The following is a 144,179-nucleotide window of genomic DNA, read 5'->3' as shown; positions in this document are numbered from 1 at the left end:
AGTTCTTAGAATGTGGCACTGTAGGAAGGAGGGAGGTAGATACGGACAGACGGAAGGAAAAAAAGGAAGGAAGGGAGGAGGGAGGGAGGATGGAGGGAGAGAAGGAAAAAAAGGAAGGAAGGAGGAAGGGAGAGGGGAAGGAAGGAAGGAAGGAAGGAAGGAAGGAAGGGGGAAGGAAGGAAAGAAAGAAGAAAGGAAGATTTCAGACACTTTAAGTCAATCTTAGAAGCTCATACTGTTTTAAAGTGTGATGGTGTTTGTAATGTAGTAGGAGACTTAGCATTTTGGTGGATTCCTGAGAAACAGACCTTGTTAAGAACATTCTTACAGTTGCATGTTGTCTTTCGTACTAAGACATGGTAGAATATAGTTCAACAGATACTGTTAAAGATTTTCTTTGATAAGAAAGAAATATTAAATTACTAACTTTAATGAATGTAAAATTGAGGCATGAGACATTTGCAATCTAAAATAAAAACATAGTCTTTTTTTCAAACAGAATTCAGTAAACATGCATAAACACATATACACATATTTGTCAATAATCAGAAAAACATTGTGCATCACATTAACCTAAGAGATTTCTAATGGCATGTCTTATCACTTAGAACTGAGTTGACAGACTGAAGAGAACTAGCAAAAGTGATTTCAACAGATGAGTAGAAAGAAAATAAAAATTCAGTTTTGATAGAAATAATAAAATAATTTAATTGCACTTATTAAAATAAACATTTTAAGCCTAAAATAAAATATTGAGTAGAAGTACAAATTTCTCTTAAAGGCGTACAAAATAGAACTCATTTACATTTATAGTCAAATTAGTTGCAAGGATAAACATGAATTAATTTACAGCAGAGTCAGAAGCCAATAGTTTTTCAGTAACCACCAAAATAAAAAACAAAATATAAAATATTTAAGATTGGTCAATAGATGGAGGATAGAGAGCAAGTAAAAGATGGCGTTTGGGGCTCATATTTGAAGAATTTTCCAGAACTTTTGGAAAGCACCGTATGGACTCTCTGTAGTCGGCAGAAGTAGTTACTGGCTTAGAGCAACAGAATTTTGTCCTCCAATCCTGCAAGTCAGAAATTCTCCATGGAAGCGTATCATTGGGCTGAAGTCAAGATGTGGGCAAAGTTTGCTGCTTTCTGGAGACTTTAGGGGAGAATTTATTTCCTTTCAGACAGCTTTCGGGAGCTGCCTGTGTTCTTTGGCTCATGACCCCCTTTGTACACCCTCACAATCAGCGTGAGCGAGCGGGATCCTTCCCAACAGAGCACTCTGAAGAGCTCTCCCATAGCTTCTCATCCCGTGTGAACACAGTTGGTTATATCAGGCCTAGCTGGCCGATCAGCACAGTCATTTCACTTGAGGGTTAACCGACGAGTGACCAAAATTAATCTACACTGTTAACATAACATGAATGTTCTCTGGGTATTAAGACGTTAGCACCTTTGGGGAGCTATTTTTCTTCCTGTCAAAGATATAGGCATCAGACAGGTTTAAGAAGCTCTATAAACTGCAAGCAGAATAAAACATGGGGGCGGGGGCGGGGGCAGGGGGAAAGAGCACAGAACATCATGAAATGCAGACTACCAATAGAAAGGGTGATATGTTAACAGCCAGATAAGAAGACAGATCACCTTAAAGGAAACAAACAGACAACCACGTAATGATTAACATCACTAATAACAAACAAACAAACAAACAAAAACAAAAAACAGGCCTTAGAACAGAGTTCCTCAGCCTGTAGGTCACGACCCTTTGGGTTCAAGCGACCCTTTCACAAGGGTCACATTTCAGATATCCTGTATATCAGATATTTACAATTCATAACAGTAGCAAAATTACAGTTAGGAAGTATCAACGAAAGTGATTTTACGGTTTTATGCCTGAGGGTCACCACAACAGGAGGGTCGCAGGGTTAGAAGGTTGAGAACCAGTGCTTTAGAATGATGCCTTTAACATGCAGAGTAAATATTGTTAATCTGTAGTTGAGACCCATCAACAACCGTAAGCCAAGTATTCTGTACTGTGTAAATAGGTGCTTTAATTCTAAGATAGAAGTAAAGATGTTTCCAGAAAAAATACAATTAAAAGATCCTTCCGCAGGTGTGGTAGCACTCACCCTTGATCCCCGCTCTCTGGAGACAGAGACAGGAGATTTTCTGTGAGTTGAAGGCTAACTTTGTTGACCTAGCAAGTTCTGGGCTAGCCAAGGCTACGCATAGTGAGACCCTGTGTCAAAAGGAAATAGTGACTCTAACTCAAAGTTTCAAACTGAGAGCAAGAAGAAGTGAAATTTGAGGAGACACACACTTTAAATATTACTATTTTGTGGAATTGAACTGATCTTAAGGTATGCAAAAAATAACAAAATATGTCACAAAAATTAGATATTTATTCAATGGCAGGAATTAGTTCAATAAATTAATGAACATTAATTCAGAATGAAACCATCAAAATACTACACAAATATGTTTATTGATAGGTCTACTGTATTTTGGAAGTAGACTACTAAATAGCAAATGCAGATATTTCGAGACAATTTCTTGTTTAAATGTAAATATAGATGTGAGCATAAAAGGGTTAAGGGAATATTCACCAAAACCAGTTACTATTACTAATTATTATAATTTTTATTTTGCTTTTATATCTTACTTATATCTTCTTACCTTCTATTCTATTACTTAAAAAAAAACCTAGTTTAAATTCACAAAATATAATTACAACAATACAGAGACTTTTCAAATAGCCTGTATCCAATTACAACTGTAACTGATGTTTTATATCTATGTGGTATATTTAATATTAATAAACACGTATTTATAAGTTGTTAACTAAAAGCTGTACTCTGATTATGTTTGTTCTTTTAAAGACTTATTTTATGTGTATATGTCTGAGTCTGAGTCTATCTATGTGTAGCACGTGTTCAGGAGCCCTCAGAAGATTGTGAACTACTGTGTGGGTCCTGAGAACAAAACCTGGGTCCTCTGCCAAGAGCAGAAAGTGCTCTTAACTTCTGAGCCATCTTTCCAAGGTCCTTAGACTACATCTGCTTTTAAAGAGTCCTTTTCCTTCTGTTCCAGCGTCCTATCCAGGGTACATTACATTTGATTGCCATCTCCCCTTGGGTTCTTCCTGGCAGTGACATTATATTGAAGAATCCTCTTCGGAATTCTGTATAATGTTCTTCTGTTGGAAACTTTGGAGTACTATTCCAGCAGAAGATCGCAGAGTTCCAGGTATGTTTTCATCACATTGTTTGAGAAGATCAGTGTGGTCTTATCCTGAGTCCCCGGCTGGCCGGTGTTGTCAGATCTCTCCATGTAAAGTTATTTTTATTTTTCACTCTCATTTTTTTTTTCTTTTTTAGTTCTGGACTCCTTAGAAGAAAGTGCTACGCTCAACTCCCTCTTTAAAAAGGACCCCCATCTCTCCCTAGCAGTGGAGTAGTGATGTGTGTTAGTAGAGTTTCTTTGGCATGCTTCTTGTCTTCTCTTGCCCATTTCTTTATTTGATCCTTTGCATCGGAACTCACAGACACTTTAGACTTGGGGGGAAACCCGATACTACTTTACTTAGTCCTGCTATAATTGCTTATTACTTTTACTCATTCGGAGTTCTTTCAGGGAGCTAGGGAGATGGCTGCCAGGCATAGCTGTGCTCACCGCAAACAAGATGGGTGTGCAGAAGCAGTGGGAGCCTGGGGGCTTGCTGACCAGCCCAGCCTGGAGGCAGTGGCTGCTCTGCAGATGCAGCAAGTGACCTTTTCTCCAAAAGTAAGTAAGTGAGGAAAAAGTGAGTAATCAAGGAAGACACCAGATGTTGACCTCTGTCGTCTACACACACACAGCAAACATGTGAACTCTCGAACACCCACACATGAATACCCACCCCACTCTCACTCATGAGTTCTTTCCGTTTTACTAGCTCACCCTCTATATTTTTCCTTCCATTCCTAAAATCGGGTATTTCTCAATGCTTTCTGGTTCCTTTTATTCTTGAAAATCCTAAAAGCGTAGTGTGGGCATTCTTATAATTCTGAATTTCCAGTACACATGAAATCTCTGAATTTATTTAGATCTTAAGATTTTGTCTGTCTTTCAGATTTCCTCCTTGAGGCTCTTTACAGATCTGTTAGATTTCTATCTGTGTCACAAGGTGGGGGTGAAGAGTTCTTAATTTCAAGATTAGCCTGTACATTGCTCGAACATAGATCAGCTAGATTTTCCTAAAGTTTTGCCGTAACTGATGATTAGTGAAATGAGGATTTAAGAAACTTTTTTATGTGATAGACAATCATGCCATCTATAATTTCCTTTCCTTTCCATTTCTTACTGTATTTCACTGGGTAGGACTTTGGACATGTCTTACACACACAAGCAATTTTTAATACTTATTCTTTTCTCAACTAATACTTTTAAAAAAAGTGTTCCTTTCTTGAACCATTTTATTTAATTTTTCATTTTGTTTTGTCATATTTTATCATTTAAAACTGTATCCAGGTTTATTTATTCTGAAACATTGGCTTATGGTTTCATCCATTTATCTTCTTCATTGTTTGTTTTGTATTCTGGCACCTATAAATGGAATCCGACCAATCCAGGCTGAAATAAAAGTACACACAAGTGTCACTCTGCCTGCCCTCCCTCCAACCTACCACTCTCAACTTACTAGAGTACTAAGAATTAAAATCATAACTGGATTGACAAAAATGAAATTTTTTTAGTGCTCAATGTGGCCAAACATATGGAGGAACTCATAAAGTGCACTTATTACCATGTTTCGTGTCCTAAAACTCTGTGCTATCTGTAGCCCTCTCCTTACTCTGCAATCTGCAGTCCAGCTTGACAAACTGGTTGCCAATTGTCTGGAATCGGTACACAGATATTATTTATTTAGGGTGTTCAATATTTATTTGTGATTAAATCACATAAACCTTATTTTTTCTGTTAACGTCACTGCATGCATTTAAGGCATACAAGACACTCTGAGCTACATATGAATAGTAAAATAGTTGCTATGGTGAAACAAATTAACATGTCTATCACAGTTAACCAACTATTGTTTCCTTTGTGATGAGAGCCACTAAAACAGACTTCATTGGTATAGAAATAATCTACAGAACAGCTCTATGACCTACAGCCCTCATGTTCCACACGTGTTCTCTAGACTTATACATGCAACTCTGACTCACATCTTCTTCAACCTCTCCTGCACTTCCCCTTCCTGATCACTGCTGATTTATCCCCTATTTCAGTGGATTTGAATATTATTTTCCATGCATAAGTGCAAACACTTACCTGTGTCTAACTTATTTCACAGCACAATGTCTTCTAAGCCCATCCATACTTACGCAAATGCCAAGATCTCATTTTTTTTTCAGGACTAATAGCTCATTATATATGTTTATTTAACAGTTTCTTAATTCATTCAATTGCTGACACTGACAGATACTGGTTTCCCTATCTTGGTGATGAGGAATGCTACAAAGAACATAGGAGTGCCCATATCTAAGAGGCAGTAATATAATTTTCTCAGATTTATGTATATAGTTCCATTTTAAACTTCTCCAGAAACTCTTACGTTATTTTCTATAATGGCTCCTCCATATTTTAAAAAGCGAAACAGTGTCAACACTAACAAACCAGATTTCACACAAATTCAAGTTCTGACTGCTCTTTTAAGACTTAAGGTCTGCTATCATCGGCGCCACATTGCCACTTGGAGCTTGTACTCTGATTAAAAAGGAAACGCCCTTCCAGGCTTCCCTGCAGATAAATTCTCTCCTTTGTTACATTCCTGATCCTACAGACTTTATAGGTTTGTGACCCATGGAAACCTCTTATATTGGCTCAAAGTACAAACATACTATTGGTTGTAACATCCGTTTCAATATATAAATATATATATGTATTTAAATCCAAACTTGCTAGTTTTCTTTTAAACACAATTTCCTTCCAACATTCTCTAAATTATCCAGTTGAAAGAATTATATTTCTACCATTGTTCAAATTAGAAACATCCTTAAAGCTATTCTTCCTTCTTCTACCAATTGCTTTTAGCCAGTGTGTAAAGCCATCACGTTTTTGTCTTTGTTTCCACTGTTCCCAACGTTTTAAGTTATGTTTATAGTCCAAGATGGAGCGAAATTACAAGATCTCTGAAACTATGTGCTCAAACATTCACTTGTTTCTTTATGTCTATAGGCCTCTTAAGTATGGATTCACTTCTGGATCTTTAATTCCTTTAGGCTAGACCTAAGTATTTAGTCATCATTGTATAAAATCTAAGACAAACACAATGAACTTTTTTTAAACGTGTTAATTAAACATGAGGTTTATAAATCAGTGACTGCTTCACATCGCATGGCCTTACCTCAGACTTTTTATATGCTTTTGTCTTTGGCTAAACTGCAGTTTTGTTGTTTTTTTTTTAAGATTTATTTATTTAATGTATATGAGTGATCTGACTGCATGTAAACCTACATGTGGGAGATCCTAGTATAGATGGTTGTGAGCCACCATGTGGTTGCTGGGAATTGAACTCAGGACCTCTGGAAGAACAGACAGTGCTCCTAACCACTAAGCCATCTCTCCAGGCCCTAAACTGCAGTTTTTTTATTGGTACTTTTTCTTTTTTTCATACTTTGGATAGATTTTGCAACTACAGGATCAAATAACCAAGTCCAAATCTGTGACATCATTAAAATGAGGATTTTTCTCATTACTTAAAATTTTTTTTTTAAATATCAAGGATGCTAGGCATCACCTCTAAAAATGTATCATTATTTATAAGACAGATCCCACAGGGGCAACTGAACAGCTGCTGAAAGATTTGGCAGCCACTATGCCAGCCTGAATTTAATGACCTACATGTGAAGGGCTCCATATCCAGTTACTAATCCTCCCTCTGCTACTCTCTGCCCTGATATGGAGGCAGCTGAAAAAAGATGCCCTACTAACAGCTCATAAATGGATCCAGATCTCACTGCCAATGCTCAGCCAACAGAAATCTTTTAGATCTGAGATCCTGGTTCACATACTTTTCCAAATAAAACCAGAGTTTAAGAAAGACCAGTTTTGTTTGTTTGGTTTTTTCACTAAATTCAGAGATGTTTCAGTTTATTTAAGAGTCTTTAACACGTTCAAAGGTCAAGTGACAAGAAAAATCTACATCATGGTCCTTTCAATACTGAAAGGGCAGACTTTTATTGAAAAACTTAAAAACAGGTTTATCTTCAAATTCTACAAGTCATCAATCAGAAAGGGAAAAAAAAGTCAGTCTATACATTGTTTCTCTCCCTTGACTTGGTCTATATTTAGCAAAAAGATGATATAGGGTCAAGAACTACAACAAACGATGAAATATCATTAGTTCTGCAAAATAGCATAGGATGGGAGTGTGAACTGTGTATTTTACTAAGAACATAAAAAAAAGTTAAAATCCCGAACTTCAATGCATTTTTATTAACAATTTTACCTTAATTTTATTTTTTTTCACTTAACGAAAGACCGTGTGATATTGGTACCGTTTCCTACGTAAACTAGCCATAATTTGGGCAATAGTAGACCATCTTCTCAACAGAGAAAAAAAAGGGGCATCTCGCCTGTTTCGCACTTTAACCTCTATAAGCGGGGCCACCTTCGTCTCGGGACCCAAGCTTATCAATGACTGAAAGCCTGTGGGTGCAAATCCACCTCTAGATAGAGAAAAACACCTCGTGGCAACCCCTACGCTCTCCCACAAACCCCAGACCCTGACTCCGCCCCCTACACGCCCCTCCCTTCTCCACCTAAATCTGGAATTAGCGCAGTTCGATGACGTAGGCCGTGAAAGCGCCGTCACCAGGCGTGCAGCCACCGCCTCTGGGAATTGAAGTTTCGGGAGGAGGCTGACGCGTGGAGCCGACAGCACGTCAGGAAGGCTTTCCGACCGCAGCCCGGCATTCCCCGTGGGCCGCGAGGCTTGGTACGTATGGAACTGCGGCTGTCGCGCCCTCGCCCTTTGGTATCCTTCAGGATGCTGAAGGAGCGCGAAATACCCTACCCGCCGCGGCAACCAGGGCTTCCGGAGGAGAGGGCGCGGGCCCGGGAAGTAGTCGCGGGTTCTCGGAGGAAGTGACGTCGGGTGGCGCGGTTCTCCCTCCCGCCTCGCCCCGCCCAGGGCCGCCTTCCCGCTTCCCGATTGGTCAGCTGCGGCCTGCCAGCTGGCGGACGCTCGCGGGCTCCTGGCAAGCTGGGGGCGGGCGCGGCGGGCCTGGGTGTGCGCGTGCGCGCGTCCTGGGCCGCGCAAGGTACTCTGGGTTTTTGTTGTTCGTGGGGTCCGTACCTGGAGGGAAATGTGGCGTCCGAGGGCCGCCCGCGGCGGTGCGGCGTGGCGCCTAGAGAGCGGCCGAGGGGCTCTCCCGCCTCCCTTTCTTCTCTGGGCCTGGTGTGCCGGGATGTAGGGAGCCGAGGGGCGGTTGCTGCAGAGCGGCCGAGCCCTGTGGTGAGCTGAGGATGAGTTTGAAGATGGACGTGTGGCTAGTGGTCACGAATACTAAAATGTGGCAGCGTGGCCGGAGGTTTAAGGAGAATTACGCAGATTATCCCCCCCCCCCCCTTTTTTTTAAACCATCTGAGATTTCCCTCCCAAGCCAGCACTCCGGCCCAAGGGACCTGACCACTGAACAAAGAAAGCGCTGTTGCTACTGCAGAATTGACCGACGCGTTAAATAAAGTAAAAATACCCCTTACCGGAATACCCCTTACCGGCAGGTCATTGATTCTAGCAATTCCCGAAAAGAAAGCTTGAAAACCACGAGGGTGATTATTTTAGCTGGTTTGATAACAGCCAGGTTTTTGTCTCTGGCCTTCCGGTGATGTATGCTCACCCCCCCACCAGACAGCCTTAGTCATCATTAGCTGGGTTTTGTGTTCCCATCTGATACACTCTGTCCATGAATTAATCGTCCAATGAAAAAATATGCTAAAGTAAAATCTCACACTTATGTTCTATACTTTCTGTAAATTGTTCTTAAGTACTTGTTCAACTTGGTTTAGTGAAAGAAAATGTGCTGTGAGCATCACTCCGGGTCAGGGAGGAGCCCAGCACTCGCTGCCAAACAGAGATTTGCTACATGACCCAGACTAAAACCAAGTATGCTCAAAAGTGCCATGTTTTGTATATAAGAGCATCAAGTTTGCATACAATGTGTTTATTGCAGAGTAGACAGCGGGAGCGGAAGCTGGCTAGGTAAAGTTTAGCCAAAATAAGATAGTATTTTATCTGCATTTCATTAAATGAAAAACATTTCGTGTTCAGTGCGTCTAGTTTACTTAACTAAAGCTTGGGAAATTCACCCAGCACAGTGTTTTGAGGATCACTAAAATAAATTAATTTTGGTTAGGGCTGGATCATGATTGGCTGCTCAAAAGTGTTACTATTCTGTGATAGGTCAAATTAAATTTAACTTGACAAATTTCAGATGTGAAAGACGAAGGCTCCCCCTGGTGTGCATGAGTTATAAAACATGGCTTTTGTGATTCTCACAGTAGAGCTAGCCCAACACTTCAGATTGTTGAGTAACGTTGAGAACTACTGGAAAACGGTGGGATAAACAGCAATGTGCTCTCTTGAAAATTTGTGCCATAAAATGTTTCCCTGTTGATTTTACTTTTACGTTTGCATGTTTGATGAGTTGTTTTTTTCCACTATCCATTGCTTTGGGTATGTACATTTTTGAATTTGATTTAATGCCTTTAGAGCCATCTCTCAACGTGTGCAGTCAGCACAGTGGTCTCTTCAGAATCACTCACCACCTCCACCCCACGCTCAAGATTTTAGGTTACTGGGAAGTGCTGGTATTGGAGCTGGGTTTGAGTCATACTGCCATAATTTCATTCATCTCTTATCTAGCCAGCTACTTTGAGTATTTTTTTTTTTCTGCTGGATTTGTTTGAGATGCCTTGTTCATAGGAATTATTAGACACAGGAAGAGTTAGTAACTTCCTCTATTCACTTTCTTTTAAAATCATTTGAAATACTCTATCTACTCACTCATTTATCCTATCAGTATGAAGTAAGAATCAACAAAATCTCAGCTAATATGACACTGCACTTTCAAAGAAAGTGAGAATCGTATAATAAAACTACTGTTTAAACCATGTTCTGGAAAGGTTTTGTCCTCATCAACGTGGAGGCTCGTTGTTTTGTTGTTGTTTGTTTGTTGTTGTTTCAGCTTAGATTGTGAAGTCTCTGTAGAGACTTAATAGCTCTGTAAAAAAAAAAAATCTCAGATTGTTTCTTAAGGCCAGACGCTATTTAGTAGATCATGCTTAGTCTTTGGTGGAGATAAACAGGCGCTTTTAAACTTTGTTGTTAATACGGTATTAGAAGAAAAGACATTCCAGTTAGCCTCCCCTAATCGGCAAGTTCGTTCTACCAAATATAGATAAAGATGTGTGTGGTTGGCTTTAAATGAAGATTTATTTCAGTTCAACCCTAAGAATTTCTCAGACTGATTACAGAATTTTTATATTTTGTTTTTAGCCAAAAAAAAACTGTTTATAGAGATACAGTGACATTTATTAGAGAGAAAAAAAACTTGTCTGTATTATTCAAGTTAGAAAATGTAGATATCCATGAATAAAAATTAAAGATGTATGTGTGCTTTTAAAAATAATAATTTGATATAATAGGAATATTAGTATATGCTTTAATTATCAGACTTAAAATATAACTATTTTCTTTTATCAGTAAGTAATTTTGGAAATCACATTTTTACTGGCTGCTTAGTATGCATAACTGACCTATATTATAGATGAACCGTGATTTATTTACTCTTTTTGCTGATACTCAAGTAAATTCTGACTTTTCACAGTTAAAAATAATGTGAAGGTGAATAAATTGTGATGCAAATTTTAATGTACATCTCTTTCTTACAGGAATTCATTCTAAAAAAATACATTGCTAGGTCAGAAAGTCTCTGCTCTAGTTCAGTTTGCTGTGATAAAGGACGCTGGCCAAGAGCAAGTTAAAGGAATGGTGTCCCTGGCTTATGCTACTAGATTACGGTTCAGTATTGAGGGACATCAGAGCAAGAGCTCAAGCAGAAACCGTGGAGTTTGCTGCATGTCAGCTTCCTCCTCTTGCCAGGCTTAGTTAAACCTTCTATATGGCTGAGGACCACCAGCCTAGCGATGGCGCCACTCACAGTAAATGAACAATCATGACAGTTCCTCATAGGCATGGCCACAGAGCAGTGTCATCTGGGCGGTGTCCATCTGTGTGTCCCATGGTCCCCCACCCCAGCCCCGTGTCCTCCATTGAGCCTTCCTTTCATAACCCTAGGCTATGACAGCTTGACAGCTGTCAACTAGGTAACTAGGACAGTGTCAGTGAATTAGCTGCCTTCTGGAAAACCTGTATGATGACCCTCCATAGTGTATGTAAACACTCTGTTTCTTCAGTCTTTAGCAGTATTGTCAACAAATGGTGCTTCAAGTTACCTGATACTTAAAGATCTTTGCCAATAAGCAGAATTTAACTATCTAAATTTGTATTTTTATCAGTGATGAAGTTTAAAATCTGTTGGAGGCTGTTGGCCATTTGGGCTGTTTTACTTTATGTTTGTAAGTTATCTGTTCATGTAAAAATTTTCCTTTTCAATTTTTTTCAGAAACAGCAACTATGTCATCTGAAATGCTGCCAGCATCTGTTGAGCCTTCTGAAGTGGAAGGAAAGACGGGCATGAGTGAATCTGAAGCGGAGACACAGAAGCCAGGAATCGACGCAGGGACAGAGACAATATCTAAACGACAGATGAAGAAGCTGATGAAACAGAAACAATGGGAAGAACAGCGAGAACAGCGCAAGTGTGTATCTGAAAGCACGTGCCGTCTTAGTGAGAAATGGGATATTGGGTCGTGTTAAAAGTTGTCTTCGCTGAAACTCAGGTTATGAAAAAATAAGATTATATATGTTATTAGCTAACACTGAGCTGCTGTTAAAACCACACGTGTGTGGAATTGTGTCTTTGTTTTTTCAATACTGATGAACTTAGGCTCAGCATCTTTTCTCACCTAAGACTACCTGAATAGGAGCAGACACCCTGGAACTGCTCAGACAGGGGAGCTGGGATCCGTGTCCTAGATCCGGGTAAAACTGCAACACAGGAAGGCCAAACTTTGCCCTGATATGGATGTAGCTAAAACAGGTTTTCATGAAAGCATTTCTGCAACAGCCATTGTCTGATGCCAACATTTACAACAGATTAGAAAAACGTTGCACTTTTATTTATTTATTTATTTTAAGTAAATTTAGTGAAGTTTTCTTTTTAGTATTCTCTGTGAAATTGAACTAGAAAATAGTTTAGGGGATGAGTTGTGAGTAAATTCTTCATAACTCATAAGTTACTCTTAGACCTATATGATGCTAGTAATGAAAACATTGAATAATGTAGTTATTCATTAAAGAAAGCTTTATGTTATCTTTGCAAAGTCATTTTCTTCATGTGTAAAGTTATTGTTATTGTATGGAGTAAATAAAGTTGCTAATATTTGACCCTTTTCTTCCCACAGAAGAGACATATTTCATATAACCCTATTTTAAAATGTCATGTTTTGTTCAATTAGAAGTTTTGTGAATGTCTAAATAAATAACAGAAAATGTTTTATTTGCTTGTTTAGGGAAAAACGAAAAGAAAAACGCAAGAGAAAGAAATTAGAATGGCAATGTCAACTGGAGTCCAACTCAGATGGAAATGACAGAAAACGCATTCGAAGACACGTCGTTCATAGCAACCTCCGCCTTATCATCGACTGTAGCTTTGATGACTTGATGGTGTTAAAGGTATTATAAGGTCCCTGTTTGCGAACTAGGTTCTATCACGTTATTTTCATATGTAGTATGAAAATAGTATTTATACACTAAGCTGCATCTTAAGTTTTTCAAACTCTCTTACTCCTAAATTGAGTGCTTTTCTATGTATAGCATATTTATGTTTATATATGCATAGACAGACATTTACCCCATAATTAGATACTAAAACTAAGTAACCACATATCAGTTATAGAGATTGCAAAGTGACTGAGTGGGATACATTTTGGAAAACTGAGACAGGAGCATCTCAGAGTTTTAAGCTAGCCTAGGATATAGCACATTTGAAGCACATTTTGATCTACTTAGTGAGATCCTATGTCAAATTAAAATAAACAAGTGTGTGTGTGTGTGTGTGTGTGTGTGTGTGTGTGTGTGTTTGTGTTTGTATCTGTAGCACGACTGGAGAGATAGATTAGTAACTCCAGTTTCAGGGCATCTGGCCTCCACAGGCACTGCATGAACATGGTGCGCATACATATATCCAGACACACACACACACACACACACACACACACACACACACACACAATTTGTTTCAAATCTGGCATTTTACCAATGCCAGTGGGGTAAAGTATGGAAATAGGATGATTCTAAAAGAAGCTTTTTTGGTTTTATCTATTAAACCAGCATCAACTAACATATTGAACAGATAGAAACTTTAAAAGGACAGGTGAATTATGGCGCATTAACTTTACATATAGTAATTTGTTAGTGTGTAGGAAAATGAAATGAAAATTATCACAATAGCTTTAACATTTTAAAAGGAAGATTTTTGCCTCTCTGGCCATTCCTTCTGCTTAGTCTCTTCCTTTAACACCATGGAATGGCCTTGGATGATTTTGATAATCCTGTTTTTTAAATTGTGCTATTTTATAGGATATTAAGAAGCTTCATAAACAGATTCAACGATGTTATGCAGAAAATCGGCGGGCATCACATCCCGTGCAGGTGCGTGCGAGGGATTAGAGGAGACTCGTTGTCTTTCCCATCTCTCATGACAAGAGGCATGGGTTATTCTGGCCACCCTTACATGAGAGGCTTAGAGGCTTCTTGGATCATGCTTATTTGATTGTTTTTTTTTTTTTCCTACAAAAATATTTTGAATGTGAGTGTCATTCCCAGACACTTCCATCACTAGCCTTGTCCATTTTCAGTGTCTGTTCACAGCTGTGTAGTGGGGAGTCTCTGTTTTAGGACATGTGCATGTTTTCACAGCAGTTGCTCAGCCTTTGATTCCTTCCAGCCTTGGGAAGTGGAAAGGAGGGGAAGTAGGCTGCCACTGTCTGTTTGTACAGCCTCTTAGATGTGTCTCTCTTACTTTTTTATTTTTGAGCCACGGACAATTCTGAAGAGTATTGCTTAAACTTAGAGAGTTTAAGGCTGGTTAGAGGTATGTTTTATCAAGTGGAAGCAGTATGGTACTATGTTCTTGTATGATTTTTATACCCTACCTTTACATCTTCTTTTTCCCCCTCTACGCGAGGCTCTGAGCATCTTTGATTCAGCTGTGAAGTAGGTGTCAGGAACATCTCAGCAGTTAGCAAAACTAATAACAATAATAGTGACAGCAGCACCTTCTTCCATGAAAGCTTGATGAAAAGAAGGGAGTTTGCAGACTCTTCAGTGACAGCCAGGTTATAACTGCCCAGCCAGGACTCGGGATGCAAATGTTGGAGGCACGCCAGATCCAGTGCATTAAGGGGACGCCACCTTCACGTGTGCCCTTTCTCCCACCTGTTTCAGCTCTGCTCAGAGTTGACCACAAGTTCTTTTCTAGCTCAGTGAAAATGTTTTCTGTTTCATTGGTGATCAGATGAATGATGAGGGGATAAAATATCACACTTAACTGATCATATTCCTTCTCTTTCTCTGCCTACCAATTGCTCATCAGTTTTACTTGACAAGCCATGGAGGTCAACTGAAAAAGAACATGAATGAAAATGACAAAGGATGGGTCAACTGGAAGGTAATAGAACAGTCTTAAGTATTCTAAGCTAAAAGGCTCTTTTGTTTTACCTAAGTTCTCAGTAATGGCATGCTCCAAAACCCTCATTACACCCATGTCTAAAGTTACAAGGATTGAAGGTGAAGAAGAGAATGACGCTGTTCATTTGTATTTACTGCCATGAATCTTGTCTGCTAGCTTAGAGCCACTCTTTAAAAACGAAATATCTGAAAGCCTTAATAAGATCTTTTGTAGCAGACTCACTCTAAAATTTAGAAGTGTCTCTACATTTCATCTCTTCTAAATCATGCTCTCCATTCTGTGACCACCAGCCAAATGTGGTTGTAAACTCCTGAGATGAGGAAATCTGGGTTGTGAGTTGACAAACGCTGTAAATGTGAGATGCGTGCTAACTTAGAAGGGAGGGGGAGTATAGCATGGGCATATTATGTTAAAATACATTGAGTTAATTTATCTATTTTTACTTTTTTAGTGTGGCTTCTAGCAGATTTAAAATGTATTCGTGATGTATAATTTCCCTGTTGTAGGTATTTGTAAAGATGGGGTCAGCTTGCTCGGTACCGCTGTGGCCATCTTGGCTAGGAAGAGTTGGCCAGGTACACATGTATCCATCTTGTCTAGGAACAGATGTGGCCACCTTGGCCAGGTACAGACATGGCCATCTTGGCTAGATACAGATGTGGCCCTCTTAGCCCAGTACAACTGTGGCCAGCTTGGCTTGGTACTCCACTGTTCAGAGGAGTGCTGTGTTGTGCCTGTACATTTGTTTACTGACTGTTTTCAGCTCCCACAGTGTCCCACTTTCCCATAAATACCTACTAATCTAGCAACTGCATTTATGAAGAGCCTATGTATGGACATTTGCAAGAGAAGTATTCTTGGCAATTCTTTCAGATTCATGGCTCTTTTTCTAAGAAATAATGAATACGTTAGACAAGCATGCTTTTTGTGTCTTGCCAAGCTGTTTACAACCTCAGGTTTCTAGAGAAATACAGATTCACTGGCCTCTAGTTACTCAAGCTACTCTTGAGGCCCTGATTAAGTATTTGAGTCAGATTTATAGCATAGTGTTCTCTAGAAAAGACATTACATTAATCAGTAGCATAAAATCTAAGAGTCTGATTCATTTAAATTTTTTTTTTAATTATTGTATAAAAGTCAGTCTGGTGTCATATCACTTAGGCGGTTAATGTGACTTGAAAAATCTTACGGCTCTTACTAAGTCTTCTACCCCAGAATTGACAGTTTTGGTAAAGAACCTTTCAGATGTATCTTGTAGAAACAGACACATCCTATTAATTAAATTGACGTGGTTTCCTTTTGATGAGTCAAATGGGAGATGTAATTAGAAAAGACATTTCTTGTCTGAAAAACAGTGTGATCAAGAAGGCAGGAAACTGCATTTTAATTTTTTTATTTTTGGAGCAGAGATATAGTTAAAAGGTAGACTGGTGCCATATCTAGGAAAGATGTCCTGGGTTGAGGAGTTGGAGTTGGACCCTATAGGAAAGGGCTGGATAATGCAAGTGAGATTTTAGATAACACAAGTGTGTGGAATTCAGTTAGGGACTGAGGCCAGCCAAGGAAAGGTTGGTAGAATGACTGAGGTATGAGGTAAGGAACTGGCTATGGATTTTAAATGCTATTCTAGCAATAGCCTCTCAGGCTTGAATTCAGATGTTCTGTTCAGGTTTGTTTTGGGAAAAGAGGATAACCATTTTAGCCAGCTTTCACAGAACCCTGTTCTTCTTTTGTTTTTGAAGGATATCCACATCAAGTCAGAGCACTATAGTGAAGTCATAAAAAAAGAGGACCTGGTTTACCTGACATCAGACTCACCTAATGTACTGAAGGACTTAGATGAGTCCAAGGCTTATGTGATTGGAGGGTTAGTGGACCACAACCATCACAAGGTACTGGATTTATCCTACGTAAAATCTGTGCTTCAGATGGTGACAGAATCCTAATACAGATGGTCTTTTCTTCGGCACGTACTACAGTGGTGGTGACCTAAGCTAAGCAAAAGGCTTCATGTTAACTTACTTAACCCCCTAGCTCAGGGAGGTCAGTGCAGTTATTTCTACATTTCACAGCTTCAGGGTCTGAGGAACAAAGACATGAAGCCTAAAGTCGGCCGTGCTAGGTGGCAAAGCCGAGGACTGGAGGTGACGAGACTGCCATAGAGCCCACGTGTGTACAGTGCTGTGTCACTGGGCTCTGCTGCTAGCGAATTGCTCCACCACTGAAGTTAATACCAATATTTAAAATAGGTATTTTTATTTTATAAGTGTTTCGCTACACTGTGTGTTTGCCAGATGCCCTTGAGGGTCAGAAAATGTCAGATTCTCTGGAACTGGAGTTAAAGTTGTGAGCCACCGTGTGGGTGCTGGAAACTGAACCTGAGCAGTGCTAACTGCTGAGTCATCACTCCAGCCCTATATTAGTGTTTAAATGTGTGATTTCCCAAATTGTTTTTCTTGTCTTTTTTTTCCCTCAACTTACGTTTTTGTATAGATAAGAAGTTGCAGAACTCCACTTTCAGAAGAGAACATTATTGTTTACTTTGCAACATGCTCATTTCATCCCATTTTTTTCTAAAGGGTAGTTTTTCCTAAGTGAAGAAATGTCAGAGAGTGTATGAAGGAGTTGTGTGATCTTCAGCAGCTGTGTGCACATAGAATTTCTGCCGTGTCACAGATGACCACATCCACCTGTCCAGTGGTGGCGTCATGGCTGGAGCTCCTCAGTGTGATATGGCTGAGAATTGGATTTTGTTTGTTTGTTTGTTTTAATTGTAATCTTGAAGTCAGATATGGCTAGGCATTGGATAAACAACTCTAGAACATTACAAGGGCCTCATCAGGGTGGTCTTCAACCTTTTTGTTGTTCTTAGAAAATTCTAATTTATAATTTATGCCTGAACAGCTTCTCTGCTCAGGTTGTGTTCAACAAATCATTTTTATTCCAAAAGCCCTTGGCTCTTCCCGTCTTTTACCCCCACCTATGCTAAGAACTTATTGAGAAATTAAGCTTACACTTCCTGGATGGTCAAAGGGAGTCTTCATCTGGGATAGACACAGATTTCAAGCGTTTTAAGTTTGGGAAAAATATGAAATCCCTATCTAATCAATTTTTAGTTTATTGAAAGGGAAAAATAAAATGTGAGGACAATTGAAATACTTTCACTCAGGATTTCATTTCATTGCCATTTTTATGTCTCAGTATAAAATAGAAACTGAATTTCTTTTATGTAAATACAAAAATAGCCGAATTTTAGCAGAGCCATTGTATCCTGTTTTATATATATATATATGCCATTCTGGAGTGACGGCACTTAGGCTTTGAAGTAGCCTTTATAACAGTCACTGTTAGCTGAGATTTTATTAAGTTCTTCTTTCAATGGATTCTCAGAGCCTTTGTATAACTTAGTCTGGGGACGGGCCTGGCAAACCAGGAAGTCTTGTATGGCTGAGAATTGCGTGGGTAATAGTTCCTTCACACAACCCCTAGATCAGGTAAGAGGTTTTATGTGGAAACTGACTTGTTAAATGTCCTCTCAGTAACAGTGAAGAGCATCAGGTTGATGCCCTGCTGCTGAGACGCCTGAGCTCATCCTGCAGTGTCTCCTTCTATCAGTCAGCACCCAGTGTAACCCCGAACACCGACAAAGAATGACGGTGCTTCTCTCCTAATTCAGTTGGAGGGTTTAACCCAGAGAAAGGGGGTAGGGATGGGAAAGAGAATAACCAGAAAGCCGATACATTGGGATTTCATTGTTCTGCCACTGAGAAGATTTCTACCTGCTGGGAATGCAGTTTCTTCACCTCTGTGTTGTGAGATGGTTAAACAAAGGCTGCAAATGCTCCTACTGTCAGGACTAAAACACACCACGTGCTCTTAGGTTTTCTGTACTCAGTCCTTTCTGAAAAAGATCTACACTCTGAGACTGTACATCACCTAAGTCCTAGTGTCTTTATTTTTAGGGACTGACTTTTAAACAGGCATCCAGTTACGGAATTGAGCATGCACAGCTCCCTCTTGGAGATTTTGTGAAGATGAACAGTCGAAAAGTCCTGGCAGTTAACCATGGTAAGCTGCTGAGGTGACTGAAGGGTACCTAAGTGAACACTGCGAAAGAGTACATTTCAGATTTGGACAGATAGAAAGGAGAAGTCATTTATTAGAAATAAAAGTGAGTGCCTTAGGAATTTTTGAAAGTTCAAAAGGTAAATTCAGAGTACAAAAACAACTAGCTATAATATCATGACTTGTGGGTACTTGCTATTAACTTTTGGTTGTGTTTCCTCCCAGCTCTTCCTGTGACTGGCTCTCTGACAGCATTGCTACTCTGGGGTACCTAGTCCTCTCTGCATTATAGTTTCCATGTGATTGGTTTTTAGTGACTGTGCTATTCCATCCCCAAAATAGATAATCATTTAATCATTTTCCCATTGTTGAATATTTTTAATTTGTATTTTTTTGTTATGTAATACCCAAAATTAACATGTAAGCGCCACTTACTGGAATGGTGGGAATTGTACTTCTTGGAAAATAACAAAGGCCAAGCGGAAAGTATAGTGGACTGTAGGTTTGTTCTTATACATGCCTTCAACATGTGGTTAGGGGGTTAGGGTTAGAGTTAGGGTTAGGGTTCCCATTCTCAGCTGAGAAATTCCAGGGAATGGTCCTGACCAAAGTCCTCTTGGTCAGTATTTCCTATTTAATAAAGCTTACTGTAAATTTGGCCCAAAATGGTGGAATTGGTGAATCTCAGGATTAACAGCTGCTATGAATAACATTTGTAGGGCACCACTGCTTAAATATAATTTTTTGTTTAAGTATTATTTAAATTTTAATTAAAAAATTTTTTTGAGGCAGGGTTTCACTATGAGACTAGGCTGGCCTTCAACTAATATCAGTACACCTGCCTCTGCCTCCTTCCTTAATGCTAGGATTAAAGGTATACACTACCAAGCCACGCAACTTTAATATTTTAAAGATGTAGTTGTAATTTTTGTGTGTTTTGCTTGCATGTATATATGTGTACCAAGTACGTGTTTGGTGCCTGTGGAGGCCAGAAGAGGGAATTGGATCCCTGGAACTGGAGTTACAGGCAGTTGTAAGCAACCATGTGGCTATTAAGAACTGAACCCAGTCCTCTGTAAGAGTAGTCAGTGGTCTTAAAATTATCCTTAAAGGAGACTGAGGCATCTCTATGTCTCCTTAATTTTTAAAGTAACAACTTATCTAATCCTAAATGCTTCTGTATAGTAGGCTTTATGGAGTTAGAGAAATGAAATTACTTATTCAAGGAACAATTTTTTCTTTTAAACCTTTGCTACCTAGTGGTCATGACTTTTCTGCAACATGGCCTGGAAAGCTGTTCCATAGTGTGGTGGGCCTAGGAATAGACGGTGTTGGTTTCCTTTCTACTAAATGAAAGCAAAAGCAGAAAGCAGACAAAAGGCTGTTTGGAGTGGCTCTTTGTAGGGAAGATAGAAGAAATGTAGCTAAGTGTCACCATCTGTGTTCTAGTTTTAAGTTAGTACATAAGAGATGAAAAATAACTGATGAAAAACAGGATGGAACCTCAAAAGGTCTTCTCTTGATTATAATGGACAACTGATGCTTCTAAGTTTCTGGGGCTTGAGAACTGACTGAGGGAAAGCTGGAGAGGACATAAAGGCTGGAGAGCCATAGGGCACTTTGTCCCTGATAACCAAAAGGAGAAGGAAATAAGAACTTTTTTTAATAGGACAAGTCAGCACTTAGCACAAGGGTCATACTACAAGACAGTCTGCAGCATCTTGGTGTCCTTGACTAAGGAGTCTGGATTTGTCCTCGTTGCAGTGTTTGAAATTATCCTGGAGTTCTTGGAGACAAGAGACTGGCAGGAAGCATTTTTTACAATCTTACCCCCACGGAAAGGAGCCGTTCCTGCACACAAGGCCTGTGAAAGCTCCCCTTGGGACCAGCAATCTCTCCAAGAAGGATGGGACAGTGGCAGTGAGGGAGAGCCTTGCGGGAATGACCCAGACTCGCCACAGAAAGAGCAAGACCAGCAAAGCAGCCTGGCATCTGCAGCGAGCCCTGCCCCACAGTAACCTTCCCCTGCTCTCCTCTCGCCGAAGAGAAGCCAGACAGTGAGGCACTTCACAGAGGCCTCGGACTGCAGGAACGTCCATCTTCTCTCGTCTCTTGTGGAACTTTAAATCTTTTTCAAGAGTTAAATGATAATGAAAAACCCTTTAAGCACTAAGAAAGGATTGTTTGGTTTAAGACTTAAAGGTATGATTTCAAAATTGTTTTAAGCCTCAAATCAGAGTCACGGCAGATGTTGCCACACTGGTATGCCTTCATTCTTCATTCACTGGACTATATACTTCAGGGCGTGCCTTCTGACCTCTGAGCTTTGCTCTTTTATGTTCCTATTTGTGTCTTTTTGGTCTGATGCCTATTTGTTGGAGTAGCTTCCCAAGCTACCCTTCTGTGTTCAGTGCTTTTGTGTTCGGTGAAGTTCTTTCTAAGAAATATACTAATTCTAGGAGGAATAGGAGGTGTTTGCTGGCCTCAGCAATTCTTTCCCTTTGGACAATGGAGCCCATTCCTGTGCCTCCTTTGTGATGCCTTCTCATGTTTCTGAAATAGTCAAAAAAATAATTGTAAATCCCTTAATGACAATAATTTATTCACTTATAAAATTAATTTTTTGCTGGCTAGATTATTTTATAAGGTTATTTTTGAAGGATCAATTTGTCTTTACCTCAGTTTAAAACAACAATATAAGCTACCCTTTCCAGATATTTTCCATACATAGAACATATTTGCATATATGTGATTATTCATCTGCATCCTACTGAATCTGCCTAATGTCAGTTTATTTCTGTAAATAACATGCATGTAGGAAAATGTGCATGTAATGTTTACATCTGTCTGGTTCACGTTTAGCTGTCACGTTTTGATCCTTGATGACAGGACTGATATGTATTGTTTGTGGAATGGTTGTATTGAATGCGCTAATTTGAATTTATTAAATGCCCAAATCCAAAATTAAATATTTTGGAAATTTACGAAGGGAGACAGAGCAGAGGGGAACGTTACACAACTTCCATGTTCTGCATAGTAGTTGCAGAGAAGTGTGTTTAGAGCAAATGCTCCTGGCCACAGTGCAGGTGTCCAGGAGCTCTCAGAGAACTGTGACATAAGCTCTTGTGCTCTTCTCTCTACTATATAATGTATGTGCTGTCTTAACATCACAGACGGAAGCTCATTAGGCTTGGGTCTGATGTTCCCTGTCTGTTTTTGCTTTATTCGTAGTTACCTATTGTAGCTAGTTCTTTGAAAGCTTATTAAAAAAGTATGTAAACAGTTATACTACAGTTCTAAAAAATAAAGTTCATGTTGTTACTGTATTTTTCTAAGGTTCAGATTTTCTGAGCTGTCCCCACATGCCATTTGTTTTATACTGGTCTCCAGCTGCTGGCACTGTTGTAGAGGGTGTTCCCCTCTGGGAGGGGAATCTGTACTGGAGGAGGCATGTCACTCGGGGTGGGCTTTGCAGGTTTACAGCCAGTTCTGTGTTTCTTTTGTGAAATGTGAGCACTGCTTCCTCACTGTCAGGCCTTCCCTGTCATTATGGACTGTCTACCTCCTCCAGAACGCTAAGCCAAAATAGCCCCTTCCTTCCCCATTTGTTTTTTGTCAAGGTATTCTGTCATGCATCAACGTAAGAGTAACTAATACAATGCCCTCTGTATCATTTTATATGGAATAAGACCCTATTTAATTATGAAAGTGAAGGAAATTATTTCAAGTACCACATGGTTTATTTTTCATTCATTGCAAAGGCTCTGTATTGATTTCCTGTGTGTGCTATAAGAAATCATAGACTGAGTGGGCTAAAATAACCACAACTTATTTTCTGCAGTTTCAGAGACTGCAAGTTCAGAATCAAGCCTGATAGGGCCACAGTCAGCATTATAAGCACGCATTATTTAAAAATTGGTTATATAAATAACTCTTAATGCTGCCATGCTTCTTGCCATGACAATAGTGGACTAAACCCCTGAAACTGTAAGCCAGCCCCAATTAAAGGTTTGCCTTTATAAGAGTTACTTAGTCATGGTGTCTCCTCAGAGCAATGGAAACCTTAAGACAGAAGTTGGTACCAGGAACGGGATATTGCTGAAATAGGCCTGACCATGCTTGTGTTTGGAGGACTGTGGATTTGGGGACTTTGGGTTAGGAAAGCAGTGGAATGCTTTAGGCTAGGCTTAGTTGTCCATCCTACTAGGAACACGGGAGCCAGTGGTGCTGAGGCTGATTTGTTTCAGAGGAGAAGAATCTTACTGTGTTGCTTAGAGATCGTTCTTGTTATATTTTGGTAAAGAATGTGGTTGCTCTTTGCCCTTGTCCAAGGAGTCTGCCAAAAGAGGCTAAGGTGAAGAGATTTAGATTAACTACATTGGCAAAGGAAATCTCAAAACAGCCTAGTAGAGACTGTTCTGTGGTTCACTCTCATGAAGAGCATTTTGATCAAATGTGGCAAGCTGAGAAAAGGAAAATATAACAGGTATGATTTAAGGATTAAAGGGGCACCAGGAAGAAATATGGAGCTAAATCCCATGTTCAAGCAGATAAACAGGTTAAAGATATTAAATGGGATTAAGGAAGTGTTGACCTCAGGGCAAGATCCCAACCAGCTAAGCTTCCATCTTGTGAAAAGGATGTTCCCCAAGGGACATTGCCACCTATTCTAAATGTGCATGCATTTTTGGTTGTACATAAAATAGTTATATCATGTTAGGGGTTATTATGACCTGGTTATTCTTTTGGACATAAGGAAGTATGATTGTGTGTCAAGTTGACAAGGCGTGAATTGTGATGCTAGTCTCATTTGTCAACTTGACTCTTCAAATCAAGATGTAGAACTCTCAGCTACTCCAGCACCATGTCTGCCAGGATGCTGCCATGCTTCCTACCATGACAATAATGGACTAAACCTCTGAAACAAAGCAGCCCCAATTAAGAGTTGCCTCGGTCATGGTATCTCTTTACAGCAGTGGGAACCCTAACTAAGACACATGGAAAAGAGAGGATGTGTAGTGAAGAAGGCTGTTCTTAGTCTTCATTCACAGTCAGTACTGCTCTATAGCACAGCACAGATTGAGAGACAGCCCTGAGGATCAGATAAAATAGAATTGCATCGGTATAAGGAAGTTTTAAATCATGTTTCCTGTGTCATTACAGTGCAAATGCATAAAGTAAAGATACAGAAAATATAAACACTATAATTAATAACAGGTGTATCTAGATCAAGATACATATGTTGAAAATAAAAACAAAACTCACTTTGTTTTCCATTATCTTTGGAACATTTCTAAAAGTGGCTGTATTAGGCTACCAAGAAAAATAAAGACTTAAAAAGAAACTGTAAAAGCAGGTTCTTTGATTGTAACCGTGTTAAAGGAGACAACAAAACTTGGAGGCTGGAGAGATGGCTCAGTGGGTAGAAATGCCTGTCATTCGAGCATGAGAAGCTGGGTTCAAATCCCCAGACCCCACATGAACAGCAGGACATATTAGTGTGAACACCTGTAATCCCAGTGCTCCTACTGACAGATGGGAAATGGAGACAGAGTCCCCAGGACTCTGGCACACAAAGCAGAAAATCGGCAGAGACTGTGTCTTACAAAGGCAGAATAGGAATGATACCCAAGGTTAGCCTTTGACCTCTACATGTGCAGAATATACCTGCAATCACACGAATACACACATACACATAGGCTGTACAACAAGTATACACATGCAAATGTGTGCTCACGTAAAGAAAACTCATTGAGATAAAAGCCTCACAACCTATTCATTAGAAAGGAAGAAAGAATAGAATGAGAGGGAAGAAAAGAAAGAAGAAGGAAGGGAAGGAAGGAAGGAAGGAAGGAAGGAAGGAAGGAAGGAAGGAAGGAAGGAAGGAAGGAAGGAAGAAGGGAAAAAAGCTAAGCAACTGGAAAGAGGAAATCAAATCTGAAAGCAAGCACTTTACCCACTGAGATGACCTTGATGAATCTGGAGAACAGAGAGGCCAGTGTCATCATGAGAGTCTTTAAAAGAACAGGCAAAAGAATGTCAGACTGATTTGGTACAAGAGGTGAACAACTTGATTAGCTATTATTCTCTTTCAAGATAGAAGGGAGCCATGAATGAAAGACTGTGGATCACTTATAGAAGAGAGAAAACAGAGTCTTCCTAGAGCCTCCAAAAGGAAATTGACATCATTTTCTTTTTAAGCCGTTCCATGTCTCTGCCTCCAGAGCTGTTAAGATATTAAAATTGTATGGCAATAAGTTGCTGAGTTGGTAATACTTTGTTACAGCAACAGTAGAAAAATTTAGTACTTTCTTCTGATCTAATTTCCTTTTGCCAGCTGAATATATTTGACAGTGATACCCTAGATGATCATTGAGCCACATAGAAGGATCCTGGGCCTCTCAATGCAATGCAAATGTATCCACTGAGTAGGAACATAAGCCCTGAACTCTTACATACGAAATAAACCATGTTACAGTTGAACCACAACGTGTTACAACCTTGCACTAAGTAATTGTTGTAGCCCAAGAATAGTTAATTAAAAAAAAAATTAAATTCTATAACATCCAACTTTAGCACTGAGTGGAAATAAACTTCTTTCTGGCTCATGAATTAAGGATAATTTTTACATATTTTTTTCTTTTTGGAGGGGAGATGAAGATTTTTCTATAATAGTCCCCAAACATGGAAACACTGTAGGTTGCCGAAGTTGTCTCAAATGTTAAAATTCTCAAGCAATTTTCCCCAACTCTGAGTTTGGATTCAGCACTCAATTCTGGTAATAGATGGTTTTCTAGTTTTGGCCTTAAGCACATGACAGGAAATGGTATTTAAATAAGCGTGTCTTTTATGTGTATTAAAACACTACAGATAGAAATAGTCTTCATTAGTATTTATTTCTAACATTATATACACGTGTTTTACATGTTTTACAATGTACCACATATAAAGAACCATTTGGTTATTTTTAAACTACTTTGATGCACTGTCGGTATGATGCTCATTTTGCTAAAAATCTGACTAATGTTTCTTTCTACCTTTGAGGTGTTAAAGGATATAATGCTTTTTGAAAGTTGTATCCTTGCACACTCCTTGCTGACACTGGTTTCGCTAACCCACTGTCCTGAGAGTTGGACCGGAGAGGAGCCTTCGGCTTGCTGAAATATTCTGTAACAAGTGTTTTCATCTTGTTTGTTCTTATAAACAATGGGATCTTAGCCCCTGAAATAGAAAAAAAAAAAAAAATCTAAATGAGACCATAATCGAAAAGACTGAATATAGTCTCTACCCTTTTTTATTATTGAATGGTGTAGGGTTAAAAACAAAACAAACATGAAGGTTAGATGAAAAACACTCAGGAGTCATAACAATCTATTCATCTTTACCATGTTCACCTTTGATGAGATGTTGTGGTAACATACATGTGTGAGAGGGTTGGGGCAATGATTGGACCAGTGACATAAGGACCAGTTACCCCAGTGGGTGAAACGAGAGAACAGACAGGCATCTTAGAGCAACTTAACTGCACTCCTCAGACTTTTCCAAAGCCTGCACTGTTCACAGCTATTTTGGGAAGGTCTGGTGACGGCAAATGCCGGCCATGGGGAGAAGCAGCGAGATCTGGAGGTCTTATTTAAAAGTCTGTGTGTCTAGGCAGGGTAAGCTTACAGTTGAAGAGAAACCACCGTGTAATAACTGTCGTTCTCCCGTGAGGATCTGGCAGGAGAGGTCAGGTGCAAAGGGAGCAAGAGGCTAGGTTTGCTTTCCACCTCTGGCTCAACTTGCTGCTTGTTAATGTATGGGGCCACTTTGGGGCTTAGTGAACTCCACCGGACAGTGATGGGGTCTAGGGGAACCCTAAAGAATTCTATTTGCTGAATCTCACATTCCTGGTCAAGGCAAACTTGGAGAAACAAGATGGATTTTTAATTTTTAATATATTCCTCTGCCGTCATCCTCCTGAGAGGCTGCTCGTGGACTATTGAGGACCAATGTAGGGCTTTCTAAGACTATTGAGTGTCCCAGCTCTAAACTGCAGGCTGGTTCAGGGCTTCTGATTGGGGCACACTGTTGTTCAGCTGCTTCAGGAGGTACCTGCTTGGAATTGCCGCAGTTGTATCCTTTTCTCTGGTGTCACCAACCTTCTTTACAGTGAAATCGGTGAGGCCCGGGACAGTAAAACTTTTCAGAATTGACCTGTGAAGTCGCTGTCTCTGTGTGGTCAGCGATCCTGTTCACTGAATGGGTGTGACCCCTTTCAACACCTACTGTCTGTTTTCAGAGTGTTTTTGTCCCCAAAGACACATTTTTGTCAGTTTTATCTTACGCAAAATAAGGCAGATACATTTCTGAAGAGTGGAGCTGAAAACATCACTGGTTTTCCTTTAAAAGCAAAGATCTTTAACACTTACTGATTTCCTTATACCATCTGTAATCACCACAAACCATACTTAACCTTGTGATGCCGCCTTATTTCCTTCGGATCCTTGACTTGACATTCTAAATCAATTGGAAAAAGAAAAAAATTTTGAGAGATAGCAATCCACGGTAGCATTAGGCAGCTGATGAGGTCTATCTTAAACACGCTCTCCCAACGCTTCCTTTCAATCACTTACCAATGACAACTCACTTTGAGCAAACAGCTAGCGGGGCTATCATAAGCCACTCAATGAAAGAGGTCAGCTCTTACCGTGTCCTCCTTTCTGACTTCATGGAAACTTAATGGTGCAGTCAAGTTAGAATGTATACTTTTTAAAAGCAACAATGTTTTTTTTATAATTTTCTTTCTGTGACTTTACATTTAACCCAACTTAAGTATAAACTAACAAAATTTTCTCTCCCAGCCTAAACACGTTTTCTTCAGCAGGTTATACATAAGGAGCTGTGTGCTTCTTTTGTTTGTTGTGTGTTGTTTTTGAGACAGGCTCTTGCTATGTGGTCCAGGCTAGCTTTCAATTTTCAAAACTTGCTTCAGTCTCCTCAGAGCTGAGATTACAGATGTGTGCCACTGCACCCAGCTGTTTCTTTATTAAAATCCCATGGCTTAAGAAATCTTTCTTAGAAAACAGTTTCCAAACGGCTTAGTAATTTTTTTTTTCCCTCACTGGAACTTCCCAGGAATATATCAGTGAAAATCAGTTGAAGCGATTTATTTTTATCTTCATTGCTTTGCATTAAAATCCATTCCCGTATAATAGTAGCACTTAACAAAATGGGCATAACACTGATAATAGTTCCATTTTCTGTTGTGCTTTGCGTGTTTAAACCTTTTTAAAGTTCTTAGGGCTGGAAAGATGGATCACTGGATAAAAAAACCTCACAGCTCTTGTAGAAGACCCGTGTTTGGTTCTCAGCACTGACATGAAGAGGCTCATACCCTCCTGTGACTCAACTATCAGGGAATCTGATGCTCCCTGGCCCCTGTGAGCACTGTACTCATGTTCTCTGTCTCTGTCTCTGTCTCTCTCTCTTAAAAATAACCTTAAAAAACTTTTAAAAAGCCTTATGTTTTCCTAGATTTCTAGATGTCTAGTCTTACTTTGCCATTAGTAGAAAGGGAATTGCCCTCAAAAGAGAAAGGCTGGTAGCTAAAGAACAGAGGCTCTGCCAAAATGTTCTAAATAGTGGAACTGAGAACAACTTTGTTATTATGTGTGAAAATGAAAGAAAACAATTACATATGTGCAGTCGCTTACTAGACGGAGCTGAGACTGAAACTGCAGCAGTTGGAAGAGAAAACAAGAAAGTATGAAGTCTTTAGGTACAGCGGCCCCCAGGTGGCATCTTTATTTACTCACCTGGGTGGCTGATGCCCTTCTCTAGAGCCAGTCAGCACTTTCGGCGAGGCAGATAAATTCTGCAACGATTTGGTTGGGGGGGGTGCTGCAACTGTGGCTGGCTTCCTGGGCTCTGCTGCGGCCTCTGTTGAAAGGGTTCTCCTGTGGCACACGTTTACCCCAGCCAGTTCAGAATGAACCACAGCTGATACCCACTCCTTTTCTGATTTGGGGGAACAAATTTTTAACAATAAAATAAAAAGGTCGGAGAGAATGAAAGTTACTATCGTCACACTGACTTAGAAGCGCAGGTTTGTCCCTCCTTATGTTAGTAATGGGTTTCATTATGTCATTGTCATACATTTATGTCACTTCAATTTGGTCTTCTTCATTCCCCTTTCCCTGTCATCCTCCCTCCCTACCTCTTGCTGGTCCATTGTGCATTAGGCATGGATGCACAACATCCACGCCTGCCTTGCACAGGCACACAAATGTACGCACATACACGTTTTTAAAAGGAATTATTGGGAATTTGTTAAATGTTATCTTCTTTTAAAAGCCTCCCCCTGCAGAAATAGAAAATTGTTCCCAAGAACTTTCCGATTAAAAAGTAGTCGTAAACTCTATGGCAAGGCTTTGTTTTTCCAAAATGCTCCCCATCCTCAGACTGTATCCCCAGTCCAATGTCACCAATGTTTTGTAACTGGGAACCTGTTACAAAAGGAGATTCTCGAGGCCCAAGCAGGAAGTTTTGGCTCCGTTCATGATGAGCTCGTTTGAGGATAGCTGCTGTGTGCTGTACTAACTGCCCTGCTTGGGAACGGTGTTTTCATGACACATGCCAGGGGCAGCCCAAAGGAGGCCCGGAGGCAGCTGAGTCATCAGCTAAGATTAAACAATCAGAGTGGTCAGGAGTCTGAAACATGGAAGGCTATGCTGCTGCCATCCACAGCAAAGGAAGGAAACAAGCTTGTGTTCAGACTTCACAGGAGGCCAGAGGATGTGTTCGTGGAGAGCTTGGGCTTTCACACAATATGGGGGAGACGCAGAATTCAGCCTTAGCCGAGAAGTCATGCTTCCTATTACTCTAATGAGTTCAGTTTGAGACTCTGCATTGGTACCTGAATGGCCAGCAGGCATGCAGGGTAGGTATTTGGGCTTATAGAAATTCTGGTAAGGAACTCTGGGAAAATAATTTTTTGCAAAAATATTTGCAAACCCTGGGGTAGAAAGCTTCAGTTTGGCACATTCATCATCTCTGACTATAACCGGAGGTAGGTTCCTGCAAATGCTTGTCTTAACCTCACCTTTGGTACTTGCATGAAGCAGCCACTGCAGAACCTCTGCCAGAGAATCGGTGTGTAGAATGTCACAGAGCTTTGACAGGATCTGACAGGGAACATTACAGTCACATAGTGAGGAAGTAAGCAATGCCTCCACCTGCTAACCTAGGGCTAGTCCTGGGTGCTTCCAGCCTCCGTTCGATCTAACTTAGGCCTAGAATGTTTTCAGCCTGTGAGACTTATTTTTTTAATAAGCTCAGCCTTTCTTGTTCTTTCTGAGCTCTGGGCTGACTTGGTTCAACTTAGCTGTTCTGGCTCAGACTCCTCCCCAAGCTGATATACTCAATCTGGCTTTTCTCTTGGCCTCTGAATTGCTATGCTTGGCCTCAAACTAACTCATGCAATCTGCTCTCATCCCCTGGCTCTTTCTTATTCTCTGGCTCATTCAGTCTTCACCCAAGTTCTCCCTCTGCAACCTTTCTGTTACTGTCCAGGTAAAAACACTGCCTCCTCTCTGCCCCTTAAGTAGCTTCCCTTTTCTCTCCTTTCTTGTGAGAGCTGGTCGTATCTTAGTCTGGCAAGTCTTTCTCAGATTCATCACTGTTTCTGCTACTCAGTTAAACATCACTTTCAAACATAGCTGCATCCTTTTACAAACTAACTTTATCTTCATTGCTTAGGATTAAAAGTGCATGCCACCACACCTGGATCTAAGGTTGTCTTTACCTGAGACTTGCTCTATACCAGGTTGGTCTCAGATCTGCTTGCCTCTGTCTCCTGAATTAAAGGCGTGTTTGCATTCCAGCCAGCTCACACAGACCTAGAAGATCTTTGGATATGCTTTCTTGCCAGAGCAGCCATGTTCTGAATTAAAATTCCTCCACAGGGGCTCTAACAGGAATCTGCTAGTCACAGAAGGGCGTCATCTGGCTGCTGCTCTCCTTGGTGCGGCTAAGAAGGGTGTGACCTGAGCTGGAGCGTGCCTCCATTCTTTGAATACAGCATTGGGCCCACTGAGAATGGAATCTAAATCCCTTTAGTCAGTAAGAAACCATACTTGAGGTTCTGGGAGGGGATTTTGTTTGCTTGCTCTTTAAAAAAATTTTAATTTTCTTTCCCTGAAGCTACAGGCTTTTCCCTCTCACACTATCCTTTCCCTTTTGAAGAACAGAACTCTCAGATGAGAGCTCTTGTTGTGTAAGCACTTCGCAGATGGCATTCCATTGTCACGAGTGTGCAGGTTTCTACTGAGAAGTCAGCAGGCATCATAGCACTTTTCTAGTTTTCAGCAGCTGGATTACAATGCTTAGAAGTGATTTGCCTTAGTTCATCTTCCTTAGGTTTAAGTTTCTGTCAGCTTTAGGAGAATGTTAGCCACTAACTCTGCCCATAATTTGAATGCTCTAATTTTCACTGTTTCTTAGACTCCAGTTACACACAAATATTAGAATGCTCAAAATATTCTCATAGGTCAATAAGGCTTGTTTATATTTTTATATCTACTTTTGCTTAGATAGTTTTTATTGTTCTGTGTTTAAATTTGTTAATATTTATGTATATTCTGAATGTGTGTGTGTGTGTGTGTGTGTGTGTGTGTGTGCGTGTGTGCGCGCGGGCATGTGTGAACATGTATGCACATGCATGTGGAGGCCAAAGGTTGCCTTTGGGTGTCTCCCTCAGTCATTCTCCCCAGCTGTAGTAGTATCAGTAACTCTGTTCTTCCATTATGAAGTTTCTGGGTCTCATCTGAACTACTGGTGATTTAAGCAACTCTCTGCGCTCTGGTGTGTGTGATTGACAGCCAGCAGTTCCAAGAACTGTTCCTTTACTCACTCTTTTCTGCTAGGCCTCTGCAGTCTGCTCTGTGCATGTAAAGGTTACTGGTGGGCCAAATTCTCGGTGGGGCCCTGTGCATCTTTCTGCAGCTTGGTCTCTACAAGGATTCTCCTTCTTCAGCATCTTTCTTTACTAGTCCCAGCCAGCCTCAGCATCCTCAGACTCTAGAAGTTTTTTCCGACTGAAGCCCAGTGCACTGTGGATGCTACTGCTCTGTACCATGATTAGGAAACTACCCTAGCAGAAGTCCGCACTGAGTGTAGTGATTACCCTCGTCTTAGCCATGAAGCTGCATTGTTTGTTGCCAAATACCTAAAAGCAGCTTCTTCATATTCTTCCCAAGTATGGGGTGATTTCCACTGGAGGCTTTCCTGAGAGAATCTAGCATTGTATAACCAGTGTCAGACACCTGTCACATTGCTACTCATTCTCTTCTAGGGTGTGTGTGTGTGTGTGTGTTCATTAGTGTGTTCATTCATGCTGTTTCCAACTTATGGATTTAATAAACCTGCCTCTTACTTTTATCTCCTGGTCCAAGTAGTTTGGTATGCACACCATGCTTTCATTCCCATCGGTCTTTGTACTGGTCATTTCTAAGCACTGGGAGACAGCAACAGAGTTCATCCTTGGAGTCAGTAGTGGCTTTTTAGCGTTGAATTCATCCTAAATCAAAGGTATGGTATGATTGGCATGCGATTTTGCACTTGTAATTTCCATATAAATTAAATGCACCACTAATAAGAAGCTTTTAGCTTTGTTTAAATTTTTTAAAGTATATTTATTATGTGTGTGTGTGTGTGTGTTTGAGAGTTTGCTTGCACATGAGCATGGCATGGTACATGTGTTGTCACAGAACAGCTTTCAGGATTCAGTTCTTGCCTGATATCACGTGAGTCCTGTGTGTCTACTTCAGGACACTTAGGCTTGGCAGGAAGTACCTTTCCACATGGACTCATCTCACAGACCAGATAAACGTTTTTCTTTAATAATAAAACCACAAAAGCAAATAACTTGTGAATAACTCTGAGTGCCCTTTAAACTCTATGGAACATTTGTGTTTGTAGACAAAGCAGATGGTGACTTATTACTAACTTTGGCTGAAATCATTTAAAGCCCTGGATGAAACTAAAGATAACAGTTTAAATGTTGAATGTGAAATCTTTTTGTATATTGTTGTTCCAGGCAGCAAATGGATCCTACTGTATGAGATATGTGCTGAGTTGGAAAGAGTTCTTTTTTCACCAGGAAAGCAAGAAGATTCGTGTGTTGTCTATGAAGCAATGTCATTATGTGTGCTGCACTTCTTGCTCTGCTAACAGCTGGAGATTTAGAATTAGGAACTCATTTCCTTTTCATTAGTTGAAGAAGAAATAGAAAGGCCTGGGGTAGGCTGGGAATACAGTCTGCAGTTTAAGCAGTGGCAACAACAACCAAAGGTGAGGACTTTATGTCCATAAGACTTTATGTTCTTGGCTCTCTGTACCTGTTCCAGGAAAGGTGCTTTTTGTTTTTTGTTTTGTTTTGTTTTGTTTTGTTTTTGGTCGATATTGACCAGCACACCAAGCTAATGAGGAAATGAGTCAACCTGAACTTGACATGACCAGAATTGATGACCAGATTGCTGGCAGTTATGAGAGTAAAGCTGTATCACATTCTGATTCTTGTTGAAAACTTCTCATGCATACACTTAGCTGGCCTGGAGAAGAGGGTTACACATTTTGCTTCAATGCTAATGTTGAACAAACTGAAATGCCTGGTTGGAGTTTTAAAAAGTAAATCAAAGAGTCAGAATGTGTAAGACAAGCATTTACATCAACTATTTAGGAAACTTTCATATCACAATTACAAAATGGCCAACTACTCAACTTCAAAAGATCTGCACATCCATGTGCCATGAAAGGTCTCATAAATGACAGGGAAGAGGAGGAAAGTTGTCGTCTTCATTATTTGTGAGAAATACCAAAACCCAAACCACACAAGCAACATCCCTGGATGAACAGGGTTTGTTTTTTGTTTTGAAAATAGCAGTCATATTTCAACCTCCTCCATGCTAGGATGATAAACTGAAACTATACTTCACTTCCATCAGCTAGATTCTAAAACCAATCAGACAACATGTAGGGAGAAAGTGAAGACAAAGAAATTCCAGGCGCTGCTAAGAGAATGGAAAGCGAAAAAAAAACTTGGCCATACTTCAAGATGTAGACACAAATCTTTGTAAGAGTCAGTTATCTCATTTGCAGGTATTGACCAGGAGGTAAACAAGTAGGTAAGTATACAAAGACTGTGTGTTTAGCTTTATAAAAAGGTGGACATGACCCAAATGCCCTTCAACAGACCCAAGTCCCTTGGCTTTAAGGACCATGTAAAAAAAAAAAAAAAAAAAAAAAGAATAATCAACTGAGCAACTTGGGTAGATTTTTGCTGAGTGAAGCCTGATCTTGAAAGAGAACTTGCATGTGACCTCATTTACATAAAAGTTAAAAGTCTGTGCCACTTTAGTGACACAAAGCAGATCAACATTTGTCTTTGGGAGGGCTGGGCTCATGAGTGTAAGGCCCTGGAGCCCTGGGACTTGGGAAAACCAACCTGGAACAAGAGTGGGGTTGAGGCATGTCCAAACCCAGGAAATCTTGTCCTGAGATTAGCAGGAGTAGGACTGATCTTTCCCCATACTCCACACCACATACCCTGCCCTGGCATGTGTGTCCTAGTGCCTCCACCTTTACCCCCTGAAGGAGGTCACCTAGCCTGGTATGTGATCTTATAAGGTCATGTCCAGCAGCACCTGGAATTCCTCCTCATGCAAATGAGGCATCCTCAGCACTCTGACCCCCTGAAAACCTCTATCTACCCCTCAAGAGTTTAAGTGGCTTTGTTCCCCACAATTAAATGAGCTGTCTCACTGAAGCTGTCTCCCAAGAATGTTTCTTATAGCACTCACAACCACCTGAGGTCTCTCTCTTTCATCACTGGCTGTTAACTACCACCACTTCCTTTCTCAGGATCTACTGGTTGGGCTGAAGGCCAATAACACTGTAACGGGCTGGCTGGGGAAACTGAGCCTGAGCGGCACATGAGGAAACCCATGTGCATTCTCCTGGTTTGGGTGCTGCTTCCCTGGGGGACATGTGTGTACTTGGCAAGATGCATTAGACTGTGTGTTTGGGATGTAGACGTTTTATATCGTGTTAGCTCTACCTGCACAAAGCTCTACAAGTAGAGTGAAAGAGGCCTCTAAGAAGTGCCGTAAAGAAGAACAGTTGCTAGAAGTCAAAGCAGCTAGCTGTGGCAGAGCTCCCTTACCTTCTTAAAAACTAAGGGATTGTCAGTGGAAGTCTTGAAGTTCTTACTGACTTTTCTACATGGCTCTGAAAGAAATTGGGGAAATACATTTAAATTAAATTAAAGAAATTTCCATTCATGCTTTATGTATTAGTTGCTGAAGTAGTCTAGTCTATACAAACTTAAATAAAGGTCAGCTCTGGCCTATGTGTGACAATGAAGATACTTGTGGTAGAAAACCATGTACAGTAACGTTATACAAGTGTATTTATGTTTTTAAAAAATACTATTTAAAAAATTCTGTTCCCAGATGAAGACACATTGCGAACTAACCTCCCTCCCTCCACCCATCCTTCCCTCCCTCTCTCCATTCCTCCCTCTCTCCCTACCACCTTTTCTCCATTTCTTCCCCTTCTCCCATCTCATTCTCACACCGTTATCCAGGCAGGCCTCCTGACTCAGCTTCCCAAGTGACTAGGATTACAGGTCTCTTTCAGCAGCCCTAACTAGTCCAAGCTTTCTTGATTTGCTTAAACTCATTTTAAAAGTAGAATCCTACTGAATGTTTCTTATCCATGTGCCTGTCATTTTTATTTAATAGGCAATTTGTATGTTTTGTTTGCCTCAAAGACAAAGGGTTTGCCTGCATTGTAATTGTATTTTCTTTTTCTTTTTTTAAGATTTTATTTATTTAGTTATGTGTATGAGTGCTCTCTCTACATGTACACCTGCATGCCAGAAAATGGCATAGATCCTAGTATAGATGGTTGTAAGCTGCCATGTGGTTGCTGGGAATTGAACTCAGGATCTCTGGAAGAGCAGACAGTGCTCTTAACCACTGAGCCATCTCTCCAGCCCCTGTATTCTTTATTTTATTTGTTTCTCATACTTTCAACCATATCATTCATCTGTGGTCTAAGTAAATCAGTCTCAACCTGAAATTGTCCACAGCTTTCCTTGGCTTTCTTTTTACTGACATGAAGATATGTCTTCTCTAAGCAAAGCCATAGGTATAGACCAGCTTTAAATAAAATTTTTGTGCATAATCCCCATAGTAACAAAATTCATCAGTTTGGTCTGAAGAAAGATTGTTCCCTTCTGGTAATGAACAGAATTATGGCTGCTAACCCTGACTAAGTAATGAACAGTGTTGTGGCTGGTGAGCATGTTCAACTAATGAACAGTATTGTATGGTCACCACAAACAGGTAACGAACACTGTTGTGTATTGACCATTCAGGTAACGAAGACAATGTGACTGGTGACCATGTTCAGGCAATGAACAGTGAGTGACCGGTGACTCATGTTCAGGTAATGACCAGTGTTGTGTGGTGACTCATGTTCAGGTAATGACCAGTGTTGTATGGTGACCATGTTCAGGTAATGAACAGTTTTCTATGGTGACCACGTTCAAATAATGAAGAGTGTTGTAGCTGGTGACCACGTTCAGGTAATGACCAGTGTTCTCTGGTGACCACATTCAGGTAATGAAGAGTGTTGTAGCTGTTGACCATGTTCAGGTAATGACCAGTGTTGTGTGGTGACCATGTTCAAGCAATGAACAGTGTGTGACTGGTGACCACATTCAGGTAATGAACAGTGTGTGGCTGGTAAACACATTCAGGTAAAAAACAGTGTGTGGGGGATTCGACAAGATGGTGGTGCCAGGAGAACACTGCATCTGAGGAGCAGGACATTTTCCATACAGTGACCAAGAGACTGAACTCTGGGCCCTAAAACAACAGTGATTGTGTTTCACAGGTGAGAGGAAACGCCACAGTGTGGGAATCAGTTGGGTCCATGCTCAGGTCACCGAGCCAGAACCTGGAAGAGATCCTGGGTCCCGCAGGCACTAGGTCGCCAGACCAGAACCACACGCCTGCTTGTCCTGATCACCTTCCCAGGCTGATCGGTGGGCACAAATACATCAGAGACTGGGAGTCCCAGTCGCAAGAAAAACCCACAGGGAAGGAAGGAAACGGGACTGGCCTCGGGTCACCCAGTCTTTCCCTGGAAAAAGTCTCGCAGAATGGCCGGTATGCGCCTCCAGCGCTGAACTGGACTCCAGCTGCAAGCACAGAGACTTGCTGCCCGCCCAGCTCTCCATCACACACAGAGCTGTGCGCCCCAGGGCAACAGAGAATGGGAGTCCCTTTCAGGGGAAAACTCCACAGGGAAAGAAGCAAACAGGGACGGACTTAGGCCACCCAGTATATCCCTGGAAAAGGTCCCACAGACCAGCACGCCTGCCAACCCAGGGACCTGCTGTGCACCAGCTAGCCTGCTGCTCCCAAGAGAGCAGTACTCACCGGCCACTGATTACCGCTTGGGTACTGGGGCACAGAGCCCCAACCTCAGACCTACAGAAGCCTGGGGTCCCTGAGATCAACCCTCAGATACTGCTCCAAGGGGCACCCACTTATCCCTAACAAAACTGACCAAACCACGGGGCACCCAGGTTACAGCAGCAGCTCACTAAATTTACAGCAAGAAACCCAGAAGCAGGGCAGCTGTCTCCAGGACTTCTCCGGGTGAGAGGAGAACCCTCTTGCCTAACAAGGACCACAGTTACCACTCAGGTCTGTATGCCTGAGGTGAGCTGTGGCAACTCCTAAAAAACACCAGCCATTCAGTGACCATACCAAAAAAGTTGAGGAGGCTTCCTTCAGGAAAAAGCATCTTCCTGCCAAGGGGATTCGCTCCACCACAGGATTCTAGGAACCACCAGAAACTAACACCCAACACCTAAGATAGCCCAACATTTTCCATACAGTGGAAAATGTTAAATACTAACATTTAACAGCGTAAAAGCTCAACCAACAAAAGACAGAACAATATGGCATCTCCAGAACCCAGTTATCCAGGGGCAAGTATCCCTGGACACCCCAGCATAATTGAAATTCAAGAAGATGACCTAATATCTATGCTTATGAAGAGGATAATAGAGGAAACAAATAAAATGCGAAAAGAACTAGAGGAAGATAAAGTCAAACAGATTATGGCCATCCGTAAAGAAATATAGGAAGTTGCAACCAAACAGTTTGTAGCCTTTAGAGAGGAAATACTTAAATCACTGAAAGAAATAAAAGAAACAGAGGATTGTTCAAACAGCTGCAGGAATTGAAGGAAAAACAGGAAAATACAGTCAGACAGGTGAAGGAAATCAACAAAATGGCTCAAGATCTGAAGATAGAATTGGAAAAATTAAAGAAAACACAAATGGAGGAAATTGTGAAGAGAAAGAACTTAGAGAAGAAAACATGAACTACAAAGGTAAGCATAACCAATAGAGATGGAAGAAAGAATCTCAGGTGTGGAAGATACAATGGAAGAAATCAATGCATCCATCAAAGAAAATGTTAAATCTAAAAAATTCCTGACACAGATCATCCAAGAAATTCAAGACAACATAAAAAGACAAAACCTAAGAACAATAAGAATAGAGGAAAAAGAGGATTTCCTCCTCCAAGGCCCAGAAAGTATTTTCAACAAAATCATTGAAGAAAATTTCTTCAACTTAAAGAAGAGGCCAATAAGAATACAAGAGGCCTACAGAACATCCAATAAATTAGACCAGAAAAGAAAATCCTCCCACCACATAATAATCAAAACAGTAAGTATACAGAACAAAGAAAAAATACTAAATACTAAAAGCTGCAAGGGAAAAAGGCCAGGTAACATATAATGGCAAACCCATCAGACTCACCTGACTTCTCAACAGAGACTATGAAAGCCAGAAGGGCCTGGACAGATATCATGCAGACCCTAAGAGAACACAGATGTCAGCCCAGGCTACTATACCCAGCAAAACTCTCAGTCCTCATAGATGGAGAAAACAAGATATTCAATGATAAAAACAAATTTCAACAATACCTACACACAAATCCAGTGTTACAGAAGACACTAGAAGGAAAAATACAACCCAAGAAAACTAGCTCCTTTCAAGAAAACACAGGAAATAATTAACCTCACTACAGTAAAAACAAAAAGCAATCAAGCACACAAACTTATTACCACAGCCAACATTAAAATCAAAGGATCTAACAGCCACTGGTCATTAATCTCTCTCAATATCAATGGACTCAATTCTCCAATAAAAAGTCACAGACTAACAGAATGGATGCTTAAACAAGACCCAGCAATCTGTTGCATACACACCTAAATCACAAAGATAGACATTACCTGAGGGTAAAGGGCTGGAAGATGGATTTCCAAGCAAATGGACCCAAGAAGCAAGCAGGAATAGCCATTCCAATATCTGATAAAATAGACTTTCAACCAAAATTAATCAAAAGAGATGGGGAAGGACACTTCATACACATCAAGGGAAAATTCTACCAGGAAGACATCACAATCCTGAACATCTATGCCCCAAATACAAGGGCACCCACATTTGTAAAAGAAATATTGATAAAACTTAAACCACACATAGATTCCCCACACATTAATAGTGGGAGACTTCAACACCCTACTCTCAACAAAGGACAGGTCAACAAAACAGAAATTAAACAAAGAAACAATGTCTCTAACAGAGGTCATGAATCAAATGGACCTAACAGACATTTACAGAACCCTACACCCTAACACAAAAGAATTTACCTTCTTCTCAGCACCTCATGGAACCCTCTCCAAAATAGAAAATATAGTTGGTCACAAAGCAAGCCTCAACAGATACAAGAAGATTGAAATAATCCCTTGTATCCTATCTGATCACCATGGAATAAAGCTGGACCTCAACAACAACAGAAATAGCAAAAAGCCTACACACACATGGAAACTGAACAACTTGCTACTAAATGACAGCTGGGTCAGGGAAGAAATAAAGAAAGAAATTAAACTCTAGAATTCAATGAAAATGAAGGCACAACATACCCAAACTTATGGGACACAATGAAAGCAGTGCTAAGAGGAAAGTTCATAGCACTAAGTACCTTCAAGAAGAAATTTGAGACATCTCATTTAAGAAACTTAATGGCTCACCTAAAAACCCTGGGAAAAAAAGAAGTGGACACACCAAAAAGGAGTAGATAACTGGAAATAATAAAATTGAGGGCTGAAATCAATCAATTAGAAACAAATAAAACAATTCAAAAAAATCAATGAAACCAAGAGCTGGTTCTTTGAGAAAATCAACAAGATAGACAAACCCTTAGCCAAGCTAACTAAAAGGCAGAGAGACACCATCCAAATAAACAAAATCAGAAATGAAAAGGGGGACATAACTACAGACACTGAGGAAATCCAAACAATCATTAGGACTTACTTCAAAAGTCTATATGCCACAAAATTTGAAAATCTAAATGAAACAGACAATTTTCTGGATCGATTCTACTTACCAAAGCTGAATCAAGACCAGGTAAATCAATTAAATAGTCCTATATCCCCTAAGGAAATAGAAGCAGTCATCAAAAGTCTCCCATCCAAAACAAGCCCAGGACCAGATGGTTTCAGCACAGAATTCTACCAGACCTTCAAAAAAGAACTAACTCCAGTTCTCTTCAAATTTTTCCACAAAATAGAAACAGAAGGAACACTACCAAACTCATTCTATGAAGCCACAGTCACCTTGGTACTTAAACCACACAAAGACTCAACAAAGAAAGAGAATTTCAGGCCAATCTCCCTTATGAACATTGATGCAAAAATACTTAACAAAATACTTGCAAACCGAATACAAGAACACATCAAAGATATCATCCACTATGACCAAGTAGGCTTCATCCCAGGTATGCAGGGGTGGTACAATATATGGAAATCCATCAATGTGATCCACCATATTAACAAACTGTAAGAATAAAACCACATGTCAATCTCCTTAGATGCTGAAAAACATTTAACCAAATCCAACACCCATTCATGTTTAAAGTATTAGAGAGATCAGGGATACAAGGCACATATCTAAACATAGTAAAGGCAATATACACCAAGCCTATAGCCAACATCAAACTACACAGAGAGAAACTTAAAGCAATCCCACTGAAATCACAGACAAGGCAAGGCAGCCCATTCTCTCCATATCTCTTCAACATAGTTCTGGAAGTCCTTGCTAGAGTAATAAGACAGTTGAAGGAGATCAATGGGATACAAATTAGAAAGGAAGAAGTCAAATTATCACTATTTGCAGATGATATGATAGTATACCTGAGTGACCCCAAAAATTCTACCAAGGAACTTCTACAGCTGATAAAAACCTTTAGCAAAGTGGCCGGATACAAAATTAACTAAAAAAAAAAAAAAAATCAGTAGGCCTCCTGTATACCAAAGACAAAAGGGCTGAGAAAAAAATGAGGGAAACAACACCCTTCAAAATAGCCACAAATAACATAAAGTACCTTGGTGTAACTCTAACCAAGCAAGTCAAAGACTTGTATGAAAAACTGTCAAGTCTCTGAAGAAAGAATTAGAAGAAGCTATCAGAAGATTGAAAGATCTCCCATGCTCATGGCTTGGCAGGATTAATATAGTAAAAATGGCCATCTTACCAAAAGCAATCTACAGATTCAATGCAATTCCCATCAAATTACCAACACAATTCTTTACAGACCTTAAAAGAAAAATTCTCAACTTCATATGGAATAACAAGAAACCCAGAATTGCTAAAACAATCCTCTACAATAAAAGATCTTCTGGAGGTATCTCCATCCCTGATCTTAAGCTGTACTATAGAGCAACAGTTATAAAAACTGCATGGTACTGGCATAGAAACAGAATGGTGGATCAATGGAACCAAACGGAGGACCCAGAAATAAACCCACACACTTATGGACACCTGATCTTTGACAAAGATGCCAAAAAAAGATAGCATCTTCAACAAATGGTCTAACTGGATCTCTACATGTAGAAAAATGAAAATAGATCCATACTTATCACCCTGCACAAAACTAAAGTCCAAGTGGATCAAAGACCTCAACATAAAACCAAACACATCAAATCGGTTAGAAGGAAAAGTGGGGAAGACCCTAGAACTCATTGGTACAGGAGACAACCTCCTCAACAGAACACCAACAGCACAGGCTCTAAGGGCAACAATCAATAAATAGGACCTCATGAAACTGAAAAGCTTCTAAAGTAAAGCAAAGGACACCGTTATCCAAACAAAATGATTGCCTACAGATTGGGAAAGAATCTTCACCAACCCTTTATCTGACAGAGGGCTCATGTCCAGTATATATAAAGAACTAAAGAGGCTGAAAAGCAGCAAACTAAGTAATCCAATTAAAAAAATGGGGAACAGAGCTAAACAGAGAATTCTTGATAGAGGAATATTGAATGGCAGAGAAACACTTAAAAAAATGCCCAACCTCATTAGCCAATAGGGAAATGCAAATCAAAACGATCCTAAGATTTCACCTTACACCCATCAGAATGGCCAAGATCAAAAACTCAAGTGACAGCACTTGAGGTTGTGGAGAAAAGGGAACCCTCCTCCACTGCTGGTGGGAATGTAAATTTGTACAACCACTCTGGAAATCAATCTGGCACTTTCTCAGACAACTAGGATCTTTCTCAAGATCCAGATATACCACTCCTAGGCATATATCCAAAAGAGGCTCAAGTACACAGTAAGGACATTTGCTCAACCATGTTTGTAGCAGCTTTATTTGTAATAGCCAGAAGCTGGAAACATGCCCCAGATGCCCCTCAACTGAAGAATGGATACAGAAATTGTGGTACATCTACACAATGGAATATTACTCAGCAATGAAAAACAAGGAAATCATGAAATTTGCAGGTAAATAGTGGGAACTGGAAAGGATCATCCTGAGTGAGCTATCCCAGAAGCAGAAAGACACATATGGTATATAATCACTCATATAAACATATAATATAGGATAAAGATACTAAAATCTGTACACCTGAAGAAACTAATCAAGAGGGAGGATTCTGGCTAAAACGCTCAATCCCCATCCTGAAAGGCAAAGAGAATGGACATCAGAAGAAGAAGAAAACAGGAAACAAGTTAGGAACCTGACACAGAGGGCCTCTGAAAGGCTCTGCCCTGCATACTATCAAAGCAGATGCTGAGACTTATGGCCAACTGTTGGTTAGAGTGCATGGAATCTTATGAAAGAAGTGGGAAATAGTAAGATATGGAAAGGACAGGAGCTCCACAAGGAGAACAACAAAACCCCAAAAAATTTGAACACAGGGGTTTTCCAGAGACTCATACTCCAACCAAGTACCGTGCATGGAGATAACCTAGAACCCCTGCACAGATGTAGCCCATGGCAGTTCAGTGTCCAAGTGGGTTCCATAATAATAGGAACAGGGACTGTCTCTGACATGAACTGATTGGCCTGCTCTTTGATCACCTCCCCCTGAAGGGGGAGCAGCCTTACCAGGCCACAGAAGATGACAATGCAGCCACTCCTTATGAGATCTGATAGACTAGGATCAGAAGGAAGGAGAGGAGGACCTCCCATATCAGTGGACTTGGGGAGGGGCAGAGTGGAGAAGGCAGAGGGTAGGTGGGATTAGGAAGGGAGGAGGAGGGGTTTATGGGGGGATACAAAGTGAATAAAGTGTAATTAATAAAAGTTAATATAAAAAATAAAAAAGAGAATAGTTGTAAATTATACCATGATAAAATTTACATGAATGAGAAAAAAAAACCCAGCGTGTGCCTGGTAAACACGCTCAGTTAATGAACAGAATTGTGTGATGACCATGTTTATGTAATGAAGAGTGTGTTAAACACGCTCAGGTAAAGAACATGTTATGTGGTGACCGTGTCCATGTTCAGGTATTGAACAGTATTGTGGCTGGTGACCATGTTCAGATAATGACCAGTGTTCTATGGTGACCTTGTTCAGCTAATGATGAGTGTGTGACTGGTGACCATGCTCAGGCAGTGAACAGTGTTGTAAATGGTGACCACGTTCATGTAATATAAAGTGTGTGACTGTTGACCATGTTGAGGTATTGAACAGTGTTGTGTGGTGACCATGTTCAGGTAGTGAACAGTTTTGTGGCTGTTGAGCACGTTCAGGTAATGAACAGTGTTGTGTGGTGACCATGTTCAGGTAGTGAACAGTTTTGTGGCTGTTGAGCACGTTCAGGTAATGAACAGTGTTTTGTGGTGACCACGTTCAGGTAGTGAACAGTTTTGTGGCTGTTGAGCACGTTCAGGTAATGAACAGTGTTTTGTGGTGACCATGTTCAGGTAGTGAACAGTTTTGTGGCTGTTGAGCACGTTCAGGTAATGAACAGTGTTGTGTGGTGACCATGTTCAGGTAGTGAACAGTTTTGTGGCTGTTGAGCACGTTCAGGTAATGAACAGTGTTGTGTGGTGACCATGTTCAGGTAGTGAACAGTTTTGTGGCTGTTGAGCACGTTCAGGTAATGAACAGTGTTTTGTGGTGACCATGTTCAGGTAGTGAACAGTTTTGTGGCTGTTGAGCACGTTCAGGTAATGAACAGTGTTGTGTGGTGACCACGTTCAGGTAGTGAACAGTTTTGTGGCTGTTGAGCACGTTCAGGTAATGAACAGTGTTTTGTGGTGACCACGTTCAGGGAGTGAATAGTGTTGTAGCTCGTGACTGTTTAATCAGTGCTCCCTTGCTTGAAGTAGAAACTATTTTTTTTTTTAATTTAATTCATAGAAGGGACTGCACTTGTGTAATTACATTGGAAGGATTGCGGCACAAACATTTTCTTGAGGTCTAGAAATCAGAGTGACTGGCTTATTCAACCTAATCACCAAGGAAGAGAGTCTCGATGTGGAGTTTTCAGGACCAGGTTAGCCTGTGGACACATCTTGATTATCCGATATCATGTGGGAAGCCCAGCCTGAACGTGGGCAGGATCATTCCCTGGTTTGGTCACTGAACTCTATCATCAGCTTGAGCACTAGCCATGTATTCTGTCTGCTCTCGACTGGAGATGTCACGTGACAGGAGCCGTCTCAAGCTCAGCCTGCAGTGACACACTGTAACCAAGAATCGTGACCTAAAACAAAGCCTTTCTTCCCTAAGTTGCTTTTTCTCTCATTCAGTCCCAGCAGCAAAAGGAAACTAGGACAGAAATCAGTACCAAGGGAGTGAGTTTAACCCTGCTGCAGTTAAACTGTGCTGGGGCTAGAGCAATGATGGCTGGGTCGGGAAGAGCCCTGGACTCTCTTGCAAAGGACCTGGGTGCAGTTCTGGCTTGCAATGGTAGCTCACAACCGTCTGTAATTCCAGTTCCAGGGAATCTGATGCCCCCTTTGGAATCCTTGTGGCACCAGGCACGCAGGTGACGCACATGGATGCATCCAGGCAGAGCATTCATACATATGAAACAAAATGAATCTAAAAAGGAAAGTTTAAACTGAGCATGTTGTTTTATACTTTGGGGCTGTTTTGTGGGAGAAATGTGGATGCTTTTGATGCACTGATCTAGGAAAGCCGCCGCATGCCGGAAACATTTTGATGGGGCAATCTACTGGGAGCTTGGAGAATAGTAAACATCTATTAACTTATTTAATCATCTACCAAAGACCAGACACTGCACGTGGGTCAGAGGGATGGATAAGTGCCATGAACACAAAAGGTGTGGGGAAAGAGGTACACAGATTTCCATCCCCATGTGTTTACCTTTTGCTTGTTTTTTTGGTTTTTTTTTTTTTCTTTTATCAGTGCTGGCTAGACACTCATATCTGATGTCTAGTTTGTTAGTTATTTTCCTCATGGTTTGAGGTCATATACCCGTCCTTGTAGGAAGGCTTCCAGAGGGAATGCGCGATAGCTGTGGAAGAAATGCTCAGCTGGCTGCTTTCTTCTTTCCCTGGTTCTATCCCCCGGGGACAGCCAGCGTGTGCAGTGGTGCCATTCTTATTCCCTGCTTACCCACATTCTCTAGAAACACCCTTCTCAACACACTCAGGGGCGTGCCTCCAGGCCATTCCAAGTCCAGTCAGGAGCTGACATTTGACCTCAACACACTTTTCTGAAGATTGGACACTACACCCACCCCAAATCTGGCCTGGACATAATAATAGTAATGGCAATAGAAGCACGATTACTACTGCTGCTACTAACGTTTTTAACAGTGGTGTCTTACTGAACTGTGGCTAGAGGAGTATAAACTGTGCATAGTGAATAACCTATCACATAAGTTGCTGCAGTTACTTAAGCAATCAGATTTCTCTCCAATTATCTTCAAGAGACCTAAGGACACATTCCATTTCTTTACAGGGACTCACCGGACTGAGGCCTTACAGGAACTTTGTTTGGGGCTGGTGACAGCCCTCGGACAGGGCTTTCCAGGGCTGCGGTGCAGGGCAGGCTACTGAATTTGGTTGGTGTCTCGTTTCTCTCCAGGGCTGCGGTGCTGGGCATGTTACTGAATTTGGTTGGTGTCTCGCTCCTCTCCAGGGCTGTGGTGCTGGGCAGGTTACTGAATTTGGCTAATGGTGTCTCGCTTCTCTCCAGGGCTGCGGTGCAGGGCAGGCTACTGAATTTGCCTTGTGTCTCGTTCCTCTCCAGGACTGCGGTGCTGGGCAGGCTACTGAATTTGGTTGGTGTCTCCTTCCTCTCCAGGGCCGTGGTGCTGGGCAGGTTACTGAATTTGGCTAATGGTGTCTCTCTCTTCTCCAGGGCCGTGGTGCTGGGAAGGTTACTGAATTTGGCTAATGGCGTGTCGTTCTTCTCTAAGTGGCTAAACTGACCAGAGCTATGTAACATTCTGAGAGGGATCTCATCGTCATTCACATTGCAGATTGGGATGTTGTTCAAACCTGGAAGGATAAGGATAACCATTTATTTGTTTCCTGGCAAACCTTTTCGGAACACACCCCATCGCTCACCATCTCCTATTGCACTCAATTTCCCACAGCACTTATCATTAGTTCTGTTAAATCTCTTTGTAAAGCTGCTTGTCAGAGCTACACCAGGCTGTGAGCCTCCTGGATGGGGGTTTTGCCCGTTTTGTTTACTGTTGCTAGTACCTACTCCAGTGCTTGGCAGAAATCTGGTGAGCTCTGACGGTGAAGTGAATTGTCTGGAGAACACTGCCAGCCATTTTATTTGGTTACATACTTCAAATATTATCAATAGTAACTATATACAATAGATATGAGAATTCTTGAAGACACTATCATATGTTATCATTATACTTTAAACACTAGAGTACTGATTGGCCCAGGTACACAGTAAAAAAAAAAAAATCACACTAAATTAAAAATTGGCAAGCCTACACACAAATATGTCAATTGAGCCCCCAATTTCTCCTTTAATTGGGTTTTTAAAAAGAAAACATGCGGCGTGTGTATCTTATACGTTGGAGGAAATTCACAGAGCAGCCCTCTCAGTTCCCACCTTGTTTCTGTTTTATTATTGGCTCCCACTTCTTCTCATATTCACAGACAAATGTGCCCACATGACAATCTCACAGTAGACAGAAATAATATGAAAAAATTCGTAGTCCAGCTATTCAAGAGTTGAGGAAGGACTACTTTTCAAAAGTGCAAAGGAACAAGAGAACAGCATGACTGGCTTGAGAGTCCAGTGAGCCATTACATGACTGACATGACAGCCGTTGAGGAGATGGGATGGAGCTCCGGAGAGGTCAGGCCCATTACTGGGACTGCGGTGGTTCTGCAGCTGAGGTTGCAAAGGCTGCCTGAGCCAACCAAAAGCTCCTTCTTCACAGCCCTTAGTCTCTGACTGATACACAGTCTTTAAAGGGAAAGTGTTGTTGCTGGTTTGTTCATTTTGTTTTGTTTTTTGCTTTCCATTCTTTTTGTGCAAGACAACTGTTTCCTTAGTGGATGACAGTCCTTTAACCATTAGAAAATTTAAAATGATGGAAATAATTAACTAAGAAAAATGTATACTATGTCTCCCACTTTGCTTTTCTGTTGCAGTAATAAAACATCATGACTGAAAGCTTAGCAGGGAAAGGGTTTGTTTGGCTTACACATCCATGGCACAGTGCATCCTGAGGGGAAGTCAGAGTAGAAGTTCAAGGAAGGAATCTGGAGGCAGGAACTGAAGCAGAGGCCATCTCGCCTACCGACACAAGTATCAACTGTTGATACTTAGGGTCCAGGCTACATCTTCTCTGTCTGGAAATGTCCTTTTAGCTGAAGAGAACCCTCGTGCACTAACAAAGCACTAACACCACCAATGCCTGGCGGATGGTGGATGGAAGTCACAAAAGGATCAAGTCTTTACCCTGGAAGAGGCCACCCCTGCTTCGCTCTCCCTTGTGGCCCCTGTGACACCCTTGTGGCGCTTCACACTCACCTTTTTGCCTAATTCTGTTTCCTTCATTTCCTTTGTAAATGTTGTTCCACAAAGTGCTTCCAAATAAAGCTTCTTGACACAAATTCCCAGATCAGTATCCTCAGAGAACCTAATTTAAGACAACTTCTCTGGAGGAAAATATAGGGTACTATGCCAAAATATCACATGACAATCTAGACTGACGATATGGGCCCTAGAAAGTCTTTTGAAATGATGCTAAAACCAGTATCTCGAAGATAAGAAACAGCAAGGAATGAGGGAATTTTCTGTCGAGAGGAAATGTGTGAAAAGCCAGAACTTGCCAAGGACTTGTTTACATCTTCAAGGAACTTGGATAAGCCTATAAGGTGCGAGCAGAGAGGGGCGGGTGCTATGTGAGATGAGTTATAGGAGACGGACAGCACAGGATTAGACAGTATTACCGCAAACGCCTCTGGGGGATTGCAGCAGGATTTGTCAGTATAAGAATAGTGGTAGCATCAGCAAGTACGTTTTGCATGAGGTAGGGTGGTAGCCAGAGTGCCGTGGGCTAAAGAGTGGCTCAGAGGTGAGGATGGGAGAACCCAGAATGCGCACATCTCTCCTGGCTTCGAGGCAATGCAAGTTTCTAGGCGTATGTAGAGAGAATTCTGGAATTTTGGTTTCTTTAAAAAACAGAAATGTTGTAAGGATATGCTTTTGTTTTAATTCCAGGTGTGGAGATATGGGGGCTGCTTCACGGCAGCTGACTACAATTTGCCTCATGCTCTGGCAGAGTTATGGTTTTGCCAGCTGCAGATAGTTTCTGTGACTATGTGACGTTTGGAATTCTGGGAAGTTTTCAGAGGGTGTATACATGCTAGAGCCCTACTAGGTGGGGTTTGTGGTTGTTGGTCATTCAGGGGGCTAAGTTGCGGTTTGTTAGTAGGTGTGCTCAAGAAGAATTAAGAAGAAAGCTTACTTCTCTCTCCCCCCCATCCTTGTTTCTCTCCTATCTAATGATAGGGGCTGAAACTGGGGTAATAAAGGCTGGGAAAAAGAAGATGCTACAAATTAACAAAGACTAGCTACAAGCAAAGAAGAAACAAGAGGAAAGAAATAAGATTCAAGAATCTCTAGCTCTCTCTCCCCTCTATCCTTTCACTCCTATCTATTGATAGGGGGTGAAGCTGGTGGGGGGGGGGATAAAGGGTAAGAAAAAGAAAAAAACAGCAAAGTAGCAAGGGTCAACTACACTACAGAACCTCCTAAATGTGCTCTGCTGCCAGTGACCACTTCCCTCTTCTTGCATGTATTCTCCCTGACCTGTCCACCTTCTGCTCCGTTTCCTGATGCTCTCTTCTCTGTTGGCACCTTGCCCTTTGCCTCCCATGCTCATATATTTCACCATGACACGGGTATTATTGTCAGAAGGCTCTGCCTGGGTAGTCACTCCAAGTCGGTGTGTTTTGAATAAATGAATGGATGGATAGACGACTGAATGATTAACCAGATGATCAATGTCGCTGACTTAAATACCATGTTTCTGTTGATGACTCCAGGATGTACATCATGCTCCTAACTTCCCCTTAGTCAGATTATTTCTACCGGGTGCCTGGAATGCAGTTTGCCTCGCTGCACTGAATTCAGTGTTTGACTAGGCTGTAGTCTTTGTAAGACTGTTTTTGCTGATTCATTCCCTCCATCCAGAATGCAAGTTAATCTGCCTTGAGACCAGTAAGCACCTGCTGAGAGAAATGGCTCCAGCTTCTCCCCTTAGCCTCCCTGTTTTACCAGAAGCAGCATGTTTTCTCGTTACGATACCCTCAGGTGGCAAAGGGAAGCAGCATGGGTTCACGTGAGATCTCTTGCCTTCCTGCTTTGTTCCATTTGGTTATCAGGACATTTGCTTTTCTCTTGAACAGTCTCCCCAGCCTCATATTCTGGTGTTGCTTAGCTACCATTGTAGCTAAGGGATATTTGTATGTTTGAACAAGATTGGCAGCCTTCTAGTTCTCTTTATTTCCAGGCTCTACACCTTTCCATTAAAAGATGCTTAATTTGTATTATGAAAATGTTCTCTCTCTTTTTTTTTTCAAAGGAACATGACTCATTTTCATCTATTGGGAGTCATTATACCTTACAGAGGTGTGTCTTCCTCAATAAGGACATGTCTACCTTCTACTCAATTTCCTGATGCTCTCCTCTGTGTTGGCACCTTTCTCTTCACCTCCTGTGTTCATATACTTAACCACAACCCAGTCCTATTGTTAACAGGCTCCGCCTGAATAGTCACTCCAAGTCGGTGTTTGCTGAATACACTCACCGAGGAAGCAATGTGGCTCTAATAGGAATGAGTCTCAGGAAAGGACATGAAAGACTAACCCACCAGCTGAGGTGGCTTTTGAGGGAGGTGTCCCACAGTTACCCTATCTGGGGTAAACTGACTGGTTCACTGTATCTACTACCAACAGTTCTGTTTGTTCTCCATGCACTTTGTAATCTTGAGAAATCTGCCTCTCAAAACAGCATTTCTCTCTATAGCCCAGATACGTGTAGAAAGCATATGTACTTTCATTCTTCAGCACAAGAGAAGATTCCAGCAGTGTCTAATTCCCAGGGGGCTTGCTACAGAAAGCTAAAATAAGAAAATGGGAATGGAAGGAAAGGTAGGAAGGTAGGCAGGTAAAGAGGAGGAAAGGAAGGAGAGACAGTATATATGCAAGGCCCTGGGCTCCATACTGTAACAGCATGGTCTGCTGCTTTGTATTTGATTGTTAATTCTTTTGCCCCCTAAGGTCTGCTTGCTGCCTTTTATGAGAAGACACTCACGTACCCTAAAATGAGGTTTGTAATCCTTGCCTCCAAAATATCCCCAATTGGCTAAAAAAATGCCTAAATACCTGGGCAGGGCAGAAGTTAGGGAGGTGTGGCCAAGGTTTGTGCACCTGAGGTGAGGATCACAGGGAGGAGGAGGAGATAGGTACGGGATGAGAAGAAAGCAGAGTTGCCATTGGCTAGGTAAAGAACCGCGTGGGCTGGGAGGAGGAACAGCGTGGAGAGTAGCGGCCCAGATGGGAAGTATGTGCAAGTATTTGTGGGGAGATAGGGTGGGAAGTAGCCCAGACAGGAACAATTAAAGCAAATGGCATAGAATGTGGGGCCAAGAGATAACAAGATAGATTAGGGGGTAATCACTGCCAAGCCCCGGGTGAAACAAGGATTATTTAAATACAACAGGTGTCTGTGTGTCTTTTATTGTTTGACAGCAGTTTAAATAAAATTGCTGTAATAGTTAAGGGCCTTAGTAATAACATTATTGGCAGTTTATATTTTATCTAACACCACATCCAGCATATATTCCTATATGTGCGCACTTCGCTTGGGCATGTTTAAATCCTGGCATGGGTGCTGTGATGGCTATTCTTGTTTGTCAACTTGACTACATCTGGAATTACCTAAAATTCAAAATGGCTGGGCACACCTGTGAGGGATTTTTTTTTCCTTAGTTGGAAGTGGGAAGATTGACTTCTAATCTGGATCTTTGAGGTGAGAAGACACACCTGTAAGGTGGACCATGCCTTCTTCTGGAAGCCTTTATAAAGGACATGAATGAAGGATGATTTCTCCTTTTGCCTTCTTTGTCCTGCCCTAGCTAGCAAGTCCATTCCTTCCTAGCTTTAAATCCCATTTCTTCAGGATTCTGGCATATACTTGGAAACCTAGCCTCGTGAACTGAACAATTACTGGATTCTTGGACTTTCCATTAGTAGACAGCTTTGCTGGACCCTAGCCTGTAAATTATTTTAATGAATTCCCTTTAGATAAATCATATGATAGATAGATAGATAGATAGATAGACAGACAGACAGATAATAGAAATATAGATTGATTCATTCTGTAAATTCTGATACTCTAGAGAACCCTGACCAATACGGTGGGAAGGTAGTTAAGATATTAAAATGTGTTTAAGCCAAATTGTCAGTGCCCACTTGGACCTCCCTGAATGACTTCCCAGGTTCTGAATACTTTGGCCATTTCCCTGGCCGCCATCCCAACACAAGCAATTTCTGGGCTAATGTCTGACAGAGCAGATACCTACAAACACCCACAGGCACTAGGACCTGGCTCCTGCTGTCTTAGTACCCAGCTTTACCAATAGCTAAATGTTTGAAGTAAAAGTTCAGGTTGTGCATGGAGAAGAGTGTCTGAGTAGCTGGAGCCCCATTACCTTTGATGTGGCAGACCCGTCTGGGGTGAGGGGTGTGCCGGACTCGAAAGCAGCTTTCGTTTCTCAGCATCATGTGGCTTCTTCTGTATTCTGAGTAAAGAGAAGATGTTGGGGATCTGAGGATAGGGTTCATGGCCTGCTGGTTTCCCCCTCCACAGCTGCCACAAAATTTCGTGGGATCTAACTTGATTGGCTTAATGCACAGATGGGCTTGAAACCTTGAAAGCACAGAATGACAAGTCTCCTGAGAAGAGACCCTGACATTCGCTTGTCTACCAGATACTAAATTATCTCTCTTGTCAAAACAATGAGAGGATAATAAAAACAAAAAAAATGAACAAAAAAGACAATGGGGGGGCTGTTTGCTATCAAATCAAACTTTTATAAACATTCTAGTTCTGAATGGAATGTAAGTTTCCCTTGGATAAATAAATGAACTATACATTACTTTCAATTGTATTTAAGATCAATGTTGTCTTGTGATAAAACTGTTTACATGATTATTATTTATTTTAGTGAAGTAAATTTAAATTAGGCTTTTAAAGCACTATGTCTGCGAAAGTGCTTTACATTAAATTAGCTTAATATAAGACACTTTCATATTGTACCTTTAATAAATCTAGATTTTCATGTGTATATCATCCTCTGAATGCATAATGATTCCTAAAAAGAGTAAACAGATGAATAAAATGACACTACACATTCAGCTGGCAAGCTGGATAACATTTGGAAAGTTGTTTGCAGTGTTCAGTGATAGCAATGGCCTTCTATGATTAATTAACATCAATCACACACCATAGGTCTAGCACATTAAAGATGGCATGGTTCTTGGTCAACTCACAACCAGATGATGAAAAAAAAATCTGTATTCAGAACATACAAAGGAATTACTTAAGCCTTCTGAAAGTGACATACTGTTCTTAGAGATGGTTTAGAGGTTAAGAGCACTGGCAACTCTTTCAGAGGACGAAGGTTTGATTCCCAGCACCCACATGGTAGCTCAAAGCATATAACTCCAGTCCCTGGGACTCTGATGCCCTCTTCAGGGCTCTTCCAGCACTGCATAAACATGGTGCGCAGACTTGCACCCAAGGGAAACACCCACACATTTAAAACAATGCTATTTTAGACGACATAGTGCTCTTGAAGTCTAGAAAGACATTTTTTATAGATGTCGTATATTTTCCATGTCCTATGGGAACCTCATTTATCATACCAGAACTGGCAAAGAGACATTTTTCTTGTCATTCCTCCCTCCCCATGAAAATAACATGTAGTATCAAACACGTGGAGCTAATGGAACTTCAACAGGATGTTTGCTGAGTATTTCTAGTTTATTGGAACCTTTCATATATTCATTTGCTAGTAGTGTGTATGTGTGTTTTTGAGAGCGGGCTCGTTCATGCTGCAGTGTGCATGTGGGTACAGAGCACAAGTGGGTACTTTCCTTCCACCTTGGATGAGGGGCTCCATCTCAGATCATTAAGCCCATATAGGAAGTACTTCTACCATTGAGTCATCTCACCAGTCCATATTGTTATCTTTTTCTACTATGGCAGTATGTCCAAGCTTTTCAGGGTATATGTCTAGACTGCATGATGTACAAATTACCAGCCTTGTTACCAGAAAACATGACTTTCAAGAATCTCATTTTGGGGTGTGTGTGTGTGTGTGTGTGTGTGTGTGTGTGTGTGTTTTAGTTAGCTTTAACTCTCAGCTTATGCAGCATAGTCACTTGAGAAAGGGAGTCTCCGTTGATGCAGCTGGCCTGTGGGCAGTCTGGGAGGGGATTATCATGGTTGCTTTTGTCATAATAGAATGCCGTCCTCTGTGGATGCTACCATTCCCTGGTAGACAGTTCTGGTCTGTATAAGAAAGCCAACTAATAAACCTCCGGAGGGTCTGGGATTCTTCTCACTCTTCCTAAAGAAATGCTGTAGCTTTTGTTTGAGAGGGTTGGTCAGAGGTCACGTCCTGTGTGATGAGTGTTTAGAGAGTGAAGAAAGCTTGCAAATATGTTGTTCGGATAGATCACTAAAATTTTACAAAGATATAAGCTATCCATGGAAGTCTGGTGCCCCACAAAATTTTGTTGATGTATAATCATCAACATGATAATTAGAAGATGGAGCCTTTGGAAGGTATTTAGGTCATGAGGGTGGAGTCCCCAAAGGATGAAGTTAGTGCCTTATAGAAAAAGTCCCAGAGAGCTGCCTTACCATACATATGCTGAGAAGACCTGTCCCTATGCGGGAGACAGCTCTTACTTACCAACCTGTGAATCTACTGGTATTTTCATGTTAGACTTTGCAGCCAGAAGCATGAGAAGATAACTCTCTGTTGTTTATAACTTGCCCTGCTTATGGTATTTTGTTTATATATCCACTTAATGGATATGACCATGTTCTTTGAAAGTCCAATATAAATTTACATTGTTAGAAATGCAGTTGATTAATAAACTGAAGCAGTACTGCAAATTCTTTTAGTAAGTGAACTAATGGAAAAAAAATCAAGCTAACTTAAACCAGAAAAAAAGCAAAACCATGCTCATTTATCCTACTAATGGCCCACACTTTTCCCCCTCATGCTCATGCTGACTTCAGTATGGCAGATTACTCTTTGCCTCCTGTGAATTGGTTTAGAAGAACATTTTTTTCTTTTAGAGTTTTATTTTAATGCAGATGAGTGTGAATGATAACTTCTTAATAATTATAAACTCAGAAGAAATTAAAGTATTGTTTATCATCATATCCCATACATTTAAAATACTTAAATTTTAAACATTTATTATCTTATGTATATAGGTATTTTTCTTGCATGTATGTATGTGTCCCATGTACATTCCACGCCTTAGAGGCCAGAAGATGGTATCTGATCCCCTGGGACTGGAATTACAGACAGTCGTGAGCCACCATGTGATTGCTGGGAACTGAATCTAGGTCCTCTGAAAGAACAAGTGTGCTTAACTGCTGAGCCCTTGCTCTAGCCCTGAGCATATTTTTTAAAATAAGAGATTAATAGAAGTGGAGACCAAGAAATAAATTACTTAATTATTGAACAAATATCTTTATTGGAGCATCAGAAATGACATTGATTTCCAATAAAGAGACTAAATCTTTTTGCTGATCTAAATATTAGAGATATTTGTTAGTGCTAAGCTGACTGACGTCTACCAGAGATGAAATCCTTAAGCAAAGTCATGATCATTTCTACATGTAAACCATGAGTTAATCAGCCAGTAACATATAGAATCTTGTGATGCGTAATGGAAGCGAGGGGGAGCCACACATTCATTTCCAGTACTTCATAGGCATGCTATAGGAAACAATTCCCAAGCTTTGATCCTGTGTCACATGGTCATACAGAAGCCATGTTCTCATCACAGGAGCCTATACCTCAAACCATGGGGAAGCAAATACTAAAAACTACCAACTCAACTGTAGTGTCAGTGACTGTGGCATGCAAAAATGGCACCCATGGCTGTAAGTCCAGTCAGATCAATCAAGTTAGCACAAGCAATAGAGAGTGGCCTAGAACTTATGTCATTTTGTACTAATTTCTATTAAAATAAGATTAAGCAATTTTTAGTAAACATCCCAGCTCTTACCTTGCTAACTACATATGATAAAACCTGCCGAAGACGTCCACTCAAGAGATTTCCTGAGAGAAGATAGCTCTACTTAGTGATGCTCACAGTGCTATCACTTCGAAAAGGAGATGTGAAGCGCACGTGTGAGGAATTTAATTGCACATCGCATTCATCATTCTAAAAACTACAGCTGGGGAGATGACTCAGCAGTTAAGAGCACTTGCTGCTCTTGCTGAGGACTCAGACTCATTTCTCAGGACCTACACTGAGCAGCTCAAACTGTCTATAATTCCAACTTCCGGTTATCTAAAGCCATCTGGCTTCCATGGTACTGCACATATGTGATGCACACCCATATATTCAGGCAAAATTCAAAAGTCAGTTTGATCAGGAGCCCCACAAGGAGGCCAACAGAGCCAAAATACCTGGGCCCAGGGGGGGCTGCAGAGACTGATACATATAGAATCCAACCAAGGACCATGCGTGGAGAGGACCTAGATCCCCCTTCTCAGATGTAGCCCAAAGGCTGCTCAGTTTCCAAGTGGGTGCCCTAGTAAGGGGAGCAGGGGCTGTCTCTGACATGAACTCAGTAGCTGGCTCTTTGATCACCTCCCCCTGATGGGGGAGCAGCCTTACCAGGCCACAGAGGAAGACAATGCAGACAGTGCTGACGAGAGCTGATAGGCTAGGGTCAGATAGAAGGGGAGGAGGTCCTCCTCTATCAGTGGACTAGGGGAGGGGCCTAGGGGGACAAGGGGAGGGAGGGTGGGATTGGGAGGAGGGGTCTACAGCTGGGATACAAAGTAAATAAATTGTAATCATAATAAATAAATAAATACATAAAAAATAAATTTTTTAAAGACTCAGATATGCTTATGAAAGCAACATTTCTTGTAGTCTCTTAAAGCTACCCATATATTAGTAAATTATTAATTTTTTTGGCATATGGGAAATACAATCTTCCAAAGAGAAAGATTGAAAAGAACAAGTTAATGTTACTCAGAAAAATGCCCTGACCATTTGCATAAATAGTGATAGCCTTACATTCAAAATAGTACATGCATAGAACATGTGCTTACAAAGAGAACACAGTAACGAAAAAGAAAACGAGTAATGAACAGCTGAAAGTCTCGTGAGGTGAACATTTTGTACAGCTGTTACTGGAAACATGAACACTGCTCTCCCACTCTTCCGGCCCGGAACACTCCAAAGCCGTCCCCATGGCGTCTTCCCTTCCTGGATGAACTTTTCTGTGTACACACTTTCTCCAAATGATGTCCCAATCCCTCCTTATAGTAGTTCCCATTCTGACCGCAGCCTCTGTCACTTTCTAACCATTTTCTTCTTTAGAGCACTCGTCATAGCACCTACCACTTCCTCCTTTTTGTTTTTAAACATTCCACTTCTTCACTATTCCTTCCAATCATCAGGCCTTGACCTAGCCTGGGCTTTTCATCTTTGTTCTCCCGCTGCGTGCACACACCCACCACGTGGCATAAACTCGACAATTGCCGTTGAATGTGCTAGCGATCTTTCCGCCGAATAAGTGTCTTTATGAATTAGCACAGTGTTGTCAGTATGAGCCCCGCAAAATGAGTGGCTGACTTTAAAAGACTATCCTTTTTCCTCAGAGCGACTTACTTGGTTTTTGTATGTCTTAAAAAGTATATTTGAAGGTCATAAGTAAACAGAACTAAAAGATTAGCAAATTATTCCAAAGATGAATAGAAAATTATACCTGAGGACAGTTTTTAAAGCAGATAAATCAGTGGATGCCCTTCCAACCTCATATTGGGTCTCCACTGAATTTCTGTTATTTTCCTTAAGTCTCCGACTTAAGCTAAGGAGATTATACTGGTGGATGCAACCGACGTCTAATGCCTTCAAAAGAGCACAGCTGTGTCCCTTCAGTTTCTCCCACTCTCACTTCAAAGAGTTGAGGTAACTCCCTGGTTGTCAGGAGATACTTAGCAACTGAATAGCATTCTGGGAAATCTGAGTTCCAGAACCTTGTAGCCGCCATTGCTCTCGGGCGGCTAGTGCCGCTATTGCTGTCCGGCCTCCAGTTGCAGTGTCACTATGTAGCAGAAAGCATCTCTGCCCAATTTCAGACCTAGGTAGAGGTCTGTGGATCAAAGGAGAAGAGAAAAAAGGCGGGGGGAGGGGGTGGAGCACAGCGCACACTAATCAATGACTCCCACAGTTCCGCTTAACGGAATGCTATGTGACATCAACAGCTCACTGAACAGAGATGGTGCAATGGTGGGGGATGATGGGAAGGCCTCCCAGTCACTGCGAATGAATACTACCACATGATATTCAGAGATGGGAAGAGGAGGGGTATCCCTAGCCTTAAGGGAGGGTTGAGGAGAAGAGGGCGATAGAGTTCCTCTAAAAGGAAAGGAGGGGTAGTTGAGAAAGGAAGGGGGTCAGAAGGAGAGGTGAGGGGAGTGGTGGGAAAGAGATGGTGGGAAATAAATCAACAAAAACAATGTGTATAAAAAATGCCACAGTGAAATTCATTATTTTGTATGCATATTTAAAAATAAGGAGGGTGAGAGAGAGAGAAAGAGAGAGAGAGAGAGATTGAGAGAGAGAGAGAGAGAGAGAGAGAGAGAGAGAAAAGAATGAAGAGTCTGGGCATGGTGACCCAATCCTATAATCCCAGAATTTGGGAGACTTAAACAAAACGACTGATGTGAGTTCAAAGCCAGGCTTACAAAGTGAGATCCTATCTGAAAAACCAAAACAACAACAACAACAAAATGTGTGAAGTTCCTAGGACTTCTAATAAGTTTATCGCAGTTGACTAGTGAATTTTAAAAGATTATCTGAGAAAACTAAAGGCAAGAAAGGCAGCTCGTGTGTTTCTGAGCTCCTCAGAAACTGCACTTTAACTCTTTCTTTACTGTTCACTATCTTTCAATGTGCTTGCTCCCTCTCACCCTTCTCACCTCCTCAACCATTATAACATTTGCTGTGAGATCTTCAGAGAATTGGCAACATACTGTTCCAACAGTCAACCTCCCAAACTGGAGCTGAACACACCTCTTTTCTTTGTAAGTTAGTTGGTCTCCTACATTTTATTGTAACAACAGGAAACTGGCTGATATATAACTAGGTTAAGGATGTTTATATACATAACATAAAAATTCAATAGAGTCGGGGGGGGGGGGGGGCATTCACCAGAGAAGGCTGCTCAGACATGGGTTTAAGCCAATAGAAAGTTTTCATTAGCAGGTTGATGACTACACTGGGCGTCGGGATCCCAGTGTAGCCCTGAGCCTTTCTCAGTGTGAGCTTTTAAGCAAAGAAAATCATGTCCTGGGTTGACATACTTCAGTTAACATGAACAGTTATCAAGAAGCAGAACTACAGAAGCCAAAAAGCAAGGTCAGTACATTTAGCCCCCTTCCCAGGATTATGGGCTTTGCTGGGTTAGGTCTTTGTTTTGGTTTTGGCATATGGTGCTGTCTAAGTGCTGAGTGTGACAGCTTGAATGGTTTTTTCATCATGGAGTCAGTCAGGCTTAGGTCTGGGAGCCTGCTAAGGGCTACTGCCCCATTACAATAAGAAAATGGAAAAAAATTTTTGAATAGAAATCTTACAAAAGCAAAATTATGCAGATGTAGAATAATTAGGTCGTCATTAGTGATTGGCATCAGACAAACTGAAACTATGTATTAACACCGAGTGTATGTAGATGATGGGGACTCACATCTACCGTTACTAGAATTGTAACTGTACAGTCAGTGAAAGCCCAGAAACTCCACCCTAGCTCCAACGTTCACACTCATACACAAAGTCATTCGTGTAAGACAATTCGCAGACATGATCGTTTCTTAACAGACAAATCTATCATACGAGACATAAGGTACAATAAAACTACATCAATTACATGTTTAACATGAATGCATTTGAAAAAAAATAATGTAGAAAATAAGTTGAAGAGCTTATGAGAATTTTAAAAGAAATACAATAAAACTGTTTGTAAAATTATTTGCAAACACATACATGTATGAATCAACTAAGAAAAACATAAAATTCAAGAAAATGATTTCCTGGGAGGGGAGAGAAAACCAAGTGAGGAAGGGTGCAGAGGGCTAAGCTGGGACACAGAGAATAAGCCAAACAGAACACACAACCTCCATGCACACAGATTTTTCTCATAGATTTGCTAGAAAATTTCTTTTGTGGAAGTTCTTATACTTGGACCATCCCACTTTGGATAATATTTTAGTTGATGTAATTTGATGTTTTTACAGGGCACACAGGGCTGCACTGACACACTGTATAAAATAATGATTTCAGGACAATTAACATACCTACCAGCTCACATTTATTACATTTGATGTTTTGATGAATGGAAGTGTGTGTGTGTGTGTTGAGATTATCTAATTTTTTTTTTTCTCTGAGACGGGGTCTCATTAGATAGCTTTGGCTGGCATGGAACTTGCTGTGTAGATCAAACTGGCCTCCAACTTTGGATGAGCCCTCTGCATGCTGTGATTACAGGTGTGGGTCACAACGCTTGGCTAAAAAGTTCGGCACATTATTTTAAGCTCATAGAAACCATAGTCCCCTCTCTTTCTATCTCCCCCACTAATTTTAGGTCATTTTCTAATCATTCGCTATAAGCACTGTCTGGTTTTGTTTTATTTTGTTTGTATGTTTGTTTTGTTTTGTTTTGTTTTGCTTTGTGTGCATATCCCATTGTGTTCTATTTTGGTTGTGGTCCTGGGGCTCAAACAGGTCCTTGTACAAGCTGGAATAGTGTTCTGCATCCGAGCTACAGCCACAGCAAACACAAATGTCTCTGAAGTTCTGGGGCCTGCATGCAGGGCCTTGCACATGCTATAATTATACTCTGTCATAGCAACAGTCCTTGGCATGTTCAATAATTCAGAACCAGCTATGGAATGTAAAAATTAGGCGTGTGTTTGTTTCCTGTGGTCCCGCTGACAAATCTTTTCAAGTTAGTAACTTATAAACCCACAGGTGTGTACTGAGTGTTCTGAGGCCGCAGTCTCAAACCTACGTGGAGGATCACACAACCTCCACAGGCCTGAGCAGAGTCTGGCCTGGCTGGCTTTTCATTCTGGATGTGCCTTGGCTTTCTCAGCTGATGACATTACTGACTGTCTCTGTTTCTGTGAGGCTTCCCCTCTGTCCCTGTGGCTGCCATCTTTGAGTTTCTTTCTAGGATACTTGTCCTTGAATTTTGGATTTAGCTGGCAAGATTGGATGATCTGATCACACGATTTAATTGTGTCTGTGAACACCCTTTACCAAATAAACCCACAGTAGATAGGCTCCAGGGAATTGGAGCACATCTGTTTTGGAGGAAAGGGTAACTCTTCAAGGTGACTGCAGGGTCATAAATCTCTTAACAAAAGTGTATGTGTGTGTGTGTGTGTGTGTGAGTCTGTCTTCCACTCATGCAAACATGTGTTATGGATTCAGGAATAGCTGCACACTGACCACTTGAACACAATACTCAGACTGATGCAAGTTTACTGAACACTGGACAAAGACTGACAGGTCAGGGACATAATCTGGGCTCTGGAGCCAGACTATGACACCAGTCTGTTTCTAAGGCTTTTATATATAAAAACCATAACCAGGCAACAACCAGGTAACCAGATGTAGGAGGCAATGGGGAGGGAGGGAGTGGCGGCATTACATCATTTTGACCAGCTAATCGATTTTGTTCCAAGTGTATTGTATTGTGTCTAGATAGCTAGACAAAGCCCTTTAAGCTGATTGGCTGGGAGTTAGGGTAGGGGGGCCCTTGGGGAATTTCCAGCTTTCTGGGAGTAAGGAACATAGCAGAATGTTGCAATCTTAAGTCTAACAGAGCATACATTTATCTATAATTCAAGCAGAACAGCCATTTATCATCTGTTGTTTTATTCTAAACAGCAAGAGTTGAAGTTTATCCTGGTCTCAGGCATGTAGGGCCTGAGAACTTGAACTTAATTTCACCTTATGATCAAAATGCACACTTGGAAGCAAAATGGCTTCTGCTATGCTAAAGGCGACAGCAGGTGTATACAGAAGAGCTACAGCTATGCTAAGAACTAAGTCCCACTTTAGTGGGTCTCAACAGAGGGGCTGTAGAGTTTAGCCAGGTTAGAGCACATGCATATGAACTTAGTAGGGCTAATGTTTTTCATTCATAATTTATTTATTTTTATTTGATGTGCATTGCTGTGTAGCCTGCATGTGTGTCTGTGTGAGGGTGGCAGCCCTTGGAGTTACCGACAGTTGTGAGCCTCCATGTGGGTGCAGGGAGTTGAACCCGAGTCCTCTGGAAGAGCAATCAGTGCTCTTAACCACTGAGCCATCTCTCCAGCCCGAGGGCTAATCTTTGCATTGCTTTCTAGTGTTCATAATTGAAACCTAGAAAACAGGAGCAGGTCTTCCAGGGTCACACCGTGGGGACCTGGCCTGTTTCTCACCTGAGCAAAAGGAACCCACAGGGGAAACGTCTGTGGTGGGCACTCCAGTGAGAGAAGGTAGAATGAGTGGCTTGCTGTGGGTTAGGACCCGCCAGGATGGAGATGCATCCAACTTATCTATCCAATGCTGTCCATTCCCACCAGGCAACCCCCTGCTCCACCTTGAGGGCAAGCTGCTGGTTTGCTTTCTGGGAATCCCCAGGGAGCATTTTTGCACAGCTCTTCTCATGCTAATGGGTCTCCCTTCACTGAGAAAAGAGCCGTTCTTCACAGGTTGATTTAGTCACCTTTCTCCTCCCCATGCACATCCATGCAGGACACTTCACAGATCTGAGGAGTTAGAGTCCTCATTTGCTTTTGACTTGTGGCTAGTTGGGGCGATGGCTCCATTGGTATGGTGTTTGCCACACAAGTGTGAGGAGGTAAGTTTGGGTCCCCAGCACCCACCTAAGCAGTGAGGTGCTGAAGAGCCTGCCTTCAGGGCTGGCAGAAGAAGGGAGGATCTAGACAGTCTGTGAGCTCTCGTTTCCGTGAGACCTTGCGACTAAAAATAAAGCGTCCTTGCAGGCTGTGTTCCTCCATGCCTGCTGCGAATCGCCATCCAGCACAGCAGGTTCACTGCCTCCCCCAACCTCCACAGGACCGGCTGGCTGCATGGTGGTTGCCCAGGAATGCCACCGGGCTCAAAGCTGGCACTGTTCCAGCGACTGGCCTTGAGTCCTCAGTCATCGCCTCCGTCTTTAGGCTGCATGTTTTGAGCAAGTACATACATTCGTCCATTCGCTATGGGTTTTGGCTGCATACATCTGCCACCTGAAGAAGGGGGGAAGAGCATCACTTGGACCAACAATATAGTGACTTTCTGTCTCCATCTTTGCAGGGAACTTAGTAAAAATAGACTTCGAGCAATATTTAAAGGGGAGAGGTGGCTGATTACCCAGCATGGAGCTCTGGCCTCAGCAATTGTGAGGACACCTCCGTGTGCGCGTGTACCCACTCCACCCGTGCACACACAGAAATGCACATATGCACGGGAAGAAATAAGTGACTATAGAAAAGAGAGGAAAGGGGCACTGCCATTCATGCCCACGGGAGCGGGAGATATCTGCTTTAAAGATGTTGCCCAAGAGCGCAGGGAATCGTAGGAAAGAAGGGGGAGACAGAAAGACCTGGAGGGGACAGGAGCTCCACAAGGAGAGCAACAAAACCAAAGAATCTGGGCACAGGGGTCTTTTCTGAGACTGATACTCCAACCAAGGACGATGCAGGAAGATAACCTAGAACCCCTGCTCAGATGTAGCCCATGCCAGCTCAGTCTCCTAGAGGGTTCCCTAGTAAGAGGAACAGAGGCTGTTTCTGATCTTAGTGGCCTGTTCTTTGATCACCTCAGTCTGAGGCGAGAGCAGCCTTACCAGGCCACAGAGGAAGACAATGTAACCAGTCCTGATGAGACTTGATAGACTAGGGTCAGATGGAAGGGGAGGAGGACTTCCCCTATCAGTGGACTGGGGGAGGAGCATGGGAGGAGAAGAGGGAGGGACGGTGGGATTAGGAGGGGTCTAGGGAGGGGGCTATAGCTGGAACACAAAGTGAATAAATTGTAATAAATAAAAAATTTAAAAAGAAAAGAACCATAAAAATAAATAAAGATGTTGCCATGTTGGTCTTCACTTCATGTCTGTAAATGTCAAATTTACCACTAGGTGGCGGCAACGGGCTGTAGCATGACAGACCGCTGTCCGAGGCTAGCACACAGGGGAGGCAAATGCTGCTGTGGCCATTCAGTTCCATAAATAATAAACCTTCATCTCAGGGATGAAGGTGTCTCAAGCTTATGTACAGGCCTTTCAGTAAGCTTCGGGTCCACCAGCGTTGACAGCCTCCACTATGGACAGACATTTGAAACATGGATGTCCTTTTCTTAGACTGTCCCTCCACCATGTTGTCTCCCCTTTGTTGAGGTTGTGCTGTGAACGTTCACATGCTGCCATCAGGATGAGCAGAGTGGACAATTAGTTTCCACAAGAATGCCTAACGGACCCAGAAGTGCTCGAGAACTCTGAACTAACCATTGACTCCTATTAATCCTGAGTGAGAACCCTGGGAAGGGCAATTCTCAGTCCTGGGTATAACAAAAGGTTAACTCAGGGATGTTTTTGTGGGTGGAATTTACACCCTGTGATAGATCCATATTCAATGAGTGGATGGATGGATGGATGGATGGATGGATGGATGGATGGGTGGGTGGGTGGTAAAGGAATTTTAATCCGATGCCTTTAATCCCAGGAGACCGAGGCATGCAGATCTCTGCATTCAAGGCCAGCCGGGTGTAGAACAAGTTTCAAGTAAAGAAAAGCTTAGGTCCAGGTGTGGTGGTACACATCTTTAATCCCAGCACTGGGGAGACGAGATCTCTTGAGCTCCAGTCAGTTCTGTTCAGGCAGTTTGGGTGAGTCAGTCAGTGGAGAGGCAGTGCAGCAGAGTTGAATTCATGGCAGTTCAGCTTGTGGACTTCAAAGGCAGTTTTACAGAGACAGGTTGAAGAGAAAACAAGCTAGACACAGGTGAAGAAGGATGAGCCAGAGAATGAGAAGGAGCCAGTAGATTAGAACAGATTGCCGAAGTTAGTGTAAGGCAGTTAAGTTAGCAGAGCAATTCAGTGAGAAGCTGAGAGAAGCCAGTTTTAACCACTCATCTAGGAGAGGAGTTTGAGCCAGAACAGCTTGAGTTGAGCCATCCAGCCAGCAAGCCAGAGTTCAGGAAGAACTAGAAAGGGTGAGTTTATTCAACAGTTAAGTCTCAGAGGCTGAAAATATTCTAGTCCTGGATAAGATTGTGCAGGGGCCGAAAGCATCCAGGGCTAGGCCTGCGTTAGCAGATGGAGGCAGCAAGCATCCCAGATGACAATCACAACAGGAGAAAAAGTAGCTTTTCATGTAAAAGTTAACAGGAAATGAATGAATGCATGACTCACAGGACAGGACTGGAGCTGGTGAAGTGGAGAGAGGAGGGTCATGGGAATTTCCAAGCAGTGACACATACTGCACACCCTGCTCACACAGAACCCCGGCGGCTGGAGCCCCGACTACAGACCTCATGAAGAAGTCCGGGCATGGAGCATTTCCCAGGGAAGATGAATTACTCACATCTGGAGGCAGGACATGGAGGCAGGTTGAAGAAACGACTCCCACGTCTAACCTGTGGTGAGATACAATATGATACATGATGATAAACGATCGGCCACAGCTCTTAACTAATTCCAACTGTTCTTTGAGGGTTGATATGACTGATCCTTCTCCTGGACTGGGGAAAGAGCTATGGGGCATATTCACGGCCCCCTCTGCCTAGAGTGTGGTTCTAGTGCTTGGGCTAAAGAACACTGGTTCTGGCCCAGGTTGAACAGCAACACTGCCCAACAGGCTTCACAAAACTTCTGTGGACTCTAAAGACTGAGCCTGGAGTCTGCGTCTGGGGGCACACGAAAGAATCTGTGGTGCCAGCCGCCAGCAGAGACTCACGTCCTAGGGAGATGGAGCTGACGGCTGCCCTATTTGCAGCCCTCTGTATGTAGCAGGCCTGGGCCCTTTTTATGCTGGGCTCAGACGAAGCCTGGCTTTTCAGTGTTTCTCCATCATGGCCTGATAGGTGGCACTGTGAAGACAGATTTCACACCCAAGCTGTTCATGTGTGTTCAACTGGCGGGTATCATTTGTGTGTGTGTGTGTGTGTGTGTGTGTGTGTGTGTGTGTGTTTGCATGTGTGTGCACACATGCTCATGCTATAGAGAGCAGAGGTCAATTGTGTATTATTTCTTGGTCACTATCTACCTTGTTTCTTTTTTCTCTTTCTTTCTTTGTGTCTTTCTTTCTTCCTTTCTTTGCTTCCCTTCCTTCCTTCCTTCCTTCCTTCCTTCCTTCCTTCCTTCCTTCCTTCCTTCCTCCCTCCCTCCCTCCCTCCCTCCCTCCCTCCCTCCCTCCCTCCCTCCCTCCCTCCCTCTTTCTTTCTTTCTTTCTTTCTTTCTTTCTTTCTTTCTTTCTTTCTTTCTTTCTTTCTGTGATAGGGTCCCTCACTGGCCTGGCGCTCATCAATTTAGCTAGACTGGAAGGCCAGTGACCTGCAGAGAGCTACCTGCCTATCTCCTCAGCACTGATATTACAAACAAAGACTACCATGCTCGGAATTTTATGTAGGTACTAGGCATCCAACCTAAGTCCTTACGCTTTCTCAGCAAGCATTTTATCCACCAAGCCTTCCCTCAAGCTCCTTGGCATGACATTATTATAAATGGCAATGGCCACTGAACAATTTCTATGCTCTAGGCTGAACAGTTTGTAAGCACGTACTCCCTTTAACTGCTACAGTGGCACGGGAGCCTGGGACTACTCTAGCCTTATTTTACAGGGGAGGAATTTTGCAACCAGAGTCACAGAACTTCTATAGGTACAGTTAGGACCCAAACTCAGTTCTCTTAGGAACCAAGGCTTCTGTGTAGCTATAACTCCTCCAGAGCCCATGCTTGTGCTGACTCTGATAAAAAGCCCAGGGGAGACTCTGATTACTAATAAGATCCTTAATCAAAGCAAGATGGACCAAATTTAGAACCACTGTGGAAACCACTGTAACGGTTATTGTCATCTTTAGTTTTAACTGGAAATAAACAGCACCCTTAAGGTGAGTAATTGAGGAATTGATGGGTTATTAATAAATAACCTGGACAAGATTGTAAGGACCAGAGGTGGTGGCGAGGTGGTCTTAGAGAGGATGTGGGTGAATAAAAATATGCTTCATAATTATGATTTCATAATTTTCAATAAATCATTAGTTTCTATAACATGATAGCTCAAATATTAAAGATGTCTATACTATTCATTCTGCTCTTGTTTTCTCCTCTAAAAGAACTACGTATGGAATGTGGTCCTGGACACGGTAAGATTGCCCACCCCCAGGTACTTTCTGCCAGCCTCCTCTTTCTGCCTTAGCGCGTGGAGGTCCGCTACTGAGCAGGAGGCAGACGTCTCCTGGCGAGGGGTGGCCTAGGGCTGCACAGGTAGTCTCATTCTCGTGCAAAGTCATGAAGGGGCTTCGCCAGGGTGCTCTCTGGGAGGCTAATTCCCCTGAAAAGCAAGCAGGCAGTGAGCTACAGCACTGTGCCTTTCTGGATTCACGTGCAGGGGAGGGGGAAGGGTGAGTCGCTCCCTGTTGGCAGCCGTCTGACCAGCTGAAAGCAGGACGGTGAGTAACCCTAAACTCAGGCCCTGGTCACCAGTTTCTGCAAGCTTTGTTATGTGAGATTAAAAACACACGAACATTCTTAGTTTAGGGCATCCTGATTGTGGTAGGATAACCACTTTCTACCTGTCATTGAGGTAACTCTGAGCAGTGTGCTTTAAGGGATTATAAAGGATCATGTACCCAGCTGTCACTATGCCAGCACTGTCTTCCCAAGCACCTTTCACGTCCTCCTGTGGTTCCCACTGGACTAGGGATTTCTCTTCACAGAGGCTTAAATCAAACAGGAGATGGAGGTCACTGGCTAGCTATGGTCAACCAGAATCCCAATTCTCACCAGTCAGATGGTGCGCCTGACACTTCCCAGGACTAACCTGATTGAAGGCATCACTCTATTCAAGTAACAGTGTAGAGTGTAGCAGGCCCTCAAATCCCTGCCTTTACCGCTGTGATTCCACTTCCCTATGCCTAAACCATGGTCTGAAAATATTAATAATCCCTAAAATGAGCCAGGCAAGGAGCTCCTCTGTCCTTTGCCTCCCGCCAGTTGATGAGATAAAACCCGTCTCATTTGCCTTTCTGAATGAAGATTGAGCATCTTACCCAGGGGCCTCCTTCTTGATCAGCTTCCTTAGGTGTACAGATTTTAGTGTGATTATCCTATATTGTATGTCTAATATTCGTCTATAAGTGAGTATATACCATGTGTGTCTCTCTGCTTCTGGGAAACCTCACTCAGGATGATCTTTTCTAGATCCCACCATTTGCCTGAAAATTTCATGAGGTGGACATTGGAAGAGGGAGAAAACAGGGAACGAGACAGGAGCCTATCACAGAGGGCCTCTGAAAGACTCTACCCAGCAGGGTATCAAAGCATATGCTGAGATGCATAGCCAAACTTTGGGCAGAGTGCAGGGAATCTTATGAAAGAAGGGGGAGATAGAAAGACCTGGAGGGAACAGGAGCTCCACAAGGGGAGCAACAGAACCAAAAAATCTGGGCACAGGGGTCTTTTCTGAGACTGATACCCCATCCAAGGACCATGTATGGAGATAACCTAGAATCCCTGCACAGATGTAGCCCATGGCAGCTCAGTCTCCAACTGGGTGCCCTAGTAATGGGAACAGGGACTGTCTCTGACATGAACTCAGTGGCTGGCTCTTTGAGCACCTCCCCCGAAGGGGGGAGCAACTTTACCAGGCCACAGAGGAAGACAATGCAACCAGTCCTGATGAGACCTGATAGACTGTGGTCAGATGGAAGGGGAGAAGGGACCTCCCCTATCATTGGACTGGGGGAGGGGCGTAGGAGAAGAAGAGGGCCTGAGAGTGGGATTGGGAGGGAATGGGAGAGGGGGCTACAGCTGGGATACAAAGTGAACAAACTGTAACTAATTTAAAAAAAATGAAAAAAAAGAAAAGAAAAAATGGTTTTCCTCTTACTGTGTTTTTACTATTTCATGTTGTTCTCAGTAAAGACAAAAAAAAAAATACTAAAAAAAAAAAAAAAAGAGAGAGATAAAACCTATGTCAGAAGGGCTTTGCTCTTTCCACTGCTGGTTTGATGTGCCATTTGTTGAGGACATCTGTTTGAATTTGGCAAGAAAACATCCCAGGAAATGCCAAAATGAGGTCTTGGTAGAGCATCCTAAGCACATTAAAACAAACAAACAAACAATGTCATAAAAACAAAAGGGGAACAAAAGAACAGTTTCTATGGCAGGCTATCCCGTGATTCAGGGCGGGTGGTGCAGTGGTAAACACCTTTAATCCCAGCACTGAGCAGGCTAGAGACCCTGTCCTCAAACAAACAAACAAGGCTGATACACTCTCATTTAATACTGTTGTTTAAAGTCCACATTGTCGTTGGAACATACAGTGATAAACAGCTTTTAGCTACATGCTTAAAAGGGGCTGTGAGTGGACAGTCCCTGAATCTTAGGTATCTCTTGAAGAATTTGGACAGCCAAGTCTCTAATGATTCAGTGTGACCGTACTTGAGAGTACCTATGGCCCTGGCCAACCACTCTTGACACATAGGATGCCAGGCGCTTGCTCTCCTGGTGTCCCCTGGTGAGTCCATCCTGAGGCTTCTACCTGGACACCTTTGGGATCCACACAAGAACTCATCAGCAGGTCTTGTGCAGGGCTAAGCTTTGAGGATAGCTGGCTTCCTTCTTGTTCAGGCACTGTCTTCTCAGCTCTGCATTTGTGTCGTATCCCAGCATGCCCTTGTGAATTTCTGGAGCTCTCTCTTTTTCTTTCTTTAAGGCAGATTCTCCTTTGTCCTATTTTGACTTTTATCACACAGGTGCAGCCTCTAGTCTGCTATGGTGCCTACAAGTTCTCACTCAGCCTTCCTTCTTACAAAGATGCTGATTGCTGAATTTAGGTCCAACCTTAATCAAATGACTTCACCTTAATGTCTTACATCATATGCACACACACACACACACACAAAAAAAACATTTTCTAATAATATTACAGTCTGGTATTTAATGGACATGAATTTGACTCTAGTCTATCCAGCACACCTCTTTTCTTCCTAGAGAGTTACACACACACACACACACACACACACACACACACACACTCAAGACAGCACTCAACCTTTTTATTTTTTGCAATTTAGCCTATACTCTGCATCTCTACTTCTGTGTGTAGCTTCATCCATCTCGCAAGAAGAGAACTCTCAGTAAATTCTGCATCACTTGTCAACACATTTCAAGCCAACAGTTCTAAAAGAATCATGTGCACACAAACTGTTCAGTGTACCAGATAATGTTGTAGTGAGGTACCATGTGCTTGGACGTCGTCTGAGCCAGCAACACCCGCTGGTTGTTTGCCATTTGTCAGAGACTGGCAAGTGTCTCATACGTTACATTTCTTAAGTCCTTCTCACATGGTATGAGATATGTGCTGTTACCTACTTTTCATAGATGAAGAAAATGAGGCTTGCAGAAATGAGGTAATACATCAAAATTATAGTATTTTAAAATTCATGTCATAGCTCAGGGATTGAACTCTGAAGTACTGCTCAGCATTTTCTGTATAATAAGATGAATCCTCTCCATTTGCAGATCAGGGAAAGAAATGCAAAAAACAGGGAATCATTGTCCCCCTGTCTTATACCTAGTGAATCTGAAATGCAAGCCCTGGTTTGATTTTATGCAAACCTAAATTTCTTTTATGGCAACTGTTGGTTCAACTCAACAGGGACCCTGATGATGATAGAAGTGAGGGAACGAGGGTGGTTGGCTCTTTGAAGATACAGCAGATCACAGAAGGAGAAGTGGAATCGTGGAGAAAGGCATGGCCGGTTTGTTCATTAACTTACGAAACATGTCAGCCTGGTGGTGCCTAACTGTACAGAACTCTCCTCTTCGAGACTGTGACTGTCAGAGCATGCACGTGCATGAGCAGGAAAGTGAGGGCTTCACACTGCAGTTCCTAGGGTTTGGGGTCTCAGCAATCATCATCAGGGGCTCCATGCATTGACAGATGGAATTTGTCTTAGGGCTCAGAACACTTCTCTTTTCTTGGCTCCTCCTCCCTCCAGTTTCCATTTTATTTTTTTCTTCTCTTCTCCCCCCTTTCACTTAGATATTTTATGAACATTTCCACAGCCTAGGTCCCGTGTCCTTCAGGTCCCTTGTTCCTTCTTGAGATTACCTCTGAGGTTATGTTGTGTGCCTCATTCTCATCTTTGAAACAAACAACAATATTACTTGGCTTGTAGGGGTTTAACGATTACATCTGATAATGATTTGATGAGACAGTAAGCATTACATACAATTAGCTGAAGGTAAATTCACCAAGTCATGAAGACAAAACAAAACAAAAAAAAAATCAGCTTGACTGAGGTCATTCCTGACAAATTACTTCAGCTGTAAGAAAGTTCTCACCTCTTTATACACGGCAGAAACCTGGGCTGGTCTCCGGCTTTCAAGCATTTCCCTGATATAAAATCTTCTACATCATTTTCCCACAGAGTATTGAAATATCTCAAGAAATCCCTAGGAATAAATGCCCAAATTAGTATTGCCAGCTGGAGGTCTCAGCTGTGGAAGTGAAACCACCACCAACAAACTCTAACCCTCGTCGAACTGTGCATTGATTTGTTTTTATCTCATTCATTCAGTCTTTCATTCATTTAGTTTACAGCCCTCCCTAGCCTGGAATCATGAGCTAGAACAGGCTAGCCTCAAACTTTAGGCCCTTCTTCTGTTCTTGCTTCAGCAGTATTGTGGATATGCACCACCCTGCCAGGCACACCTCTAATTAGAAAAACAAATTGACCACAGCTTGGGCATAATTAAACTATGTCTATGTTTGAACTTGAAGATTTTCTGTTTTGAAATAATCCAGAACAGACTGCATGCTTGTCTTCCAGTAGACCTCTCTGCTAGGATTACACCTCAGGTCTCAACTTGCTACCAGCTTCCTCTTGTTAGGTAACAGCAGGTGCCACTCTCAGTGAAAACTGTTGTATCATTCACAGCAAGCTGGGAGATCTGTGCTTGGGTAAGGTGCCTACATAAGCAAGAGGACTTCCCAAAAAACACAGACTAGACATCAGAAAAGAGGGTAAGAGCTCTTGATAAAGGGAAATCTCAGCAGAAGGATAGTATAGCTTATCAAGGGTGGACCAGATAGATGTGGTCTCTCTGAGTCTTTGTGTATTCACGATTTTATTGAAGCTTAAGGTGGATTGGGGTGTTCCAACTTCTGGATTTGAAAAACCCGTCTACTAGGGCCTAGGGAGCATGCTTTGCCAGCAAAGCATTTGCCTTGCAAGCTTGACAACTGAGGATAGGACTTTGTATTACCAACACCCACAAAAATGCTTAGAGGGTAGAATGGCTCCAGCCTGCAGGAGACCCCTGGAGCACGCTGACTGGCTAGCCCACACATGAGCTCTCTGGAGTTCAGCAAGTTCATCTCAATGAAGAGCTGGAGAGCTGTCATGGAAAATCCCACAGGTATGCCATAGGCTCAGCCTCCACATGCACTCACACTTATGTGCCCTGAAGAGAAAGTGTTCCTGTAGCAGTGTTCTTTACACACACTTTCACTGTAACCCGATGTGCTGTCTGAAGACCCTGAACCCGTCTAACATCTTCAGAGATGGAACTTTGAGACGTAAGTCTTCTGTCTTTCTCAAGGCCAGCCGCCGACAAGTTTTCTTCCACTTAATTTCTCTCGCCCAGTTTTCTGGCAGAGTGACCACATGAACCTTAGATTATGGTTACAGCACCATCAGACTAGAGTAATATTGGTCCCCATAGTGACCTCTCATGGAACCAACTGGAATTTTTTTTTCAGACGGTTGTATTTAGCTAAAAGAAGGACGTGTGAAAGTTGGTCTTGGGCATTCTAACAGCTTTTTTTGCTCTTTTTAGTATGCACCAAGGTTAAGAAATAATTGCTTTAGAATGTAAGACATTGATTTTATTGAATCATTTCTTTCCAAGCACTAACAGCTAGAACTGATGCCATAACAGTCAACAGGATGCAGTCATTTCAGCCCAATGTAACTAAAATAAAAGTCTGGCTTTTTCTTTTTAGAGACCATCTTGGTCTCTAAAGTTCACAAGGGAACTGTAAGGAATTTTTTAAAGAAACAACTATATCTTTTGCCTTTATGTCAATATGAGTTATTATATGAGCTAATATGAGCTATTAAATTTGTTTCCTGTATGAATTTATCAAGACAGGGTACACTGTACACTATGGTACACATTAAATGCTTATTGTCAGAACACAGTCCGTGAATGAAGCTGTGTGAGGAGATTTCTGAGACCTTGTGAGGAAGCTCCAACAAGACAAGTCTTGAAACCTCTGTTCCTCCATAGCACGGGTTTTTCTTGGGATGTGTTTTTGTGCTCCTCCCAGGCGTGGTGGGTAGGAGCGAGTTTACTTCAGCTGTTGGTATTCATCTGTCATTATGGAAAAACTGTTACTGCCATTTGTGTCTTTTCCTTGGGATTGTGCAAGTTACTCAGTGACTGTTATTAACCCTCAGGGTACAAGATGTCTGATGCTCTGAACAAAGTTGGCTACTGCATAAGATTTTAGTTCGTCTCATTTTTAGGCCCTACTGTGCAAGGTTTACACCACCAACTACAGCCACAACATTTATAAACCAAACTCTACATTTCATTACCTACAAGATCAAAGGCAAGTTTTTAAAAGTTACTGAGTCCCAGTTCCTTACAGCACCCTTAAAACCAATGAAAATCTATCAAAGGTTTCAGAACCATGGCTTCTTAAATGTCTGCCTCAGTGGATTCCTGTGAGTTCTCAATGTATAAATGTATGCATAGTTCACAAAGTTGATTATATATTATTATGCTAGTATATAGTAATAGTTCTTAAACATCAATGTGACACAACTTTGGAAAGCACCTGGGAAAGTAATCTTAATTGAAGAATTGTCTGAATCAAATAGGCTGTTGGCATGCCTATAAAGAGGTTGTTTTGATTGATTTGATACTAGAAAACCAAGTCCATCGTGGGTGGCACCATTTCTGAGGCAGGTAATCCTGAACTACGTAAGAAAGGAGAAACTGAGCAGGTCTGGATGGGTTCATTCTTCTCTGCTCTTGACTGTGAAGTGACCAGCTGTCTTGGGCGCCTGCTACTGGGAGTTCCCCACAGCAATGGACTGTAACTAAAACTGTGACATCCTAAGTAGCTTTTTGTCAGTGTATTTTACCACAGCAACAAAAAATGGATCCAGAACAGATCACAGCAGTAGAATTACTCAGTTATTACCTCTGACCTCCATTTCCAGGGATGGCACCTACTTAATACATCATGAAGTATCATAATAGCTGTCCTTTATTATAATGCCCTGTAGACCTGACTGATTGGCCAGGTTCTTTTGGGTCCATAAATATTTTTTAATATTATATCCTCATCGTTTCAGAAAATTAATAAAATACACCAAACTGGAACCTGGTTCATCAATCATTCTTGAAGATAGTTGGTATGAATCTTACTTCAAAATCTCACCACAGTCAAATACACTGACAGAATCAGTTCTCAGACTCAAAGAACTGAGAGTATTTGACACAGGAGCAGGGTGTTATTCTAAGGGGGTGAATATCCTAGCTCTACTATGCTGTTAGTGCAAAACATAAGAAGTACCTGGGTAGAAGAGTAAGTACGAAAATAGATGACTCGTTGTGACAGCAGAATTTTTTTCTTGGAAGGCCCAGAGAGCAATAGTGCTTAAGAAATGGGAGAAAACAAATGAGTTGATTAATGTTATGGGGTTGGTGCATTTTATAAAATTATGTGGGATTACATGTGTCTCTCCCTCTTTGTCACCATATTCGTTGTCCTTGTGAACTGTTTTATGGTTCAGCATATACGAGATGTCAGGGCCCACACAGGAAAAGCTGTGGAAAGCAAGTAAGCTTCCTGGAGGTGGTCCGCCATCTTTGTATGGCTATGATGGGGGAGCCCTGGCTGAGGCATGGCCCCAGGGACTTGGTCGTCAGATTGCTTCTTGATGCTGATATGCCTTTTCGTGTTTGTCAGTCATTACTGTATCCCTCACATATCTGGCCTAGTGTGGAGAGACCCTCACTGTCCATTGTTTCCTGGGTATTTACCCACTCTGTTGGGCAAGTTTCCTTCAGAATCAATATAAAAATCTACTTTCATGAAATAATGCTGTTTAGATGAACTGATGATTTTATACTTCCTCATAATGATTTTATAGAATTCCTGATTTCATTCAAGTAACTTTAAGCCCCGCCGTAGAAGAGCACACACAAAAACAGCTGCATTAGGAGCTTTCGTGCTAACTTTATTGCACACAACTTCAAAAATAAGACATGAGATAGATGACCTAAACTCTAATTTTATTTAAAACTCTAATTTATTTAGGGTTCCATAAAGCCTCTCCCTTCCAACCCCCCAACCCTAAGTAGAAGAGTCAAGGTTAGTGGAGAGAGGTGGTGCAGATCCTTTTACTTCTCCTGGCTACTTAGGGTCAATGGGTTCTTTTAGGGCTCTACCAATCTCGTCAACAGCAACTGCAGCCAGCAGCCTCCTCCAAGCCGCTGCACTGTGAAGCGTTTCTCTCCTTCTGTCTGCTCCAAGCCGCCATACCACCCGTTTGTTTCTGGCCTCTCCAAACTGCTACTCTCTATACTCCACCACTGCACGCTATACTTTTCCTTTTGGGGCTCTCATATTCATTTCTTCAGAGCCTAGACCATGCCCCTCTCCATGCAGCTCGAGGCAGGCCCTTATGAGCTGTCGAAGACCGCATTCTGCGTGAGCCGGTTATCGGCTATGGACAAACTTGAGCCCAAACTAAAATCCCATACTTGGGATTAAAACAAAAACATATTCACATAACATAACTGAGTTTACAAAAAAAACAAAACTTCCATTACAGAGCTGTTTCTTGGTAAAAAAAAAAAAAAAACCTGGATAACCTATGACTTAAAAAGCTATTGCTTTGAACTGATAATGAGCTTCTAAAATGAAAGACAGATAAAACTATTGCTTTGATCTTATAATGAACTTGTGGAGCTAAAAATCGATAAAGAATGTTTAGTCGGGTGCTAGTTTTGATAGAAAAACCATAATCAAAAACCCTCCTGTAACTCCCTTTTGTGTAACATTTTATCTGTTTTTGTGATAATTGCTTTTATGGCCATGAGGTAATTTTTCTTACGACATAGACAGCTTTGCTTTAGAGGACATGTAAGCCTAGGACAAAAAATAAACAGTTGCTGGAGCCCACTTTGCTTCATCCATCAAGTGTGTGTGTGTAGGAATGTCTGATCCCCACCCCCCACCCCCTTTTTTTTTCTTTCTTGCTAAGAGCAATCAGCTCTGGCACCAAAGGAGTTAAAAAAAAACCTCAAAGAGTTCAGTCTCTCTTCTGGGATATGTCAGACTTCACTGACACCCACAAGTAGCCAGAAACGCAGTGCTGGTGTCAAAGAAATCAGTCGCAATGATTTCTGTAGACTTACGTCTAAAGCGAGCAGTCCTGCATCTCCATCAATCAGTCCACGTGTAGACAGCAGGAACTTTAGTCCTCTATCCCCCTAAGTGCAGGGCTTTGTGTTTACTGTTTCTTGTAAATAGTTCTGCCCTTGCCCCAATGACAATTAGTTTAAAATTATCATGAGTTGAGGGCTGGGAATTTCTTCTTTACATCAAGAGAAAATTCATCTCAAGTGTTTCATGCACAGTTCTGTGTCCATGATTCAGAAAACAAAGGAGGCACTTTCTTTCTTTCTTTTTTTAAATAGAAGACTGAAGAGCCTCTTCTAAAATGAAGACTTGTGAATATAAAATAGGTTGAAGCAGAAGTGAGAGAGTAAGGTGGAGCATTGACTGCTCCCATCCCTCTCACCACCGACCACAGTAATTCAGAAAGTAACCTCTGAACAGGGCTTGAGCCTCTACAAGAAGCCATGGTCTACAGACACTTCTGCTAGTATCCTGGCCTCCTACTCTGTTTTATTGAAACAAGCCATGAGGAGAACACTGGATAGAGATGTAAAGAGAGAATGCATCATGAGCCTGACTCATCAGCAGGATGGATGGCTTCTCAGGGCTACCAACCACTTTCTTCCAAGGCCATGTCTTGTGCCTTTGGGTTTTAGGCAGGCTTCCTTCCTAGCATCTGAGGTGTATTGACACCTGTTTTTCTCTGCAAAGAGCAGCTTCCAGGTTCAGTCTTTAAAATAATTGTTAGGTCTTAATAACCAGAAGCTATTTTCAACATGACCTAGAAATATTTACCACCACCTACTGTGTGTGTGTGTGTGTGTGTGTGTGTTTAAAGAGAGATAAGACCAGAAGGAAAATCAGCTTGGGTTTATTTTTTTCTCCACATTTCTTGATATCCTCAAATTGAAATTCCTATCAAACAGTAGTCAGTTGGTAAACTGAAAAAATGAAGAGTTTATTCAAATCATATGTGACATCCCTGTCTTTCTTTGAAAGAAAAACTCTGGAGCGGGCTATGCGTGCAAAAGCAAATGTGCTAAAAATGCCAAGCATGGTCTCCATGGCAGCTCTGGGAGCTGGCTTCCAGTGCCTAGCCAAGGATTAGCCTCCCACATCAGGGCAGAGCTTCAGGTCCTTCCACTCCCTGCCACTGGCAGGACTTATCCCCACATGGCCTGGCATAGCCGAAGAAGGCAGGCAACGATGAGTTCCAGCTTGCAGCTCGTTGCTTACAGCTTAAGTTTTTAGCCTTGCACAGAGAAAATCTGAGAAACAAAGGCTGGAATGAAACCCCACCCTTAAGGTGTGCATTTGATAAGGTGGATCAAAATTCAGCGATGTCTATTGTGAGGCTGGGTGACTAAGCAGTTCTGTGCCTTCAGTAATTACAGTTCCTTGACTATCTCTGCTAAGAAGAATAACTCTACAGTACATTGATTTCCATTTCCACGTTCATGCAATGGCTTTACCCTCTAGTAACCTTAGAGATATGGCTATTATCGTTCCCATTTTCCCTTCACGAGTGCACCTACACTTCTGTCTCACTGACACCTCCCAAGAAACTCCAAATGGAAATGCTTGCTTCTCTTCGCGTTTTCCTAGTGTCCCCATAAGCACTTACTGGCCACCACCGGAGCAGATATATTAGCTAGCTCTTCTGACTTCAAAGGCTCGTATCTATTCCTGCCGTCCTTGGAGGACAGGGTGATCACAGTCCTGGATGAGTTAATGAAAACAAAACAGAACAAACAGACAAACAAGCAAGCAAACAAGCAAACAAAAAACCAGTGTCCTGAGAGACAAGAGCTAATGACCCCATGCTAGCACCACCCGGAAGGTCTCACGCACTCACACTCTAGGCAAAGCAGCTTGAAAATAATGGCAGTCTGCTGGTTTCCATATGCCTGGCCCTCTCCAGGTCAGCACACTGAAGAGTCCTCATTCTGGAACCCTCCTGCTGCTGGACAACCTGATAGGTACGGATCATAGGCTATCCCTTCATCTCTGAGTTTCAGTAGCGTTCTCTGTTCAGAGGACTCTTAGTGCCCAAACTTGGAAAATTCTGGAGGCTTCTAGGACCTCACAGCTAAGCTATGTGAGGACATTCTCTCTAAAGTGATTATGTCTCAAACCTTTTAATAATTGCAGCAATAAATCAGAATAATAATCCGTATGACTGGAATCGAGTTAGTAGCGCCATTTGCTTCTGGTTATGAATGAAGCAGTGTATTAGGAGTTGTAAGGTCCTCCCCATGAATCCTTGGGACACACAAGCACTGTAGCTTCTGTGTCTCCCACGTTTACACGCACAAGTGAGAAGACAGGCTCTGAGCCAAGCACACAAAGTCGCAAACCTTTCTTCTTGCAGCACACTTCTCAGAGTTCCCCCCAGTTTCCCAGCAATCTGGGCTGTGTGGGTCCTTCAAGCTGAGTCCTTTTCATGACAAACCCTCCTTAACTCTGGGATGGAACAGACTCCACCTCTTAAAATGCTCATGTGGTTTCCGCCCTGAACCTGCTTATGTGCTGTTATGCTAACTAATTTATAGGTGCCGAACCTTCTTTTCATCCCTGAATGAAACCAGTTAGTTCATATTCTATGATCTTTTTGATATATATTGGTTTGGAGGTTTAGGTTGTTTGTTGTTGGTTGGACAGTGTCTAAAAAACTTTTACAGATCTGGCTGTACTGAAACTCACTATGTAGACCAGGTTGGCTTAGAACTCACAGAGATCTGCCTGTCTCTGCCTCCCAAGTGCCTGGATTAAAGGCGTGCGCCACTATGCCCCGCTTTGATGTATCGTTAAATTCAGTCTGTAAGCATTTTGTTAAGTATTTTAGCATCTACCTCCATCAGGGGAACTGGTCTACATTGTTTGTTGTTGTTGTCCTCGTATCTGATTTTTGGGATCAGGGTCCCAGCCTTCACAGGATGAATTTGGTGTGCTCCTTCAGACTGGATGGAGATGTTTGAGAAGCAGCGCCGTCAGCTCTTTTTTAAAGAGTGCTGGAATTCAACAGGGAATCCTACACTGTCCTAAGCATTTTCTTACTGGACGTCTTACTATTTCAGTGTTTTTGGTCATTACAGGTCAGTGTATGTTGTTTATATATTAGTCCAAATTTTATGGGTCATAGCTGTCTCTGAATTGATTCATTTCTTCCTCTCTGAATATAGGTTGTTCAAGTATTTTTCCGTGATTCTCTGGTGTCTATTATAATGTCTCTCTTTTCGTTCCATTACATTGGTCTCCTCTTTCATTTGGCCAGTTTGGCTAAGGACTATTTGGTCATTATCTTTTCAAATATTCAAAGTTGTATTGAATTCTTTGTTCTATTGTTCCTTTTGTTTCTATTTCATTGATTTGTCTACTTTCTCTGGATTCGGCCTATACTTGCCTTCTGATGCTTATGGTGATTCATTAGTTTACTTTTTCAAGATCTGTTTTGGGTTTTTTGTTTTGCTTTGTTTTGTTTTTCTTGAGAACAATCACAGGTATAAACTTATTTCTTAGCCTTAACTCTCAAGATGGCACCTGGCCAATCTGGGTGTGCCAATCGGGGTTCCTCTGCAGAGATGCATCATAAAGCAAGAGTCGCTCACGGCCCCAAACATCCCCTAATCTATTAGGGGCCTGTGGTGACTATTACATGGGTAGGACTGTGAGTCACTTTTCTTTCTTTCTTTTTCTTTTAGGGTGATAAAAGGGTTTATTTGGCTTGTACTTCTACATCACAGCCCATCCTCAAAGGGAAGCCAGGATAGGAGTTCCATGCAGGAACCCAGAGGCATAGCTGAAGCAGAAAGCATGGGAAAATCTGCTTACCGGCTTTCTCCTTGGCTCACATTCAGCTACTTTCTTTCTCTTTTTTCCCATTTATTTATTTACTTAATTTTTTAAAAGCCTGATCCCAGCCCCCTCCATCTTCTTCTCCCAATCCCACCCTCACACCCCTCTCTCCCATTCCCTCTTCTCCTTTTCAGAGAAGGGGAGACCCCAAGGGGTACCAACCCACCCTGGCACCTCAAGTTGCAGCAGGACTAAGCACATCTTCTTCCACTGGGGCCTGACAAGGCAGCCCAGATAGGGGAAAGGGATCCAAAGGCAGGCAACAGAGTCAGAGATATCCCCTACTGCCATTGTTAGGGGGCCCACAGATGACCAAGCTGCAAGTCTGCTACATATGTGTAGGGGTCTAGGTCTGGCCCATGCATGCTCTTTGGTTGGTGGTCCAGTCTGTGAGCCCCCACGGGCCCAGGCTAGTTTATGCTATAGGTCTTGTTGTGGTGTCCTTGACCCCTCACTTTTAAATTCTTGTCTTTTAGATGAGGCATCTGCTCCATTGGAGAGCGGCATTTTAGCCATGTGCTGCCATTCCTTTTCAGTGTGTTCTGCTGTTTCTCCCTACTTCTCGGCTTTCCTGTTCAGTCTCTCTGTCTGGAATGCATTCTACCCTTTGCTATTTGACTTTTCTTACTCATTGCATTGCGTGGAGGAAGCTTCTAACCCGATGTCTCACCCTGGAAACTTCAGGCCTTGCATTTTAATTGTAATTTTTGATGTAACATTTTTATTTATTCTTTGAGAATTTCACACATGCATACAATGCATTTTGATCATGTTGATCTCTCTCATTCCTTCTCTTCAACTCTTCCTGGATTACACACACAGACACAGACACAGACACAGACACAGACACAGACACAGACACACACACACACACACACACACACACGCCTCCTAAGCATAGTTAATTTTACTGGGTACTTTCCAACCCATGTTTTTTGTTTTTGTTTTCGTTTTTTTAGCCAGTCAATTCTGGGAGAAATTGATTAGGAACATAAAAACTTATTTAGCTAGTAAGCATCACCTGGTACCTTAACTAGAGAATATTTGAAGTTTTGCAAAGCCCTTATGGATTTTTCCAACTGAGAAATGTTGCCTTAGTGCTGGCACTACCCAAGTTGGTGCTCTCTTGCCTTTGTTCAAAAGCAAACAAGCTTTTGTGGCTGAGCTGGGGCTTGATCTTTGTTTGGCAATTGAGACTCAGAATGTCTGTGTCCGTACCTGCCCACTGCGCCTACAATATATGCTGGGTTTCTCAGTGGAAACAATGCTGCTAAAACAATGTGCTTGTATACAAGCCTGGTCCATTGGCAATACTCTTACCTGCTGAGCTTTATTCGGCCAATCCACTAGAATTACTGATTATAATTACTACTTTTGAATTAAATACGTGTTAATTCGGATTTACAGCGGCTACTGTGTCATGTTGAGAGATTTGTGGCCATGTTTTCCACTTTTCAAAGGAAAGAGCTGGGCTGATGTAGAAGTAGCTGGACAAAAACTCTGGCAAATGTCTTCTGGGTAGGCAAGAGTCCTCATTCCGTGTTTCAGAATGGAAGAGTTTATCTAAAGACAGAAAGCCCATGTCCCTGTGACACTCCACAGGAGTGGGATCTCAGTGTATGCGGAGTGTGCTGGAGGCAGTAGTGTCGGTGTGACAACGGACCACTGCCTGTAAGAAACACCTTGGACGCACTCCTGTCGAAGGAGAAAGTAGACTTGGGAGGGCCTGCTGCTGCTTCTTCTACAAAATAGTGGCCTAGAGCAGTGAAACAGCCAAATGCCTGCCTAGGTCATTTCTTTTGGGGATGCAGGAGTCTCTGTGTACAGCAGGATTCTAATTCCCTCTCAGTCCTTCAACCAATGTGTGTAAGCAGTCAGCAATTCTGTGGGCAAATAATGTGATCTAGAGCCAGGTGGCAGATGGGCCTAGTCCAGGGACAAGTTTTAGGCAATTTCCTACCTCCAGGATACCTAGAAATTATAGACATCCTGATCCCTTACTCACTATTTCTTCTACGCAGCACTCACCTTTACTGTTTTTACAGATTTCCTTGCATCTATTACATACATACAAACATACATACGTGCATATAATATATAATTAAGTGTGTGTATGTGTGTGAGCCCAGAGAAAGACATTGTATCACAGAGTGATATCCCTCCCCCTCATTTATATTTAACCACATTTTCTACAAGTTTCTATCATGTGCAAATGGAACGCAAATACAAATGCTTAAATGCACCTCTAAAACCAGCTGCCCTACAAAACAGCTTGCACTTAGAAGCACACAATGCATTTCTTATCAATTGTACTGAGCTGAACTAATCTGACCTGATTTTATAATCTCCAAAATAAAATGAGAAAGAGTGGTTTCTGGCCCTTCACAGTAGAGTCGGTTATTTAGTGTTGCCAGGTTCTTAGTCTTGTCTAATCATAATAGTTCCTGTTATAGTTTCTTTTCACCACTTGACTTGCTGGAGGGTGGAGTGTCTTGGGTTGGGAACTTTTTAAGGCTATGAATCATGTTGCTGAAGGCAGGCAAAACTTCCAAGTCACGCTATTTATTCAAGGCAGAAGAGGCAACTGTTCATATCAGAGTGAACTGAGCATCAGAAGTCAGAAGACGTTCCCGTTTGCAGACTACAAACCCGAGAAAGCCAGGATGGGCACTGCTGGAAAAGTAAGGGGAACGTTTTGGCTTCTTCGGTCTCTTGAGCTAATATGTGGGTTGCTTCTGAGAGCTGTGAGTCCAGTAGAGTAACTAAATACTTTCTTGAGGAAGGTGAGGCTTTTAAGTAGGCACACTTTGGGGAAACATGGATAAATTGCATCAGAATGCCAACAACAGCAGGATTCAATTGAAAACCACATGCTGAAAGTTCTTCCAGAAAGCGATGATGGGAACTAGAGAAGTGTGGTTTATATGGATACTATTCATAATTTAATTTCCTGCCAGCCAGTCATTTGCTCTGGATAGCAAACTGTTCCCATAAGGAGACTTCAGTACGGTAGTAGGATGTACTCACTTCATTTCTGGAATCCAATGGGTCCAGGATCTCCTGTGCAGCTGTTGGGGAAAATGTGGCCCTGCTGTTGAGGATGGAAAATGCTAATTCAGAATGCAAAGTCAACAGCAAAGAAATCACATTTTCCAAGTTTCTGAGGACATGTTTTGTATCAAAGCGTAAGTGTAAACACTCTTGGCAGATAGGACTGTGCAGTGGATAAAGCCTGTTTATTCCTTCAGGAGATAACAGAGCCAGCATGGCGACAGTAACTCAAAAACTAAGGCTGGCCTTTTTCCCCACTTGCAGGTTGAGATTATTGGGCTCCTGCTTTGAATGGACACTTAACTTCATAAGATGTTGGGTACTTTTATCTGTATTACTTTTAAACAACTTTGCCTTTAGTCTACTTTAACATTTTAGGAAGAGAAAGATGGTGTTTAACGTCTGTATAACACAAGAGAGGAGGCACTAGAATGCTAGAACCTGAAATAACTCCCCCCTCCCCAAATTAAAGAAAGTTAGAATGAAAAACATTTGAGTCAGAAATCCAGTAAGAGCTGAGAGTCAGGGCAGTTAATTTTGCATCATGGAAGTTAGTAGCTTTTGCCCATAGAAATAAATGAAACAGAGTTGAACCGAATCTTAAAATATTTCCGACTCCACATGACCAGCTCTGTGGCCTCTGTCATGTGAATGTCAGCCACCGTCAGAACATTTCCAGCAATGGAGAATTCAGAGTCCAGGCAGCACCTCCTAACTATAATTAAGAGTACAGCGTATACGACAAATAGCACAGCGGATTTAGAATTTTGGTTTGGCAATGTTATACGGTAGAGCAGCTCACGGGGAGTTATGTTATCCACAGAACTATTCTGGGGTTTCCATTCCATCCCAGAAAGTGAGTATTCCCTCTGTTAATTTTTTGCTATTTCATTAACAAAAATAAAAGGATGGTTATAATAGTTTGCTAAAGATGCCATTAACAAAGTACTGGGGACTGTGTGGCTTAAACAGCAAATTTATTCCCTCAGACATCTGGAAGCTAGGATCCTGAGAACAGAGTGTGGACAAGACTGGCCTCTTTGGGAGCATTTCCTTTGCTCTTCTTGCAGACTCTATGGCCTTCTCTTGGCTTATGTCTTAACCTCATTATGAAAAGAGCCTATTGGACTGGACTAACTTCAGTGACCGCATTGTAACTCGATAGCAATGGGAAAGCCCCATTCCAAGCACTGTACCATCAGATTCTGGGGTACTGAATACTAGGGCTTTAAGACATAAATGTAGGGAAGATTTTGGTCTATTACAATGCTTAGTCTAAAGAACTTGGATAAACAGAATAGATGGGGGAGGGGAATCAAGCATGTTCTAACATTCTCAAACTACCACTGACTTTGTTTTAACCTGGTGTGTTTCCTCTCTGCATTCTCCAAAAATATTTTTTTAAATTTTTTATTAATTACACTTTATTCATTTTGTATCCCCCCATAAGCCCCTCCCTCCTCCCCTCCCGATCCCACCCTCCCCTCCAACAATATTTTGTGTGCTGCACTCATATAAGATAGAAACATCTTTAACCTATTTTTCCATCTAAATGAGCATTTTTTCAGTATCCAACACGGATTTCTAGATTTAGTAAGGTTTCCTTCATTTTTGTTTACATATTTTCCTTATAGTTCTGAGGTGACCTCTAACGCATACTAAGTTTTGTTTTTGACACCTTGTTCTCCCTTCAGGCTGATTTGAAAGATGGAACCGTGGGGTGGAAGTGTCAGTACACACCTGTTTCTGAGGTAGTGAGCAAACTGCCCTCCTAAGAGATGAGCCTGAACAGGTTGCTCATTTTACTGCTTAGAAAAAACTGGGTGTTCTCGTTGAGTGAAAATTCATTACCAACTACAAATAGAGAATTACAGCTTGTTGAATTGTAGCTTGTCATATAGCATCCAGCACCGTCAGAGCATCACACATGCCTGCATTCCCACCTCTCAGGAGGCCGGGGTGGGAGGGTTTTTAAGTTTGGGGCCAGCCTGAAGCCTGAGCTATGTAGCAGGATGAGACGCTGGGGGTTTGCCTCTGCTGAGCAATGTTTCCTTTACGACGTTTTTCCTGTCACTGTTAGATGTAAAAGTTTCCCCGTGCCGTCTGTCTCTGCCATTAATGTGGTGAGGGTCCTAGTTCAGGGTCGGCCAGATTATACCATGACTGAAAATACTTTCCTCAGCAAGACAGAGGGTGCCCATTAAACGGAGACATTGGTGACTTTCTGATGCTCATTTGTCTCTAGCATAACGTTTCTCACATTTGATCTCTGTGGAAGGCGCTGAGTCATCTAAAGGGCCATTCAAGTGTTGGCCAACAAGTTGAGAAGTAGCTGGATTTGAATCAGAAAAAAAAAAATGAGTATTTTACATTTTGTTTAATTTTTATCTGTGTGCTTGCTCGCCCGCCCTCCTTCCCCGCCGTGTGAGTGTGTGTGTGTTTACACATGAATGTGCATTTTTGCATGAATATAGGTGCCTTTGTGCCATGGCTCACGTGTGGAAGTCAGAAGCAAACTTACACACATTCTCTGTCTGTCTGCATTTCTCTCACTCTCACTTGCTCGCTCACTCACTGGATATATACTATTTGCACAAGGAAAGAAGCCCTGACTTGGGCTAGGTATGAGAAATGAGGCAGAGATGGAAAGACACCGTCATGCCCCAGAAACACATTCACAGTGCACACGCTTCGTGGTGGTAACGGCTCTATGTCTTACCGCAAGCCGACTCACTGCTTCACGATTGCCGCATGGTTGCAGATGTAAGGGAAGACATTCTCGCAGGCAAATCAGCTGCGTTTTCTGCACTAAAGACTTGCCCTTTTCTAATAAGCAATTCACGGATGGCAGTTGCACTCATATGTCGCATTTGAAGTCATACCAATATACCAGTTTATTGGACGATTGCATGAATCCCAGCCCTTACCTCGTGTCCTGTGTGGCCATAGACCGGTCATTCCATGTGTTTGGCCTGCATGCATCAAGCCATCATATCAGACAAAGATCCACACAAGATGATCTGCAAGGCTTCAGATTCTGTCACTGAAGGAAAACATTCTGAGGAAACTCAGAGTTAGAGGTGCTCTTCTGTGAATATTTCTATGACTCGGGAAGCCTGAGTGTAAGATTAGCACCAGTGATGACGGTTGATCTCGTAGGTCATCAAGTGCAAAGCGGCTGTGCTATGGGGAATGAACCAGCCCTTCTCCATTGAGGAAATAGAAGTGGCCCCACCGAAGGCGAAGGAAGTTCGAGTTAAGGTAAGAAGGAGCTGAAAGGCAATCCAATTAACCCTGAGAAGGCCACTGGTGTGTCTAGCTTCCTTTTAAAATGTTATTTATGTATTTATTTGATGTGTGTGGGTGTTGTGTCTGCATACCACATGCATGTTTGTATACCACACGCATGCCTAGTGATGGAGGAGGCCAGAAGAGGGCGTTGAATGCGCTGGAACTAGACGCGGTTGTGAGGCACCATGTGGGTGCTGGGAATCAAACCCGGCTCCTCTGGAAGGGCAGCCAGGGCTCTTAACTGACTGCTGATCCATCATCTCTCCAGCCCAGAGGTTGGCTTCTTAAAAAATGTTTCCTAACTAATTCTGCCACCAATTCATGCACGTTGTTAGGGAAGTGGTCAGGCTGACTGTGAAATGCACCAATTAACAATGCTAATCTAGCTTATTAAAGAGAATATTGAATTTTTAGTGATGCAGTGTTTGATAGAGAATGATCAATAGTTATTACCAAGGATTGTCTTAAAACCTTCTGGGAATCACAATATATTGAGATATGTATGTATGTGTGTATGTGTGTATGTATGTATGTATGTATGTATGTATTTGTGTAGCTTCTAGAACAGAACCTTGGGTATCATGAACAACGCCAGGCAGGTACTTTCCCAAGGAACTATATCTCTAGCCATATTTTCATTTGTTGCTTGAAGACAGGGCCTTACTAACTGACATAAGCTTACCTTGAATTCACTTTGTAGCATGAGTAGGCTGTAAACTTGGTGATTCTCTTGCCTCTGTTTCCCAAATAGATGGGATTACAGACCTGTGCCACCGGGATCACCTAGAAGATTCTTGATAGGAACTCATTTGTGGCTGAGAAGCAATAGCTTCCTACGGTGCCCCACCCTGATTTTGAAAAGCTCTTCACCTTTGGCTTAAATGCTCTGTTTATCAGGCCTTCATGCTAATCCTTCTTTGATCTCTTCCCTGTAGAAAGGCATCAAGATCCAAGCGGGAAGGGAGGCAGCAATGCTGTAATTCCCTGAAGCAAGGAAACTTAGCCTGATGCTTGATTCAGGCTCAGGCTGTCTCAGCATGATCACTATAGTGTGAGAAAATGATGCAGAGTTAAACAGCACCCCACTGGAAAGCGATCCATCTGCTGACTGTGTAATGGTGTTTATTGCTTGTTTGTTTTAAACACAGATTTTGGCCACAGGAATCTGTCGCACAGATGACCACGTGACAAAAGGAACAATGGTGTCTAAGTTTCCAGTGATTGTGGGCCATGAAGCAGTTGGGGTTGTAGAGAGTGTGGGAGAAGGAGTCACCACTGTGAGACCAGGTACAGAGGCCTTGCTTATGCTACTGAAGGAAGCAGCGCGTCAGGCTTGAGGGGTCAGCCTAGCTTAAGGAGACGCCAGGAGAGCAGATTGTACTGAGTAATTCCAGCTTGTCAAATCTCAGCCTTACCGCTCTACTTTGTGGTACTTATAACACTGAGACTATTTTAAAGACATTTTTGTATATAATATAGTTTCATTTCACACCTGTTTCATCTATGAATTAATTAAATAATATAAGTATTTTTGGTCCTTGAGGTTCATGACTCTCTATGTTTCCAAGGCTGGCCTGAAACTCCCTCCGTAGTCCAGGCTGGGCTGGCAGTCTTCCTGTATCAGGGATTACAGGCACGAGCCACCAAACCCTAAACCCTCTTAGTTCATCTTTTAATGCAAATCGATGGCATCTGACGTCATGTTACTTTCTTTCCAGGAGACAAAGTCGTCCCCCTCTTTCTACCGCAGTGCAGAGAATGCAATGCCTGCCTTAACCCAGAGGGCAATCTCTGCATCAGGAGCGAGTAAGGTGTCATTTTTACCCCGTCCTTTAAGTTCCGCCTCGATAGCTTCTGAACTGAATGAAGTAATGTGTGCATCCGCTGTATCCAACAGTCTGACAGGCCGTGGGGTGCTGGCCGACGGCACCAGCAGATTTTCCTGCAAGGGCAGACCCGTCCAGCACTTCATGAACACCAGCACCTTCACCGAGTACACGGTGCTGGATGAATCTTCCGTAGCCAAGATCGATGCCGCGGCTCCTCCCGAGAAAGCCTGTCTGATCGGCTGTGGTTTTTCCACGGGTTATGGGGCAGCTGTTAAAACCGCCAAGGTAAGAATCAGGGCTAACTAGCCAGAGCTTTTTCCTTCCCACCTGACAACCTCTCAGAAGAGGATTTTCCTAGAACCACAACAGTTAGATGAACTGCCAGATGAACTAGATGGAAAATAAAAGGGGCGTGGGGAGAGCGTGGAGGGAATCAAAGTAGAAATTGGATTTGGTTGTTTAAAAAAAAAAAAAAAGACAACATATCTTCAAATGACTCAGAGAGTAAAGGTTATTCCAACCAAGGCCGCCAGTCAAAGCTAAGACCTAAAACAAATCAGCTTGGCTTTGTGCAAAGATCAGAGGTCTCCGTGTTTGTCTAACCCTCCTGTGAGAGCAGAGGCTTATGGGTAGGGCCAAGCGGGCTATAGAGGCTGCTGGCTGCTGGGTAAACCTTTAGGAAGGACTTTTGTTAATCTGGCAAGTGTGCTTTCCTTTGGCAAATACCTCTTTTTCTCAGACATTCTACTTCTAACACCTTTTGTCATCTGACTAAGTCATTTGAAGTCCTGACCCTAGTCATGGCAATTCTCAGAATTTGGTGTGCCTGACACTGAGACTACTTTGCGGGTTTCACTGGTGACCCTTAGAGGGACTTTTATCTCTACAGGTCACCCCTGGCTCCACCTGTGCTGTGTTTGGCCTGGGAGGAGTTGGCCTGTCAGTCATCATGGGCTGTAAGACAGCGGGTGCCTCCAGGATCATTGGAATCGACATCAACAAAGACAAATTCCAGAAGGCCCTGGATGTAGGTGCCACAGAATGTATCAGCCCCAAGGACTTCACCAAGCCCATCAGTGAGGTGCTGGCTGACATGACAGGCAACACCGTTCAGTATACTTTTGAAGTTATCGGGCGTCTGGAAACCATGGTAAGACTCAAGATTCAGGGAGACACAAAGTACCCAAGCTTCAAGACGTGTTCTGGCTAAAAGTCATTTTTGCATTGCTTTATTAACAATCAACATGTCTGTGGCTCAGGCCACAAAGCACAGGACTGGTGAAATGGTTCAGTGAGTTAAGGTGCTTGTCTTCAAGGCTCACGAACCGAGTTTGATCCTCAAGACTCATACGTAGAAAGAGAAAACCAAATTCCATGAGTTTATCCTCTGACATCCACACACATCCCATGGCATGTGCTCACCCATTCTCATGCCCACACAAAGACAAATGCATGAAAGTTCAATTAAAAATGTAAGGATAACCACATAGGAATTTTGCCTAAAAAGTCGAAGTCTTAAGTCAATTTTGCCTGACCATGTAAGTCTCTTATCACGCCATTTTCACGTAAGTAGAGGGCAAGGAGTCAACCTGTGGACCATAATTTCTCTTGCGTATGTGGAGATCTTGGCAACAGTGATTCCATCTCTTGAATTTGCAAAGCAGGCTGAAGAGGGCAGAGGAAAGGTTGGTTTTTCTAAATGTGATCTACTGCCTCTAAATCCTTCACCTGAGCTTGGCTTATCACGCACAGATAACAGACTTCAGCACCCTGATTCACGCCTCCCATGGGGCACTCCAGTGCCAGGCTTTACAGAGTTCTTGGAATTATAAATCCCTGGCCATGAGGAGAACATGGAGACTTAGAAAACCAAACAAAACCAGTTTTGCTCATAACTACACTATGGATAAAATTTGCTCTGAGGCATTTGGTAATTGAGAAGAGACCTTCAGTTCATCATCGCCGTCTCATCCCTTTTTTGGTCTCACCTAGAATTTATCCCATAGCAACTGAAGCATTCTGGGTTGTACTCTACAAAGGAAAGAGCCAGCTACGTTATGAAGTCCATTGGTTCTGAGGTGGTACTTGCGGCAAGTGCCGTCTGAAGTACGCTGTTGATGCTGCCTACTGAATATTTAAAAGTGTTATTTGTAGCTCAGTAACCAAGTGGGTTCCCTAGTAAGGGGAACAGGGACTGTTTCTGACATAAACTCAATGGCAGGCTCTTTGCCCTCCTGCTCCTCCCAAGGGAGGAGCAGCCCTGATAGGCCACAGAGGAGGACTTTGCAGCCAGTCCTGAAGATACCTGATAAAACAGGGTCAGATGAAAGGGGAGGAGTTCCTCCCCTATCAGTGGACTTGGAAAGGGGCAGGGAGGAGATGAGGGAAGGAGGGTGGGATTGGGAGGGAATGAGGGAGTGGGATAGAGCTGGGATACAGAGTTAATAAAATGTAACTAATAAAAAAGTGTTATTCAAGAATAAGTGACAGAGCAAATGACCAAACACATGGGTCTACCCTCAGAGATACCACCAAGAAAAGAAACTCCTTTGCCTCATAGCTTAGCATTTGATTTAATTTTCAGACAAAAATTTTCAGATGTTCTAACTGACTAATTCAATTTCATTTAGCTCAAATAAGCTAGGGCTTATCTGAAGTGCTGATGTGGTTATAAAAGTCTCACAAGGATCTCCTTCCTGATGTTAGTCGGTAATGGTCGACTAAGTGTACTAACAATCACAGCTACGCTGGCCTCAGGAAAGTTTACTATGCATCTGAAGAGGCATATGCCCCTAGGAGATGAAGCACTAAGGACTAAGGTTGCATTGAGACTTTTTGAATCAAGCAGGAAGCCTGGGGGCATAATTTGATTTTGATTCTAACTACTGGAACTCTGGCTATGTGCTGGTCATTCCTGAGCCCATGATCTCCAGAAACAACAGTCCCCTTCATCTGAATCTCAGGTCAATGCCCTCTCATCTTGCCATATGAACTATGGAACCAGTGTGGTGGTTGGTGCTCCGCCGTCAGCCAAGATGCTCAGCTATGACCCAATGCTGCTCTTCACTGGGCGAACGTGGAAGGGCTGCGTCTTTGGAGGTGAGAGTGGCTGGGCCTTTGGACTGCGTGTAATAACTTTGCCTTTCCTGCCTATCAAGTGAGGGAGACTTGTGTTCTCATCTCCTCACCCTCAAAGCACCTTCCAAGGATGAGTGCTAAATGACCCCAAGTGGAGGTATGATAGCAATCACACAAAAGATGACTATCTGTTCTTTATGTGACACAGAGCCAACAGCAGTGGGCAATTAGATCACTACCTGCAGCCCCTGTCACCCAAAGGCATGAATTAAAAGCGTCAGATGTGTCTCCACTGAGATGACTTCTGAAGCATAAAATTCTCATTGCTTCCATTGTTCTCCATACACCCAAGAACACTCACTCATGAAAGAGAAGTTGCTGTTACTCACGAAGACCTTGGCAAAAGTTCTGTGCTCAGAGCCTAAATAAGTGAACAGATGGGGTGTCACATTTTATAGGGACAGTTCAATTTCCCACCAGAACAACCAAGAAGCAGTAAAGATGAGTCCAGAATCAATCACTTTCCTGTAGTAGATAGTACATTAGCAGGTTCAAACCCCACCCTCAGAGCCTGGTTCTCTGTTACCTTCATGCAGCATGGGGCATTTCAGAGGCACGCCTCATTAGACTGTCTTATACCGTGAGAAAGGGTAACCATCTGAGCACCTGCTGAGAGTATAAAAAGAAGAGAGGTGATTGCTCTTGGATTAGAGAAGTATATAGTTTGTTGGAAAATGCAAAACAAAGATATTAAAGAAATAATATAAAATTGGCACTGCTATTGACATTAACAGACCAATTATAAGAGGAGTCATTTAACGTTTATTTTATGTTGACAGTTTCACATAGGGCTGGGGAGGTGGTTCAGGGACAACGTGATTGCTGCACAAGCCTGAGGACCCAAGTTTAAATCCCCAGACTGGGGGCCGGTGCGCAGGGGGTGGAATCAAGAATACTCAGGAGCAATTGAATCCTTTATGACTGTTGCCATAGTCTTTTCTAGTGTCAGCTGCATTTCTCCCATAGTGAAAATGACTTAGTTGTATATTTACAGGACAACATCCAATATTGGATATATTATTAGGCCTTCCAATTTTACAGAACTCTGAGGAACATGTGCCACAGGTAGGCAGCTAGCTACGAGTCTGTGCTGAAGAAAATGTCCCACTGGAGACAGAAACTTAAGTGTTGTAAATATAGTTTATTTAAAGTTATTAGACTAGAGGAGATTACCCTGAGAGAGACAAAGAGGAGGAGAGGTATGAAGACCAGTTCCCAGGACACATTAGAAGTTTCAGAGACATGAAGGATTCAGGAGAGAGCTTCTCCTAGCTGAAGTAGGAGATGAACTGTGATGATAATATGAGCAGAAGCAAGTGAGCAGAGTGAGGGACAGGAAGGATCAGCCACCAAGACTTCCCAGAGTACACATTAGTTCAGAAATCATAGTCCACCACTGAGTCAAAATGACGTGTGAGTGTGTGTGTGTGTGTGGGGGGGGGCAGGGTACCCTTGGCCAGAGCTGAAACATCAGCGTGCCGGAGTGTGAGTATATGTAGGGTGAGCGCGCAGGAGAATGGGCGGTACTGGAAGCAGCAACTGCGCACGGGAGACAATTCTGTCTGTGGTTCTTACCACACAGATGTGGGGCAGCTGGAAGGAGACGCAGGACTCGGGAAGGGCTTTGCCAGCCTTTGTTTCTTAAGATGGGAGAAACACGGCTCATTTGTACGGTGGGGGATGGCAATAATGCGTAAGAGAAATGACACAAATATAACGCCATAAAACGTGAGGGTTACCTAGTAAAGTACACAGGACCTTTACCCACAGGTTGGAAGAGCAGAGATGATGTACCCAAACTGGTGACTGAGTTCCTGGAAAAGAAGTTTGACCTGGGCCAGCTGATAACCCACACATTGCCTTTTAAGAACGTCAATGAAGGATTTGAATTGCTCTATTCAGGGCAAAGGTATGTGTGGTGACTTTTGACTCCTTTCGCATGGTATACGTTTAACTTTCCTTCCATTTTTATTTTGGATTATTTAAGCTAGCCAGGTGAACGCAGCTACTCAGTTCTTTCTATTCATAGAATGGCATCTCTACATGAGCTCTTTAAAATCCCCTGGGCTTCAGTTTTTCACGTCCGCTGGATCTCGTTGGCCGCTTTAAAAAAAAAAAAAAAAATTTAAAGCTGCTAGAATCCTCAAGTAATGCCACAACTAACTTTTTTTACAGTTCCCGAAGCTCTTATGCAACTGTGCTTGTTTTCTGAGTCTTGTTTCTCAGATGTTATTCTTGCCAGATTCAGCTGATGAAACAAAGGTTGCAAAAGGCAAATAAATAATATCTGATCTCATGGGAGTGGTGTCAGGGTGTGCTGTGCTCTACGCAGGCCAGACTTCTCACCCAAAGCCCCGCAAGCTCCAGGTAAATAGGAAGTCCTCCTCCAGGTTAACAGTGAGTGCTCCTGGCATACCCCTCCTCTCTGCTGAGCACTGGGCAAGAGCCAGGTGGGATGTGAGGAAGTCAAATTTCAGCTACTCTTTTCTTATGAATCTGTTTTGGAGCTGCCTGTGCGAACGAGATAGACGGCACTCATTGGCCCTGTAAATACTGAGTATCTACCATGTGCAGTGGTTTTGGAGGCTGCCTGAAACAGGAACTAGCATTTCTTTCCAATGTACTTTCTAGCCTGGTGCGGTCTACGGAATCATAACATTACATATGTATGTTTACATTTTAATTTTTAAACAGGGGAACAACGAATGGCTTTCTACCAGAAAAAGAAATGTCAAAACTCGTTTATTTACATAAAGAAATCTGGTATTTTAATATGGTTTGAAAACAATTACTAATTGTTTTCCAAATAAGCAAAATTACTTTCAGAAATCTTATTCTCCTATCTCCCTGCCAAGTGACATTTGTAATCCTGAGCCTCTCGGTTTCCATGACTTCCTGCTCAGAACCCCCATAGTGTTCCATTCACGTCAGCCTCACCAGGACAATTCTTTTCTACACCTAAACAGAGAATGGCATGTATTCTGCATCTTCATTCTGACTGCTGGCCAGTGTGTCCAAGGCGAGGCTGAGCCCTGCAGGCAGCCCCTTCTCCCCTTCTCCTGCAGGCTCTCTCTTCTTCCCCTGCCCAAGATCTTTATCCTGGCTCAGTCTGATCATGGCTCTGTACATATTGTCATAGTTACCTAGCGGGCCTCCTGCTTTCTGCGCTCCAGCCCTGGTCAGTCCTTCAGTAGCAGATGCATTCAGGCTGTCCTTAAATATCAATGTCTTGGGGTGGTTTCATGACTGAACTAACACCCACTTTAATTTACTAAGTTGTCTAATATCTGGTAACTAAGAATGCAGCACCACTCTTCTAAGCCCCAGACAAACTCTGAGACACAGGGAAAGTGGGTCTCTCCTGCTTCTACCATCTCTGGGGCATCAAGAAATCTACATCCTCTGGATTGTCGTTCCTGTTCTCCCCACTGCAGCCTTAGTCCTGTGTTTGCTGGACACTCCTTCCTGTTAGTGGCTGCAGTTAAGCACATGCTTCCAAAGTCAGCTCAATACCCACACATGTTCCCTTCCAGAATGCACAGAAGGCATGAACCTCAACCCAACTAACTTTCCCACAACAGAACCAACCATAATAGAAAGGAAAGCCTTTCTTGACTGAATAGAACCCCCCCCCCACACACACACACTGACTAAAAGCTATCATTTTCCATTTCAGCGTTCGGACTGTCCTGACATTTTGAGATCCAGAGGGTTGGGTGTTCTTTGCTGGGTGACTGTGACCTGAAGCCTCCTTCCTGACAAGGACCTCTGACATCATGAGTCTGTCTGAGAAATGCATGCAGAAGCAGATTTGGGGAGGATATAGAAGCTTTATAGAGTTTTCTAAACCTTTTTAAGTTTAGTTTAGTGGGTGCCTAGGCTCAGCAGAGTAAATATTTTAATTTGTGTTTCCTAAGGCTATAATTCTATATTTTTATAAACATATTCTTGGATTTCCACTTGTTGGAACAGGGACTGTTTTCATCATTTTACCAGTTGTTGTGACTTAAAACAGACTCAGCATGTAGAGGTGCAGTAAATACATGTTTATAGAAATACATTTCAAACCTGAATGACTCATTCTTTTATTTTTTTTAACAGAAACACTTTTAAAACATGTCATAAATTAACTTGAATTAACTTGCGAAATTGTACACATCACTTGATTAGATCAAGAAAGAAAATTGGGAAATTTAAGGGAAGGGCACATTTTTCAATGATTAACTTGAAGAATTATCATTATGTAACTTTGTGACCTGGGACCAGCACAACAGTGCCTGGGGCTATTTGTAAGTGTGTATTCATAGAAGACAAAAAGTCTTAGGATAGCAATTAAATATGAACCATAGTGATAATCACATTGTGATACTTACCACAATATTCAGTTCAATAAAGTAGAATGATAAGTCAAGATACACAGCAGCAACTATATTTAACATGAAGATGCTTTTAGTTTGCAGCATGAATAGGTATCTGTCTGTGGACAGGTACATACATACATATAACATGTGTTAAAATTTCATTACGATGTGCACCAGGCTGACCCAGGATAGCCTCAAACTAGGATTACCAGCATGTATACCTGGCTGAATGTTCTTTTATTAAATTTTTATTAATTACACTTTATTCACTTTGTATGTACCCACAAGCCCTTCCCTCCTCCCCTCCCGATCCCACCTTCCCTCCCCCTTCTTCACAATGCCCCTCCCCAAGTCCACTGATAGGGGAGGTCCTCCTCTCCTTCTTTCTGATCTTAGTCTATCAGATCTCATCAGGAGTGGCTGCATTGTCATCTTCTGTGGCCTGGTAAGGCTGCTCCCCCCTCAGGGGGAGGTGATCAAAGAGCAGGCCAATCAGTTTATGTCAGAGGCAGTCTCTCTTCCCATTACTATAGAACCCACTTGGACACTAAACTGCCATGGGCTACATCTGAGCAGGGGTTCTAGGTTATCTCCATGCATGGTACTTGGTTGGAGTATGAGTCTCTGGGAAGACCCCTGTGTTCAAATTTCTGGTTGTGTTGCTCTCCTTGTGGAGTTTCTGTCCTCTCCAGATCTTACTATTTCCCACTTCTTACATAATATTCCATGCACTCTGCCCAACAGTTGGCTATAAGTCTCAGTGTCTGCTTTGATAGTCTGCAGGGCAGAGCCTTTCAGAGGCCCTCCATGGCGGGTTTCTAGCTTGTTTCCTATTTTCTTCTTCTTCTGATGCCCTTCCTTTTTGCCTTTCGGGATGGGGATTGAGCATTTTAGTCAGGGTCCCTGGCTGAACGTTCTTAATAAAAAGTTACACAAAATGATTTGTAGTGACAAGCTTGTGTGAAATGAGCAGTTTTGTTTAATTGTTGAGGTTTTAATGGTTTTAGAGTATTGGAGTATCTGGAAACAAAATGGCTCATAAGGAAAAGTTGAATAGGAGTAGCAGAAAACAGATATCTACATAAGGACATAGTCTAGGTTGAAAATCCAGGTGACCATGAGCCAAATACACGATAAATGTTTTCCAATAAAATGTGGCCTGAACCCAGGGGACAAACACATGCCTTTATTTTTTCCAAACTCATTTTAGAAACTGTGTTTCTCTGAGAGCAGAAGCAGACAGGGACATACATACAAACCAAAACTGTTAACATACATGCCTAATAACACATGAGGAAAATATCTCAGTGGGGCACTGGAGAGATGGCTCAGTAGTTAAGAGAGCAAGCTCTTCCCAAATTCAGTCCCCAGCACCAATACTGGTGGGCTCAGAGCTGATCTTAACTCCAGCTCCAGGGCATCCAGCACACTCCTCCAGTCTCAGGGACACCTGTACTCATGTGCACACACCTCCTCACACACGTATTTTAAAATAATATTTTTTAAAAGAAATTCTCAGTAGAATTTTATAAAAATAAAATATTGAATCCTCTAAGATAAAAGTGGTTCTATACTCTATTTTTAAATTGGGTTATTTATTTTCTTGATGTTCACATTTTTAAGTCCTTTGGATAATCTACTAATAAACCCTCTGTCAGATGTTTAATGGGTAAATGTTTTATCTGTCAGGTAGGCTGCCTCTGCTCAAATGCTGGTGTCTTTCACTGTACATTAGCTTTGATGAGGTCCCATTTCTTACTAGGCTTAATGCCTGTGCTATTGGAGTCCTGTTCAGAAAGTCCTTTCCTGGCCAATGAGTTTAAGCCCATTCCCTGCTTTCTCTTTTATAACATTGAAGGTATCAGCTCTTACATTGGGGTTTTTGATCCATCTGGAGTTGTGTTTTGTGCAGAGCAGTAGATATGGATTTATGTCCATTCTTCTACATGCAGCTCTCCAGTTTGACCAGTGCCACTGGTTGAAGATGCTTTGTTCCAGTTTGTATCTCTGACTTCTTTGTAATATATAAATATATATATATATCATACAATATGTACACATACCATACACATGTATATTTAATATACATGTGTGTATCATATTATGCATACGTATATTATTATATATGTATGTGTGTATATATACAGATATATACCATATAGATGTGTATGTGTATTGTATGTAGCTATGCCTGGCTCTTCAATTCTATTACATTGATCAATGTGTCTGTTTTATGCCAATATCATGCTGTTTTTAATTACTACAGTTTTGCAACATAACTTGAAATCTGGAATAGTGATGCTATTCCAGCAGTTCTTTTATTGTTCAAGGTTGATTTGACTATCCTGGTGTGTGTGTATATGTGTGCGTGTGTGTGTGTTTCCACATAAAGTTTAAGATTCATTTTTCAATTTCTGTGAAGAATAGAATTGGAATTTAGATCGGGATTGCTTTTGGTAGAATGTCTATTTTCAAGTTGTTTATCCTACTGATCAACAGCTCTGGAGGTCTCTCCATCTTCTGATGTCTTCTTCAGTGTCTTAAAGTTTTTTATTTTATTTTATTTATTTTTATTTTTTTAATATTAGTTACAGCTTGTTAACTTTGTATCCCTGCTGTATCCTTCTCCTTCTTTTCCCCCCCAATCCCACCCTCCCTCCCTCATCTCCTCCCTGTCTCTTTCCAAGTCCACTGATTGGGGAGGACTTCCCCTTTCATCTGACCCTGGTTTATCAGATATCTTCAGGACTGGCTGTGAAGTCCTCCTCTGTGGCCTAGCATGGCTGCTCCTCCCTCAGGGAGTCGGGGGGGGGGAAGTCAAAGAGCCTGCCATTGAGTTCTTGTCAGAAACAGTCCCTGTTCCCCTTATTAGGGTACCCACTTGTATACTGAGCTACCATGGGCTACATCCGAGCAGAAGTTCTAGGTTATGTTCATACATGGTCCTTGTTTGGAGAAACAGTCTCATAAAAGACCCCTGTGCCCAGATATATTTGGTCCTTGTGGAGCTCCTGTCCTCTCCAGGTCATATTAACTCCCCCTTCTTTCTTCAGCACTCTGCTGAAGGTTTGGTTATGAGTCTTAATATTTGCTTTGATACACTGCTAGGTAGAGTCTTCCAGAGGCCCTCTGTGGTAGACTCCTGTCCTGTTACTTGTTTTCTCCTACACCCAATGTCCATCCCATTTGTCTTTCTAAGTGAGGATTGATCATCTTACCCCGAGTCCTCTTTCTTGTTTATCTTTAGGTGTATAGATTTCTGTATGTTTGTCCTATCTTATTATACAAGTCTCTCTCACTTGGTTAGAGTCCCAATATATTTTTGAGGCTATTGTGAAAGGTATTGTGTCTCTGATTTCTTTCTCAGCACATTTGTCATTTGTATATAGGAAGGCTACTGATTTTTATGTTACTTTTGTATTCTGTTATTTTGCTGGAGGTTCTCAAAAGATGAAACACAAATGGCTGAGAAACACTTAAAAATGTTCAGCATCCTTAGTCATCAGGTAAAGTCAAATTAAAATCACATTGAGATTTCATCTTACCTTGTTTAGAATGCCCAAGAATAATAAAACAAATGACAAGCAGAGAAAGGGGGAAACTTATCCATTACTGTAGGAGTGCAAACTGGTACAGCCATTGTGGAACTCAGGATGGACGCTCCTCAAAAGCTGAAAATAAATCTACCACAATATCCAGCTGTACCACTACTGGACTCTACATTGTACTACAGAGATACTTGCTCATTCTTGTTCATTGCTATTTTATATATAATAGCCAGAAATTTCCAGTTTCCAGTTGGACACAATTTCTAGCGGTCTATCAACTGGCAGATGAATAATGAAAATGTGCTACATTACACAATGAAATATTATTCAGCTCTTAAGAAAAATGTAATTTGGAGGTAAAGGGATACAGCTACAGTCATGCTGAGTGAGGTAACACAGATCCAGGAAGACAAACCTTACATGTTTTCTCTTACACAAGGATGCCAGCTTTTAAGCTTTAGATATGTGTGTTTCACTCAGAATAACTACAAATGTTAGTTAGCTAGTGAGGGACCAGGGAAGAAGAGAAACATTCCACAGAAGGGGAAACACACATAGCATTATAATGAGATAGAGGGAAGCCGTAATTAGAGGGAGTGGAGAGGGAATAGCAGAGGAAGGAATTAGGGAGGGACCTCCAACACGAAAGGCCTTTTGAGAAGACATATGGAAGCCTACTACTGAAAGACATATATGTATATGAACGGAATTTAAATTGAGTCACCATGTAATGGAAAAGACAATGCCCAAACTAGGTGTCTATGTTACCAAGTAAAACCCCAGTACCAGGAATGGGTTATGTCTTGTTGAGTTATTGGCCAAAGGGGTCTCCCCAAACATCGCTAAGGCCCTGTAAATGAGGACACTACTTCCTAACATCATCAACTATGTAAGTGAGAGAGTGAGCTGGTGCACAGCTAGACGCTTCATCCCTGTTGACTAGTCTTCACGGTGCTGGAAGATAGCATGTGTTCATGATGCAGGCTACAGGAGGAGAGAGGCAACATCAAGATTGCCCTGCAACCTGCAATAGTGCCTGCATGATATACTGGTGCAATAGTGGCACAAATGCTATGGCAGTAACCAACCAGCTTTGGTTGGATTTAAGGCTCACTCACAAGATGGAACCCACATGTGACACTGCTAAACTGCCCATGAGCTTAGACTAGGTAAGTCATGGGCCTTAATAGAAAACCTATTACTATTATTCTGCTAAGTGAACATAGCAATAAAACAACTCCTAATGACATATCTCTATACCACAGATCAGTGCACTGTTCAGCTCTCATCAGAGAAGCTTTTTCTTGCACTAGATGGTTAATTAACACAGACACACAACTGGCCAACACACAAAAAATGAGAGCCGTTGAAGCACTCAGCCCTAACTAAGATGTTTTTATCAAAGCCTTCCCCTCAAGGCTCAGGGATCTCTACAGAAAAGGAAGTAGAAAAATTCTGAGAATCAGAGGTGATGGATGACCCCAAAGAATCAGCCTCTTCCAGACACGGGAGAGCTGATGTATATATGAACTCACAGAGTCCATGACGGCATATACAAGAGGTTCACAGCTTCAAACTAGACAAAACTCCAGCACAAAGCACCACCCCCAACCACGAGGCTATCTGGAGTTGACACCTGCTAGGAGAGGAAACATCGGTTTTCGCTAATGTAGTGGCAACGGATCTGTCAACCACATCTTAAGCAGGCCACATGCTCAGGAATCATCGGCCGACACGAGGGCTCTCTGTTTCTTTACGTGCCATTTGTTTCTTTGCATGACTGGGGATTTTTATTTCTTTTTTAATTAAGTTTTTTTTGAGACAGAGAAAAGACATCACAAAATTTCATGGGTGGGGGGAGGGGTGCCTGTGAGAAGTCAGGAAAAGGGAGAGAGTATGAGCAAAAAAAAAAAATTGTATAAAAAATTTAAAACAACACATTTTTAAAATAAAAAAGTATGTCTCCTAATATTGACTCCCTTATTTCACTCCACGATAGATGGGTGAACGATACACAAACCTCCCTCCCCAGCTGAGGAGGTATTGACAGTGGATGGCTTGGCAAGAGAAGGGGAGTCAGTTTTCTTTTGGGGTGAGGTCCTTGGTTGGCTTACCATGCTTCAGTGGATGGCCCCACAGCATGTGTCAGTGGACAGCAAAGGCTATAATAATTAGGACTCAGTGGGTTATAATAATATTAGTAGTATTATAATTGTATTAACATGCATTATTCATATATGTGTTTGTATTAATTATAATTTTACTATTATTATAAAAGGGTTCTCAAATTTGGAATGAGAACATGGTGGGGGGAAGAACCTGGGAGGAACCAGAAGATCATTTAGGGAGTGAAACTTAGGAAAGGCTCACCATTTGCTTCTGTAAGCTTCAAGAAATCCAGTGTGACTGGTATTTGCCTGCCACAAAAAGTTAATAGTTTTTACAATGATGAAGCTTTACAAAAAAAAATGCCAACTCCTAATGAGTATTTTAATTCATTCATTTCATTCAATAATCAGCTTTGCCATGTGCTGTGATTAATATCGGTGCTGATGTGAAATTATGTTAACCTTCTGTTATGTTGACAGATTTCTTTCATTGCTCCCTGGCCCATCTCGTCAACTCCGGTCAGTGTGGACTGTGCCCCCCCCCATTTCCACGTCACGCCTCACTTCTCTTTACATATAAAATTGTGTCTCTGGGTAATAACAGGGGCGTCACAAATAGGTTGACAGTCGCCATCTGCTTCATGGAGATGCGTTTCTCCATCAATTTGTTTGCCTTTGTGAAGAAGTGCCAGCTTTCTGTTACACAATCAGCCTCATGTTCCAGTGGTCCTTTCCACTGTTTCTGTCGCGTTGCCAGCCACCCTCTCAGAGGTGGCTGAAGAGGTGAATGTCTCCTAATGTTCCCTCCCTGATGTGTACAAAGTTAGAAAGACTGTTCTTCAAGTTCTGTCTTTAAAAGAGACCTAGCAGAAGATCCTGTTTCCAGTGGATACTGTGCAAACATTTGCACTGATTCAACAGCAGATTGAGAGTGCTGTTTGTTCCTGACTTGGGTCAGTTTTCCTGATCATAAAACGCTTTGTCAGACTCGTCAGTGGACTGAAGTAATGAAGCATTTTCTTGTCAACTGCCCTTCCAGCTGTTTAGTCATTTTAAATTTTTATTTTGTTTGCGGTGAATAAATAAGAACTTCACTTAAGGTTTAGGACAGTATTGCAAACAATGCTTACTTGACTCTGCAGTCACATATTTGGGAAAACCATAAAGGTAGTGTTTTAACTTTGCTAGCTTAAGCTTTAAGGCCGGTGTTGGCAAAGAACCACAGAATTATACAACTAGCTGGCATGTGTCGAATGCGGTGTTACTCATCCAGTGAGACCTGTTATAAAACAAACTTTCCCGTCCATACAACAAACACACACTGTGGCTAATGACTCCAGGCAAAGCTTCATGCAATGGGAGATTGCCAGGAAGCCAATCTGACCCAGCACCACCTCGAACCGAAGCCCTCAGCAACTATGTTCTTGCCCATCCCACCCCCCAGCATTCATAATCCCGACTCTCAAAGGCTCTGGTTACAATTAGGGTTCTCTAAGCTTAGTTTCTCCTAACTTCTAAAACTGAGATCAAGGACTATGTCCTCAGAAATGAGAATGAATTAAACTCGTAATTCCTTCCTTCTAATCTAGTGCTTTAGACGAGGAATGAGAAACGGGTTCTCCTAAGGAAGGAAGCCACTGAAGGTTCTGGGAAGCACTTGTCTAAATCCAAAATAAAAGCTCAAGAGGATTACTGTAATGGAGGACTAAATCCCTCAGACAGAATAACAAGAAGGGTGCTAGGGTGCTGGTCCTGACACTACATGGAGGTCCCATTTTATTCCCCTTACCTAGAGGATGCTTGACCTGGGCAGAATTCTGATCCTAATTTGGACTACCATCCCTTACAAATATTGTGTGTGCATGTGTGTACATGTGCGTGTGTGTGTGTGTGTGTGTGTGTGTGTATTCATGTGGAGGTCAGAGGACAGCCTCTGGTGTCAGTCCTTGCTTTCCATCTTGTTTGAGGCAGGGTTCACCACGGGCTAGGTGGTGTGGAGACAGGGATTGTAGCCATGCTGGACCACACCCAGGGGTATGAGGGTTCCAGCCATCTAAACTCAGGTCCCATGCTTGCATGCTGAGCCACCTCCCTTTGTTGTCTCTTGGGGAAAGAAAACATGACTTCCATCTTGTTGGAAGAAAAGTGACTCTCTTTTACAGCTTTCTTCAAGCTGCTAAATTGTGAGGAATAGCAGGCTGCTGCAATAGCAAAGGTAGCCGCTGAATCAGGGGATTAGTCAGCCCACTGGGGACTTTTAGTGAGGCATGGCCCTCTAAAAGTGTCAGTATATTAGATGGCATTTCCATAAACAGGAAGAGACTCTAAAAGGGGAAATAGCTAGTCATCCCCTGAAATCTCTGCTCTCCACTCAGGAGAGCTCTAACTCGAGGCCTCTATGAACTTTAATCCAGTTTTTTTTTCTCCTTTTCAAAATTTGCACAAATGAGGGTTACTGAGAGTCCACCCCAGTACTTTGCCCCGAGGATAGCGTGATGCTGGGTAAACCCAGAAGCCAATGTAAACTCTGACCTAAATGCTAACGGAGAATTCAGCTCAACCCTTCATTCCGTCCACAATTTCCTGATCCCTGTGTTCTCAAACTCTCGGCCCGAGCACCTAGGGCTCTCTCAAGCTGAAAACCTGGACACCATTTGGATCTTTTCTTGTCACCCATTTCCACATCCCATGGATCCCGGAGGAGTGTGAAGCAATCAGTGCCCAATTCTTTCTCCCCTCCTCTCCCGGAACCTTTTACCCAGATCCCTGCAATCTGGGTAATCTGCCTCCTGTGGGAGAGATCTGGACTAGCTAAACCAAGCACTTCTCTTTCTCTGTTCTTAAAAATACCAAAAGGGATTTTTTTTTTTTTTTAAAAGCAAAGGAAGAGGCAGAACCAAATCCTTCGGAGCAAATTTTCCCGCGGAGCCTCAAAGCATGGGGTGCCCCTGTCTTTGTGCAGTGTCCCTGTGTGAGCGGTTAATGTTGGTTCATGCAGGCGTGGACGGACAGGGTGTCACCTGAAAGGGTGGCAGCAATGCCACCACAGGTGTGCTCAGGCTTCTGAGCCCTTCCTCCTCCCCTGCCTGCTATTAGAGCAGAAACTCTTGCTGTTCTCTGGCCTTTCGCTTTTTCCCCATGTAAGGCTAAACAGAAGACACTGCTGTATATTAGTAAATTGTCTTGTGCAGTTTAAGCTCCCCCAGGAGCTGGCTATGCAGGCAGGGTGGAACCCGCATTACAGACCCAGGCATGAACACAATAACATGTCCCCTAACATCCCTCCTCTAGGGTGGGCTAGCCTCTGACCCTGGGAGCAAGGGAACAGAAAATAGCAAAAGGGTTCAAAGTGAAGAGACCATGTCCTTAAGAACATAAAGAAATACATCTTTAGTGTGAAAACATTTTGAACAGAGCTGGGAGGTTAACATTTCTAGACCCCTTCCTAAAGCAAAAGACTCAGCCACAGTTTGTCTCATGGTGTTAAAATGCCTGGGCAGCGGGGTGGTGTGGGAAGAGATCGCTCAGTGGTTAGGAAGGTACACTGCTCTTTCAGAGGGGCTGAGTTCAGTTCCTAGCACTCATGCCGGGAAGCTCACAACTGCCTGTAACTCCAGCTCCAGGGGTCCTCTTCAGCTCTCCAGAGGACCCACAGACATGACAGATGCACATACATAAACATACATGAACATAAAATCTTGTGTAAGATGGGAGGAAGCTCTGTGGTAGGAATGACTAATCAGATGTCTCCCTCAGAAGAAAACAGTCGCTTGGGACCCTCTCTGTCAGTCACAGCGGGTGACTGTCTTGGTGTGTGTGGCTTCCCCCGTTGCTTTCTGATGGTTGGTGTGTCTGATCAGATGTCCGACTGTCTTTCTGTTGTTCACTGCTTTAGTCTTTCATCCCTGCTCTCTGTATACTTAGTAAACTCAATCCTTCATCCTCTGTATGAAGACTAGGGGTTTGATTGTCATAGACTCCAGCTTTATCGCTCATTAAAGAAGAGGTTAGTGAGCATAACTTTTTAATGGCAGTCTCATATAATCTGGCCTAGAACTCACTCTGTCGTTAAGGATGACCTCTGACCTCTGTCCACCTGCCTCCACCTCTGGACCGCTGGGATAGAGGTGCTTCCTGAGATGCTGGGACTCCAATCCAAGGTTTTGTGCATTCTGGGCAAGCACTCTCCTCTCTCAGTTTCTTCCCCAACCCCTATTCCTAGATGTTTCTTAAGTTAAAAAAAAATAAGTTAACTTAGTATTCACCAAGAACAGAAGCCAAACCATCCAGAACGATAGTCTATGTGACTTACAGTCTGTGTGATGTAACTTTCACTATGCTTTGGAAAATTGCCAGTAACTTCATATAAAATATGCTCTCCCGTTATCCGCATCCGATTTAAAGTAGGATGAGAACCCAGGGCAAGTTCTTGTCTCTTCCCTAAGACGTAGTATCTCCACAGGCAGGGCTGGGCTAAGCAACTGAAAGGCCTGTGGTTCCTGTGCTTAATGGCATTCAGAGACACTTTCCCCCTGGGTTCCCTAACAGAAGCGGAACCGTCACACCAGCTCCACAGCTCTCTCACTCCCCTGCACCACCCTGGCACGCTCAGGGTGCCTTAAATAAAATGCCTGAGGTTGCTGCACTAACCCCATGGGAACATTTCCTTTCCTTGGGTTCTCTCTGAAAGTCATCCTGCGATCTCTGTTCACCCCACCCTCTCTGCCTTCGCTAATTTCTGCTCTCCTTTTAGGATGCAGCTTCTGATCCCGGTCTCCCGCAACCCATGTGCTCTCCAGAGCCTGGGTGTGCTCCTGTCACTGTGATTCTGTCGCTCTGCGTACCACATCGTACTTTATTTTTATGTTCGTGAGTTTGTTCCTTCACGGGTCTATTCATCCATCACCAGCTGCTGGCCCAAGAACTGATGTCCTACAGTCTCTGTGTGCATGAAGGACTGGTTTCTTCTGTAGGCTTTCTAAAAGACCAGAAGGTGGCAGTATGAAGCTAAGGGGGAGGGAGCAAGCTGGCCAATCAGTTAACCTAGAAAGGCAGAGCTCCTAGCCCTGCCACCACCACCCCAAACACACACCTCTCCTCTCTCCCTCCCTCTCCCTCCCTCTCTCTCTCTCTAAGTTTCAGCTGCATTTTGTTTCTTTCCCAGTGGAATTCAAGAAATAGAAGTCACGGAGGAAAAAAAAATGTGCTCAAGAGAAACACCACACGTCAAAATACTGAACCAAAGGAACATCTCATAAAACACACACACCCTCCCACTGTGCTTGTGTAGTACCTGGAAACTGCTTCCCAAACAGCCCGTTCAGTCCACAAACCTCTGCCTAGTTTACAGGCACTTTCATGGACTGAGGGAGTTCTTGGGGGCAACTGTTTACTCCTCTACTGTGATTGGTCGATGGCCTTCTCTCAGTATGCTGCATTCACTCTTGTTCAGCTCCAGCCCCCACATCAGTGTTCTGATCAGTCCAGCACACCATCCACCCCTCCGGTCTTAGTAGTTCCAGGAAAACACGGCTTTCAGCTCAGCGAGGCCTGGACCTCTGCTTTGCGGTGCTTTTCATTTTATATTCTCTCTCCCTGCCCACCCACCGGCACCACCTCCCCGTGAAGTCCTAAGAGGGCAAGCCAGAAACCTGAGTCTTCCTTAGATAATTGTCAGCGCTAAGGTTAGCAGCCCGAAGGCAGGAAGGGACTCTGGGTCGGGCACTTAGCAGGGCTGCCAGAGTCAACTAGAGTTCAAATAAAAATGGTTTAGTTATTTATGTATTTTTCCATGTGTAATCAGGGTCGGACACACTAAGAGCGTGATAAAGGACCCAGGGTCTTGTGATAAAGGATGCTGTTACTGCCTCTAGGGCAAGGGGAGAGAAGAGAATTACCAATACCTGGCAAGCATCAGAACCACAAATGAGGGCTGCCTACCAGGAGCAGGGGCCAAAATGGGAAATAATTGCAGTTCAAATCATTAACCAGTCAAAAAGCCAAATCTATTGCATGGAACCTGACTCGCTCTCAATTATGAGGAATACGGTTGCGTTTTCAGATATCATTTCCACAGTCTGTCAGGTATGAGAAATTCAGTACAGCCTCTTCCTTTACTGTGATGGACCCACATGAACTTCATGTCTTCAGTGTAATGCAATAGCTATTTCCCTCATTATTATGAACCCAAACGACCCATTTGCTTTCAACTCTAATCAGCAAGAAAACACAAACATATAGGAAAGCCAAGCGAACTGTTAGACTGAATTCAGGCTCCCCAGCCACAAGCAGTTTGATTTCGTTGATTTCCCTAGGAAGTGTTAGCATTTCAAACACACACAGGCTTGCTTAAATGTAGCTCCGGTCTGTCCTTTCTTGAAGCAGCCGAGGGCCCCCTGTGTATGACCACCTCAGCTTTCATTTACCAAAGGCTTAAACATACAAGATAAATCACCAGGACACACTTGGCTCCCATTTCAGTAAGCACTCCTCAACTGAGAGTGTGTGCCTCCAGTTAGGAGCCATAAGGCATGAGTTCTGTGGGGAGGAGGGGTGGGGAGGAGGAAGAGTGAGTGAATGCGGGCCTTAAGATCGCCTTGCCAGCTCTTTCATGCTTTTCTAGAACAAAGTCACACTACATCTCAGGGGTAGTGAAAGGAGTGCTTGTTCCCAATTAACTCAGGACTCACCTTGGGAAAGGCAAAGGAGCCCTTCGCCTTGGTCACAATGGAGTGAAATTGTTGACTGGGTAGGGAAATGGCTGCCTTGGTCCTTCCAGCAGCTAGGGAACCACACAGCGAAAGGGACTGCAGTAGAAGCCTGTGCGGTCTTTCTTCCTTAGAGCTTTGCGTACAGCAAGAAAACTTAACTTGCCTTCTCTTCCCAGCTGGAACATCGGTTTGACTAAGAAATTAGACATATCTTATGACCCAAATTGGGCGCTGCGGAGGCAAAGCTTGTGGGGCATTTGCTCACAGCTCTCCATCTGGGTGCGGACTTCCTTGTGCTGTGGCCTTTTGAGCCTTTGACGCCTAACCCCTCGTGTTTCACTGTAGCATCCGGGAGAAGCTCACTACTGCCTAGGCCCAGCGCTACTCATCCTCCCTCCGAATAGGAAAATCGGGGTGGGGCTTCTCGGGCAGTCCTGGGGGCTGGTGGAGGGTAAGGCACTGAAAATGAGTCTGACCAACCCCCCGGAGATGTTGACTGCTCCAGCTTCTCCAGCCTTTCCCCTGCCCCCTCTCAGTATGTCCAGCTGCTGCATGCATACCGAGTCAAGCCAAATTATAAAAGTCCCAGGAGTACCCTGTTCTTATTGTTGTTTTGCTTTGCTCTTTGCTTTGCTTTGTTGCGGTTGCTCGTTTCTTGCTTTTGTCTGTTTGCTTGCTTTGATTTCTGGGGACAGCATCTTACTTTGTAGCGTTGGCTAACCTAGAACTTGCTAGGTAGCTCAGACTGCCTTCAAATTCATGACAATCCCCCCACCCCCACCCCCACCTCAGCCTCCCTGGTATTGGGATTATAGGCATGGACTATAATAATAATAATAATAATAATTATTATTATTATTATTATTATTATTTTATTAATACATGTTTGGGTGTAGTCGATGCAATGTACCCAGATCCTCAGGAAGCCCTTCTGGATGAATAAATACGTCAACATGTCTTATTTCTGTTTATAAAAAAGTTGCAATGTTCTGAATGTTTTTGTCCCCCTTAAAAATTCATACATTGAAACCCTAATCCCCAAAGCAATGGTGTTAGGAGATACAGTCTTTGAGAGAGGATTGGCCCATGAAGTGGCACTCTTGAATGGGTTTAGTGCCCTCATGAAGAAGCCTGAGAAACCCCACTCGCCTCTCCCAAAACATAAAAGTGAATGTGTACAACCAGGAAGAGACCTTTCACCAGCCTCTGAGCGTGCTGGCCTCCCATGCCACTTCCCAGACTTTCAGGGGCGAGAAATAAGTTCCCATTGTCTATGAACCGACTGTCAGTGACTGTATTTTGTTGTAGCAGCTCAAACAGACATGTACCTAGTACTGTTATACACAAGTTCTGTAACCTGGACACTATCTACTGAGGGGAGAGACCTGTCAAGTGTGTGAGAGCATTTTCCTTCACCGTCACGCTTCTCCCTAGAGTCAGAAAGCGGGAGATCCAGACCATCCAGAAACCTGGATATCTTAGCAGGGCTTACCATTTCCTTCCCTTGCTGCCAGGACCGTGGACTCACCCAGTCGCTCATGTGATTCTTTGTTAAGAATTTGGCAGAGGTGTTTCTTTCATAGGTAGTGTTTGCCTGGAATGGCACCAGCTCAGAGCTGAGCTTCCAGAATTAGCTTTCCATGTGGCTGGGGACATAGGAGGAGCAGGACACTGCCTACATTTAGAGATCTCAAGAAGGAAAAAAGAGGGTGGGAGTCACCATGCTCTCTCCTTGGGGTGAAAATTTGCAATTCCACACTTCATCCCCTTGCTTGGTGAGGTGTGAAAGCAGTAGAGTGGGAAGGGTGACATGGCTGAGGCTCCATACCAGTGGACCCGCCCACTGGCTTTTGGTAAAACCAGACAATGGTTCCCTAAGAGGCTAAAGGATAACTTTAGATCAGTGTGAGGAGGGTTGAGGAACAGGAGCTTCATGAGTAAAGATTGCTCTCAGTGTTCAGAGGCCTGTGGCTCTCAAAATGGCACTTCAGATTTGGGCACAGGCCCAGTTCAGATGGACAAGAGGATAAGATCAATGAACCTAATGAAAGTCTGTTGTGAAGACAGGGAAAAAAGGAGGTGATGCCCACACTAGGGTTCATTGTCTTTTTCAATACTAAGTGTGTATGTTTGCAGAGCAGAGCAGAGGTTCAATTCCTGTGTACCAGGCATAAGGATGTACAGAAGATGGTTACTACTTTCATTTTCGCAAGCATGTTTTCACCATCGCTATCTTTCACACTTAATTCACACAAAGCAACTCCCTGCATGCTCAACTTGTGGGAAAGGGAGATCCCTTGGCACTTGTTGTTTTACCTCTGCATCCACAAACACTCCCACATCGTTGTGGCCAGCCTTCTCTGTCCACACAACTCAGGGCTACCCATGATATACACTAGGCTGGAAGAGAATACCTGAACTCCAGTCTAAAACCAAATCAAACCAAATGAAACTGAAATCTGGGATGGAAAACAATGAATAATATATGGTGAACAGATGCCAAACTGCTAAAGAAAACATTTTGGAATTATAAGAGAGCTGAAAATGACCTTGAATTTATGCAAATTCAACCCCTTTGTTTATAGCTGAGATGGGAGCAGGGATGGAAGACTGGTGGGCCCAAAGCAGAGCTGGAAAACCAAGGTTTCTTCTTTTTAAAATTTATTTATTTTTATTCACTTTACATCCTGGTTGTAGCCTCATCCCTCCTCCCCCACCCAAGTCCCACCCTCTCTCTCCCTTTTCCTCCCTCACCTCTTCCTCAGAAAAGGGGAGCTCCCTTTCCCATCCACCCCAGCTCACCAAGTTGCATCAGGACTGAGCATGTCCTCTTCCTTGGTGGCCTGATAAGGCAGTCCTGCCTGGGGGAAGTGAATAAAAAGCTGGCAAGTGAGTCTGTGTCCAATGCAGTCCTCACTTCATTTACTAGAGGACCCGCGTGAAGCCTAAGCTGCCCATCTGCTACATCTTTGTAGGTGGCCTAGGTCTAGTTCATGCATGGTCCTTGGTTGATGCTTCAGCCTCAGCAAGCCCCTCTGGGCCCTGGTTAGTTGGCCCTGTTGGTCTTCATGGGACGCTCCACCATACAATAAGGAAACTTAGTCAACTATGTTCACAGCAGCTTTATTCATAATAGCCAGAATCTAGAAACAAACCAGATGTCCCTCAACCAAAGAATGGCTAAAGAAACTGTGGCACAGTCACACAATGAAATACTACTCAGCTATTAAAGACAAAGAAACCATGAAATTTGCAGGCAAATGGATGGAACTAGAAAAAAAAATCATCCTGAGTGAGGTAACCCAGACTCAGAAAGACATACATGGTATGTGTTCATTTATAAGAAGATTACAGTCATATTGTATAGGATAAGTATACTATGAGGCATAGACCCAAAGATGGTAAATAACAAGGAAGATCCAAGGGAGGATGCATAAATCTCACTTGGAAGGGGAGAGAGAAGAGACAGAGGTAGTGGTTGAAGAGAAGAAACAAAGTAGGAGAGGAGGCTCAGAGATTAGAGGGTGGAGGTCAGACCTGGGGAGAGCAAGGACAAGAGAACAGAAAGCCTGTAGAGAAAAGAGAAATGGAGTGTGGGGTATCTCTGTGACATGCTAGAGACCTAAGTCAGGGTAGACTCCTGGGAGGATATGAGGGGGGATTCAAGAAGAGACTCCTAGTAGCAGAGACCATAGAGACCGAAAAGGACTGAAGACTGAAGACTGGCCTCTTAGCAGAGGGAGGAGTACTCCAACCCACCCACAAAAACTTCAACCCTAAATTTACCCTGCCTCCAAAATGTGCAAGGATAAAGAGAGAGCAATGTTTCTTCTCAATGCAGCCTTTTCTGATTCTTCCAGCGGGTCCCTCCACTTTCCAGAAGCTAATGTGTCATTATCGTCAAACTTTAGAACACATGGAGCTGTTCTCAGCTGGTTGTAAAAAGGCCAGAGAACAATGTGTGCTCTCCAGCTCCCCAGGCAGTTCTGGTCTCTGGTTAGGAGCTCCCCACCACCACCAGAAGTCACCCATGGAGACGTCCATCCCTTCTGTCTGGCGCTGGACTTTGCTCCACTGTGGTCTGCCAAAGCGTTGTGTAACTTCTGCAAGAACATCTCCAAGTCTGATACTCACAGTTCTTTCCAAAATTATACTCAACAGCTGGGGAAATTAATATACCTAATATATATATATATATATTTATGACGTGAACACAAAGATGGTATAGAAATAGTACCAAGCAGATGAAGAATGATCAACAGAGAAAGAAGGTTCTGGAAGCTGATCATCACATTAGACTCAAGTGCCTCTTTCTAAGCCCTAGCTCTCTTGCCCTGCTTCACAGAAATGGGTCTGATCTTCTGTCCTTTTGGCAGACTTGCTTTTCAGCTAAAGGTGACTTTCTATACTGTCCCTGAGCATCTCTCTGTGCAAAATAAACAGCCTAATTTCTTTGATACCTCTGTCCGTCATTAATCTTCCATTATATTTACACTCTAGTGCTTCTAGTTTTCTTTTAAATTCAATAATATTTTTCTTCTGCAACACATAGTCTACTATTGACTCCATCAAGAGTACATTTATCTGCATGTCTGAAAGTTCAACTTGGATGCTCTTTTTATTATAGTAAAACATCACAAACATCACCATTTTAATCATTCGGGTATGGGGTTCAGTAATGCTGTCTTTCCTTAGGTTATTAAAACACATCTCCAGAAACCTTCATCTTGCAAGGCTGAAACAGTATTATTTTTTGAGATTATAATACAATTAATTACATTATGTTCCCTTTCCCCTTCCTTCCATATACCCTTCCTCGCTCTCTTTCAAACTTACAGCCTTGTTTTTCATGAATTGCTGTCACATGTGTGTATGTAACAAACACAAATGTATCTTCCTAAATACAGCCTGTGGAGCTGTGTAATGTTACTTCTCTGAATATGTTTTCAGGGCTGATTGTTTGGTGTTGCATAACCAATGGGTGTGCTCTTCCCTGGGGAAGACCCTCTCCTACTCTCAGCATTCCTCAGTTGCCTGTAGTTGTCTGCATAGGGTCAGCCTCACGGACTTTCTAACCGCTTTACCATGCCTGTTGCTGTTTTCCTTGGTCAGCTCATGCTTAGGCACTGATGTTGGTGAGACTTTGTGGGTGTAGCTTCTGACACTACTAGGACATGCAGCAAACTCCTGATCCTCTGGCTCTTGCAGCCCCTCTTCCACAATGCTCCCTGAGCCTTGGGTACAGGAGCTTTGTCATAGTGAATCAGCTGGGACTGGCTCCGCAGCTCTGCATTTTAATTATATTAACTCTCAGTGAAATTTATGATTTGGAAGTAACTTCTCCTCTTTCAGAGATTCCTTTTCATTCTACTAACTATGTCCTTGGATAAGAAAATTTTATTTTCTCATTTGTCTGTTGTTGCTTTTAGCTCCCATGGCTTTGATGTCATGGTCAAGGAATGGTTGCGGGCCAGCAAATGGCTGGAAGGTAGAGGTGTTACCTACAAGCCTGATGACCTGAGTTTGATCCCTGGAACCTGACATGATGGAAGAAAAGAAGCCATTCCTGCAAGTTGTCATCTGACGGTCACAACCATGCCAAGGCATGTCCTACACACGCATGCATGTGCAAGTACACACACACACATACACACATACACTTACAAAAATAAAAAATTACCAAATCTAATGTCATGAAAGCTTTGATCTGTTTTCTGCCTAGAGTTTCATGATTTAAAGTTTTCTTTTCCCGCTTTACTCCAAGTCGTGTTGTCTTTTGATTTAACCGGGATAAGGTTCAGGTTCATTCTCATCCAGTATCGCTCGTAATGCTGAAGAAAGGTTTGGTGTTCCTCCCACAGAGTGGTCTTGGCACCTTGGGGGCACCAAACCTGACTCCCAGAGACTGCCTGCCTCTAAGACCTTACGGCCACCGTCCAGAGAGAAGTTCTGACAAATTAGAAAGAAAACACAGAAATAAAAATCACAGCAACATCAAATGCTACAAACACTAACTAGATGTTACTAGGCAATCACTGACAACACGCCTGAATTGGGACACTCCATTCAGAGCCTGGAAGCGACCAGTGAGACGGCTCCGTGTGAAAGCACCTACCATTCAAACCTGAAGAGCCGAATCTGATTCCCAGAACCATGGGTGAGAAGGAAGGAGAAAGCCCTTCACACATGCCCCAAACTCTGTCACACACTGTGTTCACACACTAATAATAATAATAATAGTAATAATAATGATAATAATAAATAATTTTTAAAAGACTCAAGAGATAACTAACCTTATGATGCTCAGAAAGTTGAAAGGTTCACGTCACACTTAAGTACTGACTAGCCCACTGGATCTTCGTGCCTCATTCTTGTTTGTAGTTAGTGTTAGAGCAGCAGTTACTGGAGGGCTGCCCGGCCCTACTGAGTGTCTGGGCATCCTTGCTGAAGGTTAGCTGATCGTGAATGTGTGTGAGCATTGTTTTCTGGGATATCTGTTCTGGTCCATTTGTCCTTCTATCGGCTCTCACGAAGTTGCCATAGCGGTATATGTTTGTGTGTATCTAGGTGTGGAGGTACATGTGTGTACACACGCATGCTTGTGTGTGTGCAGGTATGTGGTGGCTGGGAGACAACTTCAGGCGTCTGTCTTCAGGAACTCTCCATCTTGTTGTTGTTTGGGGTGTTGCTTTTTATGAGGTCTCTCGCTGGTCTGATACAAGTTGAGCTAGACCGCCGGATCAGCACGTCCTGCTGATGACAGGTGATCTCCACCCATCTAGCAACCAGTTACCGTTGTTTTTAATGTGGGTTCTGCAGACCAACTTCATTTACTGAGTTATCTCCCCACTCACATACTGTTTTGATATCTATAGCTTCGTAATATGTTTTGGCATCGGCAAATGTGATGGCTCCAACTTTGTTCTTTCTTAAGATTGCTTTGGCGACTCAGTGTTGCAAAGTCTTACATGCGTTCTCGGATATTCTTTTGCTTTATCTGTAAAACAGCTCCTTGGAATTGTGACATGGATTTCATGGAATCTGCAGAGTGCTTGGTTGCTATGAATATTTTTTTTACTCCATTCTTCTGGCATAGCCGTATAGCTCATGTTTCCTTATAGGAACAGGTGTGCTGAATAATTTTATCTTGTGTTGTTAAATAAAGTATACTAAGGGTTGGGCCCCATCTCAACTGTTAAACAGTAAGAGAGATAAACAGCAATAGGCTAGAATATCACATTTTATTTGTCCATAAAGGATAGCAGAACCATGTGCTTTGGATCCTGAGCCAGGGTGAAATGAGATTGCCGAATGGCACCATAGGCCTAGCTAACACCCTGGGAACCTGAGAGGAGGACAAATCACTCTTTTCCTCTCTTCTTTGGGGAGAAGTCAGGTTAGCCTCATGGAGATTCCAAACTAGAGCCTTTCTGCAGTGCTGTACTGAGCAGCAGCAATTGGAGCTCTGAGCTTTGGTGTGGGGGAACCCTGCTTAAGAATGCCCATTTCAAAATCACGAAATTTGCAAGTAAATGGTGGAACCTGGAAAGGATCATTCTGAGTGAGCTGTCCCAGAAGCAGGAAGACACACACGGTATATACTCACTCATATAGACATATAACATAGGATAAAACTACTAAAACCTGTACATCTAAAGAAACTAATCAAGAGAGAGGACCCTAACTAAAACGCTCAATCCCCATCCCGAAAAGCAAAGAGGATGGACATCAGAAGAAGAAGAAAACAGGAAACAAGTTAGGAACCTGCCACAGAGGGCCTCTGAAAGCCTCTGCCCTGCAGACAATCAAAGCAGATGCTGAGACTTATGGCCAACTGATGGGCAGAGTGCATGGAATCTTATATAAGAAATGGGAAATAGTAAGAGCTGGAGAGGATAGGAACCTCACAAGGAGAGCAACAGAATCAGAAAATTTGGACACAGGGGTCTTCCCAGAGACTCACACTCCAACCAAGTACCATGCATGGAGATAACCTAGAACCCCTGCACAGATGTAGCCCATGGCAGTTTAGTGTCCAAGTGGGTTACATAGTAATGGGAAGAGGGATTGCCTCTGACATGAACTGATTGGCCTGCTCTTTGATCACCTCCCCCTGAGGAGGGAGCAGCCTTACCAGGCCACAGAAGATGACAATGCAGCCACTCCTGATGGGATATGATAGACTAGGATCAGAAGGAAGGAGAAGAGGACCTCCCCTATCAATGGACTTGGGGAGGGGAATGCGTGAAGAAGGGGGATGGAGGGGGAGATTGGGAGGGGTGGAGGGAGGGGTTTATGGGGGGATACAAAGCGAATAAAGTGTAATTAATAAATAAAAAAGAATGCCCATTTCAGGGAGGGCCGGGCAGAGTGTAGTGTTAGCTCAGTTGCATCAGGGTAAAGTAGGAGGACAGCACTAGAAATGATTAAATCAGGTGATTTATAAGTTATGCATGTAAAAAGTGATTGAATCCATTTTGGCACCAGGCTTGTGTATCTTAGTGTTCCCTGTCCTATGAAGTTTTAGTCTGTCCACTTCCTCCACCTAAATACAGAGGTTAGAGTTCCTTTTATTAAAGCCTTTTGTCATGGGTCTAGGCAAAAGTGGCTTATGATCCCAGCTGAGCAGCTTCCTAAAAACTTCAGGTTTTTATTGCTTCTCTTTTTTCACCTGTGTGTGAGCGACCATGCTCACATCAGTATGGTACATATGTGTGTATGAGCTCTCAGGGATCTCAAGGCTGATGTCACGAGTCATCCTCAGTCACTTCTCCTTATATATCGAGATAGGGTGCCTCGTCAGCCCCGGAGTCACTTCTCCTTATATATCGAGATAGGGTGCCTCGTCAGCCCCGGAGTCGGCTGCTTCAGCTAGTCTGGCTAGCCAGCTTACTCTGGGGAGTCTGTACCTCTGCCTCCTGACTGTGGGATTGCAGGGGAGCTGCCACAACCACCCAGCTTACATTAGAGATTGGGAGACCCGGACTCCAATCTTCAAGCGTCCGTGGCAAGTACTCTACCCACCAAGCCATTCCCAGAGCCCCTTCCTTGCTTCCCTGAGACATATTTAATCATGTTTTCTTCTTGCCAATTAGCTGGTGTAATTCAATTTTAATTTTGTTTTTTTTCAGAGCTTATGACTCTGAAAATGTATGCCTTTGCGGGACAGGAGTTTGAATCCATAGCCCAGTTATGCATTCTGTAAGTCTTTCCTCATAACTCTTCAAAACAGATGATGATGTCTGTATAGAGCCTGTACAGTAATGTGATATCTCCTTATCGATATGAACAACTTGTATATCCAGCAAGTTCATGAGTTACCCGGGATGGTGTTAGAGAGCACTCTGTAATTCAGTAGAAGTGGGGTAGGCCTTCCTCCTCCCCAACTCTCCTAGGCTCTGTGGTGATGCCAACTGTTGTTCTGTGAACCTCACTTAGCATAACAAGAACTTGCCTGAGCCGCTATTACCTGGTGTCATTTCGCTTGTAGCCTGTCCACCCTTGTGAATAGCAGTCTTGTTTGTACCCATTCCACTCCCATAGATTAGAATGGTACTTCCAAATCCTGCTGGTTTTTCTTCCCCCCTCTGTAATTCTAACTTTTCAAAGCCAGCATTGTTTAGGACTAGGAAGCCCCCTCATTTTGCAGCTTTCCTTTTGTCAATGGCCTTCTTTGTCCTGCTTCATGCTTCCTAAACAGGACTCTACTGGGTGAGATGGTTCTCATTTGTTTTCGTTTGACTTTATTCACTGTATGCCCCAAACATTATAGGTGCTAAGTAAAATATCAATGGAATGGTTTGCTTTCGACCTTTGTCATTTCGTTTTGACAAGCTCCCCTCATTCCCCTCTTTCTGACTGAAGGGGATTTTCAATATCTTGTTTGCCCTCTATTTGATGATCTGGTATAAATGACGTCAGTTCTAGCCTCCTCTGCTTTCACACTGAGGATTCGTTTGTTTGTTTTGTTGTTGTTTCTTGCAGTTGTATCACTAGTTGTATCTGTGTAAATTGCCCATTCGTAGTTTGTCACCTGGGGTCCCAGCCTTCACCTTAGCCTAATGTGTAAAACATCCATTTGAAGACCACACATCGCCAGGCTCAGCGAAGCCAATAACACACGTGTTCTAAACTGACATTTGTCTCACTTAACATCATAGGCCTTGGTATTTAGGATACTGTCCTAGGTGTTGATGACCTTTCAAAGCCCCGTTGTAGTTTATCTTCCTTCTCTTACATTTATTCAGATACTGCATTTGTCTGAGGATGGATGGATCAGGCTTAAGTTTGGGAGCTAATTTTTGTAGCTGAAGCTGAACTCATGAACACAGTTCCTAGCTCAATTTGCATTGCCTGGCACAGCAACTGCCATGCACTGTGCTTTTTTAATTGAAAAATGTAATGCACAAAGACTGGATTGGAACTGTTCCACATGCTGAATCTATCTAGATAATACGACTTTTACTAAGCCCTCCAAAAGTCTCAGGAGGGTTATCCTGGTTGGTTTGTTTTGATTTTGCTTTTATTTTCTGGTTTTTGTTTGTTCGTTTTTCTATACAGAGTTTCTCTGTATAGACAGCATAGCCCTGGCTGTCCTAGAACTCGATCTGTAGACAAGGCTGTCCTTGACCTCACAAAGGTCTGTCTGCCTCTGCCTCCTAAGTGCTGGGGTTAAAGCCAACATCACTTACACTGGAGAACAGCAGGGGTGATGTGGGCCCTGACCCCCATTGTTCTCCAACCCAAGGAGGCCTGTGGGGGCCCCCAAGCAACAGTCAGCATAGAGCCCTCTCTGCCTGCTTCAGATGGCCTGATCACCTGGGGCATAGACAACAGAGCAAGCAGAAGCCTGAGGGACCCCAGAAACATTCAGATTCACCTGAGGCAGAGCTACCAGTGCCAACACCAAGAACAGCCAGATGACTAAAGGCCAGCATAAGAACACAATCAACAAGAGCCAGGGCAATATGGCACCACCAGAGCCCAGCTACGCTATGACAACAAGCCCTGGATATTCTAATACAGCCAAAGCAGAAGAGGATAACCTTAAATTCAACCTTATAATGATGATAGAGGCCTTTAAAGAGGAAATTAACAAATCCCTTAAAGAAATACAGGAAAACACAATTAAAAAGATGAAGGAAATGAATAAAACTTTGAGACCTGAAAATAAAAGTAGAGTCAATAAAGAAAAAACAAATTGAGGAAATCCTGGGGATGGAAAACCTAGAAAGAAGAACAGGAACTACAGGTGTAAGCATCACCAACAGAACTGAAGAGATGAAGAAGGAATCTCAGGCAGAGAAGACACAGTAGAAAAAATTCCATACATCAGTCAAAGAAAGTGCTAAATTTAAACAATTCCTGACACAAAACATCCAAGAAATCTGGGATACTATGAAAAGACCTAACCTAAGAATAATAGGAATAGAAGAAGGCAAAGAGTCCCAGCTCCAAGGACCAGAAAATATCTTCAACAAAATCATACAAAAAAAAAAAAATCCCCTAACCTAAAGAAAGAGATGCCTGTAAAGACACAAGAAAAATACAGAACATCAATTACATTGGACCAGAAAAGAAAATCCTTCCACCACATAATAATAATACATTAATCTTACAGGGGCTGGAGAGATGGCTTAGTGCTTAAGAGCACTGTCTGCTCTTACGAAGGATCTGGGTTCAATTCCCAGCACCCATATGGCAGCTCAAAACTGTCTCTAACACCAATTCATTCCAAGGGGTCTGACACCTTCACACTAATGCACATAAAATAAAATTAAATAAATTACTAAAAAAACTTACAGAGCATAGAAAGAATATTAAAAGCTTCAAGGGAAAAAGGCCAAGTAACTTACAAAGGCAAACCTATCAGAATTACACCTACTTCTCAACAGAGACTCTAAAGGGTGGAAAGGCTTGGACAGATGTCTTGCAGCCTCTAAGAGATCATGGATACCAACCTAGACTACTATACCCAGCAAAACTCTCAATCACCATAGATGGAGAAAACAACATTCCAAGACAAAACCAAATTTAAACATTATCTATCCACAAATCCAACCCTGCAGAAAATGCTAGAAGAAAAACTCCAATTGTAGGAGGTTAACTACATCAAAGAAAACTCAAAAAATAAATAATTTCACACCAGCAAGAAAACAAAGGGAAGGGAAGCACACACAACAAACACACGACAAGCACACACATACTAACACCATCAACTTCAAAATAACAGCAATTAACAATCATTGGTCATTAATAGCTCTCAACATCAATGGACTCAATTCCCCAATAAAAACACAGGCTAATAGAATGTATGTAAAATCAAGATCTGTCATTCTGCTGCATACAAGAAACATACCTCCATAACAAAGATAGATATTACCATGAGAAAAAAGCTTAAAAAAGGTTTTTCTAGAAAATGAATTCAAAGAGCAAGCTGGAGTGGCCATTATAATATCTACTAAAATAGACTTTCAACCAAAATTAATCTTTTGAGATGGGGAAGGACACTTCATACTCATCAAAGAAAAAATTCACCAAGATGATATCTCAATTCTGAACATCTATGCCCCAAATGCAAGGGCACTCACATTCAGAAAAGAAATATTACTAAAGCTTAAATCACATGTTGAAGCCCATACATTAATAGCAGGACGTCAATACCCCTCTCTCAACAATGGACAGATCATCGAAACAGAAACTAAATAGAGAAATAATGAAATTAACAGATGTCATGAATCAAATGGACTTAACAGATAACTACAGAACATTCCATCCAAAAGGATATACCATCTTCTCAGCACCAAACGGAGCCTTCTCCAAAACTGACCACACGGTTGTTCACAAAGCGAACCACAACAGATAGAAGAAGAATAAAAAATAAAAAACACTTTGCATTTTATGAGACCATCATGGTTTTTATGAGACCCCATGGATTAAAACTGGACTTCAACAACAACAAAAACAACAGAAAGTCTACAAACTCATGGAAACTGAACAATTTTCTACTCAATGACCACTGGGGTCAAGGAAGAAATAAATAAAGAAACTAAAGACTTTCTAGAATTCAATGAAAATGAAGGTACAACATACCCAAACTTATGTGACACAATAAAAGCAGTGCTAAGAGGAAAGTTCACAGCCTAAGTGCCTTTAAAAAAAAAAAAAAAGAAAGAAAAGGAAAGATCATATACTAGCAGCTTAACAGCTCACCTGAATGCTCTAGAAGAAAAAGAAGCAAACACACTCAAGAGGAGAAGGCAGCAGGAAATAACCAAACTCAGAGCTGAAATCAATAACTTAGAAACCAATAGAACAAAATAAAGAATCAATAAAACCAAGAGCTGGTTCTTGAAAAAAATCAACAAACCTTTGCCCAAACTAACCAAAAAGCAGAGAGATAGTGTCCAAATTAACAAAAGCAGAAATGAAAAGAGGGACATAACAACAGACGCTGGTGGAATCCAAAGAATCATTAGGTCTTACTTCAAAAACCTGTACTCCACAAAATTCAAAACTCTAAATGAAAAGGATGATATTCTCCAGGGATACAGCTTATCAACTTTAAATCAAGATCAGGAAAATAATTTAAATAGACCTATGACCCCAAAGGAAATATAAATAGTTATTAAAAGTGTCCCAACAAAAAAAAAAAAAAAATCCCTGGACCAGGTGCTTTTAGCACAGAATTCTACCAGATTTTCAAAGAAGAATTAATACCAATACTGCTCTAACTATTCCAGAAAGAGAAGGAACATTGCTAAACTCATTCTATGAGGCCACAGTCACCCTGATACCTAAACCACAAAAGATCCAACAAAGAAAGAGAATTTCAGGTCAATCTCCCTTATGAACATTGATGCAAAAAATACTCAACAAAATACTTGCAAACTGAACCCAAGAACACATTAAAAACATCATCCACCATGATCAAGTAGGTTTCATCCCAGTGATGTAAGGATGGTTCAACATAGGAAAATCCATCAATGTAATGATCCACCATATAGACAAAATGAAAGAAATAAACCACTTGATAATCCTATTAGATGCCGAAAAAGCCTTTGACAAAATCCAACAACTCCTCATGTTAAAAGTCTTGGAGAGATCAGGGATACAAGGCACAAACCTAAACACAATAAAAGCAATATACAGTAAGCTTCCTCAAATTGAATGGAGAGAAACTTGAAGCAATTCCACTAAAATCAGGGACAAGATGAGACTTCCCCTCCCTCCACATCTATTATACAGCTGATAAACACCTTTACCAAAGTGGATGGATACAAAATTAACTCAAAAGAAATCAGTAGTCCGTCTTTATACAGACGATAATTGGGCTGAGAAAGAAATTACGGGAAACAACACCCTTCACAATAGTCATAAAAACAAAGTATGTTGGTGTAACTCTAACCAAGCAAGTGAAAGACCTGTATGACAAGAACTTCAAGTCTCTGAAGAAAGAAATTGAGGTAGATGTTAGAAGATGGAAAGATCTCCTATGCTCATGGATCTGTAGGTTTAACATAGTAAAAATGCCATCTTACTGAAAGTAATCTACGGATTCAATAAAATCCCCATCAAAATTCCAACACCATTCTTTACAGACCTTGAAAGGGCAATTCTCAACTTCATATGGAAAAGTAAAAGACCCAGGATGGCTAAAGCAATTCTGTACAATAAAAGAACTTCTGGAGGTATCACCATCCCTAATCTCAAGCTGTACTATAGTACAATAGTAATAGTAGTAAAAACATTATTGGCATGAAAACAAACAGGTTGATCAATTTACTAGAACTGAAGACTGAGAAATAAACCCACACACCCATAGGTGTGGACACCTGATTTTTGACAAAGAAGCCAAAGTCATACAATGGAAAAAAGGCAGCATCTTCAAAAAGTGGTGCTGGTCTAACTGGATGTCCACTTGCCGAAGAATGAGAATATATCCGTATTTATTGCCCTTAACAAAACTCAAGTAGCATAATGCTAGGGGCCAAAGACAACCCCTCATGGACAGTTGAGTGAGGACCAAATTTCTCACTGGCCAGTAGCATCCTTCACCTTGAAAAGACATAAAGAACATAGAGAGGGGAGAAAAACAAATCAAAATCAAAATACTGCCCTATTTCTTCCCTCTTTCTTCTGGCACTACAAAGAGCAATATGATTTAAAAGCTCAGGTACACAGGGTCTGCCTCAAAGAATGTGTTTCTCAATATAAAGAAACAATCCACTCTGCCCATGCCTGTCATTGGATAGGTGTTTTGTTGTAATTCTGGCTGTATTGTGAAGAGGCAAAGGTAGTCTCCTACAAGAGCCTAATAACTTGACTCCTAAAGACACTGTGCTACAGGTGGAACTATGGACCGTCTGATCAGACTCCCAGATTAGTAAAGTGTGCCAGGAAGTGCAGCTCCCTCTCTTGGCTGGCTGCACGGACCACACAAGTCCACAAGACCTTTGCTTTCCTCAGTTTAGTGTAAATTATCTCACCCAGCTGCAAAAGCTTTGTAAACAAAACAAACAGAAGACCCTCGGAGGGCGATAGGAAAGATTTATTTTTCCCAGTAGAGCACCATTCTTTGTCTTTTGCCTCAGACCTGTTACCTTGTGGTGCTCCAAGAAAATTTAATCCCATGGAAGAAGGATTATTTGCCCCCTCTTCTTCCCCTCCCTCCTGCTTCTCTCTTGCCTCTTTCTCTCTCTTCTGTCTCTCTCCCTCTCTTCTTTTGTGAGTGAAGCCTATGAAACTCAGCTGAAACATGTGGCAAAGTTCCTCCTGGACCATGGCCACATGGAAGGATAAATACCATTCTTCTTTTCTTTGAGAAGCAAGACAGAGTGAGTGTGTGAAAACAGCTACACAGATGAGCGTGTGTTTTAGCAGTGCATGGCCTGTCCAGTCTGCTAAGGACCGGATCTTTCCATTTGCTTTTCACAGGCAGCTTTATGGGCAGTGAGTGGTACTCAGTAAGACCCTGAGACACCTTGAGTCCGTGTTGACAAGCGCAGCATACAGGAGGAGAAGAAGCAGCTGTTTCTATTCAGCAAGATGCCCTTCAGCTCTGGGCAAGAAAGAGAGAGATCTGAAAATCATCAAAATTCTCTATCCGCTCTAAAACCTTCTCAGTTGACCTGAAACAGCCATGTCACTAGTGGCCAAATAAACACAGCCCAAGATTGTGTCCACTCACTTCCTGACACTTCAAAGAGGACTTTGAAGTGAGATAATGAGCTTTAAAGGCAGGTTTTCAGGGGAGAGAGTTTTTCTTTTCTCCTTTTCTTTTCTTTTTTTTCTTTTCTTTTCTTCTCTCTCTCTCTCTCTCTCTCTCTCTCTCTCTCTCTCTCTTTCCTCTTTTCTGCCAAAATGGAAGAGTCCGTTCTGCCCATGACAACCAGGATTGCTACACAATGGAAAGAGAGCATCAACACAGAATAAGAAGCCAGCGAAGCTCCCTCTGGTGCTGGGGCTTATGGGATGGAAATGAAAAAAAAGAGAACAGGAAGATCCGTGAAAGAGTTCAATCTGAATTTCTTAAGAGCCCCCATCCACTGGGTGCCACGGTACAGCAGGGACATTGTCCTGTTTGGTTCTCTGCACAGTGGTCATTTTCCCAACCTTGGCAGAGCCACAACAGAATTGAATTTGGCAACCAAGTGTGATTAGTCAGAAATTACTGCGGATTTTTCTTTTCAACCAGGGCAGTGTCTGTCACTGCACGACAAGAATAAGAACTGAATGTCTGTTTGTCTCTGTACCATGAAATAGAAGGACAGAGGTGGTAAGTGTCATTAAGAAATCAGGTGATCTGCAACCAAATTACAGTCCTGCCCACGGGGCCTGGATCGAGGAGGTGAAACAGGATTCCTAGTGTTGGCTTGGAACAGATTATCAAATGTGCAGGCTGCACAAAGATCACAGGGTTTGTTTTACAGGCTAGAGTTAAAGAAATGACACCAGGCTCTGTCTTTTCAGCCCCCGAGTTCAGGAAGGCTTTCGACAGTAAGTGAAGACCTCGCCATGAACACAAAGACACAAGGGAAGGGAAGCCTCTTTCCTCAGCTGTGTCAAGTGCCACTTCATCTGATGCCCCAGCGGACAATCAAGGCAACCCCAGGAAACCGAGTGCTTCATTTTACCAAAAGATAAAGAGCCCAACATAAAACGTTCGTCTAATTTATTCGTTTTCACGGATTTGTTTGTGTGTGGCAAGGTCTAATCCACACTGGCCTCTAACTTGTCACCTTCCTGCTTCAGACTTCCTAGTGCTGAGACTACATGTGTGTGACACCTAAAACGGTCATGTAAATCACTGTAGCAACCCACTTCTGAGACCCCCAAAGACCTAATGCCTTAGATGCTGCAAACAAACATTTCCAATACAAACATTTCCAATACAAACGCTTACTAAATGAAGCCAGGCTTGCTGGAGCATGCCTGTGATCCCAGCACTTGGGGAGGCAGAGGCAGGCGGATCTCTGTGAGTTCCAGGCCAGCCTGGTCTACAAAGCGAGTCCAGGGCAGCCAAGGCTCCACAGAGAAACCCTGTCTTTAAAAAACAAAACAAAAACAAAAACAAAAACAGTTCATGTGTATTCATGAATGAAACAATTAACAGTGGTGCAGTGGAGAGCAGGTAAGAAACTTAAAATGCTATCTCTATCTGCAGCAAAGACCCGTTGCCAGGGAAACATGACCAAGCCACAGCTTTAGTTTCTAGCTTATGGTTCCCTCTGAAAAAGAAGTCACAGATAAGACAACTATTACGCATAGCGTGCTCTCGGGGATACTAATTAGGTACCTCAGAGTGAATCTATTGATGTTAAATATGCTAAACACAGAAAAAGTTAGTACATTTAAAGTTACTTCATTGCTACCTTTAAAATGTATAGCCGTAACCATTATGTCAAAGACCAAAAGAGCTAAGTAGGGATGGAGACAGACCTTGAGAATTCTGCTCAGGCCAAGGTTGGGCATGGATCCATAATGCTCTACAGCATGACTTGAGAGAAAGAGGGGGTGAGCTAAATGTCCACCTTATAGGACCGCAGCCACTGTTCCTTAGACTGTTCCTGCCGAAAGGACAGTAAGTGAGGAACAAGGTCTGGACTGGGAGGCAGGGGTGACAGAGCACGGCATGACAGGGGCCTGGGGGTGCACTTAGAAGCTGGCAGGAAGCAAAGGGGAAATGAAGGTCCTCAGGAAGGGGATGTACCCGAGGGCAAGGCCAGCGTGCCCAGCTCCCACTCCTGCCAGTCTCCAAGTCATCACCCTGCGAACTTTCATTCCTATTCATGCTAGTAAGGGTACTGCCCTTTCGTTTATCATGTTAGGCATCTGAGAAATCACGGACATCTACCTGATGACTGCTAAGCTTATTGTCACTCTGTGTAATCACTGTGACAGTGGGTAGCCCTGGCGATTTGACAGTGACAACTGTCACGAAGTAATCACTAATAGCTCCCCTTCCACTCTCAGTGTTCTAGCTCGAATGTCTAGCTGCAGGATTACTCTGGTTAGACAGCTGTCAGCCAGATCTAAGGCAGACCAGATGGACAAGCTCTACAAAAAGCAGAACAAACCAGTTGCTATGTCTTCCTCGATAGAAAGACCAGAGCTAACAGACTTGAGCTTCAAGTTGCTTAACTACCAGCTCTGTGGCCTTGACCTAAAAGCATAATACAGAAAAAATACATAGTAAAGCCTTGCAACTTTGTGGCTCTACAAACCCCTAGGGTTAGAAGTGCAAATGTCAGTGACAATTACACCCAAAAGAGTTGGTAGAATTAGGTGGAAATTACTCTCTGTAGCATAAATAGAGGGAATCTAAGCCTATGCTATACAAAGAGAGAATATTTAAGTACTTGGTGTTGGCAGTTCCATTAGGTACGCCCTAAAAGACTCGAAATTGGCAATTTCAGTGAAGTCACAGTTGCAGAAACTTGCACTGATGTGGAAGTTGGCTGTGGCAGAAAAACAGGTGAAGTTGTTTGTGTAAGAATTCGTGAAAAAGCCAGGCCTGGTGACTGTTCACCTTTAACCCCAGCACTCTAGAGATAGAGGCAGGCAGATCTCTGTGAGTTCGAGGACAGCCTGGTTTGCAAAGTGAGTCCAGGACAACCAAGGCTACACAGAGAAACCTTGTCTCAAAAAAAAAAAAAAAAAACAAAACAAACAACAACAACAAAATGAATGCATGAGAAGTACCATAATACTGACTTAGAGCTTTTTATCAAATTGGTGAGAGTACACACACAAGTTTCTCTTATTACTGGGGTTTGTTGTTGGTTTTAACTTAATTAGGCACTTACCAGAAAATAGCAGACATTAGTAGAATTTGTTCAGTACCCTGAATTACATGCTAAATGGAAATATTTAGACTCCCGAGTCACAGCTGTGTAAGAGGATGTCCAGGTACACAATTCTTGAAGCATTCACTCTGACAAACAAAGATTGAGAAATCACCCTTTGAGTGGGAGCAAAACAGAGAAAATGCAAGGTCACACTTACATAAGTCTTAGTTCTGACTTACCCCACACCTGGACTGCACAGCCACAGCCAGGGATTGTAGAGACCCTGACTGGTTCCAGTGGCTTTAAAGTAGATTACAGTAGTGTCAAATTAAATGTGTTCTTTACTTTCATGTCAAAAGCATGGGATGCATTATCTGGGATCTGAGTCTAGGGAGAGGAAAGCAGAAGAGAGAGAGAGAGACTCCAGGACTCAGTGTTTCTTTCAAGTAGATTCAAGCTTCGGGAAAGCAAAAGCTAACAGAATAACAGTAAAATGTTATGTTGCACATAAAAAGCTCAAAACTATTTCCCCTTAAATGTTCAAACATCTCCCATAGCTTGGATATTTCAAGGAATATGACACTGAACAACAGGTAAATTCCAAGCCTGGATCCCTTAGGCTTTACAACTCTATGCTGACAATTAATTTTAAATTTACTTCTAGTATCAACTTTCCACATAAATATACTCATTTTACTTGTACAACTCAATGAGCCTAGACCAGTCCTCACTATTTACTGTTCATCATCTACAAACAAGATAAAATACTCACACCACCCCTTCCCCTGAAGTTCCCTGTAGCCCTTTGTGGTTCATCTTCCTACACAGGCCCTCACAAGGCAACCTGGGTCTGCCTTCTCCTCTCAGGTTGCTTTATGTAATCTATAATTTTACTGACTAGTTGAGTGCTGTCTCTCTGTCTCTCTGTGTGCACGGGGGCAGTGGCGGGGGGTCAGAGAATGACTTGCAGGGATCAAGTCTCTCCTTTCTCCGTGTGAGTCCCAGGAACTGAACTCAGGTTGTCAAACAGGGTGATAAGCTCTTTTACCTACGGATGCAGTTTATCAAACCTGTTCTATAATTTTATATGAAGCCCTCCCACCCTGCCCAGCTGCCTAAACCCTGGGTTTCGCCTTCCATAGCTTCACTTACACAGGGCCAGGAATGGTTCAACAATATTAAGCGAAAAAAAAATCTACAAATAATCATAAGTTCTCCACTATGCACCAGTTCTGAGATAAAAAGTGTTTACTGTTTTTTACTAAGTGGTAGCACACTGAATCTATTTAAAACTATTGAAACAAAAACGTATACCTTCCCCAGAGAAGAGGTGTGTTTCTTGCAATACTCACTGTAAGTATTCTGAACATGTGCTCATTCCTTTCTATACAAATAACTAAGAAAATTATTAGCTCATGTGCTGTGTTAAGGTTGAAGATTCTATAAAAAATATCAAGGCTATTAGCCCTCTGTCAGATAAAGGATTGGTGAAGATTCTTTCCCAAACTGTAGGCAGTCATTTTGTTTTGATGATGGTTGTCTTTTGCTTTACAGAAGCTTTTCAGTTTCATGAGGTCCCATTTATTGATTGTTGTTCTTAGAGCCTGTGTTGTTGGTGTTCTGTTCAGGAAGTTGTCTCCTGTGCCAATGAGTTCTAGGCTGTTCCCCACCTTTTTTTCTAACCGATTTAGAGTATCTGGTTTTATGTTGAGGTCTTTGATCCACTTGGACTTTAGTTTTGTGCAGGGTGATAAATATGCTTTATGGATCTATTTTCATTTTTCTGCATGTAGACATCCAGTTGGACCAGCACCATTTGTTGAAGATGCTGACTTTTTTCCATTGAATGGATTTGGCTGCTTTCTCAAAAATCAAGTATTCATAGGTGTGTAGGTTTATTTCTGGGTCTTCTATGCGGTTCCATTGATCCTCCTTTCTGTTTCTATGCCAATACCATGCAGTTTTTATTACTATTGCTCTGTAGTACAGCTTGAGATCGGGGATGGAGATACCTCCAGATGATCTGTTGTTGTACGGAATCGTTTTGGAGATTCTGGGTTTTTTGTTCCTCCATATGAAGCTGAGAATCTTTTTTTCAAGGTCTGTAAAGAATTGAGTTGATATTTTGATGGGAATGGTGTTGAATCTGTAGATCCAGTATATATAAAGAACTAAAGAAGCTGAAAAGCAACAAACCAAGTAATCCGATTTAAAAATAGGGAACAGAGCTAAACAGAAAATTTTCGATAGAGGAATATTGAATGGCAGAGAAACACTTAAAGAAATGCTCAACCTCATTAGCCATTAGGGAAATGCAAATCAAAACGACCCTGAGAATTCACCTTACACCCATCAGAATGGCCAAAATGAAAAACTCAAGTGACAACACATGCTGGAGAGGTTGTGGAGAAAGGGGAACCCTCCTCCACTGCTGGTGGGAATGTAAACTGGTACAAGCACTTTGGAAGTCAATCTGGCACTTACTCAGACAATTAGGAATAATGCTTCCTCAAGACCCAGCTATACCACTGCTAGATATATACCCAAATTTGCTCAAGTACACAACAAGGACATTTGCTCAACCATGTTTGTAGCAGCTTTATTTGTAATAGCCAGAACCTGAAAACAACCCAGATGTCCATCAACGGAGGAATGGATACAGAAATTGTGGTATTTTTATACAATGGAATACTACTCAGCAATCAAAAATGAGGAAATCATGAATTTGCAGGCAAATGGTGGGATCTAGAAAAGATCATTCTGAGTGAAGTATCCCAAAAGGAGAAAGACAAACATAGTATATACTTGCTTATATAGACCTACAAGATATGATAAACATAATGAAGTCTATACACCTAAGGAAGCTAAGCAAGAAGGAGGGCCTTTGGTAAGATGATCAACCCTCACTTAGAAAGACAAATGGGATGTGCATTGGACGTATGACAGGAGTCTACCACAGAAGGCATCTGAAAGACCCTACCAAGCAGCATTTCAAAACAGATACTAAGACTCATAACCAAACCTTTGGCAGAAGGGGAGTTAGTATGATGGGGAAAGGATAGGAGCCCCACAAGGACCAAATATATCTGGGCACAGGGTTTTTATCTGAAACTGTTTCTCCAACCAAGGACCATGTATGGATATAACCTAGAACCTTTACTCGGACGAAGCTCGTGGTAGCTCAATAACCAATTGGTTTCCCATAGTAAGGGGAACAGGGACTATCTCTGACAGGAACTCAATGGCAGGCTCTTTGACCTCCCCACCCCCACCCCCAAGGGAGGAGCAGTCCTGCTAGGCCACAAAGGAGGACTTTGCAGCCAATCCTGAAGATACCTGATAAAACAGGGCCAGACAAAAGGGGAGGAGGTCCTCCCCAATCTGTGGACTTGGAAAGGGGGAGGGAGAAGCTGAGCGAGGGAGGGTGGCATTGGGAGGGAATAAGGGAACGGGATACAGCTGGGATACAGAGTTAATAAAATGTACCTAATAATAATAAACAATAAAAAAAAGAAAAAGAATACCAAGGCTGCTTTATAATGTAACTGGCCCACTTTACATGCCCACAGCACTGGGTGTGAACCTAGAATGCCCTCCACACATCACAATGCTGTCATCTCTTAGACAGGCATCCTTACCTCATGAAACTGAAGAGCTTCTGTAAAGCAAAGGACACTGTCAGCAGAACAAAACAACAGCCTACAGACTGGGAAAAGATCTTCACCAACCCTATATCTGACAGAGGGCTAATATCCAGAATATATAAAGAACTCAAGAAGTTAAAATGCAACAAATCAAGTAATCCAATTAAAAAATGGGTTGCAGAGCTAAACAGAATTCTCAATAGAGGTGTATAGAATGGCAGAGAAACACTTAAAGAAATGCTCAACATCCTTAGTCATAAGGGAAATGCAAATCAAAAAAAAAAATCCTGAGATTTCACCTTACACCCTTCAGAATGGCTAAGATCAAAAACTCAACTGACAACACATCCTGGAGAGGATGTGGAGAAAGGGGAACCCTCCTCCACTGCTGGTGGGAATGTAATCTGGTACAACCACTTCAGAAATCAATATGGAACTTTCTCAGACAATTTGGAATAGAGCTACTTCAAGATCCAGTTATAACCACTCCTAGGCATATACCCAAAATATGTTCAAGTATACAACAAGGACATTTGCTCAACCATGCTTGTAGCAGCTGTATTTGTAATAGCCAGAATCTGTAAATAACCCAGATGTCCCTCAGCTGAGGAATGGATACAGAAATTGTGGTACATTTACACAATGGAATGCTACTCAGCAATTAAAAACAAGGAAATAATGAAATTTGCAGACAAATGGTAGGAACTAGAAAAGATCATCCTGAATGAGTTATCCCAAAAGCAGAAAGACACACATGGTATATACTTACTTATAAGTGGATATTAGACACATAATATAGAATAAACATACTAAAATCAGTACACCTAAAGAAGCTAAGCAAGAAGGAGGACCTTTGGTAAGATGATCAATCCTCAGTCAGAAAGGTAAACGGGGTGGACATTGGAAGAGAGAGAAAATAGGCAACAGGACAGGAGCCTACCACAGAGGGCCTCTGAAAAATGCTACCCAGCAGGGTATCAAAGCAGATGCTGAGACTCATAGCCAAACTTTGGACACAGTGCAGGGAATCTTATGAAAGAAGAGGGAGATGAAAGACCTGGAGGGGACAGGAGCTCCACAAGGAGAGCAACAGAACCAAGAAATTTGGGCACAGTCTCTTTTCTGAGACTGACACTGCAACTAAGTACCATGCATGGAGCTAACCTAGAAGTCCTGCACAGATGTCGCCCATGGCACCTCAGTTTCCACGTGGATTCCCTAGTAATGGGAATAGTGGCTGTCTCTGACATGAACTCAGTGGCTGGCTCTTTGATCACCTCCCCTTGGGGGTGGGGCAGTCTTACCAGGCCACAGAAGAAGACAATGCAACCAGTCCTGAAGATACCTGATAGGCTAGGGTCAGAGGGAAGGGAAGGAGGACCTCCCCTCTCAGTGGACTCGGGGAGGGGCATGGGAGGAAATGAAGGAGGGATGGTGGGATTGGGGGAGGGAATGAGAAAGGGGGCTACAGATGGGCTACAAAGTGTATAAACTGTAATTAATAAAAAAAAATTAAAAAAAATTTTAAACAGAAAGGCATCCTTAGTTTTCCTGTTTAATGTTTTCTGGCTTTTGTCTGCTGTTCCTGCTCTAATGTGCGCATGTTTGAATGTCAAATTTCTGAGAGTAGAATTTCTCGTCTAGGTGCTGACCATAGGTACTGACACATTTAATATGAAGCTTGTTGATAGCATCAGGTTTCTCTAAGTTTAAATTTTGCAGTCATGCCTGGAAATAAGGTTTTTTCCCAAAAGTCTACTTGCATCTATGAGGATGATAGCACGCATCTTGCCTCTCTTCTGTGTTGTCTGTGTTCTGTGTTGAGTTACATTCACACTTGCAGGCCAAACAACGTTTGGCCATGTAGATTCTACTCAGCCATAAAGCATATTATTTTTAATGCTGTTGAGTACTAGTTATTAATACTTTTTAAAAGATTTTTGTTTGTATGCTCATGAAATCTCAAGGTTTCCCATGAAGCGTTAGATTTAGCTATCAATACCTCGCTGATAAAATGGATTGGAAACTGTAAATAATCACTGTCTTCTGAAGTGGAGAACGTTGGTTTATTTCTTCTTGGAGAGATTTCTACAGTTTATGACCCATATTACCAGGGCAAGGGCTTTACCTCATGTGAAGGTTTAAAATAAACATCGGCCACAGGGTTTATCAGATTTTGTTTTGTTTTGTTTCTCCTTTGGTCGGATGGCAACCTGTAGCCGTCAGGAAATTTTCTCACTTCGCTTAAAGTCTGATGTTCATCAGCATACATTTGTTTGTAAGTACCACTGATATCTGAGAGTCTTTAATGCATGTGTGACTGTCTTCTGCTTCAAGACTGAAGTCGGCGTTTGTGTATTTTAATAAACCGCACTGGTGAGAGATTTATCCATTGGAATGATCTTCTCTAAGAACTGCCTTTGCTTTTGTTGATTTCTCAATTTCCTCTGCTTGTTGCTATGGATACCCATTTTTATCTATCTTAAATTCTGGGCTCGATTTTTTTTTAGTTGTTTATTTACTTATTTTTCTTAACTGGGGAAAAGCTTATACTGAGAACTCAAGTCTTTATTCTTCCTTTTCTTCTGTTACCATTTAGTGCTTCCATCTCAGCCCTAATTTAGCTTCATCAAGCACTTGTTTCATAATCCCTTAAAAATGTGTGGGAGTACTTCAGGCTTCTGCATTATATAAAATATTGAGCTTTATTAGGATATTTTATGCATAATATCACAGTCACCCTCCACTGCCAGTTTTGCCTCCCCTCCCATCACCTTCTTGTCCCAGACACCCCCTCTTCCCTTCTTCTTTCATGTCCTTCTTTCAGTACAAGACAGAACATGTGATATTTGTCTTTCTTCCTGGAACTCTACGCTTCACTTAACATGGTCATCTCTCAATCCTCCTCTTCATCAAGACATCATGGTTTCCTTACTGCTAGTAGTCATTCACCTTCCAGTAATACTGCTGCTCCTCATGGAAACCACGTAGGATTGTGCATCTCTGCTTCTCCCCACGCTCAGTGTGGCTGGTACCACGCACTTCACGTCTAACATCGTCATTATGAGATTTGATGAGGACGACAAGCATTTTAAAATGAGAAGAAATGTCTTCTACACATGCCTTCATTTTGGCTTCCAGTGTTCCTCATTTGTGTGCATCTGATTTTCCTCCTGGCATCATAATCCTTTGCTACGGAAGTGACTTAGCGACTGGTTGGAAAGAGGAAGGGGCTCAGAAGGAAAGAGAAGTCAACAGGAAGGGGTGGGTGAATGTGATCAAAATACATATGTACATGTATAAAAATGGCACAATGAAACCTATTATCCTATTTAATCAATATATGCTAATGAAGAACATCAAAGAAAGAAATATCAATGACATTTTGGCCTCACAGCTATGCCTGGAAAAAAAAATTCAGATTTTGTTTCTCTAAAAATTATTTTGCCTTTATTTTTAAAGGTGAGGAATTATGGGCAGCTTTTCTTTTCCGTACATTTGTTCTGTGACTTTCATGTTCTGTGATGTAATGATATCTTCAGTATTTTCCCCTCATCTTTAATATTCATTGATCCTGATACAGTGTGCCCGGTGTCTGCATATGTGTGCCTGTGTGTGTGTTCAGATCACATGTGTGGGAAGTTCTCAGAATTCTTGTATCTTAAGTCAACTTTTCCTTCATTAGCTTTGGAAAGTTTTATTTATTTATCTCTTAAATATTTTTTTTATTTTTTCTAATGCTGCTTTTCTTCTGAAACTCTTTTTAAAAAATTGTCTTGTATTTTTGAGATTATAATGTAATTACATCATTTTCCCCCTTCCCTTTCCTCCTTCAAGACTCTCCCATATGCCCCTTCTTGCTCTCTTTCAGATTCACGTCATATTTTCATTAATTGTAGTTATATAGTTATATATATGCACATATATATCCCTTACTCCTTCTTTTTGCCTTCTCACTGCTGCTGAACCCCTTCCTCTTCCCAGCCAGTCTCTACATCATTTCCTTAAGCACAAGGATTATGATGTCACATGAAAATTCAAATGTATATATAGTTATATTTTTAAATATAACCTGCTGAGTCCATATAATGTTACTTGTAGGTTTGTTTTCAGGGCTGACCATTTGGTACTGAATAACCAATGGATGGAACTGAGCTCCAAAACTCAGCATCTTGATTGGTTTTTTGGGGGGGACTCTTGTTTCTTAGATATCAGACCATTTTACAGCCTTTAAATCACGATGCTGTGATATTTTCCTATTCATTTTCTTTTTTTCCTTCATTTTGTAGAACTTCCATTGCTCAATTTCTTTTTTTACTTTCTTCAGCTGTGCTCAGTATTTTCGCAGAGCCATCAAGAGAATAATCTGTCTGTAGCTCAATGCATTAAGATTCTTCTTACATTTCCACACTTGACTGTTTTATACGTCTCCATCATGCTAATGAAATTCCCCAACCTGTTTCTGTGAGCTACCTGATCTTCCTACTTTTAAAATACAATAGTCACAAGCATTTCAAGTCTTTGTCAGATCCTTGCAACATCCGAATTATATCTCTTTTCCTTGCTTTATCTGCTAATAAAAGATATATTTTCTTATATTTTGTCTTATTTTTTATTGGATGTCAGACACCTTGATTAGGATAGCAGAAACTGAGCTATATATTAATGTCAAGAAATGGGTGTCACTTCTCTCATGGAGGTTCTTTGCATCTTATTAGTGTTTCAGCGAGGTTTGGATTTGAATTTTATTGTTCTATGCCTCTGTGTCAGTTGGAATTCTCTATGGAAATATAAAAGCACGACCTGGCTAGCTAGCTTTGGTAAGTGGATAGATAAACAGGCCTACCCAGTTTATGACTCAGTCCCAAGCACATTTGCCTCATCGCATTTTCATAATTTACTAAGTACACTAGATTTTCATGGCAGGACACAAGTATTCAACCCTGCCTTTGTCCTTCATTTTCTTCATTAAGATTCTAGTGCCACATAATACTTATGCTAAATATTATTATATCCTTTTTTAGTTTTTCTGTTTCATGTCATTGTAGTTCTAGGATCTCACCAGGGTAAAATTGCTAAAAATATATCCACCACATCTACCCAGACCATATTGTTATAAAATTTCAGACAAATATATGTCAGCAAAAGACTCCAAAAGTTTCTAAAGACAGGTAGAAGAAGATGAGGACGAGAAGGGCACAAATGAAGTGATTGTAGTCACAAGCTAAGGCATGCAAGCAGCCATAGAATCTGGGAATGGACTAAAAAAATTTCCTTGCTCAGGGCTCTGGAGAGGCCCTCTTGTCGACATTCTGTAACCTAGTGGTAAAGAGTTCAGATCGCTGGCTTCCCAAATAGCAGAAAACAAATGCCTGCGATTTTTAATAGTTTGTTAACACACAGCAGGTGTGTCCCAGATGCAGCCTCTACCCAGGCCTTCCTGAGCCAGTTAAGATGTCAGAAGGGACTTCTCAATAGACAAATTGGCAGGCTACTTGACCCACGTCAGTCACTGTTGGTGTTTTAAGAATTAGATTATTTATAGATATTAAGCAAACCTAAGCTAAAGCTTTAAGGAAATGCTTGATTATAGGGGAAAGGTTTCGCAAAATGGCAAGTCTCGTGGACTCCTGGGGGTGTCCATTGCATTAGGTTTCTACCTCGCCCTGAGGAGGAGACATCTGGAGAAGGAAGGGGAGGGAGAGGGTGGGAAGGGAAGAAGGAAGGGAAACTGCCGTCGGGATGTAAGATATGAGAGAAGAATAAATTAAAAGAAGAAGAAGAAGAAAGGAAAAAGACATGCCAAAGGGAAACCAAATTGGCAATGGACAATATGAACTTAGGAGAGGAGAGTATAAGGTGTTCAAAGCACTGGCTTTGGAGAAAGCCAGGAAGGAGTGAGAGAGCAAACGCTGCTGTCCTCCAGTAAGATGCCACAGGGAAAGCCACGTATACAGATATGTGTGAGCAATGTTGATAAAGTGAAAGCCGAAGGCTGGGAAATAGGAAAAAGAAATGATAGAGACAACAAAAGTCATTATAATTGAGGATTTGCAAATAAAGTAGTAAAAGTTTAAAAACAACTTTCATAGCTTCCTGTGAGTGTATGTTTGTGTGTGTGTGTGTGTGTGTGTGTGTGATACCATTTTAAATGACTGTGTCATATATGAGTTCGAAAGAAGCTACCATGTTTCAAATGCCATGGCAGTATGGTAGGAATCTCTGCATGAAGGCAAATGGAGGGTCTCTGTAGAGCCAGCTCTCTCACACCAGTAATAGAAAAGGGAGCCGGGGCTCTGCCGCTCAGCTCCATTGGCTTCTCCTCTGCTGGTCCTTCTAGATCTTGCCCTATCTCCTCAAGTCATATAAACAGCTTCACTCCAGTGTTAGTTCAGCAAATAACAACCACCAAAAAGCCATCCCTCCCATCTGTTCAAATACGTGTGTTTACTTGAAAGGCTATCTCCTCTTCCAGGGCTTATGGTGCCAGGAGCCGTCCACATGTCAATGTGCCCAGTGAGAAGGCTCTGCAACTCAAACAAAGTAGATTAGACTTAAAATTACGGGCATCTTAGAGGGTCAAAAGGTCACATGATGAAGTCACTTAGAACACTGAGAACACTAAGTCCCTTGAAAACTTGGAAGAAAACAGAGTGTAGCGGGATTTCCAGAGAAAGGCCATGGGGATTTGGGGTGGAGACTTTTGATGCAGCAGGCTAGCCTGTGGTCACTTAGAAGGCAAGTCTCTTTTCATTCTACCAATAGAGTTACAGGTGCCGCTCACCTCTCTGCGGGCGCAAGACAAGGCCAGTGTCTGCAGGGCCTGAAGCAGCTGGCAGATGAAGCACGAAAAGGTACCACCGAGAACTAGGAAAGAAGCCCCCTCCCCTCCCTCGCCTCATACCTTCAGATACCCCCAGTGTCGTTTATTGGCAGAACTGTTAGGAAAGCCAAACCTCAAGGGAGTTTGCCAAATTGATTCTGCAGATCTGTAGCCCCAGCAGCACGGAGCATGCTCCAAAAGGAGAAAGTGGAGATGACAGGTGGATAAGACAGCTAGCACTTGTTTGTTTGCTTTAACTTCAGCCCACGTGCACCTTCCAGTGGCCACACGTAAGGTCTCTCTAGAAGACTAATCTCAGTCCTAGGGCCCCCTTTCTCAAGGCTGTCCCTTTCCAGTACCCGCTCTCACTGGGTTTTCTTGATGACCTCACTTTTGCACAGGCCACAAACTGCCATGAAAAACTCAGCTTAGGGTAGCCTGTCTCCCATTTGCTTCCTGCTTCCTGCCCTTCATTCCCCAGGGAGGAATTCCACCCCCCTCGTTCTCATCCTGACAGTTCTCCAGCCTTTGGCTACAGGCACACTCACTCTCCTAGAATGCTCATTAATAACCCCAGTGTGTGTTTGCCTTCAGTTTCTTCACTCTACAATTCTCTTGGAGAGACTGTGTTACTTAATTCCCGCTGCTGTGATTGTAAGTGGGGCTGGGAGAATGCTTTCAAAAGGAAATCCTCAGCATGCTGGCTACATCCATGCCAGCTTGAAAAAAGCCAGAGTCATTTGGAAAGAGGTAACCTCAACTGGGAAATTGTCTGTAGGCAACTTGAGGGGGCACTGTCTTTCTCCTTAATTCATTAATTAATAATTTATTAATTTATTAACTCTACATCTATTGCCCCCTACCTCCTCTCCTGTCGGTCCCACCCTCCTTTCCTCTTCCTCTTTTCCCCCCTCCTTTACTCCTCAGAAAAGGGGAGTCCCTTCACCAACCCACCCCAGTACCTCAAGTCACATCAGGACTGAGCTCCTCCTCTTCCCCTGTGGCCTGGTGAGGCAGCCCCACTTGGGGGAAGAGTTCAAAAAGCAACAGAGTCTGCTTCAGAGACAGCCCTTCCCACTGCTCCTTTTACTAGAGGACCCACATGAAGCCCAAGATGCCCATTAGCTATATTTGTGTAGGGAGCCTAGATTCAGTCCATGCATGGTCCTTGGCTGGTTCTTCAGTCTCCAAAGCCCCTCTGGGCCTTGGTCAGTTGGCTCTGTTGGTCTTCTTGTAGAGCTCCTGTCCCCTCCAGGTCCTTCTATCCTCCCACCACCACCCCTCACACACACACACTTTCCCACAAGATTCTCTATGTTTCACCCAGGTTTGGCTGTGAGACTCAACATCTGTTTAGATCCACTGTTGGGTGGAGCCTATCAGACGACAGCTATGCTAGGCTCCTGTCTGCAAGCGTAGCAGAGTATCTTTAATAGGATCATTTTCTTAATTGGTGATTGGTTTGAGAGGGCCCAGCTCAAGGAGGGTCGTGCTGCCCCTGGGCAGAGGGTATAAGAAAGAAGGCTGAGAAAGTCTTGGGGAGTAAACCAGTAAAGCAGCACCCTCCAAGGCTTCTGCTCCAGTTCCTGCCTTGAGTTCCCGCCCCGACTTCCTTGGATGATGGACTACACACTGTAAGGTGAAATAATCCCTTTACTCCCCAAGGTGCCTGTGGTCATGGTGTTTTATCACAAGAGAAACTCTAACTAAGACACTCAGCATGAAAGTGGGACCGTCATCCATTCCGAAAGATGGGCAAAGCAACAGCAAAATATGCAAGGTTTGAGAAAGAAAGGCAGCTGACTCCTTGATAAGTGACAGCTCTACAGTGGCTGAATTAGGAGAGAAGTGAGCCAGAATGCCAAACAAACAAACAAACAAGCAAGCAAAAAAGAGATAATTTAAAAAGTAACCAATGACCTCAGGAATTCTACACATAAACATCTGAGTAGATTAAGGAAGACAATTCGGGATATGAAAGAATTCAGTGAGAAGAGAGAGTCTAAAGACAGGAACCACCAAAAAACTTGTAAATGAAAAAAAAATTGATAAATCCAATTTTAAAAACTCGGTGAGATGGCTGAGAGGGCAAAGAGAGTTGCAGTGAAAGCAGGGAACCTGTGCTCAGAAGCCAGAATCTGCAGAAAGAAGGACAGAGCTGCCCTCTACAGAGCTGTCCTCTGACCTCCACATGTGCGCTGTGACACTTATGCCCCACTTCTATGAAAAACACTTTTTAAAAACCTCAGTTGAGAGCCTCCCCAGAGCAAGCAGAAGGGAAGCTCTCGGGGCCTGCAGGCTAACCTCGAGACTCATAACATTGAGGCAATAACAAAGAGGGAAACTAAGAACTCATAACCAGAGCTTTCAGGGATTCGGGGACAAGTTAAAATAGCCTTGAGCGGTTTACAGATTCACCACCAAGCCTATCAAGATTCTAGTGGCATTCTTCACATAACTAGAAAACCAATTCTAAAAGTTACACAATACCCTGAAGAACTGAAGAAACCTGGGAGAAAAGAACAATGCTTGAGGCACAGCAGCATTTGGTTTTAAGGTATACCACAGAGCCATAATAACAAAAATAGTGCAATAGTAGACACCTAGACCAGCGGAGTAGAAAACAAGCTTGTTAAAAAAACTAGGCCCATGATGACTGGCATTCTCCAACAGAAGCCACCTACACTGTACAGTCTACAGAAGCTGGTTAACTGATTACGATTTGAGTGATTATGGGGAGGTTGGAATACTGCTAGTCCAGAGCCTACAATATCATCCCATGCTATCTTGGTCTCTCTCTCTTGCTTTTAATTCCTTTTCTAAAATTTATTTGTTTTTGTTTTTGTTTTTTTTTATAAATTACAGTTTATTCATTTTGTATCCCAGCTGTAGCCCCCTCTCTCATCCCCTCCCAATCCTATCCTCCCTCCTTCATCTCCTCCCATGCCTCTCACCAAGTCCACTGAAAAGGGAGGTCCTCCTCCCCTTCCATCTGACCCTAGCTTATCAGGTCTCATCAGGACTGGCTGCACTGTCTTCCTCTGTGACCTGGTAAGGATGCCCCATGGGGGGTGGGGTGATCAAAGAGCCAGCCACTGAGTCCATGTCAGAGACAGTTCCAGTTCCCATTACTAGGGAACCCATTTGGACCCTGAGCTGACATGGGCTACATCTGTGCAGGGGTTCTAGGTTATCTCCATGCATGGTACTTATTTGGGGTATCAGTCTCAGATAAGACCCCTGTGCCCAGATTTTTTGGTTCTGTTGCTCTCCTTGTGGATCTCCTGTCCCCTCCAGGTCTTTCATCTCCCTCTTCTTTCATAACAGTCCCTGCACTCTGCCCAAAGTTTGGCTATGAGTCTCAGCATCTGCTTTGATACCTTGCTGGGTAGCATCTTTCAGAGGCCCTCTGTGGTAGGCTCTTGTCTTATTCCCTGTTTTCTCCCTCTTCCGATGTCTGTCCCATTTGCCTTTCTGAGTGAGGATTGATCTTACCAAGGATCCTCCTTCTTGCTTAGCTTCTTTAGGTGTACAGACTTTAGTATGATTATCTTATATTATATGTCTAATATCCACTTTTAAGTGAATATATATCATGTGTGTCTTTCTGCTTCTGGGATAGCTCACTTGGGGTGATCTTTTCTAATTCCTACCATTTGCCTGCAAATTTCATGATTTCCTTGTTTTTAATTTCTGAGTAGCATTCCATTGTATAAATGTACCACAATTTCTGTAACCATTCCTCAGGTGAGGGATATCTGAGTTGTTTCCAGATTCTGGCTATTATGAATAAAGCTGCTACAAACATAGTTGAGCAAATGTCCTTGTTGTATACTTGAGCATCTTTTGGATATATGCCTAGGAGTGCTATAGCTAGATCTTGAGGAAGCACTATTTTTACTTGTCTGAGAAGGCACCATATTGATTTCTGAAGTGGTTGTACAAGTTTACATTCCCACCAGCAATGGAGGAGGGTTCCCCTTTCTCCACATCCTCTCCAGCATGTGTTGTCAGTTGAGTTTTTGATCTTAGCCATTCTGATGGGTGTAAGATGAAATCTCAGGGTCGTTTTGATTTGCATCTCCCTGATGACTAAGGATGTTGAACATTTCTTTAAGTATTTGTCTACCATTCTATATTCCTCTACAGAGAGTTCTCTATTTAGCTCCGTACCCCATTTTTTAATTGGATTGCTTGATTTGTTGCTTTTTAACTTCTTGAGTTCTTTATGTATTCTGGATATTAACCCTCTGTCAGATATAGGGTTGGTGAAGATCCTTTCCCCCTCTATAGGCTATCATTTTGTTCTGCTGACAGTGTTCTTTGCTTTACAGAAGCTTTTCAGTTTCATGAGGTCCCATTTTTTGATTGTTGCTCTTAGAGCCTGTGCTGTTAGTGTTCTGTTCAGGAAGTTGTCTCCTGTGCCAGTGAGTTAAAGACTCTTCCCTACTTTTTCTTCTAACAGTGTTGTGGGTTATTAATATTTATTATTGATTTATCTTTTAGTTAAATTGTGCTTATTCCTAAACCAGCTGTATACCCAAATCACCACACACAGACTGGAATTTATTTAATTAACCTAGAGCACCATGCTGGGCAATAATTACTCCATCCTAAAACTCCAAGCCCACACAGTTTCCTACCATTTAGATTTCACCCATTATACTTGTTTTTTAGTCATATCTCAGGTCAGGTTCATCCCTCCACGTGTTTCACAGTCCTGTCCTGCTGATCTCTGCTCTTCTCTCCTGCTTCCTTCTCCTCCCATCTGGACCAGGATGTCCCACCCTATTCTCCCCATTGCACAGCACTGGCTGGTTGTTTTATTGATAACACAGAGAACAAATGGTGGCATATTTATGCAAACTTAAGGCAGGTGATGCTTAGAATGCTTAGAATGGTTCGGAATGAAACCAGATAGTGGGGTAGAGCATTTGAATGAACAAAGATAAATTGTATACATTCCACAAGAATATTATACCAACATAACGAATTCAGTGTGTCTGGTTTTATGTTGAGGTCTTTGATCCACTTGGTCTTTAGTTTTGTGCTGGGTGATAAATATGGATCTATTTGCATTTTTCCACATGTAGACATCCAGTTAGACCAGCACCATTTGTTGAAGATGCTGTCTTTCTTCCATCATATGGTTTTGGCTCCTTTGTCAAAAATGAAGTATCTGTAGGTGTGTGGGTTTATTTCTGAGTCTTCTATTCTATTCCATTGTTCCACCAGTCTGTTTCTATGCCAGTACTATGCAGTTTGTATTATTATTGTTCTATAGTAGAGCTTGAGATCAGGATGGAGATACCTCCAGACATACAGGATCGTTTGGCAATTCTGGGTTTTTTGTTTTTCCATATGAAGTTGAGAATTGTTCTTTCAAGATCTGTAAAGAATTGTGTTGGCATTTTGATGGGAATTGCATTGAATCTGTAGATTGCTTTTGGCAGGATGGCCATTTTCACTATGTTAATCCTACCAATCCATGAGCATGGGAGATCTTTCCATCTTCTGACATCTTCAATTTCTTTCTTCGGAGACTTGAAGTTTATTTTCAAACAGGTCTTTCATCTTAGTCTCTTAAGTGACCATTTACTGATCATCTGTGTCTGTAACATCCTTGTGACTAGTAGTAAATCCTTTTGGATTGAATAAACAGATCTATCTTCCATGAGCCCCAAAGCTAGAACATCATCTGAGGCCTAGAGATATCCCCCCAAGTTAGCCCACGTGACTGATGTATATCCACCAAT

The 144,179-nt window shown here is 42.3% G+C and overlaps 3 protein-coding genes across 12 annotated transcripts; 2 read left to right on the top strand and 1 right to left on the bottom strand.

Annotated features, from left to right (window-relative positions):
* The first annotated feature begins 7,835 nt into the window (after positions 1-7,835).
* Positions 7,836-22,245, top strand: Trmt10a (tRNA methyltransferase 10A). Of its 8 annotated transcripts, none has more exons than XM_060392644.1 (9): positions 7,836-7,974; positions 11,666-11,861; positions 12,675-12,837; positions 13,744-13,815; positions 14,759-14,833; positions 16,597-16,746; positions 18,817-18,922; positions 19,145-19,186; positions 20,684-22,245. In XM_060392644.1, exons 2-9 carry the CDS (start codon positions 11,677-11,679, stop codon positions 20,935-20,937), a joined length of 1,047 nt encoding a protein of 348 aa, XP_060248627.1. In that variant the 5' UTR covers positions 7,836-7,974; positions 11,666-11,676; the 3' UTR covers positions 20,938-22,245. The 8 variants fall into 8 exon arrangements, with proteins under 8 accessions (XP_060248627.1, XP_060248632.1, XP_021511471.1 ...); XM_060392646.1 differs by lacking the exon at positions 7,836-7,974 and adding an exon at positions 8,206-8,299; XM_060392645.1 differs by lacking the exon at positions 7,836-7,974 and adding an exon at positions 8,365-8,493.
* A 3,620-nt stretch (positions 22,246-25,865) lies between these two features.
* On the bottom strand, positions 25,866-52,646 carry C10H4orf17 (chromosome 10 C4orf17 homolog). The gene is made up of 9 exons (XM_021655785.2): positions 52,514-52,646; positions 46,670-46,814; positions 46,281-46,342; positions 35,121-35,185; positions 32,334-32,477; positions 30,003-30,084; positions 28,717-28,918; positions 27,375-27,418; positions 25,866-26,140 (listed from the first exon to the last, which is right to left on the bottom strand). The coding sequence occupies exons 1-9, from the start codon at positions 52,644-52,646 to the stop codon at positions 25,953-25,955; spliced, it is 1,065 nt and encodes a 354-aa protein (XP_021511460.1). The 3' UTR covers positions 25,866-25,952.
* Positions 52,647-65,641: 12,995 nt separating this feature from the next.
* On the top strand, positions 65,642-114,419 carry Adh7 (alcohol dehydrogenase 7 (class IV), mu or sigma polypeptide). 3 transcript variants are annotated; one of them, XM_060392643.1, is made up of 9 exons: positions 65,642-65,766; positions 86,842-86,943; positions 88,122-88,260; positions 88,692-88,779; positions 88,871-89,087; positions 89,692-89,952; positions 91,766-91,901; positions 93,711-93,849; positions 114,097-114,419. In XM_060392643.1, the coding sequence occupies exons 2-9, from the start codon at positions 86,875-86,877 to the stop codon at positions 114,206-114,208; spliced, it is 1,161 nt and encodes a 386-aa protein (XP_060248626.1). In that variant the 5' UTR covers positions 65,642-65,766; positions 86,842-86,874; the 3' UTR covers positions 114,209-114,419. The 3 variants fall into 3 exon arrangements, with proteins under 3 accessions (XP_060248626.1, XP_060248625.1, XP_021511459.2); XM_060392642.1 differs by lacking the exon at positions 65,642-65,766 and adding an exon at positions 83,122-83,312; XM_021655784.2 differs by lacking the exons at positions 65,642-65,766; positions 114,097-114,419 and adding exons at positions 83,122-83,312; positions 95,617-96,007.
* Positions 114,420-144,179: the final 29,760 nt, after the last annotated feature.

The sequence above is a fragment of the Meriones unguiculatus genome, chromosome 10, assembly GCF_030254825.1.
Source record: "Meriones unguiculatus strain TT.TT164.6M chromosome 10, Bangor_MerUng_6.1, whole genome shotgun sequence".
In the NCBI taxonomy this organism is placed as follows: Eukaryota; Metazoa; Chordata; class Mammalia; order Rodentia; family Muridae; genus Meriones; species Meriones unguiculatus.
The sequence above is the reverse complement of the archived record's forward strand: the minus strand, read 5'-3'. Positions and strand labels throughout refer to the sequence as shown.

Coding starts and splice junctions, on each gene's coding strand:
- Trmt10a (XM_060392644.1), top strand. CDS start 11,677: ATGTCATCTGAAATGCTGCCAGCATCTGTTGAGCCTTCTGAAGTGGAA. Junction 13,816..14,758: donor GGGCATCACATCCCGTGCAG/GTGCGTGCGAGG, acceptor ATTGCTCATCAG/TTTTACTTGACAAGCCATGG. Junction 19,187..20,683: donor GACAGCATTGCTACTCTGGG/GTACCTAGTCCT, acceptor TCCTCGTTGCAG/TGTTTGAAATTATCCTGGAG.
- C10H4orf17 (XM_021655785.2), bottom strand. CDS start 52,646: ATGAACCCTATCCTCAGATCCCCAACATCTTCTCTTTACTCAGAATAC. Junction 46,343..46,669: donor CCCAGCACCACGGCCCTGGA/GAAGAGAGAGAC, acceptor CACCGCAGCCCT/GGAAAGCCCTGTCCGAGGGC. Junction 32,478..35,120: donor ATCCCTTAGTTTTTAAGAAG/GTAAGGGAGCTC, acceptor CCTTTGATTTAG/GATGAATTCAACGCTAAAAA.
- Adh7 (XM_060392642.1), top strand. CDS start 83,148: ATGAATCATGTTGCTGAAGGCAGGCAAAACTTCCAAGTCACGCTATTT. Junction 89,088..89,691: donor CAGCTGTTAAAACCGCCAAG/GTAAGAATCAGG, acceptor TTATCTCTACAG/GTCACCCCTGGCTCCACCTG. Junction 89,953..91,765: donor TCGGGCGTCTGGAAACCATG/GTAAGACTCAAG, acceptor TCTGAATCTCAG/GTCAATGCCCTCTCATCTTG.